Here is a 144,179-nt window from a genome sequence, read left to right as displayed (position 1 = left end):
GAAGGAGGGAACCGGCTGCTGCATGCTGCGCCCATAGGTGTTCTTTGGCCACGCAGTCCCTCAGGTGGATCTTCTGCCGAGGGACTGGTGGCCGGGCGCAGCTGGGTGGCCGTAGGGGGCCCAGGCTCTCCTGGGATGCCTCTGCCATGGTGTTTTTCGGCAGGGCATCCCAGGCGCCAGGGCCGTCATGCAGGATCCACCTCCATCGGCTCCTCATCAGACAGAGGTGGATCCACCTCCATCTCCTCGGGGCATTCTTCGGGAGCGTCAACTTCCATGGGTTCTTCTACCATCTTCCTTGGCCACCTGCTGTTACCACGTACCACTCTCAAGATGTTATCCAATAATTCTTTTCTTCTCAGTCGCCTCCTTTGAACACCCCTGAGGGCAGCCACCGGTTTCATTTTCCGGAAAACGGGCAGCAACCACCACGCGCTAAACCACCACCACCACCACCAGAGCCAAAGCCAGAGCCTCAGCGAGCTCGGGGCCAGCGCCAGCGCTCCCGCTTTTATAGGGGCAATGGCAGTGTTCTGGGGGTGCATCACAATGATACGTGACGTGACATCAACAGCGATGGTCTGGAGGTGGGTTCCTGTGATGTCACGTCACGTATCATTGTGATGCACCCCCAAAACACTGCCATTGCCCATTGTTCTTTTCCTTGAGAAATGGTCTTGAAAAAAGAAAGACATTTAAATTGTTGCTATCCAATTCAAACGTGTTAACGAAGACTGAGGAGAAAAAGAGGGTGCCTCAGTGCTGTTCAGCTTGGAGTACTGGGAAAACGTGTGAAAGTGGATGGTGAGGAAGAGGATGTGCAATTCTTGGTCTCTTGGGAAAGTGATTGAGATAGTGCTGATGTTAGAGCTAGAGGAGGTGAGATGTTCCGTCCAATTGCAGGCAGAAGTTGAGCACAGCAGAAATCTGTGGTTGAGGCTCCTCTGGGTCCAGCAGTGAGGCCACAGGGAATGCCTGTCTATGTCATACCCAGAGAAAATCCAGAAAATCCTTTAGAATGAGAACTGAAAAACATAATCCAGATTGGCAGGATTTACGGGGGCTTCTGAATACATTGCTCATGCCCAAGGGAAAATGAATGGTGTTGGATAAAGCTTGAGAGGAATATGGGAAACAGAATGCTAGGGACAGACCGGATCATTTTATGCTGGCCCAAGATGAAGCCGTACAGAGTAAGGCTGAGGATCCCTCTGCAGTTTCTGAGCAGTTATATGAGACTGCTCAAAAATGGACAGGCATGGATCCTAAAGATGAAACTAAGCAGGTGACTTTTACTACACAATTTGTAGGGCAATCGGCACCACATATAAGGAGAAAACTTCAGAGAGTGGATGGTATGTCTGCGACGTCCATGTCTTAGCTAGTAGAAATTGCATCTGAGGCATGCAATAGCAGAGAGGAAGCAGCAAGGAAAGAAACACAGAAGGACAAGTAGAAAGACCAGAAGCGCAACGCTGCCATTTTGGCAGCCGCATTTGTCCAGGCACAAACGTCCTCTCAGGAAAGGGGTTTTCCAAGGGGCTGAGAGTGTGGAAAAGGACACAGAGCAGGAGGGAATGTAGGAAGTAGAATCCCACTGGGAAGAAATCAGTGTGCAGTTTGTCGCGAAAGGGGCCCTGGAAAAAATGAGTGCCCAAAGAGGCAAGCAGAGAATGGGATACCCCTACCTGTATCTGTTCCGCAGGCAGATTCGTTTACGATTAGCACAGAGATTAATACAGAGATTAATACAATTGAGATTGATGGGGCCTGGAGGTTGAGAAAGTAGATTCCACAACTGACCCCCTGGTTTCTATTTAGCAGGAGAATTAAATAATTATTTATTTTTAGTAGATACTGGAGCAATATATTCAGTATTGCATAGTCGTAAGGGACCAATGAGTAAATCCTCTATGTCAGGAACTGATGCCACAGGAAAGCAAGCGGTCAGGCCCTTTTTACCCGTAGATATATATGTAAATATATATATACAGATTTATCTGTTGCAATATATATAATAATATTGCCTGGTTACAATATATAGATGGCATCTTACTGGGAGCCAAAGAATGTAGAGAGACCACTATTAGATTATTGAACTTCCTGGGACAGGCGGGATAGAGAGTATGACAAAGGAAGGCACAACTTGCACAGGAAAACAGGATCTACCTGGGATATGAAACATCCCAGGGAGAAGGAAAGTTGGGAACATAAAGAAAGGAGGCAATACATCAGATTGCCCCCCATCCCCAAATCAGTGAAAGAACTTTGAGCGTTTTTAGGGCTGGCCAGATGGTGTCGCCTGTGGATATCTAATTTTGGATTTTGGATTAATGGCCAAACCACTGCATGAGGCTGTCAAAGGATCTGGAGAGGTAGTGGAGTGGATGCCAGAATGCTGGCAGGCACTTGGGGAACTGAAGATTGCTCCTGCCTTCAGTCTCCTGGACCTGACTCAATCTTTTGAACTTTATGTGCATGAGAGGGAACATCAGGCGCTGGGACTTTGGGAGACTGGAAAAGACCAGCCCCTTACTTTTCAAAATTACTGGACAAGGTAAGCTCTGGATGGCCATGGGCCTTGAGGGCAGTGGCAGCTGTTGTACTTTTAATACAAGAGGCATGAAAATTGACTTTGGGGCAGAAAATTACTGTTATGTGCCGCATGCTGTCGCAGTGGTGCTAGAACAGAAAGGACACCATTGGCTCTCTCCAGATAGGACGGTAAAATGCCAAGCACTACTGCTCAACCAAGAGGATATAACCATGAAGGTGACCGGCACTGTGAATCCAGCGTCATTGTTCCCTTCATGTAAAGAAGAAGTGGCACATGATTGCCTACAGACTATAGAATGGTCTATACTCCAGTCATGCCACCTGAGGGATACTCAATCATGAGGTCCCAACTGAGAGTTATTTACTGATGGAAACAGTTTTGTGGAGAAAGGAGAACGGAAGGCCGCATATGTCGCCATCACCTTTGACAAAGAAATAGAGGCAGTACCATTGCCAATAAATACATCGTCTCCCAGCATTGAATTGACTGCATTAACAGGGGCTCTGGAGTTACCACAAGGGAAAGTGGGCTGATATCTCTACTGACTCTAAACATGCCTTTGAGGTAATACATGCATGTGGGACAATGTAGAAGGAAAGGGGATTGTTATACTCATCGGGAACCCTAAAAATACAGCAGAGAGATTATGCTGCTGTTTGAGGCAGTAAATAAACCTAAAGAAATGGCAGTGACGCACTGCAAGGCGCACCAACCTTGACAAACCAATGTGATTAGAGGAAAAAGGAAAGCGGATGAAGCTGCAAAAAGAGCCGCGTTGTCAACAAGCATAGCTGCCCTGGTTCCAGAAAGAATCTTAAAAATCGAAGCCCCCGCATACACAGAATCATAGAAACATAGAATCATTAAGGTTGGAAGGGACCTCTAGAGATCATCTAGTCCAACCCCCCTGCACACTCAGGGTCACCTAGAGCACGTGGCACAGCATTGCGTCTCAAGTGGGTTTTGAATATCTCGAGAGAAGGAGACTCCACAACCTCTCTGGGCAACCTGTTCCAGTGCTCCGTCACCCTCACTGTCAAGAAATTTTTCCTTAAGTTCTTGTGGAACTTTTGATGCTTCAGTTTGTGGCTGTTTCCTCTTGTCCTGTCAGTGGTGACCACACTGATAAATGAGAGAGTTGATGGAATGTACCCAGCTAGACATTGCACTGCTAACAACTGGCCTCTGAGCTTTGCCAGTTCAGCCAGTTCTGTCTGCCTCACTGTCCACTCACCTAACCTATGCTTCCTGAGCTTTCCTATGTGGATGTTATGGCAAGGAGTGTCAAAAGGTTTCCTGAAGTCAAGGTAGACAACATGCACCGCCCTACCCTCATCTCCCCAACCTGTCATTTCATCACAGAAGGCTTTTAGGTTCGTTAAGCAGGATTTCCCCTTGGCAAAGCAGGTGGACTTCTCCACATGAGGACCATCTAGTTCTCCACATGCTTAGAAATGTCATCCAGGATGAGCTAGCTGCTGCATTACCTCCCCAGGGATGGAAGGGAGGTCAACTGGCCTCTAGTTCCCCTGGCCCTCCTGCTTGCCCTCTTTGAAGACTGGAGTGATACTGGCCTTCTTCCAGTTCTCAGGGCATCTCTCCTGTTCTCCATGACCTTTCAGAGTTGATGGAGAGTGGCCCAGCAATAACATCCACCAGTTCCCTCAGCTCCTGTGGGTGCCAAGTTTGCCTAAACGATCTCCAACCCGATCCTCCTTAGCCACGGGAAAGTCTGCCTTTCTCCACACTTCCTCTCCAGGGTCCAGGATTCCTGAGGACTGGCCTTAGAAGGTAGAGACTGAGGCAAAGAAGGCAGTCAGTCACTCTGATTCCTCTGTATTCTTTGTCATCAGGGCCCACACAGCGCATTCAGCATCCAGCGGACCCTCATCATCCCTAGTTTTCCTTTTGCTATTCGTGTATTGGGAGAAGCCCTTCTTGTTGTCCTTCGCATCCATTGCAAGATTCAATTCCCAACAGGCCTTGGCCTTCCTCGTTGCATCCCTGTGCCCTCTGACAACATTCCTCTAGTCCTCCCAAGCAGCCTCTCGCTTTTTTTGTATACTTCTTTCTTCTGTTCGAGTTTGGCCAGGAGTTGTTTTCTCAGCCCCTTTGCCTGACTTCTTACTCACAGGTATGCACCAATTTTGAGCTTGGAGGAAGTAATGCTTGAATCTTAACCAATCTCTCTTAGACCCCCTCCTTCCTTCTAGGGAGCTAACCCATGGCGTTCTTCAAAGGAGCCCAAAATACACAGAGGTAAAAAGGAAGGCTCTGTGGATCATCTAAAAGGAAGCCGATTCTTGGGAATGCTGAACGAGCCCAGGTCCCTCCACGTCCCCTTCTGTGCCACAGAGCTGCTGCGGCACCTGAGCACCTCTGTGGCCCTGTGCTGGGCTCCGCCAGTCTGTCAGGCATCTTGATGGCGGGGGAGGCCCAAAGCCAACACTGCAATCCAGAGGAATTCTGCCAAGTGCCAAAGGGGGAGGCAAATATAAATCTCGGCCGTTTGAGGAAGCTAGCCCTAAGGAAGCCGTTAGCCAGGAAGGCACTCCCTGCCGGAGGCCAGCACATTTTCCTGCTGGAATGGAAGCCCTTTGCTTCTCCAGGGGAGCACAGCTCCTTCGATGGATACGGTGCTCTTATCTGTGCACCTCCACGGTGGGCCTTGCACCATTTCCAGCCCGGCGTTAGGTATCTGAAGAGCGAAGGAGCTGGAGATAGCTACTCCCATCCACCTTCTTGACCACCGACCGAAAACGCCCCCTCCGGGCGCTCAGAGACCTCGGCACCCCCCGCCACACTGCCCCGTCCCCGTGGCGCAGCAGCCCCAAGGGAGCCAGGGCCTCTCATCGCCTCTCCCTCGGGGCTCAGGGCTGAAGACAGGCCACGTCTTCAGGCCCCAGGAGTGTGGGGCAGGAAAGAAGGGCTCGCACAACACTCGATACTCAGGAGTTCTTTTATTTAATGTTATTTATTGGTCCATGGTGGTTGGCTGGTCTTGGTGCACAGTCTGCAGATGGCTCCTTCTGCAGCCCCTTCATCGTGATGTTATGAGAAGGGGGTAGCAGAGGGGGAAAGGGGAGTGGAGGGAAGGAGGGAACCGGCTGCTGCATGCTGCGCCCATAGGTGTTCTTTGGCCACGCAGTCCCTCAGGTGGATCTTCTGCCGAGGGACTGGTGGCCGGGCGCAGCTGGGTGGCCGTAGGGGGCCCAGGCTCTCCTGGGATGCCTCTGCCATGGTGTTTTTCGGCAGGGCATCCCAGGCGCCAGGGCCGTCATGCAGGATCCACCTCCATCGGCTCCTCATCAGACAGAGGTGGATCCACCTCCATCTCCTCGGGGCATTCTTCGGGAGCGTCAACTTCCATGGGTTCTTCTACCATCTTCCTTGGCCACCTGCTGTTACCACGTACCACTCTCAAGATGTTATCCAATAATTCTTTTCTTCTCAGTCGCCTCCTTTGAACACCCCTGAGGGCAGCCACCGGTTTCATTTTCCGGAAAACGGGCAGCAACCACCACGCGCTAAACCACCACCACCACCACCAGAGCCAAAGCCAGAGCCTCAGCGAGCTCGGGGCCAGCGCCAGCGCTCCCGCTTTTATAGGGGCAATGGCAGTGTTCTGGGGGTGCATCACAATGATACGTGACGTGACATCAACAGCGATGGTCTGGAGGTGGGTTCCTGTGATGTCACGTCACGTATCATTGTGATGCACCCCCAAAACACTGCCATTGCCCATTGTTCTTTTCCTTGAGAAATGGTCTTGAAAAAAGAAAGACATTTAAATTGTTGCTATCCAATTCAAACGTGTTAACGAAGACTGAGGAGAAAAAGAGGGTGCCTCAGTGCTGTTCAGCTTGGAGTACTGGGAAAACGTGTGAAAGTGGATGGTGAGGAAGAGGATGTGCAATTCTTGGTCTCTTGGGAAAGTGATTGAGATAGTGCTGATGTTAGAGCTAGAGGAGGTGAGATGTTCCGTCCAATTGCAGGCAGAAGTTGAGCACAGCAGAAATCTGTGGTTGAGGCTCCTCTGGGTCCAGCAGTGAGGCCACAGGGAATGCCTGTCTATGTCATACCCAGAGAAAATCCAGAAAATCCTTTAGAATGAGAACTGAAAAACATAATCCAGATTGGCAGGATTTACGGGGGCTTCTGAATACATTGCTCATGCCCAAGGGAAAATGAATGGTGTTGGATAAAGCTTGAGAGGAATATGGGAAACAGAATGCTAGGGACAGACCGGATCATTTTATGCTGGCCCAAGATGAAGCCGTACAGAGTAAGGCTGAGGATCCCTCTGCAGTTTCTGAGCAGTTATATGAGACTGCTCAAAAATGGACAGGCATGGATCCTAAAGATGAAACTAAGCAGGTGACTTTTACTACACAATTTGTAGGGCAATCGGCACCACATATAAGGAGAAAACTTCAGAGAGTGGATGGTATGTCTGCGACGTCCATGTCTTAGCTAGTAGAAATTGCATCTGAGGCATGCAATAGCAGAGAGGAAGCAGCAAGGAAAGAAACACAGAAGGACAAGTAGAAAGACCAGAAGCGCAACGCTGCCATTTTGGCAGCCGCATTTGTCCAGGCACAAACGTCCTCTCAGGAAAGGGGTTTTCCAAGGGGCTGAGAGTGTGGAAAAGGACACAGAGCAGGAGGGAATGTAGGAAGTAGAATCCCACTGGGAAGAAATCAGTGTGCAGTTTGTCGCGAAAGGGGCCCTGGAAAAAATGAGTGCCCAAAGAGGCAAGCAGAGAATGGGATACCCCTACCTGTATCTGTTCCGCAGGCAGATTCGTTTACGATTAGCACAGAGATTAATACAGAGATTAATACAATTGAGATTGATGGGGCCTGGAGGTTGAGAAAGTAGATTCCACAACTGACCCCCTGGTTTCTATTTAGCAGGGGAATTAAATAATTATTTATTTTTAGTAGATACTGGAGCAATATATTCAGTATTGCATAGTCGTAAGGGACCAATGAGTAAATCCTCTATGTCAGGAACTGATGCCACAGGAAAGCAAGCGGTCAGGCCCTTTTTACCCGTAGATATATATGTAAATATATATATACAGATTTATCTGTTGCAATATATATAATAATATTGCCTGGTTACAATATATAGATGGCATCTTACTGGGAGCCAAAGAATGTAGAGAGACCACTATTAGATTATTGAACTTCCTGGGACAGGCGGGATAGAGAGTATGACAAAGGAAGGCACAACTTGCACAGGAAAACAGGATCTACCTGGGATATGAAACATCCCAGGGAGAAGGAAAGTTGGGAACATAAAGAAAGGAGGCAATACATCAGATTGCCCCCCATCCCCAAATCAGTGAAAGAACTTTGAGCGTTTTTAGGGCTGGCCAGATGGTGTCGCCTGTGGATATCTAATTTTGGATTTTGGATTAATGGCCAAACCACTGCATGAGGCTGTCAAAGGATCTGGAGAGGTAGTGGAGTGGATGCCAGAATGCTGGCAGGCACTTGGGGAACTGAAGATTGCTCCTGCCTTCAGTCTCCTGGACCTGACTCAATCTTTTGAACTTTATGTGCATGAGAGGGAACATCAGGCGCTGGGACTTTGGGAGACTGGAAAAGACCAGCCCCTTACTTTTCAAAATTACTGGACAAGGTAAGCTCTGGATGGCCATGGGCCTTGAGGGCAGTGGCAGCTGTTGTACTTTTAATACAAGAGGCATGAAAATTGACTTTGGGGCAGAAAATTACTGTTATGTGCCGCATGCTGTCGCAGTGGTGCTAGAACAGAAAGGACACCATTGGCTCTCTCCAGATAGGACGGTAAAATGCCAAGCACTACTGCTCAACCAAGAGGATATAACCATGAAGGTGACCGGCACTGTGAATCCAGCGTCATTGTTCCCTTCATGTAAAGAAGAAGTGGCACATGATTGCCTACAGACTATAGAATGGTCTATACTCCAGTCATGCCACCTGAGGGATACTCAATCATGAGGTCCCAACTGAGAGTTATTTACTGATGGAAACAGTTTTGTGGAGAAAGGAGAACGGAAGGCCGCATATGTCGCCATCACCTTTGACAAAGAAATAGAGGCAGTACCATTGCCAATAAATACATCGTCTCCCAGCATTGAATTGACTGCATTAACAGGGGCTCTGGAGTTACCACAAGGGAAAGTGGGCTGATATCTCTACTGACTCTAAACATGCCTTTGAGGTAATACATGCATGTGGGACAATGTAGAAGGAAAGGGGATTGTTATACTCATCGGGAACCCTAAAAATACAGCAGAGAGATTATGCTGCTGTTTGAGGCAGTAAATAAACCTAAAGAAATGGCAGTGACGCACTGCAAGGCGCACCAACCTTGACAAACCAATGTGATTAGAGGAAAAAGGAAAGCGGATGAAGCTGCAAAAAGAGCCGCGTTGTCAACAAGCATAGCTGCCCTGGTTCCAGAAAGAATCTTAAAAATTGAAGCCCCCGCATACACAGAATCATAGAAACATAGAATCATTAAGGTTGGAAGGGACCTCTAGAGATCATCTAGTCCAACCCCCCTGCACACTCAGGGTCACCTAGAGCACGTGGCACAGCATTGCGTCTCAAGTGGGTTTTGAATATCTCGAGAGAAGGAGACTCCACAACCTCTCTGGGCAACCTGTTCCAGTGCTCCGTCACCCTCACTGTCAAGAAATTTTTCCTTAAGTTCTTGTGGAACTTTTGATGCTTCAGTTTGTGGCTGTTTCCTCTTGTCCTGTCAGTGGTGACCACATTGATAAATGAGAGAGTTGATGGAATGTACCCAGCTAGACATTGCACTGCTAACAACTGGCCTCTGAGCTTTGCCAGTTCAGCCAGTTCTGTCTGCCTCACTGTCCACTCACCTAACCTATGCTTCCTGAGCTTTCCTATGTGGATGTTATGGCAAGGAGTGTCAAAAGGTTTCCTGAAGTCAAGGTAGACAACATGCACCGCCCTACCCTCATCTCCCCAACCTGTCATTTCATCACAGAAGGCTTTTAGGTTCGTTAAGCAGGATTTCCCCTTGGCAAAGCAGGTGGACTTCTCCACATGAGGACCATCTAGTTCTCCACATGCTTGGAAATGTCATCCAGGATGAGCTAGCTGCTGCATTACCTCCCCAGGGATGGAAGGGAGGTCAACTGGCCTCTAGTTCCCCTGGCCCTCCTGCTTGCCCTCTTTGAAGACTGGAGTGATACTGGCCTTCTTCCAGTTCTCAGGGCATCTCTCCTGTTCTCCATGACCTTTCAGAGTTGATGGAGAGTGGCCCAGCAATAACATCCACCAGTTCCCTCAGCTCCTGTGGGTGCCAAGTTTGCCTAAACGATCTCCAACCCGATCCTCCTTAGCCACGGGAAAGTCTGCCTTTCTCCACACTTCCTCTCCAGGGTCCAGGATTCCTGAGGACTGGCCTTAGAAGGTAGAGACTGAGGCAAAGAAGGCAGTCAGTCACTCTGATTCCTCTGTATTCTTTGTCATCAGGGCCCACACAGCGCATTCAGCATCCAGCGGACCCGCATCATCCCTAGTTTTCCTTTTGCTATTCGTGTATTGGGAGAAGCCCTTCTTGTTGTCCTTCGCATCCATTGCAAGATTCAATTCCCAATAGGCCTTGGCCTTCCTCGTTGCATCCCTGTGCCCTCTGACAACATTCCTCTAGTCCTCCCAAGCAGCCTCTCGCTTTTTTTGTATACTTCTTTCTTCTGTTCGAGTTTGGCCAGGAGTTGTTTTCTCAGCCCCTTTGCCTGACTTCTTACTCACAGGTATGCACCAATTTTGAGCTTGGAGGAAGTAATGCTTGAATCTTAACCAATCTCTCTTAGACCCCCTCCTTCCTTCTAGGGAGCTAACCCATGGCGTTCTTCAAAGGAGCCCAAAATACACAGAGGTAAAAAGGAAGGCTCTGTGGATCATCTAAAAGGAAGCCGATTCTTGGGAATGCTGAACGAGCCCAGGTCCCTCCACGTCCCCTTCTGTGCCACAGAGCTGCTGCGGCACCTGAGCACCTCTGTGGCCCTGTGCTGGGCTCCGCCAGTCTGTCAGGCATCTTGATGGCGGGGGAGGCCCAAAGCCAACACTGCAATCCAGAGGAACTCTGCCAAGTGCCAAAGGGGGAGGCAAATATAAATCTCGGCCGTTTGAGGAAGCTAGCCCTAAGGAAGCCGTTAGCCAGGAAGGCACTCCCTGCCGGAGGCCAGCACATCTTCCTGCTGGAATGGAAGCCCTTTGCTTCTCCAGGGGAGCACAGCTCCTTCGATGGATACGGTGCTCTTATCTGTGCACCTCCACGGTGGGCCTTGCACCATTTCCAGCCCGGCGTTAGGTATCTGAAGAGCGAAGGAGCTGGAGATAGCTACTCCCATCCACCTTCTTGACCACCGACCGAAAACGCCCCCTCCGGGCGCTCAGAGACCTCGGCACCCCCCCGCCACACTGCCCCGTCCCCGTGGCGCAGCAGCCCCAAGGGAGCCAGGGCCTCTCATCGCCTCTCCCTCGGGGCTCAGGGCTGAAGACAGGCCACGTCTTCAGGCCCCAGGAGTGTGGGGCAGGAAAGAAGGGCTCGCACAACACTCGATACTCAGGAGTTCTTTTATTTAATGTTATTTATTGGTCCATGGTGGTTGGCTGGTCTTGGTGCACAGTCTGCAGATGGCTCCTTCTGCAGCCCCTTCATCGTGATGTTATGAGAAGGGGGTAGCAGAGGGGGAAAGGGGAGTGGAGGGAAGGAGGGAACCGGCTGCTGCATGCTGCGCCCATAGGTGTTCTTTGGCCACACAGTCCCTCAGGTGGATCTTCTGCCGAGGGACTGGTGGCCGGGCGCAGCTGGGTGGCCGTAGGGGGCCCAGGCTCTCCTGGGATGCCTCTGCCATGGTGTTTTTCGGCAGGGCATCCCAGGCGCCAGGGCCGTCATGCAGGATCCACCTCCATCGGCTCCTCATCAGACAGAGGTGGATCCACCTCCATCTCCTCGGGGCATTCTTCGGGAGCGTCAACTTCCATGGGTTCTTCTACCATCTTCCTTGGCCACCTGCTGTTACCACGTACCACTCTCAAGATGTTATCCAATAATTCTTTTCTTCTCAGTCGCCTCCTTTGAACACCCCTGAGGGCAGCCACCGGTTTCATTTTCCGGAAAACGGGCAGCAACCACCACGCGCTAAACCACCACCACCACCACCAGAGCCAAAGCCAGAGCTTCAGCGAGCTCGGGGACAGCGCCAGCGCTCCCGCTTTTATAGGGGCAATGGCAGTGTTCTGGGGGTGCATCACAATGATACGTGACGTGACATCAACAGCGATGGTCTGGAGGTGGGTTCCTGTGATGTCACGTCACGTATCATTGTGATGCACCCCCAAAACACTGCCATTGCCCATTGTTCTTTTCCTTGAGAAATGGTCTTGAAAAAAGAAAGACATTTAAATTGTTGCTATCCAATTCAAACGTGTTAACGAAGACTGAGGAGAAAAAGAGGGTGCCTCAGTGCTGTTCAGCTTGGAGTATTGGGAAAACGTGTGAAAGTGGATGGTGAGGAAGAGGATGTGCAATTCTTGGTCTCTTGGGAAAGTGATTGAGATAGTGCTGATGTTAGAGCTAGAGGAGGTGAGATGTTCCGTCCAATTGCAGGCAGAAGTTGAGCACAGCAGAAATCTGTGGTTGAGGCTCCTCTGGGTCCAGCAGTGAGGCCACAGGGAATGCCTGTCTATGTCATACCCAGAGAAAATCCAGAAAATCCTTTAGAATGAGAACTGAAAAACATAATCCAGATTGGCAGGATTTACGGGGGCTTCTGAATACATTGCTCATGCCCAAGGGAAAATGAATGGTGTTGGATAAAGCTTGAGAGGAATATGGGAAACAGAATGCTAGGGACAGACCGGATCATTTTATGCTGGCCCAAGATGAAGCCGTACAGAGTAAGGCTGAGGATCCCTCTGCAGTTTCTGAGCAGTTATATGAGACTGCTCAAAAATGGACAGGCATGGATCCTAAAGATGAAACTAAGCAGGTGACTTTTACTACACAATTTGTAGGGCAATCGGCACCACATATAAGGAGAAAACTTCAGAGAGTGGATGGTATGTCTGCGACGTCCATGTCTTAGCTAGTAGAAATTGCATCTGAGGCATGCAATAGCAGAGAGGAAGCAGCAAGGAAAGAAACACAGAAGGACAAGTAGAAAGACCAGAAGCGCAACGCTGCCATTTTGGCAGCCGCATTTGTCCAGGCACAAACGTCCTCTCAGGAAAGGGGTTTTCCAAGGGGCTGAGAGTGTGGAAAAGGACACAGAGCAGGAGGGAATGTAGGAAGTAGAATCCCACTGGGAAGAAATCAGTGTGCAGTTTGTCGCGAAAGGGGCCCTGGAAAAAATGAGTGCCCAAAGAGGCAAGCAGAGAATGGGATACCCCTACCTGTATCTGTTCCGCAGGCAGATTCGTTTACGATTAGCACAGAGATTAATACAGAGATTAATACAATTGAGATTGATGGGGCCTGGAGGTTGAGAAAGTAGATTCCACAACTGACCCCCTGGTTTCTATTTAGCAGGGGAATTAAATAATTATTTATTTTTAGTAGATACTGGAGCAATATATTCAGTATTGCATAGTCGTAAGGGACCAATGAGTAAATCCTCTATGTCAGGAACTGATGCCACAAGAAAGCAAGCGGTCAGGCCCTTTTTACCCGTAGATATATATGTAAATATATATATACAGATTTATCTGTTGCAATATATATAATAATATTGCCTGGTTACAATATATAGATGGCATCTTACTGGGAGCCAAAGAATGTAGAGAGACCACTATTAGATTATTGAACTTCCTGGGACAGGCGGGATAGAGAGTATGACAAAGGAAGGCACAACTTGCACAGGAAAACAGGATCTACCTGGGATATGAAACATCCCAGGGAGAAGGAAAGTTGGGAACATAAAGAAAGGAGGCAATACATCAGATTGCCCCCCATCCCCAAATCAGTGAAAGAACTTTGAGCGTTTTTAGGGCTGGCCAGATGGTGTCGCCTGTGGATATCTAATTTTGGATTTTGGATTAATGGCCAAACCACTGCATGAGGCTGTCAAAGGATCTGGAGAGGTAGTGGAGTGGATGCCAGAATGCTGGCAGGCACTTGGGGAACTGAAGATTGCTCCTGCCTTCAGTCTCCTGGACCTGACTCAATCTTTTGAACTTTATGTGCATGAGAGGGAACATCAGGCGCTGGGACTTTGGGAGACTGGAAAAGACCAGCCCCTTACTTTTCAAAATTACTGGACAAGGTAAGCTCTGGATGGCCATGGGCCTTGAGGGCAGTGGCAGCTGTTGTACTTTTAATACAAGAGGCATGAAAATTGACTTTGGGGCAGAAAATTACTGTTATGTGCCGCATGCTGTCGCAGTGGTGCTAGAACAGAAAGGACACCATTGGCTCTCTCCAGATAGGACGGTAAAATGCCAAGCACTACTGCTCAACCAAGAGGATATAACCATGAAGGTGACCGGCACTGTGAATCCAGCATCATTGTTCCCTTCATGTAAAGAAGAAGTGGCACATGATTGCCTACAGACTATAGAATGGTCTATACTCCAGTCATGCCACCTGAGGGATACTCAATCATGAGGTCCCAACTGAGAGTTATTTACTGATGGAAACAGTTTTGTGGAGAAAGGAGAACGGAAGGCCGCATATGTCGCCATCACCTTTGACAAAGAAATAGAGGCAGTACCATTGCCAATAAATACATCGTCTCCCAGCATTGAATTGACTGCATTAACAGGGGCTCTGGAGTTACCACAAGGGAAAGTGGGCTGATATCTCTACTGACTCTAAACATGCCTTTGAGGTAATACATGCACGTGGGACAATGTAGAAGGAAAGGGGATTGTTATACTCATCGGGAACCCTAAAAATACAGCAGAGAGATTATGCTGCTGTTTGAGGCAGTAAATAAACCTAAAGAAATGGCAGTGACGCACTGCAAGGCGCACCAACCTTGACAAACCAATGTGATTAGAGGAAAAAGGAAAGCGGATGAAGCTGCAAAAAGAGCCGCGTTGTCAACAAGCATAGCTGCCCTGGTTCCAGAAAGAATCTTAAAAAGCGAAGCCCCCGCATACACAGAATCATAGAAACATAGAATCATTAAGGTTGGAAGGGACCTCTAGAGATCATCTAGTCCAACCCCCCTGCACACTCAGGGTCACCTAGAGCACGTGGCACAGCATTGCGTCTCAAGTGGGTTTTGAATATCTCGAGAGAAGGAGACTCCACAACCTCTCTGGGCAACCTGTTCCAGTGCTCCGTCACCCTCACTGTCAAGAAATTTTTCCTTAAGTTCTTGTGGAACTTTTGATGCTTCAGTTTGTGGCTGTTTCCTCTTGTCCTGTCAGTGGTGACCACACTGATAAATGAGAGAGTTGATGGAATGTACCCAGCTAGACATTGCACTGCTAACAACTGGCCTCTGAGCTTTGCCAGTTCAGCCAGTTCTGTCTGCCTCACTGTCCACTCACCTAACCTATGCTTGCTGAGCTTTCCTATGTGGATGTTATGGCAAGGAGTGTCAAAAGGTTTCCTGAAGTCAAGGTAGACAACATGCACCGCCCTACCCTCATCTCCCCAACCTGTCATTTCATCACAGAAGGCTTTTAGGTTCATTAAGCAGGATTTCCCCTTGGCAAAGCAGGTGGACTTCTCCACATGAGGACCATCTAGTTCTCCACATGCTTAGAAATGTCATCCAGGATGAGCTAGCTGCTGCATTACCTCCCCAGGGATGGAAGGGAGGTCAACTGGCCTCTAGTTCCCCTGGCCCTCCTGCTTGCCCTCTTTGAAGACTGGAGTGATACTGGCCTTCTTCCAGTTCTCAGGGCATCTCTCCTGTTTTCCATGACCTTTCAGAATTGATGGAGAGTGGCCCAGCAATAACATCCACCAGTTCCCTCAGCTCCTGTGGGTGCCAAGTTTGCCTAAACGATCTCCAACCCGATCCTCCTTAGCCACAGGAAAGTCTGCCTTTCTCCACACTTCCTCTCCAGGGTCCAGGATTCCTGAGGACTGGCCTTAGAAGGTAGAGACTGAGGCAAAGAAGGCAGTCAGTCACTCTGATTCCTCTGTATTCTTTGTCATCAGGGCCCACACAGCGCATTCAGCATCCAGCGGACCCGCATCATCCCTAGTTTTCCTTTTGCTATTCGTGTATTGGGAGAAGCCCTTCTTGTTGTCCTTCGCATCCATTGCAAGATTCAATTCCCAATAGGCCTTGGCCTTCCTCGTTGCATCCCTGTGCCCTCTGACAACATTCCTCTAGTCCTCCCAAGCAGCCTCTCGCTTTTTTTGTATACTTCTTTCTTCTGTTCGAGTTTGGCCAGGAGTTGTTTTCTCAGCCCCTTTGCCTGACTTCTTACTCACAGGTATGCACCAATTTTGAGCTTGGAGGAAGTAATGCTTGAATCTTAACCAATCTCTCTTAGACCCCCTCCTTCCTTCTAGGGAGCTAACCCATGGCGTTCTTCAAAGGAGCCCAAAATACACAGAGGTAAAAAGGAAGGCTCTGTGGATCATCTAAAAGGAAGCCGATTCTTGGGAATGCTGAACGAGCCCAGGTCCCTCCACGTCCCCTTCTGTGCCACAGAGCTGCTGCGGCACCTGAGCACCTCTGTGGCCCTGTGCTGGGCTCCGCCAGTCTGTCAGGCATCTTGATGGCGGGGGAGGCCCAAAGCCAACACTGCAATCCAGAGGAACTCTGCCAAGTGCCAAAGGGGGAGGCAAATATAAATCTCGGCCGTTTGAGGAAGCTAGCCCTAAGGAAGCCGTTAGCCAGGAAGGCACTCCCTGCCGGAGGCCAGCACATCTTCCTGCTGGAATGGAAGCCCTTTGCTTCTCCAGGGGAGCACAGCTCCTTCGATGGATACGGTGCTCTTATCTGTGCACCTCCACGGTGGGCCTTGCACCATTTCCAGCCCGGCGTTAGGTATCTGAAGAGCGAAGGAGCTGGAGATAGCTACTCCCATCCACCTTCTTGACCACCGACCGAAAACGCCCCCTCCGGGCACTCAGAGACCTCGGCACCCCCCGCCACACTGCCCCGTCCCCGCGGCGCAGCAGCCCCAAGGGAGCCAGGGCCTCTCATCGCCTCTCCCTCAGGGCTCAGGGCTGAAGACAGGCCACGTCTTCAGGCCCCAGGAGTGTGGAGCAGGAAAGAAGTGCTCGCACAGCACTCGATACTCAGGAGTTCTTTTATTTAATGTTATTTATTGGTCCATGGTGGTTGGCTGGTCTTGGTGCACAGTCTGCAGATGGCTCCTTCTGCAGCCCCTTCATCGTGATGTTATGAGAAGGGGGTAGCAGAGGGGGAAAGGGGAGTGGAGGGAAGGAGGGAACCGGCTGCTGCATGCTGCGCCCATAGGTGTTCTTTGGCCACGCAGTCCCTCAGGTGGATCTTCTGCCGAGGGACTGGTGGCCGGGCGCAGCTGGGTGGCCGTAGGGGGCCCAGGCTCTCCTGGGATGCCTCTGCCATGGTGTTTTTCGGCAGGGCATCCCAGGTGCCAGGGCCGTCATGCAGGATCCACCTCCATCGGCTCCTCATCAGACAGAGGTGGATCCACCTCCATCTCCTCGGGGCATTCTTCGGGAGCGTCAACTTCCATGGGTTCTTCTACCATCTTCCTTGGCCACCTGCTGTTACCACGTACCACTCTCAAGATGTTATCCAATAATTCTTTTCTTCTCAGTCGCCTCCTTTGAACACCCCTGAGGGCAGCCACCGGTTTCATTTTCCGGAAAACGGGCAGCAACCACCACGCGCTAAACCACCACCACCACCACCAGAGCCAAAGCCAGAGCCTCAGCGAGCTCGGGGACAGCGCCAGCGCTCCCGCTTTTATAGGGGCAATGGCAGTGTTCTGGGGGTGCATCACAATGATACGTGACGTGACATCAACAGCGATGGTCTGGAGGTGGGTTCCTGTGATGTCACGTCACGTATCATTGTGACGCAGCATGCAGCAGCCGGTTCCCCCCTTCCCTCCCCTCCCCTTTCCTCCTCTCCTACTCCTTTCTCAGATCGTCACGATGAAGGGGCTGCAGGAGCCATCTGCAGACTGTGCACCAAGACCAGCCAACCACCATGGACCAATAAATAACATTAAATAAAAGAACTCCTGAGTATCGAGTGTTGTGCGAGCACTTCTTTCCTGCCCCACACTCCTGGGGCCTGAAGACGTGGCCTGTCTTCAGCCCTGAGCCCTGAGGGAGAGGCGATGAGAGGCCCTGGCTCCCTTGGGGCTGCTGCGCTGTGGCAGGGCAGTGTGGCGGGGGGTGCCGAGGTCTCTGAGCGCCCGGAGGGGGCGTTTTCGGTCAGTGGTCAAGAAGGTGGATGGGAGTAGCTATCTCCAGCTCCTTCGCTCTTCAGATACCTAACGCCGGGCTGGAAATGGTGCAAGGCCCACCGTGGAGGTGCACAGATAAGAGCACCGTATCCATCGAAGGAGCTGTGCTCCCCTGGAGAAGCAAAGGGCTTCCATTCCAGCAGGAAGATGTGCTGGCCTCCGGCAGGGAGTGCCTTCCTGGCTAACGGCTTCCTTAGGGCTAGCTTCCTCAAACGGCCGAGATTTATATTTGCCTCCCCCTTTGGCACTTGGCAGAGTTCCTCTGGATTGCAGTGTTGGCTTTGGGCTTCCCCCGCCATGAAGATGCCTGACAGACTGGCGGAGCCCAGCACAGGGCCACAGAGGTGCTCAGGTGCCGCAGCAGCTCTGTGGCACAGAAGGGGACGTGGAGGGACCTGGGCTCGTTCAGCATTCCCAAGAGGCAGCTTCCTTTTAGATGATCCACAGAGCCTTCCTTTTTACCTCTGCGTGTTGCGTTTGACAGTGCCACAGTTACAGAGAAGGATGGTGGAAATCCAGTGCCTTGATTGTGGAGTTTCTAGCGCTGCGAGCACTGCCTGTCTGGTCACTGCTGTGCTTGAAGATGGACTAGGGGGGTCAGGAGAAGCAGTAATTTTTTTAAAAAAAAAGTGGAATATCAACACGGGGAAATGGCAGTCTCAGGAAGATACTCATCTAAAGTTTAGAGCTACTAGGATGCGCATGCAAATTCATCAAGTCGTGACTTTTACCTTTGTCACAGCTACCTTAAAGCTATTGGCTGTCATTAGAGCTACCAACAATGTAAGGGATCCTTTTCTTTCTGACGCATGGAAAAATGCTTTTAAATGAAAATGAAAATGAAAATGCTTTAAAGTTTTTGCTTTCTCGTTAATAAGACCGCAGAAGACCAAGATAATTCTTTTCTTTACTGTCCCTTTTGATATGTCACTAACTGAGAGCCACACCAGCGCTGCGTTGCTTGCAGTTGCCAGATGTCCTTGCACACATAGAAGGTTGCATGTGTATGGAGAGACACGCGCATGAGCACACAGCTGGGTGTGCGCGCAGATCCATCAGGTCATGAACTTTATTTTTGCCTCGTCTCTGGCACTATTACCTGTATTACTGCGGCTGGCGGTGAGATCTGAGAAGTTATAAGGCTTCACTGAGGCTAGTGTGTGTTTACTTTCTTGCACACAATAGTCTAGTTTATAGCCTTGGAAAAGGAAAGCTTAAAATGTGCGTGATTGCTATTTAATTCTTTTCTGAATGATTGCCTCTTCTGGAAGGAGCTCTCTGCGTTCTTTGCTCTTTGCGTTGAATTTTTTTGTGTGGGAAATAGTGTCCTTTTCAGGCAGCCCACCCTTCTGTTTCAGTGTATATTTTTGTCAGACCAGACCACAGCTGTAAATCTCCAAGAACCTAATCTGCAACATCCTTAGTGTCTTATTTGCAGTGGTTGATATCAATCAGACGGACAGTGTGGCATAATTCTCCTAACTGAGCTCGATAGTTTCACAAAGCACACTTCCCTAGCCTCCTTCTGAGGCCTGGTTGCATGTGCCCACACATGGGCAGCGCGGATTGAAGCAGCTCTGTGTTTGGAGACGTCTATCCTGGCAGCAGCTCTCCCTGTGTCTTTAGCCTTGTGCTGTGGGCAAGGACAAGGGTGCCAAGGTTGTTTGTGCGTTGCCAACCTCTTCTGTAGCTACAGCAGTGCACGAGCACCTGCCAGGGTAAGTCCATTGAAGAGTGGTCAAGAGAGCCGTACATTGCGCAAATGCTGAACGATTGCCCTCAGCTTTGTGGAGGCATGCAGAGCAGAGGAATCGGGGCACTGAGAGCACCACTTAGTAAGAAGGCGCAGCAGTCCAAATGTCAATCCTGTCCCAGACAAGCTTCCCAGAAACCTGACACCTTGTAGGTCTTAAACTGGTTTGGAAAGTCAGCAAAATCTACTGCTTAGGCTGGTAACATAATTACAGAAGCATGAGCAGAACTCATTGCTATTTATCCAGTTTCTATACCTCTAATATTTAGCTTGTGCCAGGGGCTGCAAGCATGAGCAGTTGGTTGTCTATAATATACCCAGTCATTCCCGGAGCAGTTCTTTACTTTCATTGAGTGTGTTTAGTATTCAGCTTAGAACAAAGGCAATTTGGTATTCAGAAAGGGATGCTTGTTGTTGTAGTAAGCCACGACAGTGCAGTTGCACGGTATTGTATAATTCACCTCTGCTGCCCTTCTCTTCTTAGCAAGTCAGGTTGGCAGCCACTGTGTCTAGTGGCAAAGGGCTAGTGGTGACCAGTTTTGCAGAGTCTCTTAGACCTTCCTGCCTAAACAACGTGTTGGAAGGCCTCTTTGGAGTTCATCTCACCCAACTCCCAAGCTAAAGCAGGGTCTGCTACAGCAGGCAGTCCATGCCTGTGTCCAGTCCAGTTTGGAATAGCTGCCAGGAGGGAGAATCCACAAGCTGTCTGGGCAAGCTGGTCCAGGCCTCAGTCCCCCTCTTCGTGAAGAAGTTTTCCCACATTCAGGCGGAACTTCCTGTGTTTCGGCTTGTGCCCAGGGCCTTTCTGCCCCGTCACTGGGCACCACTGAGAAGGGTCTGGCTCTGTTGTCTTTGCTGCCTCCCATCAGCAGGTATTTAAACACACGGGTAAGATGATTGTCCCTGAGCCTTCTCTTGTGCAGGCTGAATGGGCCCTGCTCTCTCTCTCTCTCTCTTTGTATGAGAGATGCTCCAGTCCCTTACTCATCGTGGTGGCCTTTCTCTGGCCTTGCTCCGGGAGTGCCCTGTCTTGCACATACTGGGGAGCCCAAACCTGCACCTAGTTATTTTGGTGTCAAATCTTTTGGACCAAACAACCTAGAAACTGTATTATTTTGTTTAGTTTGTGTTCAAGAGCTATAGAAAGGAAAGTTATGTTAAAGCAGCTTATAAAAGTGGGTTTTGAAACAGCTTTTAATTTATTTCTATCTCTTCAGATTAGTAGAAGATTTAAAAAAAATAATAATGTTAATATTTTAAACACTTGCATTTGGATAAGATATTCTTTCAAACTGTCATAATGTTGAAGGATGACTTACTTTGTCTGAGCTAAACTGAACGGGGATCCTCCATATTTTGATATGACGGAAGGCTGTCATTCCTTAACCAAGGATACCCTGGAACTGCAAGGCCATAAGGAGACATTACTGGATAACGCAAACTTGTTGCAAACTTGGCAGGAAAACCAAAGCGCATGTATCCTTAAGTGAACTCTGTTTTAATACTAAAAATCACATCTCTAGGTCAAAAAGACCCTCACCCAGGTAAAGACCCTTCCCCTGAGCATGTGTAACAGTGGCTATGTTGAGTAAGCAGTGCGAGAACTGCATGTAAACTACTAACCAAGCAGTGCAAGTGGGATGTACTTGGAAAGATATCGAATATGAAAAGAGGAAATTGGAAGGTTGGGAGGGTGCGTTGGGACGGTGCACCCAGCGTTGTGCAGCTCCAAAATAAATGAGCAAATCACAGAATCGGAAGCACAGAATCACAGAAGCAAAGTTTCTCGGAAGCCATTTCTGAACACGTGAAGGATAAGATGGTGGTTTGGAGCAGTGAGCATGGATTTAGCAAGGGCAAGCCATGCTTGAGGTACTTCATTACTTTCTCTGATGAAGTGACAGGCCCTGTGGACCAGGAGAAGACAGTGGATGTAGTTAGTATATCTTGCCTTTAGCAAGGCCTTGCAGCTGATGCTCCTTATTGCCAGATTAGTGAGATTTCAGCTGCCTAAGTAGACTCTAAGAGAAGTGGAAACCTAGCTGGACTGCTGTGCTTGGAGCGGTGAGGAGTGCTGCAAAGTCCCCGTGGCAGCCAGTAAGTGGGAGCGTCTCTTGGGGATCAAGGCAGGGAGCAGTTCCCAGTTGAAGGTTGTCTTCCAAGGCCTGGAAGGTAGGGTGGAGGGCTGAGTGGGCAGGTTTGCAGATGTCAGCAAGCTGAGAGGGAACAGTCTGGAGGGCGGTGGCTGGTGTTCAGAGGGAGCTGTGCAGGCTGGAGAAACGGGCTGAGAGGGACCTCATGAAACTCAACCAAGGGAATGGCTGAGTCTTGTATTTGAGGTGGGATACGCTACAGGCTGCTAGGAGGCTTCTCTGTCCAAAAGGATCTGGGGATTGAGGAGGACAGGAAGCTGAGTGAGAGTTAGTAGTGTGGCCTTGCAGCAGGGAAGGCCAGTGCAGCACGGCTGTGGACACGATCCTTCCCTTGGCTTTGGCAACTGGCAGTGAAACTGCCTCCAGTACTGTGTCCAGTCTGGGGATCCACAGAGCAAGAAAGGTATTGACGTACTGGAGCAAGGTGCAGGGCCAGCAGGATGCTCAGGAGGCTGGAGCACAATGACGTGCATGGAGAAGAGGCTCTGTAGAGGCTGGAGAAGAGAAGGCTGAGGGGAGATGTTATTGGTCTTGCCAGCTACCTGTCTGGAAGATACAGGGAACGTGGAGCCAGACTGTTCTTGGAAGTGCCCAGCAATGGGATGCGAGACAACAGACAAGTTGGACAATGCGAATTCCCCAAGTCAGTCCATGGGTAATTCAGCTAAGATGTCAGGATTTCACAGAATCACGAAATGGTTGAGGTTGGAAGAAATCTTTAGAGATCATCTAGTCCAAGCCCCCTGCTCCAGCAGGGACTCCTGGAGCATGTACTATAGGGTCACATCCAGGTGGGTTTTGAGTATCTCCAAGGAAGGGGACTCCACAACCCCTCTGGGCAGCCTGTTCCAGGGCTCTGGCTCTGTCACTCTCACAGTAAAGAAGTTCTTCCTCACATGCAAATGAAACTTCCTGTGTTTCAATTGGTACCCATTACTCCTTGTCCTATTGCCAACCACCACCGAGAAGAGTTTGTCCCATCCTCTTTACATCCTTCCCTCGGGTATTTGTACATGTTGATAAGATCCCCTCTCAATGTGCTCTAAGCTAAACAGGTCCAGCTCTCATATAACATGTATGCCGCCTTTCTCTGTTCATTTTCTCAAGAGCTCCTTGCCCATCCATGCAGGTCTCCTGCCCTTCTTGCTTAACTTCTTTCTCATAGGGATGCACTGACCCTGAACTTGGAGGAAGTGGTTCTTTAATGTAAGCCAACTCTCCCGGAACCCCTTTCCTTCTAGGGCCCTTGCCCAGGGGATTCCTCCAAGTAGGTCCCTGAAGAGATCGAAGTTCCCTCTCCTGAAATCCAGGGTCACAATCCTACTTCTTCCCCAGCTTCCTGCTCGCAGGATCTTGGACTCCAACATCTCGTGGCCGCTGCAGCCGAGAGCGCCCTCGTCCTTCACATTTCCAACCAGACCATCTCTGCTTGTCAGTACAAGGTTGAGCAGCACCCCTCTCCTCGTTGGCTCCTCTACCACCTGCATGAAAAAGTTATCCACAATATTCTGCAGGAACTCTTTGCTCCTAGTTTGTGGACTCTCTGTTCCTAGCTGTGTTGTCATCCTAGCACATACTGGGGCACTTAAAGTCCCCCCATAAGAATCAGAGAATCATAGAATGCTTAAGGTTGGAAGAGACCTCTAGAGCTCACCTAGAGCACATGGCACAGGACTGCATCCAAGCGGGTTTTGAAGATCTCCAGAGAAGGAGACTCCACAACCTCTCCGGGCAGCCTGTTCCAGCGCTCTGTCACCCTCACTGTTAAAAAAATTTTCCTTAAGTTCATGTGGAACTTTTGGTGCTTCAGTTTGTGGCCATTACCTCTAGTTCTGGAGCCAAATGTCCAAATGGAACCAAATGTCTCTCCTGGGTGGGGCTCATTGCACTGGGCAGCGAATAGACTTTTTGGACAACCACGATGGGACCCAGATGAGGCTGTTGTAAAAGCCCTGCCCAGATACTCCTGCCAATTCACAGCGGGGAGAGGCTGCTTTCCAGACTCCAGCGCACACCGGCCTTTGCTTCAGGGCTGACTCTGTGAGCATCCTCCTCAACCAGAGCCGCTAAGCGACTCAAAGGTGCATCGCGACAAGTAATAGGAGACACTGCATGCACGAAAAGATCTAAGGGTAATCATCTAGGAGTAACACTCACAATCTAAGGGTATCGTCCAAGGGCAGTAATTACTTGCGTGGACAGTGGTGATTGGAGCGTACAAAAGCAGGATCAGGAAGAACGTTCTTTTAGGGGGAATAATATGGGAACAGGATCGGGGTCAGGACAATCGGTGGAGGTGCCCCCTCGATCTCCTTCAGGATGCATCTGGAGACTCTGGGAGACGTTAGGTGGGGTTCCCTTAGCGAGGAAGAAATTAAAGGAATATGTAGTCAATGGTGGCCAAAGTATAAAAATGGATGAGGTAAAACAGTCAGAAATGGGAAGTTTATAACACAGTCTTGCAAGATAAGTTGTTGTTTGGCAGAAGGCAGGATACATGGGAGGAAATCCCATAGGTAGATTTGTTCTTTTCCTTGAGAAATGATTTTGAAAAAAGAAAGACGTGTAAATTGTTGCTATCCAATTCAAAAGTGTTAATGAAGATTGAGGACAAAAAGAGGGTGCCTCAGTGTTGTTCAGCTTGGAGCATTGGGAAAACATAGAATCCCAGAATCCTAGAATCATTAAGGTTGGGAGGGACCTCTAGAGGTCATCTAGTCCAACCCCCCTGCACACGCAGGGTCATTTAGAGCATATGTGAAAGTGGATGGTGAGGAAGAGGATGTGCAGTTCTTGGTCTCTTGGGAAAGTGATTGAGATAGTGCTGATGTTAGAGCTAGAGGAGGTGAGATGTTCAGTCCAATTGCAGGCAGAAGTTGAGCACAGCAGAAATCTGTGGTTGAGGCTCCTCTGGGTCCAGCAGTGAGGCCACAGGGAATGCCTGTCTATGTCATACCCAGAGAAAATCCAGAAAATCCTTTAGAATGAGAACTGAAAAACATAATCCAGATTGGCAGGATTTACGGGGGCTTCTGAATACATTGCTCATGCCCAAGGGAAAATGAATGGTGTTGGATAAAGCTTGAGAGGAATATGGGAAACAGAATGCTAGGGACAGACCGGATCATTTTATGCTGGCCCAAGATGAAGCTGTACAGAGTAAGGCTGAGGATCCCTCTGCAGTTTCTGAGCAGTTATATGAGACTGCTCAAAAATGGACAGACATGGATCCTAAAGATGAAACTAAGCAGGTGACTTTTACTACACAATTTGTAGGGCAATCGGCACCACATATAAGGAGAAAACTTCAGAGAGTGGATGGTATGTCTGCGACGTCCATGTCTTAGCTAGTAGAAATTGTATCTGAGGCATGCAATAGCAGAGAGGAAGCAGCAAGGAAAGAAACACAGAAGGACAAGTAGAAAGACCAGAAGCGCAACGCTGCCATTTTGGCAGCCGCATTTGTCCAGGCACAAACGTCCTCTCAGGAAAGGGGTTTTCCAAGGGGCTGAGAGTGTGGAAAAGGACACAGAGCAGGAGGGAATGTAGGAAGTAGAATCCCACTGGGAAGAAATCAGTGTGCAGTTTGTCGCGAAAGGGGCCCTGGAAAAAATGAGTGCCCAAAGAGGCAAGCAGAGAATGGGATACCCCTACCTGTATCTGTTCCGCAGGCAGATTCGTTTACGATTAGCACAGAGATTAATACAGAGATTAATACAATTGAGATTGATGGGGCCTGGAGGTTGAGAAAGTAGATTCCACAACTGACCCCCTGGTTTCTATTTAGCAGGGGAATTAAATAATTATTTATTTTTAGTAGATACTGGAGCAATATATTCAGTATTGCATAGTCGTAAGGGACCAATGAGTAAATCCTCTATGTCAGGAACTGATGCCACAGGAAAGCAAGCGGTCAGGCCCTTTTTACCCGTAGATATATATGTAAATATATATATACAGATTTATCTGTTGCAATATATATAATAATATTGCCTGGTTACAATATATAGATGGCAACTTACTGGGAGCCAAAGAATGTAGAGAGACCACTATTAGATTATTGAACTTCCTGGGACAGGCGGGATAGAGAGTATGACAAAGGAAGGCACAACTTGCACAGGAAAACAAGATCTACCTGGGATATGAAACATCCCAGGGAGAAGGAAAGTTGGGAACATAAAGAAAGGAGGCAATACATCAGATTGCCCCCCATCCCCAAATCAGTGAAAGAACTTTGAGCGTTTTTAGGGCTGGCCAGATGGTGTCGCCTGTGGATATCTAATTTTGGATTTTGGATTAATGGCCAAACCACTGCATGAGGCTGTCAAAGGATCTGGAGAGGTAGTGGAGTGGATGCCAGAATGCTGGCAGGCACTTGGGGAACTGAAGATTGCTCCTGCCTTCAGTCTCCTGGACCTGACTCAATCTTTTGAACTTTATGTGCATGAGAGGGAACATCAGGCGCTGGGACTTTGGGAGACTGGAAAAGACCAGCCCCTTACTTTTCAAAATTACTGGACAAGGTAAGCTCTGGATGGCCATGGGCCTTGAGGGCAGTGGCAGCTGTTGTACTTTTAATACAAGAGGCATGAAAATTGACTTTGGGGCAGAAAATTACTGTTATGTGCCGCATGCTGTCGCAGTGGTGCTAGAACAGAAAGGACACCATTGGCTCTCTCCAGATAGGACGGTAAAATGCCAAGCACTACTGCTCAACCAAGAGGATATAACCATGAAGGTGACCGGCACTGTGAATCCAGCGTCATTGTTCCCTTCATGTAAAGAAGAAGTGGCACATGATTGCCTACAGACTATAGAATGGTCTATACTCCAGTCATGCCACCTGAGGGATACTCAATCATGAGGTCCCAACTGAGAGTTATTTACTGATGGAAACAGTTTTGTGGAGAAAGGAGAACGGAAGGCCGCATATGTCGCCATCACCTTTGACAAAGAAATAGAGGCAGTACCATTGCCAATAAATACATCGTCTCCCAGCATTGAATTGACTGCATTAACAGGGGCTCTGGAGTTACCACAAGGGAAAGTGGGCTGATATCTCTACTGACTCTAAACATGCCTTTGAGGTAATACATGCACGTGGGACAATGTAGAAGGAAAGGGGATTGTTATACTCATCGGGAACCCTAAAAATACAGCAGAGAGATTATGCTGCTGTTTGAGGCAGTAAATAAACCTAAAGAAATGGCAGTGACGCACTGCAAGGCGCACCAACCTTGACAAACCAATGTGATTAGAGGAAAAAGGAAAGCGGATGAAGCTGCAAAAAGAGCCGCGTTGTCAACAAGCATAGCTGCCCTGGTTCCAGAAAGAATCTTAAAAATCGAAGCCCCCGCATACACAGAATCATAGAAACATAGAATCATTAAGGTTGGAAGGGACCTCTAGAGATCATCTAGTCCAACCCCCCTGCACACTCAGGGTCACCTAGAGCACGTGGCACAGCATTGCGTCTCAAGTGGGTTTTGAATATCTCGAGAGAAGGAGACTCCACAACCTCTCTGGGCAACCTGTTCCAGTGCTCCGTCACCCTCACTGTCAAGAAATTTTTCCTTAAGTTCTTGTGGAACTTTTGATGCTTCAGTTTGTGGCTGTTTCCTCTTGTCCTGTCAGTGGTGACCACACTGATAAATGAGAGAGTTGATGGAATGTACCCAGCTAGACATTGCACTGCTAACAACTGGCCTCTGAGCTTTGCCAGTTCAGCCAGTTCTGTCTGCCTCACTGTCCACTCACCTAACCTATGCTTCCTGAGCTTTCCTATGTGGATGTTATGGCAAGGAGTGTCAAAAGGTTTCCTGAAGTCAAGGTAGACAACATGCACCGCCCTACCCTCATCTCCTCAACCTGTCATTTCATCACAGAAGGCTTTTAGGTTCGTTAAGCAGGATTTCCCCTTGGCAAAGCAGGTGGACTTCTCCACATGAGGACCATCTAGTTCTCCACATGCTTAGAAATGTCATCCAGGATGAGCTAGCTGCTGCATTACCTCCCCAGGGATGGAAGGGAGGTCAACTGGCCTCTAGTTCCCCTGGCCCTCCTGCTTGCCCTCTTTGAAGACTGGAGTGATACTGGCCTTCTTCCAGTTCTCAGGGCATCTCTCCTGTTCTCCATGACCTTTCAGAGTTGATGGAGAGTGGCCCAGCAATAACATCCACCAGTTCCCTCAGCTCCTGTGGGTGCCAAGTTTGCCTAAACGATCTCCAACCCGATCCTCCTTAGCCACGGGAAAGTCTGCCTTTCTCCACACTTCCTCTCCAGGGTCCAGGATTCCTGAGGACTGGCCTTAGAAGGTAGAGACTGAGGCAAAGAAGGCAGTCAGTCACTCTGATTCCTCTGTATTCTTTGTCATCAGGGCCCACACAGCGCATTCAGCATCCAGCGGACCCGCATCATCCCTAGTTTTCCTTTTGCTATTCGTGTATTGGGAGAAGCCCTTCTTGTTGTCCTTCGCATCCATTGCAAGATTCAATTCCCAATAGGCCTTGGCCTTCCTCGTTGCATCCCTGTGCCCTCTGACAACATTCCTCTAGTCCTCCCAAGCAGCCTCTCGCGTTTTTTGTATACTTCTTTCTTCTGTTCGAGTTTGGCCAGGAGTTGTTTTCTCAGCCCCTTTGCCTGACTTCTTACTCACAGGTATGCACCAATTTTGAGCTTGGAGGAAGTAATGCTTGAATCTTAACCAATCTCTCTTAGACCCCCTCCTTCCTTCTAGGGAGCTAACCCATGGCGTTCTTCAAAGGAGCCCAAAATACACAGAGGTAAAAAGGAAGGCTCTGTGGATCATCTAAAAGGAAGCCGATTCTTGGGAATGCTGAACGAGCCCAGGTCCCTCCACGTCCCCTTCTGTGCCACAGAGCTGCTGCGGCACCTGAGCACCTCTGTGGCCCTGTGCTGGGCTCCGCCAGTCTGTCAGGCATCTTGATGGCGGGGGAGGCCCAAAGCCAACACTGCAATCCAGAGGAACTCTGCCAAGTGCCAAAGGGGGAGGCAAATATAAATCTCGGCCGTTTGAGGAAGCTAGCCCTAAGGAAGCCGTTAGCCAGGAAGGCACTCCCTGCCGGAGGCCAGCACATCTTCCTGCTGGAATGGAAGCCCTTTGCTTCTCCAGGGGAGCACAGCTCCTTCGATGGATACGGTGCTCTTATCTGTGCACCTCCACGGTGGGCCTTGCACCATTTCCAGCCCGGCGTTAGGTATCTGAAGAGCGAAGGAGCTGGAGATAGCTACTCCCATCCACCTTCTTGACCACCGACCGAAAACGCCCCCTCCGGGCACTCAGAGACCTCGGCACCCCCCGCCACACTGCCCCGTCCCCGTGGCGCAGCAGCCCCAAGGGAGCCAGGGCCTCTCATCGCCTCTCCCTCGGGGCTCAGGGCTGAAGACAGGCCACGTCTTCAGGCCACAGGAGTGTGGGGCAGGAAAGAAGGGCTCGCACAACACTCGATACTCAGGAGTTCTTTTATTTAATGTTATTTATTGGTCCATGGTGGTTGGCTGGTCTTGGTGCACAGTCTGCAGATGGCTCCTTCTGCAGCCCCTTCATCGTGACGATCTGAGAAAGGGGTAGGAGAGGAGGAAAGGGGAGGGGAGGGAAGGGGGGAACCGGCTGCTGCATGCTGCGCCCATAGGTGTTCTTTGGCCACGCAGTCTCTCAGGTGGATCTTCTGCCGAGGGACTGGTGGCCGGGCGCAGCTGGGTGGCCGTAGGGGGCCCAGGCTCTCCTGGGATGCCTCTGCCATGGTGTTTTTCGGCAGGGCATCCCAGGCGCCAGGGCCGTCATGCAGGATCCACCTCCATCGGCTCCTCATCAGACAGAGGTGGATCCACCTCCATCTCCTCGGGGCATTCTTCGGGAGCGTCAACTTCCATGGGTTCTTCTACCATCTTCCTTGGCCACCTGCTGTTACCACCTACCACTCTCAAGATGTTATCCAATAATTCTTTTCTTCTCAGTCGCCTCCTTTGAACACCCCTGAGGGCAGCCACCGGTTTCATTTTCCGGAAAACGGGCAGCAACCACCACGCGCTAAACCACCACCACCAGAGCCAAAGCCAGAGCCTCAGCGAGCTCGGGGCCAGCGCCAGCGCTCCCGCTTTTATAGGGGCAATGGCAGTGTTCTGGAACTGCGTCACAATGATACGTGACGTGACATCACAGGAATCCACCTCCAGACCACCCCTGTTGATGTCACGTCACATATCATTGTGATGCACCCCCAGAACACTGCCATTGCCCCTATAAAAGCGGGAGCGCTGGCGCTGTCCCCGAGCTCGCTGAGGCTCTGGCTTTGGCTCTGGTGGTGGTGGTGGTGGTTTAGCGCGTGGTGGTTGCTGCCCGTTTTCCGGAAAATGAAACCGGTGGCTGCCCTCAGGGGTGTTCAAAGGAGGCGACTGAGAAGAAAAGAATTATTGGATAACATCTTGAGAGTGGTACGTGGTAACAGCAGGTGGCCAAGGAAGATGGTAGAAGAACCCATGGAAGTTGACGCTCCCGAAGAATGCCCCGAGGAGATGGAGGTGGATCCACCTCTGCCTGATGAGGAGCCCATGGAGGTGGATCCTGCATGACGGCCCTGGCGCCTGGGATGCCCTGCCGAAAAACACCATGGCAGAGGCATCCCAGGAGAGCCTGGGTCCCCTACGGCCACCCAGCTGCGCCCGGCCACCAGTCCCTCGGCAGAAGATCCACCTGAGGGACTGCGTGGCCAAAGAACACCTATGGACGCAGCATGCAGCAGCCGGTTCCCCCCTTCCCTCCCCTCCCCTTTCCTCCTCTCCTACCCCTTTCTCAGATCGTCACGATGAAGGGGCTGCAGAAGGAGCCATCTGCAGACTGTGCACCAAGACCAGCCAACCACCATGGACCAATAAATAACATTAAATAAAAGAACTCCTGAGTATCGAGTGTTGTGCGAGCCCTTCTTTCCTGCCCCACACTCCTGTGGCCTGAAGACGTGGCCTGTCTTCAGCCCTGAGCCCCGAGGGAGAGGCGATGAGAGGCCCTGGCTCCCTTGGGGCTGCTGCGCTACGGGGACGGGGCAGTGTGGCGGGGGGTGCCGAGGTCTCTGAGGGCCCGGAGGGGGCGTTTTCGGTCGGTGGTCAAGAAGGTGGATGGGAGTAGCTATCTCCAGCTCCTTCGCTCTTCAGATACCTAACGCCAGGCTAGAAATGGTGGAAGGCCCACCGTGGAGGTGCACAGATAAGAGCACCGTATCCATCGAAGGAGCTGTGCTCCCCTGGAGAAGCAAAGGGCTTCCATTCCAGCAGGAAGATGTGCTGGCCTCCGACAGGGAGTGCCTTCCTGGCTAACGGCTTCCTTAGGGCTAGCTTCCTCAAACGGCCGAGATTTATATTTGCCTCCCCCTTTGGCACTTGGCAGAGTTCCTCTGGATTGCAGTGTTGGCTTTGGGCTTCCCCCACCATGAAGATGCCTGACAGACTGGCGGAGCCCAGAGGTGCTCAGGTGCCGCAGCAGCTCTGTGGCACAGAAGGGGACGTGGAGGGTCCTGGGCTCGTTCAGCATTCCCAAGAGGCAGCTTCCTTTTAGATGATCCACAGAGCCTTCCTTTTTACCTCTGCCTGTTGCGTTTGACAGTGCCACAGTTACAGAGAAGGATGGTGGAAATCCAGTGCCTTGATTGTGGAGTTTCTAGCGCTGCGAGCACGGCCTGTCTGGTCACTGCTGTGCTTGAAGATGGACTAGCACAAAAAAAATCAGTAGTTCACTGAAAAAAGAAATGTGACCGAAAACTTCCTGTAGACTGGTTCTGATTAGGAGCTAGAAGAAGAGATTACTTCCATTTCTAGAGACTATAGATATGAAGGAGGTGCATGTGGCAGAAAGATACTATACTTCATAATGGAGAAATATTTAAGTGGCAGCAGCGATTACGTGCAACTATTAAGCATCAACTACTGACACTTGTTCTGGTACTGTCATAACATCATGTAATACTGAAAATATTTATATAAAAACACTAACTGATTCAAATATTCATACATTTTTCAGATATAGTTCACGATGAAACTAAGTTAAGTGGCACATGGAAAGGGCAGGTAAAGAAAATAAAATGGAAATGGTAGTAGCCTGGTACAGTAAGCATTTGTTGAAAATGTCTATTACGGTTACATCAGAGCATAGAGATGTTAAAGTATGATTCCATATTTAATAGGTTTAGAGACTCCAATAACTGATAAAACACACACAACTTCTGGAGTGTTTGAGCACAAACAGTCTAAAAGCTAAGAAAGAAATTCTAAGTTTGATTTATCAAAATCACAGTTGCCTTTATAAATCCTAAAATAATTCTATTTTTGACGAACATTTTGTAGCAAGAATAGCCATATTCGTTTTTGTTATATTTTCATACATTGCAGTAAATATAAATCTCTTAAATGGACTTTGTCTTTTAAGCTACCTGCTGACCCCAGAATGGATCCTTGAGCTGGAGCTTGGATAGCTTGGCTCTCTGAACAATGCTTGGGGAGACCTGGATGTCTTCAAAGGGTATCTGAGATGGTCAGCACAATGACTAACAACCAATGGGAAACTCTTTGCACAAGCCTCTATTTTGAATATTAGACCTTTTCCAAAGCTTACCTAAGTGCTTTAGCCACTCAAGAATCGAGGTTGGAATTGTACTCTGTGTGTGTACCTGTTGTTATAGAGAACGGAATAGATCTAGCTTCACAAAACAAGCAAAAAAGCCCTCTCAGTTTAGGAGAATAAAATAGTGAATGACTTGGAGAACAGTGACTAAGATCCTGGGCCCTATTTTCCAGAAGCAAGTACTTAAACCAGTGTATTTTTAAAAATCCTTTTTCCATCTTGGCTCTGCTCATTCTGCTGACCCAAAGGAAATATTTGTCAGCACATCAACTCAGTTTCACAGCACGAATGGAGGAGCAGCCCCCTGTCTTCACATCTCTATGATTGCGTATAGCAGGGTGGTTACAAAGAGTTCCCCTTATCCTTCTGAAGGAGCACTGTCTCAATGCCCCTGGGCTGAGCAGGTTGAACCAAAACATGCATTTTCCACGGCACTATTGCTAATTACTATAATACTGGGTTTTTTTTTTTGTTTTAATATCAGTTGCTCAGGTTAAATCTGTAAAATAGGAATCGTTGTAAACTACATACTTTGGTGTTGTCATACTTTGCACTCAGCCATTCTTGTGATAAGGCTGCTCTGAAAATGCCTATTGTCCTATTGTTTTGGTTTAACATTCTTGTCAGCATCTGGCCAGTGGCAGTACTCCAGACAGGCAGAGCAAAGGCTTTTACTGGGAAGAACCTAGGCATCCAGAGAGGTGAAAGGGTCATAGACTTCACAGATAATTTTAATATTGTTTCAGTGATGTAAGATGACAAGAATTTACCTCTTAATTTTTAAATATATGGTACAGAAATGGAAAATAATCCTTTATTCTTCAGTATCTGAATTCTGGTATGTTTTTATATATTATTTTTTAAATGAACTATTGTGCTGTCATGTATATTATTTACAGTAGCCTAACAGATGTTTCATTTGATCTTTGTGACTTCACCCCTTGGTAGTCAACAAAATTAGCAGTTTCCTCTCTCCATGTTGGCCAGACATGTAATTTTTCCTTTCCTAGAAATGAAATTTCTATAACAACTTACTTCAATTTTAAGCTTAGCAGTGATGTGTATTATTTTTACACTTAAAAGTTACAAAAGTTAGAACAAATAGGCACTCCATTACTCTAAGTAAGGTATTTTGAGCAGTATTAAGGATTTTAATGCATACTAGCATAGTTTCACTCTCATTCAGTTGTTTCATCCAATTGTAGGTACAAATGGGAATAGCCATTGATCTGTAGCTTGCATAGTTCTCATAGTGTCTTGATAGAAGTTGCTAGGTAATGTATAGAATAGCAAGAATGAGGTGATTTTAGCTAAAAGGGATCGATTTTAGCTAATTTCAAAATGATTTTAAAAAGCACGAAATAAACAGTTTGAAAAATGAAAATTTATGTCTTTCCCTTCCTTTTTATCCTACCTGTCTGCACTGAATTCTCCTGCAAGAAACTAGAAGCAACTGCCTAATTGTCAGTTACGAAAGTAAGTAATTTCGTAATACCTGCACCCATTTTTGTAAAACTTGCAGACCATGTATACCGTAGTCTTGCAGACCATGCAGAAATGTATGTACAGTAGCAACTGAATTACACACAATCCTTCAAAAATTATTTGGAAGAATACTACAATTGTTTAAATGTGAAGGAAAATGTAGAAAGCTTTTGGGTGCATTAAAATATCTCACTGTAGATGCACATTATGATGTGGTGTTAATACAGTTGCATAGTATAGCAAAACATAAAAAATAACCTTTGGAAAATATTCCAGTAGTAATGTGTTCATTAAACAACATATGGAGAAGTACATAATCCTACATATGACGATTCAGTGGGATAACGCACAGAAGACTTTCCATATGGCATTCTCAGTTCTCCAACACATCTTTTTTTTTTTTCTCTAACCCATGATTATATTATGTTGACAGACGCATTGCTGATACTGAAGATTCATTCCAAAAAATGAGAAAATCCATTTTATGTACAGCCAAAGACATAGATATATAATCACTTACTAAATACTATTATTTGTACTCTCGACCAGTAAGGCAAGGACAGAAAGGAGACAGCATTTCTACTTACATGAGCATTACCCATCCCTACTATTGTACAGGAGTGCCAGTGTTCACATGCAGATACTTGACTTTAGATTCAGGTTTAGGTGATGAAGATGGTTAAAGATTCAATTGGACTGAACAGGATTGTACTTAATATATATATATTTCTCACATTTTACAGGGGTCATTTTTCTAGCTAGTAGTTTCCCTCATTTCTGATTTATGAAAATAGGGGAAAAATTCTTCTAACAAGCCCCCAGTATTACTCCAGAAATCAATTCGAAATTAGAGAAGCTTTCTACGTGAAGTTACTCCATATTCTTGCAGGTAATTTTGACTAACATAAAGGTAGACCTGAAGGTAGCAAATTGATATAGTTATATTAATTCATAACTGTACTCTCTGTACTCTCCATACTTTGTACTTTCTAAAATATAGAGTACAAAGGGAGCATAGAGAGGAGGCAGTACAGAGAGTAGAAAGCATCTGACCAAACAGCATAACTGTAAATATATGTTTATAACATGTTAAGTATTGTGTTTAGTATCATCTTTGCTAACATGGACAGAATTAGTAATCAAAATTAACTGATCAAGTTATTATATGTTGCACAGAATGAGTGGTTTTGATGTTGCCATCAGTTCACAGTCTGCTTTTATCTATTTCATACACTGTTAGAAATGAATGTGTTTTTCTTCACTCATCAGTCTTATTTGTAAGGAAGCAGGCAGGTCTCTAATTCCATAACTGTTTGGGGGATTTGAAAACTTAGACTTTTGTGAGACTCTAGTCTGGGGTCATTTGCTCTATAGAGAAAACTTATTCAATGTGAAATAGAGCCAGATTTTCTGATGATGCCTTTCAAAATGCCTCAGTGAAATAAAATATATTTCAATATCATTTGCAAACATTCCAGCTTCTTACCTTATGTTCACTGATGAGGAAAGAATCATTCTTACTTATTCACTCCCTGCATGGTGAGTTGTAATTATTTATGTCCTACATCTGTTTAATCACTTTGACCATCCTTCCAGGGACATACTCCACATATGCAACACCAATTCTTTGCCTAAAGAGAAATTTTATGAGCTTCTAATACTTGCCATACATTTAACTTGTTTAAGATTAACTGGATGGTTTATTCAGTATTCATTTACATCTTTGTTGGCTTTAATTTTCCATCAAGGTTGCTTACATATAACATTATCAGTGTAGCTGTGTACTGCTTCTGACGAGTATGATAACCAGCACTAAACTTCATTTTAAGTGTGTTTTACATTTTAATAAAATTGCTGTAAAAGTAACACCTTTTTTGGTTTCCAGTAATTTGAAAATTATTTTGAAAGTCAATTATAAATGCTGCCCGACAATGTTTAAGAATAAAACTTCTCTGAAATAGTCTTCACTGTGGCAACCTGTAAGAAACGGACAACATCCTCACATAATAGCAAGGAACAGACATCCTTTGGCTACACTGGTCCCACAGTTGGATCTACCGTAACAGTTTGCATGTGGACATATGTGAGATAGTAGCACAGGCCTGCCTAGCCCCAGCAGAAGGAAAGAAATAGAGTAAGTCTTAGTACAGGCTAACTACTCAGCATGTGCACACTTACCAACACTTTGGTGCTTGTTTACCTTATACCTTATTCACTTGTTTTTATCCAAATTAGATAAGTTAACACTAATTAATATTTCAGTAATTTTTAAGATATAACAAACTATGACAAGCTAATTATTCAAGCTACTACTACTACTACAAAAAAAAAAAGATCAGGCTACAAACATTTTTTAATATTCTAAGCAACATGAAATACAGCATATACGACACAATATTCCTTTTTCCTTAACATTTGACAGGATCAGCAAAAACCATCTTGGTTCAAGGTACATTTGTAGAAATGTTTCTGTGTTATCAAGTTTTAAAAATATGCTGTCAGGGTATTTATAACAAACTGATTTACACTGAGACTTTTTGTTAATTCAGAAACAACAAAAATCTATTTCTCATTGTTAAATGTGGAGTAAGAATTAATTTCAAGCTGTTTTTTTCCTTTGTTTGCTTTTTTTTTCTTTTTGAAAGGTCTGTATTCGTAGTGTAACTGGAAAACAGTACCCCGCAGGTTTTACTCCTCTCCTTTTCCTCCAAATCTTTGAACTCTTTTTAGAACTACTGAATTAGGAACTTGTACCTACCTAAAGCAAAATCTTTAAAGCTTGTATTATTTCAAAATTCAGTTAGCTTCCTTCTTCTGGAGTTGAGGCTGTGACTTGAAGTGAAAATTGAGATATTTTAAACTGCCTAATATACTACCCTCTTTGCCTCTTTGCTTGTCTAATTAATAGTTTCTTATTATGTTGATTAATATTTCATACTTAACTGACATTCAGAAAAAACAGACTGTACAGAAACCACATTACCTGCTCCTGATATTCACCTACATTTGAAATGAAACAAAATTAAATTTTAGCATAAGATGTGGGAAGGAAATGTAACTAATTGGTTCTACTTGCCTTGTATTTTTGATGAAATTAAATCAACCTTAAAATTTGGCTAAATTTGCTTTTGGCTCTGCTTCCACCTAGTGGTCTAAAGATAAATTCTAATGAGATACTAAGCAGATGCAGAGTTAGAAAAATCAAGGTTTTTTTTTTCTTTTTTTTTTTGGGGGGGGGGTGAAAACTATTTTGCTTGTGTGTAAGCTCCATTATTTAAATACAAAAAGTGTTCCTGACCTCTAGCATGAACATTTTTTTTCACAGATTACTTTGTCTACTTTTCAGTTTCTTGAATTCACAATTAAAGCTCTGCAAGAATCATCTATTCAGCAGCAGTAAAACTATATTCTGAATGCTTTAACATCACTCTTAAATGGTTTGATTTCAAATTAAAATACGATTAATGGCACAGTTGCCTCTTGTTGCTTTGCTTCTCGAAGCAGCAGCGTGATTTAATTACTCTGTACTGAGGGAAATGTTTTCTGTGCTGCCTTGTGTTTAATTTCATTTTGTTTTCTGGACCTTTTGTGCTTATGGCATTAAAATTGTTGACTTACCACACTGAAATCCTGCAGATTGTGCAGCTTGTAGAAGACCTATGGAGTCACTAATAGCTTGAGGTTCGACAGGCTGTCTTTGGAGGAACGAGTTCATGAGGACCACAGGCTGGAAGAGGGATACAAGCGATATGTGGGACACTGACTTTTCTGCGTTTTTAAGGCGTTTACTGTTTTACTGTGGCCAGAGAGTCAGACAACGACATGTTGTTTACGCTGCCGGAAGCGGCCGTATTGGCGTTTCAGCGAGGGCACGCACTGAGGCAAAGCACCCCGCGGCTGGGGACACCCCGCGGCTGGGGACACCCCGCGGCGCAACGGCCGCGCGGCGCCGGGCACGGGCCGTTACGGCCGTTACGGACGGCAACGTCCGCGCGGGCGGGGCGGGGCCCGGCGCGGGGGCCGCAGCCAATGGCGGGCGTGGAGCGGCGCGAGGGCGGGGGCGCCGGCGGCGTCAGGGCCTCGCCGCCTCTCCCGGCGCGGTGGGGAGGGAGGGGGTCGCCGGGCGGGATCGCGCCGCGGGCTCTCGAGCGGGCCATGACGGCGAGGGCCGGTCCGTGGCGCTGGGCCTTGCCCTGCCTGGCGGCGGCCGCGCTGCTCTGCCCCGCGGCGGCCGGTGAGTAGCGAGCGGGCCGGGGCGGGGGGAGCGAGGCGGCTCCGCGGGTCCCTGCGCGGCAACATGGCGCAGGGGCGAGGCCGGGCGCCGAAGCCCGCGGCGAGGCGGCCGCGGCGGCATCGCCCGCGAGGCTCGCGCCGTGCCGCGCTGCTTCCCGCTCTCCTTCCCCGGGGAGGGTTTTGGAGTGCCGGGGAGCGAGGGGGACGCAGGGGGGACTCTGCCGCTCCCCGCTGCCTCCGCACCTGCCCCGCGGCCACTTGTCGCCCCGCGCCGCAGCAGGTGAGGCCGAGGGCTCCGGCGCTGCCCGCGCCGCTGTCAGATGAGAGAGGGGCCGCATCGCCTTCCCGGCCGCGCTGTCTTGCCGCTGAGGGAAAAACGTTATGTTAGAGAGCGGGAGCCCGGCGTGAGCGTTACCGTTACCAGATGTGCGGGGAGAAGGGGGCTTTTGCCCCGTGTGGGAGCAGAGTTGTAAGCGAAGGTTAACTATGTCAAAAACAGTTTTAACATAAAATTGTTGGAATCTTCAGTAAGGCTAATAGTATTGGGTTTAAAAAAAAAAAAAGTGAAGGCCGCATGTTTCAAGCAGAGAAGTATGATGGTAAAATAGCGTTTCCCACATTAAAGCTGTCATAGAAGCTCACTTCCTGCCTTAATTAATTAATTGATTGCATTGTCAGTGCTGTTATAGAAATGAAAGACATGAAATATGTAATACTTAATGTAATTAAGTATTTAGCGCATAATGTTAAATCCTGAATCCTTAATCATTTATGGACATGTTGGTATTGCTCTGTGGTTCTCAACTCTGTAAAGGCACGTATTTAGGAAGGGAAAGAAACAATAAATAGCTACTGGAATGGAATATGACATGGTCTAACCCTGCTTTCCCTTGGAAAACCTAATCTCATACTGCTGAGATAGCAGATTTTGTCAAGGAAGGAAGCGTAGTGTTTCTCATTAGTTAGGCATGAGTGAAGTTGTGAAATGAAACCTGGAAAACTGTTAGTAAAGCTAGAGAAAGTACAAATAACAAGGTAAGAGACTGACTGAACGGATCTTGTAAGGTTGTTCCAGAAGGGACTGACTGTGGGTAAGATTTGAGAATCATGCTTGGGATGGATATTGCCAATAACTTCCATTTATGACTTCAGTAATAAAGTTCAGTATAGCCAAATAAATTTCCTACTAATTCAAGATGCCATCGCTTGATTACGATTTTGTCTGAAAGGAATTGAATGACTGCGAGGTTTAGCATATTGCTATTTCTTTGTGACCCTCGCTAGTTTAATTGATGAAACTTGAAACTCAGCAGTAGAAATGATAGAGGAGAATTATCCAATTATCCTCCTTGTATGTTAGTTGATCATAGGAAGGTTGAGAGCCACTGAAAACCAATGGTCAAAAGGCTAGAGATTATTAAATAATCTCTGTGAAGAAGATTTTAAATGAAAGTTGTCTAGGATATTCATGAACTTGAATCATGTATGTCTTTAAACTTTTAGATAATTTAATCATTGTAAATTTCTAATGCTGTGGTTTTGTAAGGGGGATAAAAAAGCTTTTTAGTTAAGTGAAACAATTACTGAATTTTGAGTGTGGTAGAACCTGTTAATGGTGAGTCTGGTTCTTGGCATGAATCAGCTCACTAAATTTAGTGCAGGGAAATCTGCAGAGTCCTGTGGGTCTTCCTCAAAGCAGAAGACTTCTGAAGCCATCAGCAACATCTGTTTATCCTTTTCTGTGATGGTGGGAAAATGGCAAAACCATCAAAGACAATTTTACAATTTCATTCTTTCATTCTGTTGTGTTGTAAGCAGGATTTTACTGCTGTCTTCGTTTACTGCAAGCATTTGGCTTTGTTGTTTCTATTTATTAATGGAAATACTCACCAATTACAAACTCCACTCTGCTTTGTCCTGTTTCCGCTTCAGGAAGTAAAGATTTATACATAAAATTATAACTTGAATCTATAGTAGCCATAGTAGCATTGTGACTGAATTTGTTTCAGGCAACCTTTTCTCTGTCTTTCTCTCTCTTTCTCTCTCTCTCTCTCTCTCTTTCTTTTTTTATCCTTTTCCATTTCCTTGAAATTTTCAAGCTTAAATATTCTAGGTTTATTTTCATGTCAATTTAATATTGGAGGATTTTGGTTTTGGTGGTGGATTTATTTACTTTTTACGCTGGCTACCTTTCTGCAGTAGCTAAAAACTTGCAGATGAAAACAGAGGTAAACTTGAATTTATTGAGGAATTATTTCCAAAAATGCCTGTTCTTGGTTCAGAAAGAATCCCTTTAGATCTGGTGACTGTGTGTTATGAAATACTACTTTATATATGTGGTAAAATTGTACAGATTTTTCTTTTATTTTTATTGGCGTGGTATTTAGCTCAGATACAGTTGAGCATGAATTAATCGTTAGAAGTTTGGGATTTTGGGGAGGTAGGTTACATACAAGTTTCCACACAAATATATAACTTACAGTATGTGAAGATGTATTTAGACATAAAAGGAGCTTTGAAGGAAATCTTTCTTTAAGACTTTTGTTAGAAAAGTTCCCAGCACTAGGCAATAAGGATGAAAAAGTGTACCAAGCAGTTGTACTATTCACTTTGTTGGCCAAAGCGAACTCTGAAGTGAGGAAAAAGTTATTTGGGTGCTAGGGAAAGAAAAACACAACAGTGGTTTTTTTTTTTTTTAAAGCAACTTTAAACCCAAGTGCTTCATAACTTCTCAGTGCTTCAGTTCTCATTTGTTTTCTTGTTCAGAGGTTCAACTGTGTTTGTCCTTTATCTGTTATTTAGATCTGCAAAACTTCTCTTAATCATCTCTTGCTAGTGAAATTACAGATGTGTTCTAACTTTTTAAGAATACGAAGTTCAATCTGTGCACCACTGTATGTAATGGGGCTCCTGCTCCCATTTCCTTTTCCCAGTTTCCTTTTCCTAATTGCTGCTTTCACTTTTTTGATTTTTCTGTGAACCAGTTGAACTCACAAAGACACATAGCTTCTCTGTTATTGGATTTTTTTTAAGTCATCTTTTATTTTTTTCCTGGCTTAATAAATTGAATTGCCTCATGACGGGATTTGGCAGGTGCTAAATGAAGTGCGTGGTAAATAGAAGTTGTGTGGCTGCAAGTAGAGGGAAGATCATTGAGCTCTCCTTTGGCTGGCAATGAAGGTTTGGGTGCGATTCTGGGAGGTTGGACAAGCTGGTCTGAATCAACTTCAGAACAAAGATGTTCTTTTTTGCCTTCTGGGAAGCAAGATTTCTCACAGTGGCCTGTAGAGCAGCTAAGTTGACCTGATGGCCCCGTCAGTTGGGCACTTCTGTTGAGAAGTGGGAGTTAAAAGTGCTTTAAGACTTTTAAACCCATTTTTTCCTCCCTGCTTTTCCATAGGCTTGTCTTGTTGTTATCATGCGAAGGACAACTTAATGTGTCGTGATGTTTGTGAACAGGTAAGCTTATTTTAAATTTAGTTTGTCTTTCAGCTTTGAAATCATGCCTGTAAAAGATGATGTAGCAAGGTTAGTGCTATGGATAAATGACTATGAATGATAAATGACTATGTATGTACTGTTCAGAAATCTGTTTACTTTATTCATAAGGTGATACAAAGAACAGCTTGTGCTAAATTCAAACATGGAAAATGTTTTTCTACAACTTGTGTTTAGATTTGTACCTCTGGGTAATAAGTTGCCCACCTTTATGCAAATATGTATGTGTATATATATGCTTTGCTGACATACAATTTTTATATTAGAATTGTGTCCTTGAATCATACTTGTTCCCTTTTCTTGCCCTTGTTATATGCTGTGGAGCTAGTCAAGCACTTAACCTGGTTATGGTGGGTTTTTTTTGTTGTTGTTGTTTTTTTGTGATTACATTAGCAAAACCTTTTAGTTTAAATTCCTCTTTTCCCTCCCTGTTGTAGTTCTGAAGTGCAAAGAAATTCCCTTTCAGGTTCCCAATTAAGCCAAACAAGGAAAAGTCTTTTAGTCCCAATGCTTAAAATATTCTCTCAATTTCTAGGGTTATTCCTGCAGCCCTTCCACATAAATGTATCTCTTTGAATATAGGTAACCAAAATTATACACAATTTTTGTATAAACAAAAGTACCACTCAATCTTAAGAACAGTGTTAAAACTAATGTATGAGAGAGAGAGTACACTGGTATACAAGTCAAGCGGTGTTACTTACGTTTAGTTGGAATTTGGAATAATCTACCTGAATCTTTGATCTGTTCCAACGATTTGTATTTTCCAGTTTATCATATGAATTCCCGTTAGGCATTGTGAATGTCTAATGAAAGGCATTGAGCTTTACTGTCAGATTTCTTCCCATTTTTGTCATATTGTTTCTAGTTTCTCCTCTCTGCTTGGATACTGAACATAGAAAGTGGAGTACTCCTGGTTAACATCTTTGTCAATGCCCTGGAGAAGGCAACAGATTGCACTCATTGAGTTTGCAGATGGCACTAAACTGGCAGGAAGGGTTGATAACCTCAAAGGCAGAGGTGCCCCAGGCAGAGGAAGGGACAGAGGAGTGAAGCAGCAGGAAAACTCAGTGCAAAGTCCTGCACCTGGGAAGAAAGAAGCTCTTGCAACAATACAGGTTGGGTATTGATGGGCTGGTCAGCAGCTCTGCTGAAAAGGACTTAGAGGATGTGCCACCAGCAAGCTGAACACGAGCCACCCATGTGCCCTGGCAGCAAGGCACACGTCCTGGGTTACATTAACAGAGCAGAGCCAGTAGGTCTAAGGAAGTGGTTCTGTGCCTTCAGGAGCACTTGTTAGACGACGCGCTGCATCGGGCTTGAGGCCCCTGAGCGCGGGGAAGATGCTGATGAGCTGGAGCAAGTTGAGCTGCCAGACAAGAGGGCTACCAAAAATGTCAGGAGGCTGGAGCATATGCCTTGTGAGAAGCAGCAAAGGGAACTGTGCTTGGTCAGCTGGTGGAAAGCAGGGGAACTCAGAGCAGCTTCTGACACCTACAAGAAGATTGATGGGAAGACAGAGCCAGACTCTTCAGTGGTGCTTAGTATGAGGATAGGAGACATAGACAAAAACTGAAGCTAGAAAATTCCAACTTGGTATAAGGAGAATCTCTTTCACCACAAGAACAGCAGTGGAACAGAGAGGTTGTGCTGTCTCAGAACTCAGAGGTTTTGAAGGCATGAGTGGGTAAAAGCCTGAGCAACATGATCTGGCCTCATAGTGTGACTTGCTCTGAGCAGGAGATTGGACTAAGATGGCCTTCTGAGAGTCATTCCAGCCTGAATTATTTTATGATTTAGTGACCCTGGAAGACTCCAAATACTACTGCAATTGTTCTTGCTCTCTTTTCTTGAGTCAAGTCCTCTTGTCATTCTTGATGATTTTATCAAGTTGAATCCTTTTGTAATAAACTGTGTTTTATTTTTTCTTCTGAAAAATCTGAATTATACCCATGTTTCTGTTATTCCTGAAATTTCCTATTTCATATCCCACACCAATATGTATATTCCCATCCCTTTTGTTGCCTGTTTACTGTTTTAATTTAGAAGTGTTTCATTTATTTGGACTGTTGCAAATGCAAGAGCCATAAACATAATTTCAGGTGAGATAGAAGATGATTTAGAATGTGCTGAAAGCTCAATTTAACACTGCCATTGATCCTTTTAAAAAAAAAGAGGGGGGCAAAGATTGAGGTAAAAGTGTATTTTAAGAAACTAGAAACATTATTGTTGCTTTAAGAAAATGAGATGAGCGTTAAGAGTGCAAAATGCTCTGAAAGAGATGAGGGAAAAAAAAAAAGAAGTAATAAATTTACGTGATACAAAGTTGTTCATGGAAGTCAACAAGATCAGGTAAAATTTCTTCCCTAGCATAGGAGTTGGAAGAGGTCTCTGGGGGTTCCTCTAGCCTGACCTGCTCAGAGGGCGTGAGCTTCAACCTTAAATCAAGTTGCTCAGGACCTTGTTCAGTCAAGTGCTGAATATCCTCAAGGATAGAATTTCTACAAACTCACTTGGGAACTAGTTCCAGTGCTTAACTGCTCTAGTAGTGAAGTGTTTTTGTTTTGTATTGTTTTCCCAGATAGAATTTATTTTGCTGCCACTTGTTACTGTTTTCTCTGTGCAGCTCTAAGAATCTGGCTCTGTCTCGTCTGTCGCCCCTATTTAGACAGTATAAGGCTATGCTTTATATTCCTCCATGTTTTACCCTTCTTCAGTTTGCGTGTGTGGAGGGAACAACCACCAAAAAACCAGTCCCTCAAGCTTTTAGTACGTCAGATTCGAGTATCCTAAACACTTTTGTGGCTTTCTACTGGACGCCCTGCAGCTCATTAATTGCACTGAGGAGACACAAAACTGTACGTGCTATTACAGATTTGGTCTCCTGATTGTCAAATTAAGGGAATGGCCTTTGCTCAAACTGCTGGCAGTGCCATTGCTAACTGCTGACCCGTGTTTGACTTGTCATCTGCCAGGACCTTAAACCTTTCCTGAAAAGCTGCTTTCTAGCCAGTGAGCACCCAGCCTGTAGTGATGCGTGGTGTTAGTCTAGCCAGGTACAAGGCTTTGCATCTGCCTTTGAACTTTGTGAGCATCCTGTCAGCCCATTTCTCCAGCGTGGCATCAACAGTGCCAGTTTAACTCCTTAATTATAGCATGTGCAAGTGGCTGACGTTGCAACTGCTGACTGCTAACCTTCAAGTCCAGTCAGTTTGTCATCTGCCTTGTAAGCCACCTATCCCATCCTGGTTTTTGTTCTAAAAATACTATGAGAGGCTATATAAAAATCCTTATAAAAGTCAAGATAAACAATATCTGTTACTGTCCATTCCCCTTTCCCCCTTCCTCCAGTCCTTTCTATCCATTATAGAAAGTTGTCAGCCACAATTTGCCTTGATTTTCCCAGGCTGCCTGTTTATAATCACCTTTTTGTCACCTATTTATCTTTCATGTGCCCTGCCATGGCTCCAGGAGGATGTGCTCCATAATCTTCTTGGGGGACTGAGAACAGGCTTATTGTCCTGTGATTGCCCTCATTACCCTTCTTGTCTGTCTAGATGGGTATGATGGTTGTGTGTTTTCAGTTGTCAGGAATTGCCTCCAATCACCATGACCCTTCAAATCTGCTGGCAAGCTGCCTTACAGACATTGCTGGCTCACTCGGCACTTTTAATTGCATCCCATCCAGTTCTATGAACTCCAGTTTAGTTAGTTCACTCAGATGGTCCTAAATTTGATCTTGTTCCACTGCACACAGTATTCACCTCCTTCCCTGCCCTGTCAGTTTTGATAGCTTATTTATCTGATGGGGGTTTTATTCATCTTCATTCCACATGAGTTGTTGTTCTGACTTTCTGGAAGGGGTTTAGTTGCCTGAAATAATATGTAGCAGATTTTTTTTTTCCCCTTCTAGTTACATAATATTTTGGCAAGTGGATCAAGTGCTATTTTTTCTTTTCCTTTGCCAACTCCTTATAAACTCCTGGAAGGAAGTTTTTGAGGATGAAACTCCTCTTCTTTGCTTTCTTTTCCATAAAAGGTGTAGCATGTTTGAGCAGCTATTGGTGTAAAAAAGGATAAATTAATTTTGCAAGTGTTACGTGCTGTTACCCAGAGTTGTGAAAAAATAGATAGTAGTGACCTGAAATTTAAGCTAAAAAGGGGGAGTTAAATTGAAAAGAACATTAATTTGTTGTTACATGTCTTGTTACATGTTTGTGTGTTTTAAAATGTGTTCTGTTTCTGTTATAAAAGATTTTATCTTCCAAGAGTGATTCACGTTTGAAGCATTTACTGCAACGAGCACCCGAGTATTGTCCAGAATCAATGGTAAGGCTTGATAGCTTTAAATAATAATTATAAAATATATAGTCAGGCAGTAATAAAGTCTTTTTTGCAAAAAGAGTTTTAAGTGATTCATAGAGTTATTTTTCTTTGAGGAGGTAAAGAATCACAGAATGGTTGAGATGGGAAGGGACCTCTAGAGATCATCTAGTGCAACCCGCCTGCTCAAGTAAGGACACCTGGAGCACGTGGCGCAGGGTGGCATCCAGATGGGGTTTGAAGATCTCCAGACAGGGGGCCTCCACAACCTCTCTGGGCAGCCTGTTCCAGGGCTCTGTTACCCTCACAGTAAATAGGTTCTTCCTCTATATGGAGATAAAACTTCCTGTGTTTTAATTTATACTTGCTACTGCTTGTTCTTTTGCTGGCAGCCACTGAGGATATGCCCGTATATACGTCTTCCAATCTTTTTCATATTAGGAAGGTTATAAAGCTTCTTAAAATAGGTTTTTTAGGTTTTTGTTGTTGTTGTTGTTTGTTTGTTTGTTTGTTTGTTTTAAATGTCAGTTTTTATAAAATGAGGAAAATTTGCCTTATATTGGCAAGAATTTTGTGTTAGGTGACTGTCATTTTAGTCCCCTGGAGATTGTTGACAGGGACCTATTTTAGCCTGTGTATTCCACTTCGTGTGTGGGAAAGAACCGAGATATCCTGGTTAGGCTGAGGCAAGGAGAGCCTCATAGTTATTTTGAATGTATGACCATATTCAAAAAGCTGAAGTAATGCTTTTATTGGTAAGTATTTTTACGGTTTCTTAAAAGTTATTTCTTGTATTACTAGGGGGGAAAATTGTATATTAACTGCATCGTACTTTTGGGATCATCTAGTTCATCTTGCCTATCTATCTTGCCTATTGCATGAGGGCCTTAAAGCCCTCCTGTTTTGTTTTGTGTGTTGTGAGAGGTGGTTTGCTTGTTTACTTGTTTCTAGTTGGTAGAGAGAAATAGTAGGTCAACAAGTTCTCCCCAGATCTTGGTTCTAGATAAACCTTTTTTGACTATCCACTCTGACTAACCCATTGTTGTTTAATTCTCTAAATACTGGTGAGAAAGTTGACCAGCTAGTTTAGTTTGGATTATTATAGGTTGTTTTGTACCTATAACATTGCTCTTGATTAGACATTCTGTAGGTGGCAGCCTTGTGATAACTTAGATGACGTAGTGCTTCCTTTACAAATGCTTTAGGTGTAGACGAGTTCTACCAATAGGATACTTAAACCCCAGGACAAATATGCTGAAAATGGTATTTTATATCTGTTAGAAACACTTTTATATTGTAGACTTTTTCTTAATTGCACTTTACCTTTCAGGGAGAAGTTTGGGGCTGTATCAATTCTTCTTTGCCAGGTAAGATATACTGGTTCATTGTTGAATTGTATTTGTTTTAAAAAAAAAATCCATGATTTTATGTTCTGTCTCCCACCTGCACCTACAGATTTTAAAATAATATAGCTTAAAGTATGCCATTTGTTTGCCTGTTTCTTTTACTCCTAAATTGTTACCATATGCATTTTTTTCTTGCAAAACTTTTCCTGGTTAGAAATTGTTGGGTATGTTTGTGTAATTAATCTGTGTCACATTGGAGAAATACCTAAGGGTTTGGTCCATTTAAAAATTTTCTCTTATTTTTATTTTTAGTATACCTTAGTCTATATAAATATACCTTAATACTAGACAATTATGGATTATTGCTGTTTTGTTCAGCTGCAGTGTCACTTGGAAAAAAATAAGTAATTGAGAGAAATAGTAGAAACTAGACAAACATAATTTAGGCAGTGGAAAGACTCAGATAAAGAATCAAACTGCTTGTTATAGGTGGGTTTAGAAGACTAAAGCATGAATTTAAAACAGGACTGTTATGTTGAGAGATTAAAATAGATGAAATATGACTTGATACTGTGCATCTGTTTTGAACCACTGAGTGAAATTGGCATGCTACAGTTGAAAAAGTGATAGTGAGGAAAGAGTGCTGAAATAGTGTTATATTGCTTAATTTGAATTTATTTTCCCATTTCAGAGGCAAACTGTAGAATCTTATGCATACAAAGGGATTTGTTAGTTTTGATTTTACTAGTATCTATAATATATTTTGGAAGTTGCAACCCTTTTCTGTCATCTAAAACCTGACATTTTTAAAATCAGAAGTAAGACCTACTCTTTCCTGAAACTCTACTACTATTCACAAATGAGTGTTGATGGCTTTATTGCAAAAGAGGAATACATGTTTTCTGTAAAAATTTAAGTTTATGTTAGCAAGTAAAAAAGTATTTGAAATCTGTGCCAATGAACCACTGAACCAGATGTGAGACCTCTTTAGGGCCTTTATGGTGTGATGTCATTATCACACCATATGATGGTGTGTTTATGGAAAAAACACTACTTCAACGATGATGGAAATCATGATTTGTCTTGTGATAAAAGTGAAATATTCCTGTAGTACCCTGAGCCTTGTACCTGCGTGAAGCCTATAAAGCTTCTCATGCACCCCATGAAGTTCTCATTCTTGTGAAATTACATTGCGTAATTCTGTTTTTTTGTCTTTGATGTGAGCTGCTTTTAAAATTCTTCTAATTCCATGGTCTTCTGATTCCATGGCTTGCAAGATTTTTTTTTTTTTTAATTACTGGTTTAGTTTTTACAGGGCAGTATTACAGGAAAAGGTTTCATTCCCTTTCTGGGAAGTCAGTGCAGTTAGGTGTCTCTAAAGTACCTATACATGAATTCATGTGACATGGTGAACAAACAGGAGGAACTAGAGCTAGGTGTATGACTAGAGGTCTATAATCTCACTGGGGTCTGAGAGATGTGGTTGGAAGGTTCCCACATTTTGAGTTCTGCAGTGGATGGACACAAACTCTATAGGGAAGCTGATGAAATATGGCCTAGATAAGTGGACTGACACCTGCCTGAACTGCTGACATCAGAGTGTAGTGATGGGTAGCACGAAGTCCAGCTAGAGGCCTGTCACTAGTGGTGTATCTAGTATTGGATTCAATGCTGTCGCATCTTTATTAGTGACCTAGATGACCTTCAGCAAGTCTGCAAATGATGCAAAACTGGGAGAGTTGATGGATACACTAGATGGCTGTGTAGCCATTCAGAGTGACTTTGACATGCTGTAGAAATGAGCAGAGAAGAATCTACCTCATAAAGCTCAGTAAAGGGAAACACCAAGTCATGTGCCTAGGGAGCGCCTCATGCACCAGGACATGCTGGGTCCCACCACTTGGAAAGCAGCTTTGCAGAAAGACTTGAGAATCTTGGCAGACAAGTTGACCGTGAGCGAGCCATGTGCCTCAGGGCAAAGGCGGCCAACAGCATCATGGGCTTTACTAGGAAGACCCCGGCAGCAGGTCAAAGGAAGTGATCCAGTGATCCTTCTGCAGACTTGGCACTGGTAAGACCACATCTAGAGTGTTGCACCCAGCTGGGGGCTCTTCAGTACAATAAAATCTTAGCCATACCAGTGCATGTCTAGCAGAGCTTTTAAGTTGTCCCCTTAGACTGATGAAGGCATTGGAGCCTGTAATGTGAAGACAGGCTGAGAGTGCTGCTCTCTCTTCTCAAGAGAAAGCTTGGGGGGCAGGAGGGAGGGTGATTTTGTTAATTTGCATAAATATCTGATGGGAGAGTCTGAAGAAAACAGACCAGAGTCATCTCAGTAGTAACTAGTGAAAGAGAAAGAGGCAACAGGCACAAATTAAAATACAGGAAATACTAGCTAAATTTAAGAAAAATATTTTTTTTATCCTGTAGCAGTGGTTGAACACAGGAGCAGGTTGTCCAGGGAGGTTACAGAACCTCTGAACATGGTCTTGGACAGTCCACTTTAGCTGACCCAGTTTTCAGCAGGGGGGTTAGAATAGACAGTCTCCAGAGACTGCCTGAAAAGACTTTTACAGTTACTATCATTCTGAACAGTATGAAATACACATTAGAACCTATTTTGTGTATGAGGTTAAATGGACTAAGTTGCATAATTACATGTGCTAAATCACTTGTAATTATGATTTACTGCCTGATGCATGCATGTGTCCTTAGGGTATTCTCATTGTGGTTTGTAGCTTCTTCCCTTCCTTCCTTACAGTAACTTGTTGTGACTATTAGATATTCATGTTTTGAAGCTGATTTACCAGTCACTTCATTACTGCAGTTATTACACCATAAAATTGTGATGTTCTTGTAGCCAGTATTGAGCTTTCTACTACCCAACTTCCCATTTTTTCATTTCCTTAAACCCTTCACAAGTGTTTTCTAATAACTTCTCTTTATGGGGTTATCCTCACAAAGTAATGTTCTAATTAATGTTTTATTGTCCTTGCCAATACGATGTTGTACATTTGAAAGGCTTAAGACTGGATATTTAGGAATGTAACAATTCTCTGAAAGAAAAAAGTTCTCTATTTTCTGAAAGCAACTACTAAGGAGCGTTTTAATGGAGAAGTTCTTTTTAAAAAGCTAGTAGTTGTCAATATTTATTAAATCTAGGAAGCTTACACAATCTTATTTTGGGGGGCATGGCAAATTAGAAAAGCTTTATCTGACCACGCATGTGTGATATGTGATATGATTTATGTTCTGTTTATATTTTGATAAATCAAATCTATGGACTGCAGACTATTGCCCATAGAAGGTGTGTTTTTGTTTCTAAATGCATATGTCTTTATTACTTCAATCAGAAAATTAATTTATAGGCTGCTCTAATAAAATAGCTTTTTTAATGTAGATGTGATATCAGACTTTTCTTCATGAGCTTATCTGCTGCTCTGAAATATTTTGAGGAGAGCTCCTTCAGCATGGCTGGAGCTTATCAACATTCTTCATGTGTCATGTATTTGTAGCTTGGGGTTTTACACTGTATTTGGTACAAGGTTACTACTTGCCTCTTGTATTAGAGTTGAGTCCTAGTAAAAGTACATTTGGGAAAACGGGCTCCATCTTGCATAGAGTAGTGCTTTGCAGTGTTGTGTTTCCCCCGCCCCAAACCTCACAACTAGATTTGTTGTGTGTGTTTTCTCATGGATATAGCTTGTTATTGCAACAGAAGTTAGTGGGAATTGTTCTCATATTGGTTCATAATCTTGCTTTTAATTAGCTTGCCTGTATTTTAAAATAACCTTAAAATATCAATATCCTGCTGAGCTGTTTTGACTGCAAGTAGTATGTGTATAGCTCCACGTCTGACAGTTGTGCAGAAACAACTGTTACATATTTTTAAGGCCAAAAAGGCACTGTATTGAGCTGTTGGTTTTGTAACTAACTGCAGATGTGTATTTTCACATATTTGTGTCACTTTCATCTAGACAGCTGCTTATTTCTGAACTTAGTTTTAAAAATTGCATCAAACTTGGAATTTTTGAACATCGATAAACTGATGATTTATGCATGGCAACTATCTCTTGAATGCTTTCAGAGAGTTGCTCAATCGCTGAAAAACACTTTCCTTACCCAGATAGGGAAATAGAGTATAAACTGAATTTGCAATTTTTTTGTGGCCTTCATATATTTCTTCACTAGCTTGTGCAACTTGGGAAGGTGAGCCAAGACTCAATAAAAAGAGAATTCAGACTCTCTTCAAAGAGATGACTGAACCATTGACCTACAGGGTTTTCAGAAAGTCCAGGCCCTTCAGATAAGACAGAGCCACTTACAACTGGCCAACTGCAGGCTGAATCCAAAAGCTGTTGCGCACCTTGGCCTCTCTGCCTCACCCCTGCTCTCTCCCACAATCCTGCCACATTGCTTGTGCCCAGCAATAATGCCTTAATTTTCTTTCTGAAATTCTAATTACTGCTCTAATTTGCTGAAAACTACGCTAATTTAGCAAAAGCATTTTCTTTATCTCTTTATAAACTTACTATGTTTTCTTAAGTTGCCTGTTAGAATGTCACGAGAGACTGATACTAGAAAGGCTGTAGGCAAAGGCAATTCTGTCATCTATGTTGGCAATGCCAACACAGTGTTTTTTAAAAATCAGTTTTGTTCTTGATAAATCCATACTAGCTATTGTTTTCCATTCCTTGCAAGTAACTTCTGATTATTTTTTTTTCCAGCATGTTCTTAGCTCACTGGTCTATAACACCCACCTCTTCAACTTCCTATTTCTAAATCTAGACATCCCATTTGACTTTCCAGAATAGGTATTTCTACTGTGCTCTGGAATACTTTTGAAATTAAGAAATTGGTTATTTTATGCCTTCTACTACCAGCTTATTTTTTCCTAGGTAGAGGATATAATTTGCATATCCCAAAAAAAGGACTTTGTAACAAAAACTGAAAGTGATTCATTTGAGCTAGGTATATTTTTCCTAAGGAAAAAATAGTGGGACAAGGTATAAAATGAGCCTAAAGGCTGCTCCATAGATCAAACCTTCCCTCTACCTATTTTACGTGTAATGTTCAAGACAGAAATAGTTAAAGGAATGCATTCTTTTTCATTTGATTTCTGAAGTCTTGAAAATATCTGTGAATATAGACTTGCTTCGGAGGAATCTCTAGAAGAGATGAAACAAGCTATTGCAAGAATTCTTTCCTGTGTGACTTTGCAGTAAGATGGGGAGAATGAGAACAATGAAATAGGTAGGAAAAGAAAGAGAGAAAGGAAGACAGGAGACTTATTCAACTCAAATATCAAAATGTGCTAATCAGTGAAATAAACTACAGAAGAAGCTTGGAGGAAAAAAAAGAAACAAAAAGTCATATTCTGTGTTGAGGAACTTGATTTAAAATGATGGTATTGAAACCTATATTAAAATGTGTCTGAATAAAATAAAGTTTTAATTATGTTTTTTTTGGTTGGCTTATACTGACTTATACCTTAGATTAACCAGATTACGTGATGGAAATTGCAATTCAGGGTATAGAAGTCACTACAAACCAGTGTAACCTATAAGTAGGTTTTGTGAAAGAGAACAAGGTTTATCATGTTTGAAAAGTAACTGACTTGTGGGCTGGTGAAAAGAAAATAATGTCACAGTTTCTCTTATTATTACAATATATGCTGCCTTTTTATTTTTAAAGGAGTTCTGAAGAAGTCTGATGGTTGGGTTGGCTTAGGTTGCTGTGAGCTAGCCATTGCTGTGGAGTGCCGACAAGCATGTAAACAGGTATGGCCTTCTGATTTTTTTCACGTGCCTTATATTAAGGGATAGAGCACTGCATTCCTGTTGCATATGACATGTCATATGGACATATTACTGTTTGTGAGCTTGAGGTTTAAGACTTTTTTACAGCAAATTTATATTATTATATAATCACTCCTTAAAATTGCAAAACTTGACAAGGAATTTGCCAGAAAGCAGGTAATTCTTTATATTAGACTCTTATACGGATGTTTATTTTTAACAGTATTGTAGGACTAGGCTGTTCACTGGGACTTGATAACCTGGAAGAGGAAATTTTACAATCTCAAGATTAGCATTTTCAAGGAGAAAACCTGATGTTTCTATAAACAGTGTGCTGTGTGTGCATGTGTGAGATGGTACACGTGCAATCCTGAATAAAGGATTTCTAATCTACCAGGTCTGTCAGTTAGGTAGCAGGGTCAGTCACTTGTCTTCTAACCTACTCAAAATGTCTTATTGTATTGGAGCTGAGCTGTTTTGAAAGCTGTATGTCGTGATCAGTAGGGGCAGAAAATCATTTGCTTTTCACTGAGTATCATCAGGTGAAATACAAACTCTTTAAAACACAAAACATTTTTTTTTCTTAATACTGTAGTTCGATAATTTAAAATTCAATGCTCTGACACTTCTTAAATGTACTCTACACACCTTTAGAAGGATTTGGGTAGTTTACTTGCTTTTCTCCTTTGAGTCAATAGCAAACTAATATTTAGTGCCTACCAAAATCCTGGACAGACTGGACAACTGGGCGGTGAAAAACCTCATGCAATTCAACAAGGCCAAGTGCAAGGTCCTGCACCTGGGGAGGAATAACCCCAGACACCAGTACAGGCTGGGGACCGAGCTTGTGGAGAGCAGCTCTGCGGAGAAAGACCTGGGTGTCATGGTGGACGACAAGTTGACCATGAGGCAGCAGTGTGCCCTCGTGGCCAAGAAGGCCAATGGGATCCTGGGCTGCATTAAGAAGAGCGTCTCCAGCAGGTCGAGGGAGGTGATCCTGCCCCTCTACTCAGCCCTGGTGAGGCCACATCTGGAGTACTGTGTCCAGTTCTGGGCTCCACAGAACAAGAGGGATGTGGAGCTGCTGGAGAGAGTCCAGCGCAGGGCTACAAGGATGATCAGGGGCCTGGAACATCCTCCCTATGAGGAGAGGCTGAGGGAGCTGGGCCTGTTCAGCCTGGAGAAGAGAAGGCTGAGAGGGGATCTAATCAGTGTATATAAATACCTCAAGGGAGGGAGTGCAGAGGACGGGGATGGTCTCTTTTCAGTGGTGGCCACTGATAGGACTAGAGGAAATGGCCGGAAACTGAAACATCAAAAATTCCATAGGAACTTAAGGAAAAATTTCTTAACAGTGAGGGTGACAGAGCCCTGGAACAGGCTGCCCAGAGAGGTTGTGGAGTCTCCTTCTCTGGAGATCTTCAAAACCCGCTTGGATGCCGTCCTGCGCCACGTGCTCTAGGTGTCCCTGCGTATGCAGGGGGGTTGGACTAGATGATCTCTAGAGGTCCCTTCCAATCCTAAGCATTCTATGATTCTATGAAAATATTTTGGATTGGACATGATCACTGAAATCTAACAAGAAGGAAAAAAATTATGAAGTTTGCTGTTAAGATTACATTTTAATCTAGGAAGTTGAATTGCAAGTTAAGTCAACTTAGCTTTACTTTGCTGCTCAAGCAGAAAGAACTTAGTCTTGCTTTTCTGCTCTGGCACACTGTGCTACTACCATATGAGACCTACCTATCTTGGGGTCTTTTTTCCCCCCAGTGTATCGTATTGCTTTTAGTGGTGGATGAAGGGAGGGAAGTAGATTAGCCACTGGTGGTAACTGAAGAGATAGTTCCTTGATAAATGGTGTTGCTACGAAGTTATTTGAAGAAAGGAAGCATCAGCTCCTTAGGGCTTTTAGCTCAGTTGTCTGAATAAGAATAAAACTCAAAGTGGTGGTTTTGCTACTTTTTCAAAGAAAACGAAGAAATAAAGAATATTCTTTTTTCTTCTCTAAGATTCTGGGAGTTTGGAAGCAGATAAAAGCCTAAGGAAGCAGTAAATGTTGTAAATGTTGATAAATGAGGCTTCCCCCCCGCTTTTGTGTGTGGTTTTTTTTTTTTTTTTCTCTCTCTCCTCTTTTCCTCAGAACTACTCATGGTTGGGGAAAAACACCCCCTCCCCCAACCCCCCATCCTGTTATTTTGGTCTAGACAACTTTGGGACAAGGCTGTTTCTGCCCTGTCAGCCATGATGAGCTTAGGGAACATGTGTGCACAGTCTTTGCCTCTCACTACATAGTGGGGGAGAAGACAAAAGTGTTGCCATGTCTAAAGGGATTGGGTTAAGGGCACTCCTGAGAAAACAGGACAATCCAACAGCAGGCGTTTGAACAGAATGAGTGAGAAAGATCTCATGAGCCAGAGAAGACAGGGCTAGGAAATACTAGCTCTGCAACGGAAGATTTGAGACATGCTGAATACAGTGAAAAGAATTGGAATACAGTTGAATACGATGAAAAGATTGGAAGTCCTCAAAGCAACAAAATTGGGGAAAATCATTAGTGTAATCAATGTGACTCCTTTAGTTCCATAAGAGAGCTAAAAAGCAAATAGAGGTCTGTTTAGTTTTCTTCCCTTTTGCTGTGTGAGATTTACCTAAACTTCACCTGAAAGTGAAGATTGTGTGTAAGAACCACCAATGTCTGGGGACTTGGCATGCTCTTGACTAGTCTAATGTAAAATACATTAACATTAGAACCTTCTAAATGCAAAGAGGTTGTAATACCATGCAAATAGGTGCCTCTAGTCTGTGTCTGACAGAGGCACTCTGCCTTCTTTCTGTATTCCAATACCAATTTAATTGCTCAGTAATGTGGATGTGCTTGAGCCTTACCGTGTTTACAGCTTGGAAGTGCAGCAACCATCTCTGACACTACAGAAGTTCCTGTGTGTGAGAGCTGGCTACAGGCATGTCCTGACACTGCTGCCCTTAGAAAATAGAGATAATCCATTTAGTTTTGCTTTGCACATGCAACAGACATGTGATATAGCAACATGAGCAACAATCTTTTATACTTCATAGTGATTTATTACCTAAACATATAAAGATTCTGTAACTTTCTTTTGGTTATATGTCTTGAAACTTTCTTCACAGTTTCTGCATAGAAGTTGTTACAAAGTTAAGTTAGAAGCACATGACTTCAGAGACCTAGGCTGTGTGATTGGCTTTTGTGTGCAGTGATGTAACTTGTGTCTAGTGATGATGTAACATTCCAGTCACAGCCCCAAACAGGCTTTTGTGCTGTGTCAAGAGAGATTTTTCTTTCACCAGATGGAAAAAGTATGGTTTCTCAACCTTATCATATCAAAACTTTGGTCTAAGGAATGCACCAGTGACAACTGTAAGCATAATACATACCTTTTATAACATTTACATATATTTTTTTAGTCTCTTTCTAAAATCCGAGAACCATTTCCTAGTGTATAATCACTTGTCATCCTTATAATTCATTTCTGAAGCAGTGGCATGTCTAAATTCCAGTCTTGCATAGATGAAGGAGGAGATCCTGGCAAACAGGCACTCAAACAGTAGAAGGAATTGTGCAGATGGTGAAAGCGGCCATAGGTAGCTGGGAAGAATACAGGGATTTTGTCAGGGTATGCGGTGATGGGACTAGGAAGACTAAGGCCTGCCTGGAATTTAATTTGGAAAAAATTCCGATTATTACCTGCAGGTTATTACCACAGTTAAAATAAAGTTAGAATCGTTTTTACTTTGCAACGTGACTTTTATTTTCATTTTCTGTTATAAGTGAAAAAAATTTAACTGTCTTTCAGGCATCTTCAAAGAATGATGTTTTAAAGGTTTGCAGAAAAGAATATGAGGTATGTGTGTATGTCTATCTTACTAAAATCAGCTGTTTTATAGTTCTTGTAAATGTATTCCATTGAAGGAGTCATCTTAAAGTAGTATTTCTGGATATACTCACTTCTGTTCAAAAGTAAATTGCCTTTCTCTACAGTTTTGTAAACATGCAATTATTAGACTTGTCTTTGTTTAACATCTTAATTGAAATGAAAAAGATGCTGCTTTTAAAATGGAGATCTAGATTCTAAAATAGTTTGTTTCCTAGGAATTTGTCTGCTTGAAGTAGGCATTCATTCTGGGCACTCATTCTGTCAGCAGCATTTCAACTCATATAATGGAAGTTTTATCTTTAAGTTGACCTAAAGAAATTATCATAGAAGCCATATAAATTCTTTAGAATTAATTTTTATTAGCGTCAATGAAACTATATATTCTAGCAATTATGTTTTTTGTTCTGCCCTTAAAATTAATCATTAGAATATTTTCAGAAAACTTCCTTCTATATTCTTTTTTTTAACATAAACACGTTGAAGATGTCCTATTCTGCTAGAACTTTCTTTCCTTTTAAAAAAATTCCTAATTATAATCCAGATTGCTCCTCCTCCTTTCCTTTCCTCTCCTCTTCCTTTCTGCTCTAAATTAGTTAATCCTGCATAAATCTAGTTCATAATCAACAGTGCAAAAATATGGGACAAATCTCTGTTCTTTGTTATAGGCAGAAATGCAACATGTTTCCTATTTCCAGGAAAAACTAAACCTTTTTTTTTTTTTTTTTTTTTTTGCCTTTTGGTTATTTTATCAAAAGACTGTAAGGAATATTTTCCTAAACTCTATTGAAGTTCTATAGTTCATTCTCTTGAAAGTGAACTTTCATTTTAAGTGATCTTTTTCTTCTCGTGCTATGATATGCTACTGTCCATGTCTGTAATCTTTCCCTCTATTATGCTGGCATGTTTCCTTCTCTTTTTCTGGATTTCTGCATTGCTGTAGGAGGTTGACCAATATGTATTGAAGGAGAACGAGAAAGGAAAGGTAAGAAATCAAAGAACGTCTACAAATTGGCCATCTTTTGTTCTTTTCCCAGCTCTTCTTTTTCCGGTTTTGTCTGGAATTTTGGAAAGTTACTCAAGAGCGATCTTCCTGTTATTAGGCAGAAAACCTTAATTCTGTATGTGTGCAATGCTTTTAAAGAGGAGAGGCAACACTTTTAAAGAGGAGAGGGAGAAATTTTTAAATGATAGAATAAGAAATCAGTCTTTGAAATGGGAAAAAAGGCAAAAGTTTTGGGAGACTGCAGTTCTGTTTGGTTTTTTGTTTTGGAGCATTAGAAGTTGTAGATAGGGATGTTGTATCAGGGACCAAAATAAGTCTGTAACATGGTGTATGTTGTTGGTTGTTATGGATTTTGGGGGAAAAGGGGATTGCCTTAATATCTAGGCCTAGTGCTCATGGAAAAAAGGTAATTCTTAAGCTCACAAGATACTCCATTTGTAAAGTTCAAGGAATTTTTGCCCAGTGTGCTTGCCTTTGTTTAAGGCTTCATACTTTATTTGTTAAAAGGTGCAGTTTGGGAATTAGTTTACAATATCGATTGTGCTTGTTCATTGGATTTCAAGTCTGTTACCGAGGTGCTATACGTATACATGATGTATAAGTATAGGCAAGATGAATTAAAAACTTTACTGTAATTCCTTTTTCTAAAATATTTTCACATCTTACTAATTTTCGTAGCTTATAATGATTGATTGAACTGTACTGAATACTTGGCAGCAGAATTTTGAGATTAGAGAAGCCACTTTGAAATACCCCTCAAGCTTCCTGCTAGGCTAGTGAGCACAAAGTATGCCCTAAGTCTTTAAGCATACAGCAAGTGTTCAGAGGAGTGCAAAGAAAAACTAAAAATAGAAAATAAAATTGCTAAGCAGAGTTGCAAGCTCTGTGGTAGCAGAGGCACTTTAGCTCTGAAAGAGTTTTTCACAAGATAAATTGAAAATTCTTTTTCTCTTGATCGTAAGTTTGTGGATTAGTTTTACTTTTTTAATGTAGCCTGTAATTGTTGTCATTAGTCCTAATGATCTTATAAGTAGATCATAGAGTAATGAGCTTACTTTTTTGATCAGTGCATTGAAGATTTTTAAGTGATACCCTGTTTTTCCAAGTAGTATGATATGTACCCATTCTAAAAATTTAACACAACTTTTTCAATATTTAAAAATGTTACTGAAATGCATCTTCATCAGCTCCTTTTGAAAGATTTTATTTGGGGGAGGGGATGGTCTTCTCTGCTTCTCAGTTGTTTTGTGTCTTCTCTTCATTTTCTATCTGGTTGTGTGTATCTCATCTCTCTTATCTTTCACTACTTCTTCCAGCTTTCTACTATCCTGTTCATCTTCCTCTAAAAAGAAGGTAGGTAATAGTCAAAAGGAGAAAAAAAAGATACGGACACTGTATGTAGGACGTTCTGGTTTTTACTGTTTTTGAAAGTTCTGTGTGAAGTCGAGGTTCATTCTGAGGGGAAAAAAATGCATGGAATACATGCTTAGGGGAGTAACTGAAGCTAGTTTATAATACTTGAAATAATCTTTGAAGGCTTTATGATCATTTTTATGATCTTTTACTGTTCTTACTCTTGTGTGTAGCAAGGACAGCGCTAGAATTCCCATTCTGGATTGCAACTCTGTGTCTATACACTGCATACTGCCAGTTCCTCTCTGCACATTTGAAACTCTAGTTCTTACAGCTTTTCTTCTCAGATGTTCTAAATCAGTTGTTCTGGCTTCTCCGGCTAATTGGCCTTAGGAGAGGTTTTCTGCAGCTGAGCAGTATAACGTCTGCTGCCATGTGGGTGAAATATAAAGTGGAAATGCTCTGTGTTCTTCATTTAAACTAAAAACTAAAACTACTTTTGGTCCTAAAACTTTTTTTAACACACACTATTTAACACTGCTGGTGTCCCTGCTATTAAAAGACATTTTTTTGTTCTCGCAGATTCGAACAGTGTTTAACTTAAAATGCCCACAGTTTCAAGAGCTCCAACAAGTATTCAAAAAGTATTGTGTGCTACAGTATTGGCTTGTTTCATCTTTTAGGGTCACACAATCCTGCTTTAGGCTGAGGTTTTAGTGAATGCTGGCTACTAATTACTCCTTCTGAAAAATGCAGTCAGCAGTTTTGGGCTCTTTTCTAATTGTGCTGATTACTCAGAGACAATAAATTATATCTGAAAGAGCTCATTAGAACGCAGTAGAGAAAAAGGTTCCAAAAATATTTTAATGAACTCCTAAAGCACAGGCCTGTGTGCAGCCTTGGGATGTACTATATAAGAATTTGGGGCAGACTCTGACCCTGTGCTATCCATTTTTTTTAATATTATTGTTGCCTCCTGGTGTTTTTTCTTTTTTTGTGGTGGTAATTTGTTTTTTTTTTATCATTCAGAGAAAGTTGGTAGAAAACACATTCATCTTGTCCATTTCAGCAAGTGTGGCCACTTCACTGTTTTGCGTAAGTGAGGAATATCTTGGCCTTAACGGTTGATTTTGAGTGTTTTCTGAGGTCTAAATGAATATGCACCATCATCAAAACTTATTTTACTCCATGAAACCTTAATATGCTTTGTGGCTTTAGGTCCTGTTGATAAATTCTGAAATTGATTGAGGTAAAGGAGAGATTAACAGGACTTTCACTGCTGCGTTCATAGAATGAAGCATTTGGCTCTCTAGAGTGTTTGCAATCATACTTTTAAGATAGCCTTAATTGGGCGGGATCTGTGTTCAGATAATTTTGACATGGTTAATTTCCCCATGACAATGCTACTGAATTTATTTTTCCACTAGAGTTAACATAGATACCTTGATTTTTTTTTTCAGGGAAGCAAATGAATCTTTGATTTATTTATTTATTTATTTATTTATTTTATTTATTTTCTGATTTAGAAAAAGCTAACTTTATTGCTGTTTTTTTTTTCATTCAAGGTACAAAAGGCAGTAATTTAGAAAAAAAGTGTGCTTATAATTGAAAAACATGTCTTATGAAGGAAAAGGCTTCCTTAGCAAAATGCTTTCATATATGTTTGTGTGCATGTGTGTTTTTTTATTTTATTTTTATTTTTGAGCCGTTACCTGCAGCTGATGAGCTCCAAAAAGAGCGAAACCAGTTAGGTCCTGCAGTACTGGCTAAACTCTTGCTTCAGGAGCTTTCAGTGGGGAAAACTGAAACAAGTCCTATGCTGGCTAAACTTTAGTTGCCTTTTTCAGTTTCTGTAACACCAAAAGATCTAATTGAGGCTGTTTTCTTAAACCATAAACTACCACGGTGCTCGTCTCTGCCTGTCTCACTTAGTTCCCAATTTTATTATTGGGTATCCTTACCTTAGTAACCTTAGTAATAACCTTAGTAATTTTAATGATCAGTGTTAACCATTTGATAAAAAGAGAGAAGTCTGAAAGAGGATGAGATAAATGCACAAATAGAACAGATCTTCTGTTTATGTTCTTTAAATTTCAATATTGCCGTCTTTGTTCACGCAATATTTTATTCACTAATTCAGATAAATGCAGTATCTGTGTGTGGATTTATACTACTGCTTTAATTCATTTTTCCAGCTCTTGCTGATTTTCATCTCTCTTTAAGCAGCACTTCCTTTCCTATTCCTTTTTCCTTAACCTGTATGTCTGTTTTGATTTTTGATTTGTTTCCTGTCTTATGTTCTCAGTGCACTGTTCCAATCTTGGTTGGCAATATTAGATAGCAGATTCAGAAGGAAGCTTGAATGGGCAGAAAAGCTGCTAATATCTTAAATAAGAGAGTTGGTTAAAGAAGTGGATTAACCCTGTATTTTGTAGTGGTCATGCTTAGTCACGTATGTTAGACTGTGACTGTCTAAAACTTAGCAGCCGAATTTGACAACTCGATGAGTGCATATTATTTTTACTAAGATTCTCTCGTGTCTATATAGCCATGCTATCCCTCTGTGTGCCGTACTTTCTGGGAAGCTGAGTAGCTGTCCAGACCTGCATGAGGAGAAAAGTCAGCACCTTAACCAGCGCTGGTAACTTCACCAGCACTGTGATGACTACAGGCTGCAGTTTCACGAGATGTTGCTTTAGCAACTCTGTACTGCTTCAAAATGTGTCCTGTGCCCTCTTGCAAAAACCCTTCTTCTACATACGCCCTCTCTCACCATTACTCGTACAAATACGCTTCTGCTTACCTTATTCTGGCTCTGGCATCTGCCAGGTCCTTTTTTGAGGTGTTTCAAATCTCTGGCATGAGAGAAAAAAAGGGACTGTTTTCTTCAAGGTCACTGATAAAAATCAGCTCATGGAAAGTTGATTGTTGCCAGAGCTGGTGTAAGAACCCACTCAATAATATAGAAGAGCTATAGAAGAATACAGGGGAACAGGAGAGAAGAGTGGAAAACAAATGGAGGAGAAAAAAAACTACTACCTCCTCTTGGTAGCATATGAGCTGTTAAAGTGATTCAACAGTCCAGAACACTGCAGTTTCAAAGTACAGAAAGATTGTTCACCTGGTTAGAGGATCCTCTTTCTCTCACTTAAAAAAAAAAAAAAAAAAAAAAAAAAAAAAAAAAGCAGTGGGGCTAAGTTATCTGCTTGTAAAAATTTACACAACTTTTAAGTGAGTTTTTTTTTTTTTTTCTTCTCAAGCGGTTGAACACTGGTAGACACCATAATTTAACCCATTATTTTAAGCCCATTATTTTTGGGGCTATTTTTGTGTGTTCTTGTGACAATTTTTAGCTGAGCTTAGAGTAAATTCACATCATTATTCGAAGTGTTGTTTGTGTTAACTGGCAGTGTGTTTAATTCTTGTTACGACCATGACAGACAGGCTTCTGCCTTTTGACAGCATTTCCTGTGCTTTTATTAACATACACTTTGATCGTAGCAGTGTTGATTTAGACCTGTGCGACTTGTACACAACCCAAACCTATTGGATGTGGGGAGAGTCCCATTTCAGTGGCTTCTGAGGACAGTCATTTTTGATCATGGAGCTCCAGGTTATGGCAGTTCCTATCTGACAGTTCTACCCTTTTGATACACCAAGGTTCCAGAAGGAACTCATGACCACACTGAAATTGCGCTGTAAACACATGTTTTACATGTTTCTGTTTTCCTGCTGAGAAGCTATGTAAAAAAGTTTTCCCAACCACCACATTTAATGATGGTGGTTGGGCAAATGGAATATATCAGGAACTTTTTGAAGAACATCTTATGAAGAAAATCATTTCTCATATGTTGCTTTTCTCTGTCTCTGGCCGCGCAGTCTCCAGTCTCAGCTCTCGGCAACGTAACGTGTTCACCCGGAGGAGACCTGTGTTTTAATGTGGGCAAGATGCAGGGCAAGAATTCAAAATGCAGGCTCTCTTTTTCAGCAAACTGTCTTTAGATTAATTTATATTGCTCTAAAGCAAAGCAATTGGATGTATGTCCTCTTCCTTTTGTAGGTTAACATGTCTTTATTCCCCTATTCTACATTTTAGCTGCTGAGTTGATGGCATGCTTCAAGCAATGTTTGATTTGGATATACTGTAATTTAATTGACTTCATAAAACTCTGTTTTTATATAATTAAAAAAATACATTCTGGATTGATTTAATGTCCTTCATTGATATTCCCTTTGGTTTCCCACTTGGACACCTCTCTAGGTGCAAGTGTGTTTGTGTATGCTTATAAATGTACTCTTATTTGCACTTATGTGCACCAACTTTTTCTTGACTTCTCTGCTTACCTAAAATTTCTCAGTCTGCTTCACTTAAGTAGCCTCATATTAGTTCTTCTTCCCATCAGCTTTTTATTATTATTATTATGAATGGAGGACTGTCTGCATTTTAACCTAGAAAGTCCATGTTTTCTATGGTAAAGACTATTCTATGGTAAAGAGATTTTCTTATCCTTTCTTGTTGAAAGAAAACAAGCTTGGTGCTAGTTTGGTCATTTTATGACAAAAAATGGTGTATAGAAACATTCTTGGTATTCTTCTGTGGCAACAATTTAGGCAACTACTCTTACAGGTTACTATTTATTGATCTAATGCTAAGCAGATGATATCTCAAATCAGAAGTTATTTCCTTACGTTGGTAGTAGAAGAATAAGCTTAGGTCACCGTAGGGAAAAAGAAAGGAACCAGCTGTCTTGCTCTTTACTGGCACATGAGGATTTGCAGTTTTTCTTGTAAAAAAAATAATCCGCTGGCTGGAAGACTTGCATTGAGCTGAATATGTGGGCACAAATGCGAGAGGAAAGGAAGCCCGACTTTCTCTTGGTGGGGGAAGAATTCATCCTGTGATGATTATTTTGAGTAATTGTCGATGAGGTGACTGTGACAGGTCTATGCTCTGCAGTGGAATCAGTAGGAGCAAGGCTGTGTTTCTAGTGTGATGCGTGTTGGGACCAACCTACGTAGTCTGAAAAGTCCAGTGCTGAAGTGAAGAATGGCAGCTTGCTGCAGCTTAGCTTTGAGGAAAGCGTACGCACAGAATCGCTACATGCCTCGATTCTTGGCTTTAACTTGTAATCCCTACTGTAGCTGCATTTCTGGAGATATTCTGTTTGTCTGTGTGAATGTCCATAGTTGTCCCTGTCTATTCTTTGAAATAGTAGTAATCAGTACAACGTTTGGGTGCATCATATTCCCAGATATCATTTCTGATGTAGTCTAGAAAAATCTTCTTCTTGGTTGAATATTTATGCATTTCATTAAGAGTGCAATTTTATCTCCCACTTTCACTGTTTTTATACAGTGTTTTTATTTGTTCCAGTTTAGACTGGGTTAGAGCAATAACGAAATTGAATTGGCTCGTAATGAAAATGGCTGACACTTAAATATGCATTTAAAGCTTTCTTGCTTTTAACTGTATTTTTGTTTTGTTTTCAGAATGCTCTCTTTAGTTGTATTAACAGAAATGAAAGTAAGTACATTATGAGTAGTTTTTCTTTTCCTTTCAGATTCTCCTTTATAACTTTTTTCTCTAACATTTAAGAAATTCTGTAGGTCTGTATTTACAAAGCATGAGTTTACTGTGCAACAATGCAACAATTAACCACACACATAAACATGCTTGCTCAAGCAATAGGAGGATTGAACTGCCTGTGTAATTTATTTGAGTTTTAATTTATTTATCACTTTTTTTTAATTTTCTTTCCTGTCATACTTTAGTCATTGCTTAGATGCTCATTTGTTCCGTGTAAAGGCTCTATTGATTGAAAAGAAATGAATATCTCGGGCTAATTATTGTTTAAAACATTTCTCAAGATCTGCATATTTAATAACGTGACAAAAATGGATTAATCAGAATGATACCCTCTCTGTCGTTAGACAAGTTTTTGGATACTGCTCCCATATATATTTGTCTCCTGTTAATTTTTGTCTAATAGTTCAATTAGAAGACGAGTCTGGTTACTTCAAATAAAAACAAAATACCTGAATATTAAAATCACCTGGCTTGCACTGGCTTAAACTTTGATTTCAAGACAAGTTTGGATCTTTTCTCCAACCAAACAGGAAAGCATGCTTTGGCGAGTTACAGATAGGCACAATGTTTCTGTAGCCGGAGATTGTTTTGATGTTACTTAGAGTTTGATGATGTTCCAGTAATATCTCAAGCATAATTCTGTGGTTGCTTGTTTTTAAATATAGAAACCCATAGGTTTTTCTGTTTTTGTTTTGTGGGTTCTTTTGTTCCCCAGTGGGATCAGTTTGTTGCAGTTATGCAGGTCATCACACAAACTGTCGGGAATATTGTCAAGCAATTTTTCGGACGGATTCTTCTCCTGGTCCTTCCCAAATTAAAGCAGTTGAAAACTACTGTGCATCTATTAGCCCTCAGCTGATACATTGCGTGAACAACTATACACAGTCATATCCAATGAGGAACCCTACAGATAGTGAGTATTAAAATTATTTTATTTATGAAAATTATTTTTAAAAAACTGAGGATTTTATAGTGTAAATTTTATTATACAAATAATATTATTGTATAAATCTGCTGTATAGATTATAGAACTACCTTTCTATAGTCATATCAATTTATACAAAGATAAATTTAGGTGTATAAGGAAAAATTTCTTAACAGTGAGGGTGACAGAGCACTGGAAGAGGCTGCCCAGAGAGGTTGTGGAGTCTCCCTCTCTGGATATCTTCAAAACCCGCTTGGACGCAGTCCTGTGCCACGTGCTCTAGGTGACCCTGCGTGTGCAGGGGGGTTGGACTAGATGAGCTCTAAAGGTCCCTTCCAACCTTCAGCATTCTATGATTCTATGATTGTTGATAACCAGCTTATAAATTCTACTTATCTGTTCTTGCTTTTCTTCAGAGTTCATTATGCTTGCATTTAAAGGAAGTGAAAGAACTATAGTTATTGGAGTTAATTTTCAAAAATGCTTCTGCAATACTTTTCCTAAAGTCTGACATGTATTGTGTCTTGGTCGTTGTTATATGCTGGATAATTAACTTTTTTTTTTTTTTTTTTTTTTTTTAACAGGTTTATATTGTTGCGATAGAGCAGAGGACTATGCATGTCAGACTGCTTGTAAAAGAATTCTAATGTCAATGAAAACAGAGCTTGAAATTGTTGACGGACTCATAGAAGGCTGTAAAACGATGCCTCTTCCTCAAGATCCTCTTTGGCAATGTTTTCTTGAGAGTTCAAGATCTGTTCACCCAGGAGTGACTGTGCACCCTCCGCCTTCAACGGGCCTTGATGGGGCTAAGCTCCACTGCTGTGCTAAAGCAAATTCTTCCACCTGTAGGTCAGTGTCCCTTTACTCATTTCCAGTTTTGAAAGTGCTTCACAAGGTGTCTGGTGCCAGCTCCTTGCCAAAGATCCTGCTGCGTGCTGTAAATCACGCATTGACTTCCACGAGTTGTCTGCGATAAATGGATTTGGGTGTGATGGGTGACACGTTCTGCCCATCCCAACAAATACTGTTTTAGGAAGGGAATTGCACTTTTCTCATTTCCAGCACTAGCTTATTTTAGCAGAAACACTAGGCTAGTGCAGTCTGTTTTTATGGTGGTAGTAGCTAATACAGCAATACACGGAGGAGGCCATAAGCAGCTGCTAATGAGAACTAAGGGGAAAGTGATCAGTACAATGATTAAAATAAACTCTTTTTTTACATTGTGATTTAACTAAACAAAACAACTTGAATATGTCAGGATTTTACAGGGAAAGTTTTGTAAGAAGGTCTTAGAAGTATGATTTTTGCACCAGTGCAATCAGTGTATCTTTACTTTCTGGCTTTGATATTGTGTTCTGGAAATTGAACCTTCCTTATAATTTTCAGTACAGTAGACTTAAGATATGGAACCTCACTGTACTATTAATTTGTGAACAGTTTCACAGCCACTGCGAACAAAGTGGCCTGGCTATTTCTAACACCAGGAAAGAACTGAAATTCAGGCAACGACCTCAAACATCAGGGCAGAGGAATAAATGTAGTTTTGTTTTCCTAGCTTTCCTGTAGCAGGAGAAGATGTGATGTGAATGGAAGAGTGAGTTTAGAATTTGTTCATTGTCCTGTCAGGCTGGTTTAGTACATATAAAATTGGTGGGATACTTCTCCCCTCATTAGTTCGGGTTTCTTGCAAACTCCACCTTTTTCTTTGTGTTACATTTTGCAGTTTAATGCTATGAAGTTTTTCAGTCTTACTAGTTTAAAATTTGATAGAATTCTTAAAGAAAACTGGAAAATTTAGAAAGTTTGCCTGCTGAGTTGGGTTATATAAGCACAGAGTTTGGATCATCTTCCTTATTTTGTGGTCACTAACACAGATTTCTACATTTGCTTAGGCTACTGTGATGAGCTGTGAAACTGTACGTTCTGTTACAATATCAGAAAGACTGCTATTTTTTTCATTTCATTTTTTCTTTATATTTTTTCAGAGAGCTCTGCACTAAGCTTTATAGCACGAGCTGGGGCAATTCACAGAGTTGGCAAGAATTTGATCGCTTTTGTGAGTATAATGCAGTAGAAGTTTCCATGTTGACCTGTTTAGCAGATGTACGAGAACCTTGTCAGCTGGGCTGTAGAAATCTTACTTACTGCACTAATTTTAATAACAGGTAGGAGAGAGATCTGTTTTTAGATTTTGTCACTGTCTTTCTATAAATCCTTTTAGGTAACAATTTAAAAATAAGTTTTCTTTAGAAGATTTTTGGAATTGTATTTAAGTGTCATTGCAAAGTTTACTAGAACAGCTAACCTGTGAACTTCTAAGATGTCATCCCGTATTATCAACATATTCCTCTGTCTTATTGTATAAATAATTGTCATGATTACTAGGTTCCTGTGTATTATAAAATATGGTAGAATTGCTTTAAAAATGTTATTTTACTGTTAACATTTTCCTGAGTATTAGATTTTATCCTGATGGTTTACTGGTTTTCAAAATTCTGTTTCTTTTAGAGATATTTCTGTGTTTTTGCGCCCTACAGGGCAAATTGATCATTTTTAAAATGCTGTCTGAATTAAGGTTCCAAGTGAAATATTTTTAATACTTTAGAAATGTGTTTGAAACTTCCTTGTTAGTTAAGAACTCTGGCTTCTTGAACTAGTATAAGTGGCAGGACTATTATTACATGAATAATAGCATATATGTGTGATACTCCTTTTTTTCAACCTGAAGGTTGACTTAAAAGAAAATAAATAAATAAATATTAGGAACTTCTGTATGAATGTTTCCTGATGAATCAGGAATGCAAATTACATAGTCTATTTTTGTCCAAACTTAATCTATTTGATCCAGAATTTCAACCTTGAGATGTAGAGAGCTTATTTTCATTCAAATATTTTTTCAGTCTTACTTAATTCTGGAAGGAATTCATGTCTTATGCTACAGACGGCTAGCAGTATCAAGATGGTAGAATTCATACAGTGAAAAGTAAAGCTTATGTTGTTCTTTTCCTTTTCTGGGATACTTACAATATCTCATTATTTTAGACCAACAGAGCTTTTCAGGAGCTGCAATACTCAGTCAGACCAAGGAGCTATGAATGACATGAAGCTGTGGGAAAAAGGGAGTATTAAGATGCCATTCATAAATATTCCTGTTCTTGATATTAAAAAATGTCAACCAGAAATGTGGAAGGCAATTGCCTGTTCATTGCAGATTAAACCTTGCCACAGCAAATCTAGAGGAAGTATTATCTGCAAGTAAGTACCTTTAAAAAGAAGTCAGCTGATAGGTTCTGCAAAGGTTTTCTTTAGAACTGAAAAGCTACTGTAGGATTGTGGTTCATATTAGAGGAGACAAATGTGGAAGGGATGTGAGCTCATGTTACCTGAAACTCCTACTTGCTCTTACTTGAATCTTCATCACTATAGACTGAAGGTGCTTGCTTGTTAATAAGAGGTATATGTGCTTCCATTGGAAAAGGGATTTTTTGTTCATTTGTGCCGCCTGTAAACCTTCTTTCTTCTCTTCAATTTTAACATATGGGTAATTTTCACCTAGCAGAGACAAAGGTCTGTGAAATATATGAAACTCTGAGAATAGATGATTGGGTAGAAAAAAAGAGTGGGGATTAGTACAGGTAGTGAGGTATGAGCTGAAGTTTCATTAGACATTACTAAAGGAAGGAAATGCTTGGTCTTGAAGAAGTTCATATGAGGCCATAGAAAATATAGACTGACCAGACCAAAGTAAAGGAACAGCAGTGGAAACAATTGTTCCTGCCTTTGTAGCACATTTTTTTTTCCTGTATTCATATATGCAAAGTTTTACAAATATATTATCACTTTGTTGTGAGAGGGTGTAGAAGGGAGAGGTATAATTTCAGGAAGGGGAAGAAAGTGGGAAGCAATATTTTCATGCAAGACCTTTTTTCTTTAAGTAGTGTTCATGAAGTTTTCCTTATTTATCTAAAGATCAGACTGTGTAGAAATACTAAAGAAATGTGGAGATCATAATAGATTTCCTGAAGGCCATACAGCTGAAAGTATTTGTGAGCTCTTATCTCCAACAGATGACTTGGAAAACTGCATTCCTTTGGATACATACCTGAGTAAGTATCAACATACCTATGCAACAAAACTAGAACGCAAAATACTTTGGATGCTTATGATTGCTTTTAATCATTTCCATTATTCTTTTAGCGAAAATTTTAATTTAATTTCAGAAATATAAGTATTTATTTAGCATTTTAGAAAATTGCTTGTTCAGTTAGCCATTATCTCACTGCATTCATTCCTTCTGTTTTAGAAAATTCTTGCAATCACTTCTACACTAATGGGTATCAGATAATAATCTTGGCCTATTAAAATTTATCTATTTAAGCCTGGTATGTTAATTTTTTCCTCAATCCTAGAAAATTTGAAAATAATAAGATTTGGTTAGAAAGAGCTACAATTGAAAGCATACTTCAACATCTAAACTAATGTTGATTCAGCTGCAATTGGAATCGCAGAATGGTTGAGGTTGGAAGGGGCCTCTAGAGACCATCTAGTCCAACCCCCCTGCTCCAGCAGGGACACCCAGAGCACGTGGCACAGGGTGGCATCCAGGTGGGTTTGGAAGATCTCCAGAGAAGGAGACTCCACAGCCTCTCTGGGCAGCCTGTTCCAGGGCTCTTGTCACCCTCACAAGAAAGAAGCTCTTCCTCATATGGAGATGAATTCCTTTCAATTCCAAAGAGACAGTGTGGTGGTTCTTTCCATTTAGCCGTTGCTTTTATGTGATGTTTTCCCTTTTCTTCTCTTGTACAAAGAGAACATGGTTAGTGAGCTAAAGGAAAACAAAAGCTAGTTATATCATAGAAGCTTATCAGTAATACCACACTTTGTACTTAATCATGGATTGTGGATCTTCTCTTGTGGATCATCTTCTTGTGGATTAAACTGCTTTTTAAGAGATCTCACTGGTCATCTCTTTGTATATTTGTCATATAGACAGAATTATTTAATAATTATTATTAATTATTAGCAAATTTTGTTTGTGAAGTATAATTCAGGCCACCATTTCTGGAGATTGAGGATTTAGCTTTTGAAATGAGCTAGCAAATTAATTTAACATTTCAACCATCTATGAGTATGATTTAAAAAAAATAGTAAAGAGTTCTCACAGAAAGGTCAAAAGCACTTCACTTAATCAAGTGCAAGAAATATCATGCTTTATTGCAGAAATACAGACCTCATGTGAATCAGTATAAATTGCCTGTATTCTGTTTTCAGGCCCAAGTTCTTTAGGTAACATTGTAGAAGAAGTTACACATCCATGTAATCCAAATCCATGTGCTGCTAACCAGTTATGTGAAGTGAATAGAAAAGGATGTCAGTCTGGGGAACTGTGTCTTCCGTATTTGTGTGTTCCAGGTAAGGATTTTGGACTTCTGTTAATGTGATTTTTTTGCTGTAAGTATCTGATACTGAAACTTTGTTGAAAGTTTTAAAATGAATTGCTGGTAACTCAAAAGAGAAGGAACTGTTGTTAAAATTTATCTTTACAAAAGCTGTACTCAGTGTTCCAGCCCTCTTCAGTTTCCTGTATGATGTCTTTTTATTTTCCAGTGAAACAAACATCATCTCAGATACATTACCTGTTTTGGTTCAGAATAAAAAAAAGCCCATGTGTGATCAGCCTTCAGCCTGCTGTTTAAGATTACAGAAATACAGCAGTGCAAATATAATGTAGCTCACTGCTTCTGCATTCACCAGGGCATGTATAGTAGCGTTCTCATTTTTAGCCATATTTTGGTAATTTTCTTCATTGGTAAAATAAATGGACTTTCTATCTTGCCCTGAAATTAATTAAAATTGTACTATTGGTCTTGAGATGGCATTTTGTGGGGTCTGAGAATCTGATCAATTGCAGGGTGATGTAGATCAAAGTGTAATACTAGGTGCAATTGTCACAAATTGTCCTTCATAGATCAGGCCAACTTTCAAAACTTCTCCAGAGGTTTTCTGATAACTATTTAGGTCTAAGTTTATTAGTACTCAGGCTTTTGCTTAAAGGGCTGTGCTGTTGCTTGAACCTCTTCATTCACTTCACGGTGCCCAAGTTTAAGGCTCTGGAAAGAAGTGAGAAGCAGCATAATAGGTTTGCCTCTCTTCTTCCTTCTAGTACTTGGTTTTTGTGGCAGTACTGCAGCCCTCTTTGAACTTCATCTCTAATACTGTTTGTTCATTGTTTGAGTAGAGCAAAAGACAGAACTGCAAGACAGAAGTTACATCCCTCCCCAAATCAGTTTACTTCCTCTGTTTTTGTCTGTTTTCAGTCTTAATGATTGACAGTTTCCAGAGATTTCGCAGAATCGCAGAGTGGTTGAGGTTGGAAGGGGCCTCTAGAGATCGTCTAGTCCAACCCAGCAGGGACACCCAGAGCATGGGGCACAGAGCAGCATCCAGGCAGATTTTGAAGATCTCCAGAGAAGGAGACTCCACAGCCTCTCTGGGCAGCCTGTTGCAGAGCTCTGTCACCCTCACAGGAAAGAAGTTCTTCCTCACATGGAGGTGGAGCATCCTGTGTTTTAACTTGCACCCCTTACCCCTTGTCCTGTCACCGGCCATCACGGAGAAGAGTCTGGCCCCATCCTCCCTACAGTCACCTCTCAGATGCTTGAACATGTTGATCAAATCCCCTTTCAGCCTTCTTTTCTCCAGACTAAACAGGCCCAGCTCGCTTAGTCTTTCCTCATATGACAAATGCTCCAGTCCCTTAATCATCTTTGTGGCTCTCTGCTGGACCCTTTCTGGAAGCTCAATGTCCTTCTTGTACTGGGGAGCCCAGAACTGCACCCAATACTGCAAGTGCAGCCTCATCAGAGCTGAGTAGAGGGGCAGGATCCCCTCCTTCGACCTGCTGGCAGCAGTCCTCCTGATGCAGGCCAGGATCCCATTGGCCTTCTTGGCCATGAGGGCCTCATGGTTAACCTGTTGTCAGCCATCTCCACAAAGCTGCTTTCCAGCAGATCAACGTCTAATCTGTACTGGTGCCTGGGGCTATTACTCCCTGGGTGCAGGACGCTACCCTTGTCCTTGTTGAACCTCATGAGGTTCCTCTCTGCCCAACTCTCCATCCTCTCTAGGTCTCTCTGAATGGCAGGGCAGCTCTCGGGAGTGTCGACCACTCCCCTCAGTTTGGTGTCATCTGCAAACTTGCTGAGGGTGCAGTCTGTGCCCTCGTCCAAGTCACTGATGAACAAGTTGAAGAGCACTGGGCCCAGTACTGGCCCCTGCAGGACACCACTGGCCACAGGCCTCCAACCAGACTCGGCCCCATTTATCACCACCCTCTGAGCTCTGCCATCCAGCCAGTCCTCAATCCACTTCACAGTCCACTCATCCAGTCCACACTTCCTATGAGGATGTTATGGGAGACTGTGTCGAAAGCTTTGCTGAAGTCGAGGTAGACCACATCCACAGCTCCCCCATCATCCGCCCAGCTGGTCAACATTCTACGATGAGGTATCAGGTTCGTCAGACACAACTTTCCCTTGGTGAATCCATGCTGACTATTCCTGATCACCTTCTTTTCCTTGACATGCCTGGAGATGGTCTCTAGGATGAGCTGCTCCATCACCTTTCCAGGGATGGAGGTGAGGCTGGCTGGCCTGTAGTTTCCCATCTCCTCCCTCTTGCCCTTTTTGAAGACTGGAGTGGTGTTGGCTTTCTTCCAGTCCTCTGGTATCTCCCCTACCCTCCATGACCTCTCAAAGATGATAGAGAGCAGCTGAGCAGTGACCCCTGCCAGTTCCCTCAGCACTCTTGGGTGCCCATCCAGGCCCATAGATTTAAGGGTGTCCAGTTTGCATAAGTAATCCCTAACCCTCCTCGACCATCGGAAAGTCGTCTTCTCTTTTGATTCTCTCTCTTGTCTCCAGCCTCAGTTCATGGGGCCTGGCCTTAGCAGTAAAGTTTGAGGCAAAGAAGGCATTTAGTAACTCTGCCTTCTCTGCATCCTCCCTCAGCAAGGCACCCACCCCATTCAGCAGCAGACTAACACTTTCCTTAGTCTTCCTCTTCCTGCTGATGTATTTGTAGAAGCCCTTCCTGTTGCCCCTGACATCTCTCGCTAACTCTAATTCCAAATGGGCCTTGGCCTTCCTCGTTGCATCCCTGCATTCTCTGACACTGTTCCTGTATTCTTCCTGTGTGGCCTGGCCCTTCTTTCACATATGTGCTCTTTTTCTCATTGAGTTTATCCAACAGCTCCTTGCCCATCCACGCAGGTCTCCTGCCTGCCTTGCTCGACTCCTTTTCTTATAGGAATGCAACGATCCTGAGCTTGGAGGAAGTGGTGTTTGAAATTTGCTGCAAAATATTTGTTTGAGATTTGCTGCAGTTCAGCAGTTACTTCTAGTATAATTTTAATTTTAACTTTTTTTTTTTTGCTATTTATTCTTTGCAGTTTTAAAACTTTTTTTCTTCTTTTCCATATTTTTTTACTAGTTTTCCTGCTGTTTCAGAATAAACATTCTGAATAATAAAGGAAATGTTTATGTATGCCAATATAAGGAGTTCTTCAGTGTTCTTGTAATAGGTGCAAGTAGGGCAGGAAGATAAAATATGTAAAAGGAGAAAAACAAAGCTTCGAGTCTTTAATTCAGATTCTCTCATGGGGGAGAAATGACATGCAAATAACATATGACTCCTACAGAACTGTGGAAAATGAGTTTCCTTCAGAACTGTTGAAGTTACCAATCTTTTTTTCTGTGAATCTCCGTTTCTGTAAATACTGCAGAGCATTGTCTCAAGCAAGCATCTTCCCTGCATACTGCTTTTTGACTTTACAAAATTTGTCTGAAATGCAAGAGCAAGACTATTTTAAATAACTAGCACTGTTGTTTGCACAAAGATCTACTTTCTGTTGACAATGAACAAATCTTTTGCTTGTAGAGCATAATTTCTGTTTCTTCACGTATCTAGATACACCTGTAACTTTTTTACAAATCAATCGGTATTAGTTATTTTTGGCATTGATACTTGCCTAAAATTTAATTTGAACACAATTTTCTCTTTATAGGTTGCAAACTGGGGGAAGCTTCAGACTTTATTGTCCGTCAGGGTACACTTATTCAGGTTCCATCATCAGGTGGTGATGTTGGTTGTTACAAGATTTGTACCTGTGGGCACAGTGGGTTGCTAGAAAACTGCATGGAAATGCATTGTGTTGATCTCCAGAAATCATGTATTGTTGGAGGCCAAAGAAAAAGTAAGTATTAGAACAGTAAGGATGTCTTCCAACAGCGTGTTTTTTTAAATAATGAATTGTCCACATCCCTATATATGATACTTACTTAATTTTTATCTTTTTTTAAAAAAAAAATTTACTCTGTGAGCAGGATTTCCCTCAAAAGGTGTTGGCTTTTTTTTTTTTTGCCTTGCTCCTTTCTGAAAGCTAATTTGTGGGCCCAGATCTCCATATGTGTGTGTATTCCTGCACTGAGCCTGCATCCAAGTTTCTGTTAAGTTTCCAAAAAGCTTTCTTGTTCCCCACTCCAGACAGCTGCACAGAACTACTTGCAACTTGTTTGCTTGTTATGACTTAAATTATGTCTGCCACAGCTGTCGCAGAATGATAAAGCCTTGAATGAAGATGATTACTTTTTACCTATTAATGAATTACAGACAGGGGGAGAGAAATGAGCACATCAGATGAGTTGTTGCATCCTGCCTTAAACTGCCTCGAGTATGGCAGTTTTATGTAAAATTAATTCGGGAAGAAATGTATATTAAAGCGTAACCCTTAATCTAGATTGTTAGCCAGAGCTTGAGAGCTCTATGTGCCACTCTTGAATCTTTAGCTTTTTGAGTATATTTCTTATTGCAGCTTTAGATTGGCTGTAAGAAAGTCTAAATTTGAGCATGCCTCTAAAGGATGAAGTGTTGGCTTCCATGTTTGGCTAATTTATCAAAAACACATGTGAAAGACTTTTTCTTGAAATGATTAAAGCAAAATCTAATGGAAGACAGAAACGGCACTTGTAAAAAAAATCGAGTAAGGGAAACTAAAGGAACAATTGATAATGAAAGTATTATATCTGTGTAATGAATATGAGTATGTAGTCCCTCTGGTATTTGTACATTAATTATAATAACTTACATAATTTCCTTTGTTTTAAGGCCATGGAACGTCCTTTAGGATAGACTGCAATGTCTGTTCTTGTTTTGCTGGAAACTTGATATGTTCTACACGGCAGTGTCTGAACGAGCATAGTTCAGAAGATGAACGTCGGAAGTTTACAGGTAACTCTTCAACCCACAGAAATTTCAAACTTGTTATTTTTAGCAAGAAGATTAGCTCTCTGGCTTGCGGTGTTAATGGGAAATACCTGGTAAATTGATACAAAGATCATCTTCAAGTATTTATTTCGCTATGTCCAACCTACACTTTAAAAAAAATGCATGCTTTTTTTTTTAAAAAAAAGAAAAAAGAATAATTTAAAAAAGGTAGTACTGGAAAATAGATCTTGGAAAATAGGAAACCTGTAAAAATAGGCAGAGACAGGATAGTGCGACGTAAGAGAAGAAGAAAAGAAGAATAATTTGGGGATTAAAGGGAAGAAATGGGGTATAATCAGCAATGAGACAGTAGACTGAATTCCCTCCCTACTACCTATAAATATAAATGCTATAGGTAAATGCTAAATTACAAGGGAGAAGAAGCAGCAGCAGATCTGGTACATCTTCAGGTTTGCAAGAGAACGGAGGTGTCTTAGTGAACCCTCACATGTTTTCTGGAAAACACGGAGGAAAATAAGCGTGTGCCAGCTTCCCTTTTTGTGCTGCTTTTCCAGGTCTGCCATGTAACTGCGTGGAGCAGTTTGTGCCGGTGTGTGGTCAGAACGGGCGCACCTACCCGAGCGCCTGCATCGCGCGCTGCGTGGGCCTCCAGGACAGTCAGTTTGAGTTTGGATCGTGTATCTCCAAGGACCCCTGTAACCCCAACCCCTGTAATAAAAACCAGAGGTAAAAGCAAAATGTGTTTTAAGTTCTTTGACAGTTGCTATTCAGAAATCAGATATATTTTTTCTTTGGTGTGTTGTTTATTGTAATAACTTTCTACAGTGAAGACAAAATAGATTTTGGAAGAAATCATTTTCTATTTATGGCGTTAATAATGGACTTAGATGACCTCCAGCTCTGGGTTCTTTTTATGTAGTTTTAAATTCGTTGTGCAGGTCTTTTAGCAATAAAACAAAATTGAAGTATTACTTCAAAAATAGGAGAGCCAATTTTTTTTGAAATGGCATTAATTGATGGGACATGTTAATACTTTGTCTCTGCTTGAGACTCTCTTCTCTTTTTTTATTTAAAAAAAAAAAAAAAAGCATATGAAATTGAAGGCTGGACTTAATCTGGCTTGCTTGGTCAGTAATGGCTATACTTTTTTTTTTTTTTTTTTTTTTAATTGCCAAGATAGGAAGTATCTATCACTCTGGAATGCTTAATCTTCTCTTGCACAATGAGGTTGATATCGTTGAAAAACTAATGTCTTCACAATTAATGGGTTTTCCAGGTAAGAGGAAAAAAAAAAAAAAAGCTCTATAGACAAAAATATTGCTGTGTAGTAGTGACAGGAGGAAATTAGACACTTATTACAGAAGTAAAAGTGTGTGACTTTGAATGTTAGTCTCTGTCTTCAATTTTCTCTGTATTGTGCAATACTGCAGTCTGTCTTGAATTTTTCATGTTCTGTTTTGAAATAAAGCCTCTACAGGAACTTGTGTGATACCGTGCTGTCATGAAGGCTGCTGCTATTTTTCTATGCCTTGATGGAGAAAACTGCAAAAAACACTCTCATTTTGTACTTGTAGTAATAGTTAAAGTGTTGGAAAGTATGACTTTTAAAGCTGCCTTTGGGATGTATATTCTTTTTTTGCTTTAACTTTGAAACTTAATAATTTTCATTTTTTTTTAGGGGGGAAAAAAAGCCCATTTTAAATCTCTTGTGTGATTAGAAATCATTTAAGGCCTTACATTGCCCTTACATTTAAAGCAATTTCTAAGTCTTCCCTAGTATAAAATGGAAATGTGTAAAGCATAGGACAAAAAGAATAAGGCCACATTGCATGTGATCCAGGTAGCATTGTATTCGTTTATAGAAAAGAGATTGTTAGAAAGTCCATTTTGACCCTTCATCAGTCTGTTCATCAAGTTCTGCTGGCTGGCAGCACTCTAACTAGCAGAGGGATCTCTTGCAGGAAATATAGCAAATGTTCTGCACATTAGGCCTTGTAAGGTATGTATTTAATACAAAGAGGAAAGCATTTCTGCTGTTTATTGCTCTTTACTTCTTATCTGTGAAGGCTTAAGAGGCGTGACACACCCAAAAGGAAATTAGATCAGTACTAGGTTTTCCTTTCTTAAGGGAGAGTTAGTCTTGACCTCTACAGTATTATTCTTTTCCCTTGCAGTTTACTGTTTTGATTCTTCTCTGCCTTTGCTTAAATATACATTTGCAAAGTAGAGCTTAGGAATAGACAAGAAGTTGTTTCGTTTTGGGGAGAAAAAAATCTAAAATCTATAGAAAAATGCTAGGTAAAAGGTGGATAAAGGTTCATTTTTATTTAGAATATTTAGATTTTTTTTTGCATCTGTTGGCTAAGTGGGGTGTGAGCAAGTTCCCGGTTTGTGTTGAAACCTGAAATTGGTTATGCACTGTGTTTTGTCCCTTGCTTTTCCTGCAGTTCTCCTTGACCATACTTAGCTCTAAAACACTGCAGAAGCTGTCACTACTTAATATATTTTCCTGAGTGTTTTGAGACTTAGGAAAAAAAAAATCCTGTGTTTTGATAATAGTATTGCTTTATGCAGGTGTATACCAAAGAAGCAAGTTTGCTTGACAAGTTTTGGAAAGTTCGAATGCAGCCAGCACGAATGTGTGCCAAGGCAATTAAACTGTGACCAGACACGGGATCCTGTTTGTGACACAGACAACGTGGAATACAGTAACTTGTGTACTTTATACCAAAAAGGAAAAAATTTATCATACCGAGGACCGTGCCAGGTATGAAGTGGTTGTAGCAATGAGTATCACATGTTCTTTGATGTTCAGCTTTTCATATTGTGGTGGTTTAGGCTTGCAAAATGTTTTTGTTGAAATTGATGCTTCAAAAGTATAATTTTAACTTCGGTCCTAGAAAAGTATTTAACGCAAAACGATACCCAGGACTTTGACAAATGTGTCTTGCTTTGATTAACAGTTTCCTCAAAACAAATCAAAAGCTTTGCTTCTGCATTTTTGAGGGGCAAATAGTCTGTTTATATGAAGTCTTCCCATATTTTTTCCATTAGTAAGGCTTACATTGAGGTATGTTTATAATAATTGCTGTGGTTCCTTGGATAGTTAAATGTTAGTTTTCATCAAGATCAAATATCATTTTAAAAAATGAAAATTAATGACCAGTTATTATTGGGCACATATAGCTTTACACTAAATCTGATTTTTCAGACTTATTTTGAGACAGTTAATGAATATGGCAGCACAGTGTTACCTGTGTGATAACTCACATGATAGCATAAATAGCAAAGTTAGAGGTTTGGACTGGCTGCTGTCTTGGCAGCAGCAACTGCATAAAAAACCCTTTTGTTTGTGCCCTACCTTTTTGCAAGCTTGTTGTTCATGATCTGTTTACGCCTTGTTTCTTTGAATACTATAACATTTTCCTTAGCTGCCCTGAATCAGATCAATCTTCAAACCAATACCTCAAAACAGATTAGTTATTCTGTGCCACTGTCCCGTACACTGTTTGTCACTTCTGTTGCCTTACCCTTGACCCAGGAGATGCTCTTCAAAGTTGCTGACCTACTGCTTATGCATTACTCATCTTTTTTTTTCTTTTTTTTTTTCCTCCAAATGATCAACATGAATTTGAGACCTTTTTATCTCAGCTGATGGACGTTCCTAGAAGTAGAGAACACTTCTTTAGCTCTTTCTGTATTATAAGTGCTCCTTTAACCTTCTTTTTCTTTCTGCCTTCTCTTTCCTGCAGAAAGATTTTTTTTTTTCAGCAATCTTCTTCAGTAAAGATAATAATTCTTGCCCATTAGATACTTCATGAGATACTGAGGGGGAATGTACCAGCCTTGAATATTAAGAATGAAATATTGTATGGCTTTTCCTCCCCTCCCAGCAATTATAGGTCTAGTTGTATCCTTGTTCAGGAAGTCTTCTGACACGTTCAGTCTCCTGATTTTCTGTTTATAGGGAAGAGGGCATACAACATACGTGAGATACAAAGCTCTTGTGATGCTCACGTTTACTTGTCCTCTGTCCATTTTGTTGTTAGGTATGTAGCATAAAAACTGCAACAGTCTTGCTACAGGGATTAAATAATGTGGTGACCTACTTAGTTTAAACCAATTAATAGCTCATTTAAACCTGAGGAAGAAATTACATACTGAGCTGTTTCATTTCACAGGAATTTGGACAACGGTACTAGTCGTACCTTGTCTGTGAAGGGTCAGTAATTACACTGATTCTGTCTGGGGTCCAGAAAGCAAAGTTTTGTTGGCATTTGCTCGTTTTGAGCTAATGTTTGGCAATGGGCAGAATAGGAAGAAACTTCATTGCATATCATTTTTGCATGTATTTGAATCAAATGATACTTTGGATATGCTTTTATTAGAGAAAAGGACACGAATTTTATAGGTGTAAAGACAACTGTACGACAATAATAAATATTTTTGTCAGAGCTCTGTAGTAATGGTTTTATTCTCTTGAACTAAACTTAAATGTTCAACTTATAAAACTAAGGTGTTAGAAATACACATCCATACATTGTATTTTAAAAAGAGAGAAATGCATTCAGAACTCATTTCACTTAACATTTTATGTTTTTTCTTAATACTAGTTTTCCAATTAGTTAGTTTGTCCTACTGCCTGTTTCTGAGATTCTGCCTTGCATTCCTCTACTGCCTTCTTTAAGTACTTCTTTTTTGTATTTAATACCTATTGATAAATATTCAGCTCATTCTAGTTTTCCTACCTTTTGAACGTTTAACCATATTAGCAGCAAATTCTCATTGAACTTCTTTTGCCAGAGGTTACGTCCACTCTAAGCCCTGGTCTTTAGCATGAACTGGTTGAGCTATACAAGGTTTCTCGTGCGTTTCAGCCGTTCTGCAAGTCAGCGGAACCCGTGTGTGGCCACAACGGCGAAACCTACAGCAGCGTGTGCGCGGCCTACTCGGACCGCGTGGCCGTCGACTACTACGGCCCCTGCCAGGCCGTCGGCGTCCTCTCGAACTACGGCTTTCACGCCGAGTGTGCTTTTGTGAAGTGTCCCCTGCTTCCCGCCACCGGCTGCAGGCCCGTTGTTGCTCCAGGTACGTCAATTCATTCTAGAATTTTCCCGCAGGTAGTAGAGCGTCTCCAGGCTCTCTGTGTAAATCAGGTTTGTGTTTGGAATGAAACCTAGAAGCTTCAGAATATTTATTCCATTATGTGTTTGGGATAAATATGAGGAAAAATGCAGTGAATGGAGGCTAGATTGCCGAGGGCTACAGCAAGGCCAGTATCAGGACTCAGCAGCGTAATTCTGAAGTGGAAAGGCCTTTTCCTTTAGGAATGATGCACCGTCAGGCTTCAGAAACTTCTGCCTGTCCTAGGACTTGGTTGAGAGAAATGAATGAATTCTCTAGTGTCTAGGGTAGAATATTGGTGGGATTTGGATGAGTAACTCTCTGAATTGGCAGCGCAGATAATGCACTGGAATGCCAAACTGCATTCAAAGTACAATGTGCAGAGTAACGAAGGTCATATTTAATAGAAGACATACCAGAAATAGGAGTCAGATACCACTAGTATTTACCACTAGTACTATGAGAAAGGATAAAAGTAAAGTGAAGGTTTTACAGTTGTGGCATTTTGAACTATTTCTTTTTTTAGTTTTATTTCCACAAATATTGTCTCTGAGAGACAGGAACTAATCAGGTAACCTCGTTTTGAAAAATAACTTTGTTTTATGCATGGGTTGCGGTGGTTTTGTGTTGTTTCCTTTTGCCCGCTGATTTGAAATAGCTGTGTGCTCTAATAGTATATCTAATATTGTAAATATCTTCAAAGGAATGTAAATTATTTATAAAAAGCCAAGTGAAATATCAGCCCACTGGTTCTGAGACTCCGAGAGGAAGCGAGGAAGCAGTAGGGGAAATACAATATGCTTCTGTGCAAATAAGAATCTGTCAGATAAATTGCTTTTCCTTCCTTACCATATAAAGATACTGATTTCTAAAATGGTATAATTGCATAATTAATGTTTGCAGTGTCATATTAGTATTCTAGCTATTTCTGTTTTTGAAATTCACTATGTTTGTAGTTGTCACATGCAAACATACACCTAGTACCTTTCCTTGCAATATACCATGTGCCTGCGTTTTTAGCTTACAGTAGTGTATCGTATTTAAGCAATTGAAAATTTACCTTTTTGCTTTGCCTATAGTAGCTAGTGCATGCTGAAAGGCAACTGATTTTGCATTGTCAATTTTCTAAACATAAAGGGGCTTGGATACTGTATGATTCTGCTGTTAATTTGAAAGATTTACTGTGTTCTGGTAGTTTTGCTGTTTTCATTTAAAATTAACATTCAACTTTTGACCTCTGCTTATTTTAGCTAAAGTAAAAAGAATTTGCTTTTATTTCTGAGGTGTTTTTTGTTTTTATTGCACAGGAGCCTGCTGCCCACTGTGTGCTGGAATGCTGAGAATCTTATATGACAAAGATAAGCTGGATACTTTTGCAAAGGTAAACAGTTTAATGTTCCTTCTGTTTAAATGGTTCATGGAAAGGTCAAGTTATTACACATTCCCTTAAAAATTTAACATATTATGAAACTTTTTTTCTGTAGATTGGTTTGTTTTTCTTTATAGAGTTTGCATGCTCCTTTATTTCTTAATATTCAGGCATGAAATTTGAATTACACTGCAAAACAAAAGAGAATTAAAGTAGACCAAAACAAGCACATTCAAGTTTGAAGGAGTTTAAATGATTTATAACAGTAAAGACAAATGTGTAGGGAACAGGTAGGTAATAGCAGTCATTACATGGTAGTAATAATTACATTAATTACGTGGTAGCTCAGAACTGAGTTAGCATTTGTTATTTATGGCCTTTTTGGCAAGATTATTCTGCTCAATTACTCTTTCCCAATGTGGGTAACTTAATTCTCGCATTTAAGCCCTATGCTTAAATCAGATTTTTTACACTCTTCAGTTTAATCTTGATAGTTACTATTTTTTTTCTTTTTCTTCAGCTAAATGGTTGCTTTTGAATTTAACTTCTTTGTAAGTTAGCTTCATTCCATATTGTGGCTCTTTGAAGGCCTCCAGTTTATGATGCTTTTCTCATTTGATTGCCTGTCATTGAACAGGCAGTGTTCTTGGCCCAGCTTTCCCACATAGTGGAAGCGAGCAAAGTCCTTGCCTTTTGGCTCCTCTGCGCAGCAAATCAGATCAATGTGGCAATCGTACTTAGTGAAATAATTATGTGCAGACACATACAAATTCTCTTTTCTTTTTTAAAAAATAAAAATTTCCCCAAAAGAGTACAAAAATCTCTTTATATATTTAGAAGATAATTAAGCATTAAGAAGATAATTAAGGTCCAGGAGAGACCTTGGAGGTTAATCAAGTCCAACCCTCCTCAAAGCGTTATTAACTTCACGTGGATCAGTTTGGCGAGTCAAGCTTTGAAAATCTCCAAGAATGAAAGATTCCACAACCTGAACTCTGCTGGAATGTCCAATTTGTCAGCAAATCTCTCATACTGGACACGGTACTTCAGATGTGGCCTCAGGGGCCCTAAGTAAAAGGGCAGTAATCAAATCCTGCTGAATAGGTTCTTGCTATTGCAGCCCAGCACATGGCTGGCCTTTGTTATCTTCAAGGTGCACTGCTGGTTCGCATCCTACTAGTGATTCCTCTTGAAGACTTTGTGTGTGTGATTTATTTGCCCTTTTTTTCCACCAGTCTGTCATTGTCAGGGTTCCATCCTAGAATGTCTGCAGTTGTCATCTTTAAAGGTAGGTCTCCAAGAGTAAACTCTACAGCTTTTCAGTTCCTGGCTTATGTCATGTGGCTGTGAAAGAGTTACTGTCTTTCTAGATATTTTGGGGGGGCTTACTCTTCTTCAAGTAGTTGGTGGTAACCAAGTTGCTCTCTTGTCACTTAAAGAATACCTGGATTTAAGGGTATCATTAGTTGCTTTATTGAGAGTCCTGGTGACTCTCTGTTGTTTTTGTGTCTCAAAACAATACAAAGCCTTCATCCAAATTTAGCAACTGTTACCTACTTTGGCCATCAACTAAATGCCAGAAATGACAGAGCTCATGTTCTCCGAGTGCACAAATTGTTTCAAACCAAAAATAGAAGATAACTCCAAGATAACATTTTTACTGGTGAGTGAGGTGTGGGAGTAGATGTGAATAGTCACTATGAGCTGTTGATCTCATAGCCTGGAAGCCTCAGATCTGCTTGCTCTGAGAATTCGAGAAGAATTCACAGAGGCTGCCATTTCAATATTTTCCTTGCTTTTCTGCTTCTCCTATTTCAGGAAGCTTTTTCCTAGTACTTAGGTGTCTTTCATAATTTTTTTTATTGTTCACGGAACTTTACTGTGGCTGCAGAGTGCAGAAAAGGCCTTCATCAGACTCCGGCATCTTGTTTCTTGTTACTTTCTAGTAAAAACAGTTTTCTAAACCAGTAACTAGGTCAGAAAGTCTGAGGAGATATAAACTTCCCCAACAGAATTTTTGTTATGTAGGAATATGCACTGGGAATGTAGCCACTTGCATCCCATGTCATGTGATAGTTGCGCATTTCTCCTGTTGTCATTCAAATATATACACTAAGTCATTGTTGCGAGCTTGTCACTGGTAGTCCCTATTCATTCCCCATGTTTTTACTCATTATTCGTAATAATTATGTGATTTATATATTTGAATGGTGTGTTTCTTTCAGAGTTTCCTCAAGGCCATTTTTAGCGTATGGCACCAGAAGGCAGTGCCAGGCAATATCAGATGGGAGAGGGGTATTACAGGGGTGCGTTGCTGCCTGTTGAACTTCTGAATACCTTGCTTGGAGATTCACCCAGGCTGAATAGGAACTTGTTCAACTAGGCTCCAAGTGGAGTTTTCAGCTCCCATATGAGGAACTGACGCTTCACACACCGGCTGGACTTGCAGACTCTAATAAGGGCAATACCTGCTTTTCTCTGCAGGGGGCTATGGGAAAGGCCTTAAACAGACTGAGTTATCTTCATCAATTTGCGTGTCAGAGACTAGAATTTTAAGAGAAAATTCTTTACCTTCTGGTTAAGTGGTGCTCTTAAAATGTCACATGTTCATGTATGTAGACATACGTGTGTCCACAGGACGCTCGATTTGCTACTCTTCATTTCCGGTAACTTCTGGCACGCATGGACTCGGAAGCAGGAGAAGCAGTGCCAGGTGGCAGGTTGCTCTGTCTCCCCTGGTGGTTTCGCAGCATGGAAGTTCAGCAGCTGTGGCACAACTTGTTAGATTATTCAGAGGCACAGGCTAAATATACACACCAGTCATGAGGGTGAGGGCTGCACGCACCAAAGACATAATTGTTTTAAGAAGATATTGATTTCTTTTTTTTCCCCTTTTTTTTTTTCCTCCTCTCTCCATTCCACATTTGCTCACTGTAGTTTAGGGTTGAGTAGCTTAATCGTTAAAGCTAATTTCTAGCACATTATCAAGTTGTTAAAACTAAAGAGAAATGTAATTTTGCCTAATATCACACAATCCATGAAGTTCGTTCTTTTCTTCCAGGTGACAAATAAAAAGCCAATAACTGTACTTGACATACTTGAAAAAATCCGCCTGCATGTTTCAGTGCCACAGTGTGATGTGTTTGGATACTTAAGTATAGAATCTGAAATCGTGATTCTCATCATTCCTGTGGATCAGAACCCTAAACCATTGCAGGTAGACTATTATCATTTTATTTGTGTGTGCTTCACTTCAAAACTACTGTATTGAAAACAGTAAAATTGGATGTTTTGCTATGTGCTGAGTGACCTGTATCCAAATACTAGTGTTAGGGAAGGTAGAATGTGTTTTGAGCATCCTGCTCCTTTGGTAAGAGGCTTCTAATGTGGGTAGTTAGAAGGATGAGCTGAAGGAGCCTCTAGGCAGAGCAAAGAGAAACAATTATAAGCTGGATAGCTAATGCCAGCGATGAAATAATATCTTTTTAATTTTAAAAGGAATAGAGGTAGAGCCTTTAAATTTGCGTGTCTAAAATAGCAGCAAATGTAAGCTGATGAATATATACTTATGTCATTCAGCAGTATACTTATGTCATTCAGCAGTATACTTATGTCATTCAGCAGTATACTTATGTCATTCAGCAGTATACTTATTATTGCTATATATGCACTTATAATTGACTGACACTGACCTTAAAAAGGAAGTATGATAGCTATTTCATGCTAGCAAGCAAGCACATAAAGCTGATAGTACTACCTCTAAACATAATCCAATAAATGCAGGTCAACGTTTTTAATATTGGTATTCTAGGAGCAATAAGAACAAAGTTTGGGCTACGTACTACATTTTTTGTTATCCTGGAACTCTTGCTACATATTTAGTTTCTGCTTATAAAGACTGTGAAAGATAAGGGAAGAAAACGTCATTTTTAAGAAGGAAACAACTCTTTGACATTTTAGATTTTTTTCTGAAAGTCATGTTTTCCCTATTGACAGCATTTTATAATGAAGCCCCTTTGGGGGTTAGGTGCTGTGTCTGGTTCATTCTATTAACTTTTATATTGGTGTACTTTAAAGGATTTGGCTTTGGGAAGAAAAGGAAGAGAAAACATGCCCACAGTTTCTCTCTTATCCTTTTACAATACAAACAGAATTCAGACAGTTTCATTTCCTTGCTGTTTGGTTTCTATTAAAAGCTGCTTCCCATTTCCTTTTCATTTATATAGTCTAATTCTGTGTAGTCTGTTAGTTCTGGGATAGGCTAGGTATAGCATGTGTGTGTATAATTTTTTATATTTTATATATATATACACACACACACACGCGTAGTATAATATGATTTGATAGAATCACTGCCAAAAACCTCGTGAGTTGCAGTATCACACTAAGGCAGTCAAGGAAATAGAGTTTATTTGCTTATCTATTCCCCCCCTCCCCACCTGCTACTGGAACAACCCTGTTATATCTAACTTGAACTCAAATTCTTTCTCCTTCTTTAACAGCAAAACTTACTGTGTTTGCTCAGGTCTTGCTATTTTTTCCATTCTTCTATTTCTTTCCCATGAAAAGATTTTTTTTTTCTTTTTTTTTTACCTGATTTGGAAGAAAAATCCCAATAATTAGAAAATCTTGATTTTCCACAACTGAAGATGTCAAGGCAATATTTAGGTCAGAGACCAAATCCTCAGTCTGAAAGATATTTGCTTCTACTTATAACTTACTGTGAGCTTTTTAGCATCAACATTTGAAGCACGTCATCCATGGTAATTTGAAAGGAGCTCCATTCTTTTCCCTTTTGCTACTGCTCTGGGTTTCAGCGATAGCTCTCATAGTACAAAAGTCTATGCTTAGTTTCAGTGACTTCTAAAGACTGCTCCAAAACACTGATAAATTTTACGTTCTGACTGGAATAAAATAATTCATATATTCCTTCCTAAATTTTGCTATTTGCTAACATTTTTTGTTAAAATTTGACATGGTGAGAAGTAACTTTTTCTTTCTTTCTTAGATTGAAGCCTGCAATAAAGAAGCAGAAAAAATAGAGTCACTGATAAATTCAGACAGTCCGACATTAGCATCTCACGTGCCGCTCTCCGCACTGATTGCATCGCAAGTACAAGTTTCACTTAGCATTTCTTCTCCTTCTGTTACAGTGATGCCTGTCCTGCGCTCCCTACTCATAAGCCTTTTATTGCCCTTGTTAACATTAATATATTATACATAACTGGTTAGAAAATGTGCATAAATATTGATTTTTTTTTTAATTGTGAAGGACATTCTGAAGTATTGACATCTGCATTGAATCAAGAAAAATGTCAGATTCCCAAAAATCTCATGTATCTTTCAGTGAAGAACTAAGAGTATTTGCAATAATGCGAAAGATGATTCTTCTATTCATCGGTAGTCGGGTGCTTTTTTAAGCACAATTAAATTGTTTTCCACTGGTCTTGTAACCATAAAAATAACCTGGAAGAGTCTGACGTTATGAGTTTATGATCTTTGCAAGGAGGGACACGACAGGTTTTTTCAGCAATGAACAAATAGTGTATTGAGTTTACTGAAAAGTTAAGTTTTGTGTTATTCAGATGAAACATCATGCACCTATTTGAAACACCATTTGTGGAAGGAACAAATTGCTGCTATTTAATTACCTTACCAAAAATTTAAGAGTTTATTCTCATGTAAATATACTTTCATATTTTATTATGAAGAAAAGTTGATAGCTCTGGGCCTATTTTGGTAAAGCCCCCTTGGGTAAATATCTTCACTTGGACTAGTGAAGATTTGCAGGACATTGGGCTCAATGCTTGTAAAATGACAATCAAGCTTTATACTAGTACCTTACTTCAGTGAAGAAATTCATTCATTTTTATTGTTTTGTACATTTCAGAATCTCTTATTGGATGCAAAATTATAAAGAATCTCAGTATCTATATTTAAGTGTCATTTTAAATATTGCAGTATTTGCATGTTATCTAATGAAATTTATTCTTTAAATATGTTTAAATGTCTATACAAACAGTATGTTTTATTACTTATTGTATTTTATGCACCTGACCCTAGTCAACATGAAGTATTTTATATCAGTATTATAACCAACGTTTGAAGTATATACAAAATCTTATTTTTGCCAAAATGCTGAACTATGAAAGAAAGCACTGAAAACTCTTTGAACATATATATTACTGTAGCATGTCTGTAGCAATTATTTTCTGCTAATTCTTCTCAATGCAAAAGTATTAAAGCTTTTATTTTAATAAAAAAAAGAAATCTTTTTTTTGACCCTTCTTGTATGGTTATAGGCATCCACAACTTTGATTTGGCAAAAACATCTCTCACCATTCTCGCTGCCTCTTTTGGATCCCTTCTCTCACTCTTTTCTAGGCCGTAAGTTCTCGGAAGAGTCAAATTTTAAAAACAAACCCCCTCCTTGAGTGTTTCCAAGACCTAAAAGGTTTCTGTGCTGCACAACACTGTAGGAAGAAGGGTACTTTTTCCTTAGCACTGAAATACTAAATGAAGCCTCATATGTGGTGATTTATGTTATGGAGCTGAAATCTCTTCCTATTATATTTGAAGATGATCAATTCTACAAAGATCTGATGCAATCAACATTTGCATTATTTAAGACTGACTTTGTATAATTGGTATGATGTATGTAAAGCAGATGAGATTACATTGACCATTGATGAAACATTGATGAACATCAATAAACCAAAAACTTTCTTGTTTGTAAAGTGTTCAACACAAATGCTGCTAAATGGAAAGGTCTAGAGGGTATGTGCATTGAAAATCTCATTTTAGATACAATACTTTGAAAGTTTTGACTACTGAATCATTTTCAGATTTTCTTACGAACACTGTTAGCCTTCATTTATATATCATTTTTTTCAAAATGATAAAATAATGAATGCTTCCCCTTTTAGACCATCTTTTTTACAATAAATATATTCAAGTCTTTAAAATATACTTTAATGCTCTCTGCTTGGATATAATTCTAATTTACATCACGAGAAAGAAATATTCTTCTGTGGGCATAACATAGCATCAGTATGTTCTTTGTCTTCTATTTAAACTCTACAGTGATAGTAGGGGAAAAAAATCTTAAAGTAGTCTATTATTCTCAAAGTACTTGTATTTAGAAACAGTGGCATATATTTTAAGCACGTCTGGATTTAGCTCGTTACTGCTACAAAACTGAACCGCATTGAACTTATCCTTCTGCCTTCTTCAACAGCAACAGTCATTTTCAGAAACAGATTAATGCTACACATTTTGAAGGAGTCTTTACCTAAAGGACAATAGTAAAATATTTAAAGAGGAAAAACTGTAGCTTTTCCAATAGATGGTCAGAACTATACTGTTATATATTCTTTGAACCCCTAAAAAAAAATCCAATTCATTGTATTAACAAATGTCCAGTAATCAGACCTGCTTTTTAAAACAGAATAATTTTATTCTTCTCCCATAGTAGTCTGTGAAGCACCTTCCTCAAAGCTGCTTTCTGCTTCGTTTGGCCAACCGTAGTTAAGGGAGCGATCTGAGCTGAGGGGTGTTGATGCTTCTGTAACTGTGACATTACTTAATAATCTTCGAGATTCTTCATGGAAATAGTCACCCTTGTGTTTTGGCAAATGCCGCTTTCTGTCACTTCTAGCAGGGCTCCTCAGTTTCCGTCTTTGCGCTTGGATCTCGGCATCGGTTGCGATATTTGCAAAGGTTTTCACCTTAGTTTTCCGTTCCGGCTCTGCTTCGACGTACCGGGCTGCCAGGCGCCTCCTGCAGCCCGGCTGCGTGAGCCTGGGGGCGAGAGCTCTCGTTAGGGCCTGGGCTCGTGGCACAGGGCCCTGCTGCCCTGTCTCTGGCTGCACGGGCACTGGATACCCCTTCTCACCAGCGCTGATGGATGGTGCACGTTTCCTACTGCTCTTCCACCCACAGATTCTGCACTGGGGTGGTTAGTAGTGCTCAGTGCAAATCCATTTTTTAATTAACTTCTGCATTGTAGCAACAGCAGTAAATATACATTAAAATGCATTCACAGAGCTAGATATGTGTATCTGTCTATCCGTCCCCAGTATCACACTGTCTCTCTCTCCTTCTTTTACCCAAGCATACTTGGGCATTGCAGTTTTTCTTTGTTTTGTTGCTGCTGCTGCTTTCCTCCAGGAGAACCTACCTACACAATCGCTGTCCTGAGTTATGAGCCATTTTGGAGCATAAAAACTATGTCGAGCAACTTTGGGGAATGAAGGGTACCACTACCCTAGCTACACCATCTAAGAACAAGAACAAAGAAACAAAAGTCCCATTCTGTGATGTAAGTAGTTCCTGTGCTAATGAAGTACCAAATTCTCCAAAGTCTCCCTGGTGGCCTGGAGGCTGATTTGGTGGGAAAAGTAGCTTTGCAGAAAAGAAGCCCTGGGAATGAGGGAGGTGGGGAGGTCCTGATGGACTGACAGCAGAGCAGGAGCCAGCGGTGGGCAAAAGTTGTGGCAAAGGTGGGCTGCATCAGGCAGAGCATTGCCAGCAGCTTCAGGGAGGTGATTGTGTCCTGTAGCCCCTAATTAACACTTTTCATTAGATTTAAAGACAGCTTGGAGAACAACACACTGCTGTAATGGGGAAAGATTTTTTCTTTACACTTCTAAATAATCCCCGGGGAAAAGTATTTTCTGTCTTTTGATCAAGTTTCTAATGCCGCTTTGTGGCATAAATTGAACAGTTCTAAGCCTTTTATATACACTTCAGCATGTTACATTCAGCACTGCTTCCTTATGCATTCCCATCACAGCAGAAGCACTGCATACTTGTAGCTTTACTAGAAAAAAAATGCTAAAAAATAATTGAAGAACAGATGAATAAGAAGAGATGCTGGGATTACCAGAATGAAGACAATATTTGTAACTTTCTATCTGAAAGCAGTTTTTAACTTTCATTCAGTCTTCTGTCAGGTGTATTCTTTAGTGTGTTGCACCTTACTTCTGCTTATTTATCTATTCTTCAATGATTTTTAATATGAAATCCCTATGCTCTTAATTTTTGCTTGAACTGAGGACCTTACTTACAGGGTTTCCAGTAAAACCTCTAGTCTATACAGTGCCCTTAGGAGAAAAGCAGGGGGAAAAGCATCTTAGCTACTATCACCTGTCTCATTCTGAAGATTTCAGGAGTTTCATGAAGGACTAGGTAGTCACAGACAGCTCATCTGCCTATAAGCCTTTCAATGAAAAGAAGTCCAACTGTGTTTTTAGAGGTATCTTGTATCTGGCAAACTTTTAGAGAGTAAGCAGAATTTTCAGCTAAATCCTCTTGAAAATAATAATGAAGATTGATCCAATTGTTGCAGAAAATAGTTTGATTTTCTTTTTTCTTTTTTTTAAAAAAAATTAAAATACATGTCTTCAAATTTATTCTGACACAAAAGATATTTGACTTCTGGGTTCAAGACACAGACTGCTATTCTTAGTGTGCTTGGGCATATCCTTTACTGCACTGAGGGGCTGTACCCTGAGCCAAAGACCTGAATTACCGTAGCATTCTCCTGTTCCAGCCCCCACACACTGTTTTTTAGTCTGTAAATTACAGAGCACCAACATGCACTGGATGCAGGGAAAAAATCTTACAGGAACTGTTGTTTTGTGTGCTCTTGCCTGATTCTATAGTCCAATGTCAGATTCATTTGGAAAGGTTTCTTTCATACATTGTCAGTGAAGGATGCACAGGCATCCTATCTGCTAGCATAGAAATATAGAAATATAGAGGTATATAGAAATAATATTATAATGTAAAATTATAGGTGTGCATGATAGTTGTATTACATGCAATTTAAAAAAATGCCACAAATGTTCTTACAGCCACGATGTCAGTATGATAAGGATGACTCCAGTAGGGATAATCAAGAAAACTACCCAGATTTGCAGAATTCCTGAAAAAGACAGAGATTCTGGTGAGTGACAGAATGTGGAGCTGGGCCGGCAGCTGCCTCCGCTCTCTCTGGGCCCCCATGCTCAGCACAGATGAGCACAGAAAAGGGCTCAGACGTTCACAGAAACTTTTGAAAATTTAACTGGGAAGTATTTTTGTCTATACCACCCCCATGGTTTCACTTTTGGGCTTCATTTATTTCCAAGTTGCTTAGAAATCAGGGGTTTGTGTTTTGGGTTTATTTTTGTTTTTTTTTTTCCTCCTCTGTTGTGGAAGAGAACCCTTCTGGCATGGCCCTTCCTGTTAATCACTATGTGCAAATCACTATTCTGATTTTTCTGCTTTTCATATTTTTTCAGACTGTTTTTTTGTTCTTGAGTATATGCCTTACATGCAAAGGATCAAAAGGAAATAGGTCTAAGCATAGAAATGGATTGATTACCCACAATAAATCTGTTCCATGATACTGTGGGAAGACACCAACTACACCTCCCAATCCCATATTCTTTTACAATAAAAATTGAAAAAAAAAAAAAACTTCAGTAGAATTTAAGCTACTTCTATAATTGTTAATTCATTCTCTTATCATTCTTATTGTCTAACTTACTGTAACAGTCACTTGCCCTTTTGGCTCCTTTTCTATTAGTAGTATGTTGCTTTGGACAGCTTTTGCATGCAGTTTGCCCGTATTTTTCATTGTAAGATCCAGGTGGACAGAGAGCGCACACAGTTTTATACTCAGTACTAAATCTACCAGGTGGGCATGTTACTGTGGGAAAAAAAAGGAAACTACTATAAGAATAGAACCATAATAAAATGTAGACTTTAAAAATGAAATTATACTGATTATAGATTTGGATATGTGTTTCCTAAATTGGGATTGCGCTAGTGTAATTCTGGTGACCTGAGTCACACTAGCTATAGGAAAAGACTGTTGAATCAAACACTCTGGTACAAATTATTTATGATGTTATGCAAAATGCTGAAATTTGTTGTCACTTTTTACTTGGTTCTTACTTTAGAAAATTCAGCAAATCTACTTCAAGAAAGACCTCCAGGGTCTGACTTTGAATTGTAGGATAATACTGAATAATAACTTGCGGTTCAGAGCAAATTTGATTTCCACTGTCTTGAAGACTGATTCTAAAACTCAATTACACTTAGTTGAGAAGGAAGGGTGTTGTGAAGATGAACCCGTAGATTAATGAAATGATAATACTCTTAAATAAAATATATGTTTATTATATTTTATATTTTGTTGTATTAAGTGGAAGATGATGACAATAGAAGATAGAAGTCTTACGCTTATTTTGAAGAAATGGCAGTTTACAATCTCTAGCATGTCAAACCTGAGTTATGTTATATTTTCTAAAATGACATCTCGAAGATTTTTAAACGGGCTTTAAAGGAAACAATTTCCCCCTCAGTTAGGTAGCAGAGTCATAGTGGTAACTATTGCTAGCGTGGTCTTCAGAAAACATATACATAGGAGCATGTGATATGTATATACCTATATCCTACATGTATATGTACATATGCACATCACACGCTCATTTATAATCAGCAAAAAGATCAAGGTGCTAATTTCAAAAGCACAGATTCCTTCAGTGAAGAAACTTTGGTCTGGGTACAAAATAAAATCAGAAGAAAAAAAGTGTTTCTTATAGCTTGTAGAAATTTAGAATCTTTTTTTTTTTTTTTCTGTTCACATCACTCTTCTATCTGACTTTTGATAAACTTCTATTTATATAATTTTCCTGGATAATGTATTTCAGTGCTGTAGGAAAAACTGATATAAGCATCATTTTTTTTCACAGTATAAACATTACAAATTTGTTTGTATTTGATAAGGTTTGTTTTCATTTTCCGTTCCATTCTTAGCAGAGCTAGACAATGGAAAACTATTTGTTCAAGGAATAACACGTTGCGTAGCAAGATAGGCCTGCATAGTTTTTCCCTACGCTTGTGTGTAACTAGATCGTAGAATCATTGCCAGTGCTACAGACTGGTTGAGAACAGTCTGTGGTTGAAACGTGATCACCTAAACTGCTTTGGGAAAAAAAAAAAAAAAAAAGTGCCAGAAAGCACAAAAGAGTTGGACTTATGTTCCAAAAAAAAAATGCGCTAAATTTTCCAAGATATGTTACTAAACATACTTCAGTGAGTTCCCTGCATTGCAGCTGACCTTTCTGAGGAAAGAGTGCTAGCTTTTTTTTCTCTGCTGATTTCCAAAACCCTGAAAAGGCTGCGTTTCTGCTGAACCGTGTGCACGTGTGTTTGCCTGCCCACACAGCTTTTGTGCGGATCCTGCAGTAGCAGCTTTCTGTTTTCCCCACAGGCCTTCTTGGCTGTCACACTCAATGAAACTATGATATGGCCAGATTTTTACTACTGGCTCTTATCAATCAATCAGCTTCATTTCCTACCAACTGCTATAAAATTCTTAAAATTACAGCTCTTTCACCAGGACTCAGTAGGTAAAGTTAATGTTCTTCTATCACTAGAGTCATAGCAGTTGTTTTCCATCAAGGCTTGTTCACATTCAACACAGTTTGGAGGACCGGGGAAGGGAGGTAATAAAACACTGCTTAGCAAAATCTATAATGATCTGTGCTTTTAGCAATTTTGTTATGCATTTCCTGTAAATATATTTTAACTGCCTGTAATTTATATTTTTTAGACATACCACTGAATACTTTAAATGTTTCCTTACTGATTTACATTCATCTTAAACTTATATAAGCATTAGATATTATTATAGCTTTAATATTATCAATACTTGGTTGATACCAACAGTTTATTTTAGCAAAGAATCCAGACTTTTTTAGCTCAACAATCCTGCAATATATTTTTCCATTCAGGCAGTCAGGGCAATAGTGTGACTTCTATATTTTAACTTGTGATCACAGGTCAATTCCCTCATGACAAGCACATTCTTCAGGACTATCTTACCCACTTGCTTTTCTAGCACAGCTTCAACTGTAAATAGAATCACAACTTCTAAAGTTTGGGTTTTTTTTTTTTTCCATTTTTACAGTCTTTTGAAAACTGTAGCATGACTGGGTGCTTCTACTCAGAGATGCTGAGTCCTGCTTTGCACACCAGTGACTTCTGTAGCACGCAGGTCCAGTTGACAGGGTCCATTTGACCAAGCATTTGCTGGGTCGTTATCCACACTGATGTGACACCACTCAAATGTTGCTGTTGCCAAGATAAAAATAATTTCAACAAGATATATTCCTTGGATGCACGTGGAATGTACTCTTTGGCCTGCTTAGAATCCAGTTCGAATGTATTCTTTTTTTTCAGTGAGTGAGTTAGTTTGGGGCTTCAGCAGGATAAAAGAATTCTTTAACATACCAAGGCCACATTTGAAACCTCCCAGTAGACATAAAACAAATCATGTCAAAATAACTGCTGGTGGTATGATGGACAGCAATCTGTGCAGAGATTGTGTAAATGAATTATATACATGATGCAGCTTATGCCATCTGTGCCAGGGTCTTCATATGTGTTAGATAAACTCTGTTTGTTACCTAATTTTTAAATGCCCTGGGGGAATTTTAAGTATCTTGGGATGGAAAGTTTGCCATCATCTGCTTCATTACAGCCTCCTGTTAGCATTAAAACATCATGCTAGCTTGATGTTTCCATTTGCTAACCAGGAGGAAGGTAGTTTCTCCTGACAACAGTAATTAGATAGCTGTTTGGAAACAAATTCCTCACACTTACCGCAACATCCTATGCACACATCCCTGCTTACGTTTTTACCAAATCCTGGCTTGCAGTGGTCTGTCATCCAACTTGTAAGGCTTCCAGGAATATAATGCATCTGCTGATCGTTGGATCTCTGCACTCTCAAATACTGCTGAATCTTGGTATATGCCTAACAGCGGAGAAACCAATGACAGTGATTAAAACAATGACACAGCAGCAGGACAGAAAGAGCCATGAGAAGCCAGCATTGTGATTATTGAAAGAGAAATTCTACAGGAGGTGAGTGAAAAGAGGTGAGTAAAAAGAGGAATAGAACTGTTAGGGGGCAGATGTAGTTCTGATCCCATGGATGTCACCTTTTATCACCTTGCTGACAAATATGTGTTGCTGCTTTCTTGGAAGAGCACGGGAAGCAGCAGGGAAGCTCTTCCCAGACTTGCAGCACAGTGAGAGCTAAACTAAATAAAACTGTAACATGGAATACAGCCTTTTAAGAATATAGGATCTTTAGAGGTTGTGGATGAAAAAATCAGCCTCTACTGCAAGGGTTTTAAGAGATCTATTCTTGCCCCCCTAGTTTTCCCTGTTCTACTGTTACAGTTTTACTTATCCTGTCTATACTGGTATATGATTCTCTTCTCCCACGTGCACTGGGCTACAACTGCATTTACTAGTATGCTCAGCTAGACCAATATAAACTCATAACTACCCTTGGACTGGCTTTCAGATTTACGAATGTGCATAAGTAATTGGCCTGGTTAGCTAGGGGCAAAGCTTACACAGGAAATGGAGGTCTTCAACTGGGGATTGCAAAATGGCATCAGCAGGTATATTTTCAAAACTTCATGTGAAATCAGCTGAGGTGCGTTAGGTGAGCTGAGAATATGCTCTGCTTTTCTTTTTCAGATGAAAGCAACTGGGTACCAACTGGTATGAGATTAATATAAACGATGGAGGAATAATGTCATAGGAGCTGTGGTGTGTCCTCGCCCTGGCTGAGTTCTGCACGGCATGCGTGGAACTGATGGAGCTGCACAGGCTGAGTGCCACAGGTAGAAAGCTGCTTGGCAATGAAATATCGGGGGGCAACAGGGTGTCCAGGTGGACAAACTGACCCTAGGTCAGTGGCAGGCCCTTCTGGCAAAGGAGCCCAACTGCATGTGGGCTGTGTTAGTGAGTGTGTAGCTACGTGGCTGAACAAAGTGCATCTTTCTTATATATATCATTTCTAAGACTGGAGAATTGTCCAGTATGAGGGTTTGCAGGGCAAGAGAGACAAGTGACAAACCAAAGAGAGTCCAGTGGAGGCCAGCAACATGATTTAGGGGTGGAGGAGACGAGAGGCTCCAGTAACACAGGAGGAGAGGCTGACAGAAATAGGCTTGTTTAGCTTTAAGAGAAGTTGAACAGGGGATATTATTGATGTCTTCAGCTATCCAATGGGAAAGTATGGAGAGGTTGGAAACAGACTCCTCGTGGAGTTGCAGAGTGACAGGACAGAGGTCATGGGCAGAAATGGGAGTGTGACAGATTCCAATTAGATACAAGTTTAAAAAAAGAAAATCACCATTACAGCAGTCAGCACTGTTAAGGGGGAGACCCAGGGAGGTTTTGGAATCTCCATCCTTGAAGATTCAGAACTCAACTGTTCAATACCCAGGGCAACCTGACCCACATGGACCTGCTCTGAGTAGGGGTGACCTTCAGAGCTCCCTTCCCACCTCGGTTATTTTATGAGAAGGGCAGCAGCTGTACCAAACAATCTATGTAACAACTGCAGCACTAGCCAGGCATTCAGTGGAAAGCAGAAAATGTGCCCAGATGTCATCCTACATTTGAGTGCATTTGTTGGTCCAGTTGCAGTCTATTTCTTTTCAAAAAACCACCATGTTGCTGTCTTGCCCAGCAGAGTGGAGAGTATGGAAAACATAAATAATACGTAACAGGCTGCACAGAGTTTGAGAAGTTAATACATAAAACCAGTAATATTCCAGTGAGAACAAACTGCGTAGTTAAAATGTATGACAGAATTGGAAATGACACTGTAACCATAACTGTTTTTAGGTTTGATAGGTAAGGAAGAGACCAGAAAGATAACAGAGTTACTTTTTAGTTTACAGAGAGATTCAGCAACAGATCTTCAAAATAATCTGAGAATTCAGTGCTACAAAAGCCACCTCCATCTCCATACTTATTCAGTTATTAGTGCTTCTGATGAATATCTCTTAAATCCAGCTGTAATGGTGTTCATCACATCATTACTGATCTCTAAAGTATTGTTATTTCTTGTTGTAATAAACATACAATTCTCTATGACATTTATTCTTGCATGCACGATTCCTTAACTATACAGGCTTTTAATACAATGACATAAGGATAAAAATGTATAGAGAGATCAAATTTCTAAACAAGTATTTTCATATTATTTATAATTGCACCTTTTTGACACAGTTGGAGGAATTTTCGCAGTCTGAACTTTCACAAGGCTCTGTAAATGCCAATGCAAAAGGAAAAACTGAAAATTAACCAAAAGAGATCTTCAGTTAATACACATATTAAAAAGGATAAAGGGCTGTTACATTAAGAAACAATTTATGTTCAGAATAATTACAGATGAAAAATAGATCACCAATCAGTTTGCAGGTTCTGTTCAGTCCCATAGGTATTCTTATTTGTTCCCCACCTTTGTGAGATCAGGAAACATATCACATGGCTATATGCAATAGACACATACAGTACATGCTGTCTTGCTTTGTGATCATGACTGATGCTGCTGCTGAAAAGAAAAACTTAAATGCTCATACTGAGTTGTCTTTTTTTTATAAGTGGAAAACTGAAATTCCATTTAAAAGGGAACAAGCAGGGAAATTTGTATTCTAATATTAAAAAAGTATTTTGCTAGAGTATAAGTTTGATTTTTTAAGGCTACTACTATAACTTTGGTTTTCAAATACAAAAGGCAACCAAGGATGTGGAATGGACATTGTTTGGTTTGCTAAGTAACTTATATACAGTGCTGTCCATCTGTAAGTCCTGACACCTTCTGGAATCTGCAAAAAGCTTAAAAAGAGATCTTTAAACTGCACCTCCGAGGGCTGCATTCTAAAGCGCATCCCTCAGTGGCAGCTGCTTTTCCTCTGAGCTCGCAGCAATACTGTTCCTGCAGCGCAGGGTAATAACAGCAGCTCCTGAGTGCTCACAGCAGTCAGGTAACTCCCAACAACACTCTGTGAAGTAGAAAGAAAAAAAGCAACCAGCAGAAGTTCCTCGGCACAGGAAAGCAAGTTGAAATATTTGCAGCCCATAATTCCTTGTAGGAACGGAGCTGCTGCCAGTGAGGCTGTGGTTCCTTTATCACTAACTGCAGATCTGTGTGCTACCGAGCGCAGCTGAGTGTTCACATAATCCAGATCAGAAACAGGCACGTGACTAGGTTCTCCAGATCTGGCCAGAAGACAATGTACAGTATTTAGGCTGCCTAGCTTTTATGCTGGCTGCAAGAAAACTAATGCTATCATCTGCTTTATCATAAATACATGTTCTGAGCATGTGTTGTTAATCTGTCAGCTGGTGGGTGTCTTCTTTTTTAACAAATTTGAACTGGCAGTGTAAACTCAAGGTCAACATTTAGTATTTTATGGCTGTAATATTTTGCTGGACCTATAGTATCAATGAACTATAGCTTTAAGAGCTCACACAAGACCGTAAGATTGTAAGAAATGCAAGTATACAGCTCAAAACTACAGAGGTATTTCAGCTCAGTTTAACTGTCAGATTAGAAGTCATGAAGATAATGTAACTTAGGTTTTAACTATGCCAAGCAATGCGGAAGATTGTGTGTCTTTGATCACTGAATGCTTTTAGTATAGTTTAAGACATCCTGGATCCTTAATTCTTCTGCTGCCCTACATCTCTTGCGCAAAACTTAAGAATTACAAGAAAACTTCAGCCACGTGATTTTTATGGCACTTCGAGAAATCTAATCTTTAGAAACATAAATGTTTTTGATCTCGCTTTCAGAAGACATGGTACTCTGCTGAAAGTACAACTGTGTTCTCTATTTAACTTACATGAGGCTGATTTTACATTATAAAAATTGGATATTCCCCATGTACCCAAAACATGAGCTCTGTGTTTTCACCTGGGTGCCCAGGGGTGTGTATATAAATGTTTTATTACAACAGCAGCTCTTTTTCTGTGTCCTTTGGAAGTAATTTGAGAAAAATAAAAGAAAAATATCAATCTTACCTACAAACTGGAAAGTAAGCTTGTGTGTTAGAGCTGCTATTGAATCCGTGGCTGCATGGCATTGCACATTCCACTGCTGAATTCCACACTGCAAGTCATGAATTAATTTCTTCAAGTCTTCTAGCAGTCGTTTTTCAAAGGAAACAACTGTGCTGGTTTCACAACTTCCTGTTTTGAATTCTGATGCCAGATGTAGGCTTCTCCCTGGCTTATGATACACTGCAAAAAAAAAAATCCCGTAGCTATCTGAACTCTTTTGCATCCAGTATTTGCCTCAACCTAGCTAGCTATTCATAGTGTACTTAAAGCACTCCAATACAAGTATTTTGAATGCCTGCTTTCTTGTTCTGTATTGTACATAGTCTGTTTTCATTGTTTCACAACTAATTGCTATCATGGTAGGAACGGAGTAAATAGAGAGGTATGTGACTCTACGCACTCAATCCCAGTCTCACCCGTGTTTAGTTCTTAAATGAAACTCATTGAAATTACTGTTTCTATAGCGTAATTATATCACCAAACTGTATACCACCAGTGTATGAAATATTTTCTATCTAGGTTCAGAAGGTTACGATGGGAGAAACTGAGCAGGCAGAAAAAGTCAGAGAAATATAACATAATGTTTATTAACAAGGCCAATGAAAGAAATGGCAATAATCTCATTTCCTTTATCAATGTGTGATGCTTAGGATATACCATCACCAACAAGCTCAAGCAGGCAGGTCTCAGAATTATGCTAGGAAGTCAGAAGCAGCTTTGCTAACAACTGCAAAAATTTGCAGCAGTGCTAATTATCAGGGCAGGCCCAACATGGAACATGCCAGGAGCTAAGTTACAAGTCTGCCAGGTTAGCTGTGATGCTGAAAGAGCTAACACAATTCTACTATTTCATTATTTTGTCTGTTACTTTTCTTTCATAACAGTGGCCATTTGAAAATCTGAAATTAACTTTTTTTTTCTTTTATCGTTGAGTCTTTTCTAGTAATACAACTGAACCTGATGTTGGGTTAACCTATGTTCTTTTTAAGTGTTCAAACCATAGATGTCTATGGCTGAATAAGCTACCTCTGCTTCCTGCATAGCCCATCGAGAGAAATAAGCATTTTTAGTATGACTCATCTGGTGTAATTTAATTATCCAGTGTGGAATAAGAAATAATATGTTCTAGGAATGCCTGTCTAGTCAGATGAGAGCTGATCTACTGAGCAACGCATGGTGTATTTCCTCAACAGGAAACATAATCAGGATGCATTTAGTTGTTCCAAGAAAGATTTTTGCTTGAGTACTCAAAAATGCAAGGGTGCGGTTGAAATCTAGTCCTACACATGCCATGGTCATGGAGAGAAATTTCTCTTGGCAAGCGTTTAAAAAACTTCGCAGGCAAACAACAAGAATGTGGGAAAGGGTCAGGGACTCAGAAATTCTCTTTGAACCTGTCACAACACTATTACTCAATCAAGACGCTTTTGGTACAGAAGCCCTGTGTGAAGCCTCAGTGTTATTATTACTGTGATCTTTCTTGCTTTGATGATGTAAGGTTATACCTTGGATGTGATAAGGGTCCTTTAAAAATGCTTAATACTTTCGAATTCTAAAAAGCAGATTCTTGCAGCCAGTAATGTTGTGCAGCAGAGCAGGTGTTTCCTACCAGACCACAGTGGAAACATTTGTTCTTAGCGCATGCATCCTTAATAAAGTTTTAGTGCATTCTGCAATAAACTTTAAAATATTATTTTAATATATCTTAATAATATTAGTTAATTTTAATATTTTACAGCTTTGAGCAGCTAGAGAAATAAATGCTATATATGCTAACCTATTTGCTAGTCTCCTCTCTTACTTTGCACTTTTAAAATGCGGCTATTCACAGAATTTTACCATAATATCTTGTATGTGATAACAGTCCTATAAAAATGCTTAATACTTTCAAGTCCTATGGGCTGTAACTAAGAGTAGTCCACAAATCATAGCATCTTTTTGGCCCAGAGCTGTATTTGCTAGAGCCAGTAAACTAAAATTCCTAAAAGGAATATAACTTTCTTGCAATTAATTCAAAAGTACAGTCTTGGAAAGATGTATTTGATAAGCTGAGGAGCAGATCATGATCCTGTGGTTTTAAAACAGAACTTCAACCCTACCTCATATTAAAAACAAAGGATAGATTAAAAAGAGCAGCCAAGGCTGTATACCCCTCAGATATCCTGTAGGTGGCACCACAGCATCATTTTCATTACTACTTGAACCGCTCTTAGTTTGCAAGGGACTTTTTTTTTCTAATTCTTTTAAAAGCTAGCTATTTTTATGCATCTTCCAGTTCAAACTCTTGTTTCATTTTGTTCTCAAGATCAAGTCTGCATAGGCTTGATTAGGCGCTCTTGTTTGAAATAAGTTTACCTTTTCCTGTAAATGCCCTTCATGAAGTATCCAGAATTGTCTGAAGAGTGTGATTCTGTAGTAGATGGCCGGGCATGTCACTTTTGAATGCTTTTTAGGAAGCACACATGACATGAAGGACCTCAGGGGGGAAAAAGGTGCATGTGCTCTGAATATATAAACACCTTTAACTTGTGAACTTAGCAGCTGAAAACAGCCTGTACCTCTAACATCGAATATATGACAACTTCCTATGTATTATTTTCAAAACTGTATCTAGAAAGGGAATTTTAACTGGAATTTTGAAGAACTTAGTGCTATACATAAGCATTTAAAGGACAATTGGGCAACTATAGTCCTTTGTGACTTTAGCCTTCATAATCATTTGATTTTTTACTGGACAGAATGAGCTATACTCATAAAAATGTTTTGTTCTAAGTAACATAACCAAGTAACTGTACAAACAGCAAACATAATATCTATATATAATTTCATTATATTTTTCCTAGGAAGTTTTTTAAAGTATACATGTATACAGTAGTTATGTATAAGGATTTCTTTCCAATACGCTATTATCAAACAATCCTGAGGTAAGTACTGAAAATAATAATACTAGAATAAGTCAAAAAGCAGCACAATTAAACTTCACTTGCCATAGATCATAAAATGCACTTGTGTCATCTCATGTTTACCATTGTGTACATAGGTAACTTTACAGGTATAGCTTCCAGTATCACTTGCTTGAACGTTATAGAACTCCAGGTAGTCTGCTGTTAAAACAAGTCTTCCTGAGTCTAGAAATAGATATTTGAGATGTTATAAAATAAATAACACAACAAAGTAACATTTTTTGTTAATAAACTCTTACAAACTAAATGTTTAAGAACATAATGTTTGTTCTATGAGTTTCCAAAGCACTGAATTGATTTGTTTCTCTCTTCGTGTGAGTGTGCACGTAATGAAGGTGGCCAGCATTAATTTAATTCCCTAAAATTTAATTAAATAAATTTAATTCCTTAAAACGGCACAGAAGTAGGGTTTAGCTGCCCAAGGGAAAAAAATGTGATCCAGTCTCATTTTCTGATCTACTGTCAGTTTCCAAACTGTTGGAAGGGGCTGAAAGAGAAAAACAAACAAAACCTGATAACTGCTCATTTTGGGGCATAGGAGGAGGATGGACCCATATATTTTGAGGACATGCCTCCTGCTTCGTTAGATACCTAGCATCATGACAAATCATAAATCTTTCCTCACTAAATTTGAAATGTTATACTTAGCAGTCTTTGCTGAGACAGAAAATGCAAAGCTTTGCAGGGCACATATTATTTCTATAGTTTATGGTTTTTTTCCCCCTTCTTTCTTTTCTCTGGTTTTCTTCCTTTGGTTCCTTTGCGTCATTTCCGCTCTGATCTCTCTCATAACATAAAGTACATAAAGTTAACATAACTTTGAAAACATCTTCTATTATCTACTTTTTTTCTTCCGAATCAAATTGACACTGATCTTCTCTCAGAAGTCTTACAACCATAAGCATTACATTAATGCAGGGAACCGACTTCAAATCCTTAACTTCCTTCTAGCTAAACACAGTCCAATTCAGGGAGAAGTAATCACAAAAGTTCTACCCTTTTTTAACAAGTTTATATGTAAAATCTGAAGTCCTTGTTGCTGGCATGGCATCATGTCAAGCCATTCAAATGAGCATGCGTTTCCTTTTGATATATAAAAACACAATTCTCCAAAAAATGATTTTAAGTCATAATTTCAGGATTAGAATTTTAAAGCTATATAATTTTAATGGTATATACAGCCTTCTGTTTCTCTTCTGAATTTATTATTTTTCATTACAATCCACTTCTGCTGTCTTGCAAATACAAGACATTTTATAAACTGCTTCTATTTTTGCAAATGGTAGCACAAAAGTGTGTATAAACCAAAGAGTAAATCAGAATGCATTAAATTAGCGTTAGATATTTAAAATATAATTACCTTTAGTTATCAAGCCAATGGGACCAACCCATTGATACTCTGGATCGTTTATTCCTTGCTTTAACAGCTTTTCAGTCAAGCATTTAAGAATTAAGCCTTTACTAAGAGAAACATACACTGGAACTAAAAAGGAAAAGCAAAACCATTAGATTCTTGAATTATAGCAGGAGATCAAAATGAATACAGAGGCAGTTGACACTACTATGAGACAGTCAATACTTCAGGGTGGACCTCTGTGTGAAATACAGGCCTTGCTGACTTCTATGTATGCATAAAAAGAGCTTTCATTTCTCATGTCATGTATCTAGCAGCCCTAATTCCATGGAATACAGAAATACAATCACTGCATAGGAAATAACGCGAGGGGAAAAGATAAAAACAAAACTCTCTAGATAATTAATAACTATAAATGTCAGGACATAGATTAATATAAATGAATAATCAGGTTTCTCAAGAAATATTTGGCTTACCAGTTGAGTTTTCTTTTCCAAGTATTTGATGAGGTGTTTGTGGAACATCTGGGATAGATGATATTTTCATGGGTTCAGAGAGAGCCACTGAGTCGTGCATTCTAATCAGACCTTCTTGTTTCAAGTGTGCATCTCCTTTCTTTGTGAGTTGAGTCTTATCCAAGAACTGAGAGCTTCCTGCTAATCAATACAAGTCAATCACGTTTAAAAACAAGTAGTGCAACACTAAAAAACTTAACAATCAAAAATAAATTTAAATCAGTTCTAGTCTCAAATATTCAGTATTTAGTATCTGTGATACTAAAAATATGTAATTTGGACTTTCTGTTTTGTGATGTGTTAGATGCTTCCTGTTCTGAAAAAAAGAGGGGATTACATCCTCTTTAAAACTCGGAAGGAGACTAGCGGCAATTCAAAACAGGTCTGCTACCCCTTCGTGGAATTAAACTGAGCTCCAGACTCCAGAAGTAGACAGTATTAAGTTGTATGCAAACACTTGAAAAGTTGACTACTTGCTGCCAGATTAGGTATGTGGATAAAACCCGGAGTTTGCGGTGACGGCTTTAGCTATAGGAGACGTGAAAGGGTTCTCTTTGAATTAAGTTTCAAAAAGGGAAATTTTAATAGCATTTACTGTCAAAGTATTGTCCAAGCAAAAAAAGCCTCCTTGAAAAGAGTAAGTAAAAATGCAATCATCCTAGAAATAGTCTGAAAGATAAAATTACCCATTCACACATGTGAAATATAAGGAAATCCTTCCCATGCATATTAAGTACAAATCTCAAAACAACTCCAAGTCACAGCTGATTTCCACTGAGGCAGTTATTTATACGCTTCTTGGGTTGTATTTTTTGCAAGTGCAAATAAAATTGAAATTAAGCCAATTTTTTTTGTATTTTTCATGGTTACCTGCCATTCACCAATCAGGGTTTAATATTAGGATTGATGGGTACCAGTACTGTAAATCCACAGAAAGGTAGATAATGGATGATCAAAAATGACTGAGACCTAATGCTGGACAATATGAGCAATACAGAAACTATAACATGGATATATGGACACCAGAAGGACCTGAAGGATATTCAAGTTTCCTTCTGCCAAAGACATTAGATTTCTACCTGTGCTGTTTGATTAAAAAATGTAACTCTTACAGTTACAGTTTATTTGGCTAATACTTGAGAAAAAAAAAAAAAAAAAGTTTGAGGTCTTCACTGAATATAATCCAGAATCTATTGGTGTATCAAGAAATATGTATCCATTACTTTCATATGTTATTGTAATATGAAAATGAATGTGGAGATGAGTTTTCACACAGAGCTTTGAAGAGCTGACCCCTCTGTATTTGCTACTTGTCTTATAAATACAGTGTAAATTCAATTTTAAAATATTCTGTAGCATACCTCAAAATGCTCAAGTATTTTATACTGGGTACAAACACAGACAACCTTTGGTTAGCCTTACTTATCTAGTATTCTGAAATCAGAAACATAAGCCCATGTTTTGGCAAGGAAGAGGAAAAGGCCCTTTTTTGAGAAGCCGCTCCTATATCTTTTTGTCTAGATAGATTATAATTGTGTTCCTCCTTCATCCATATTAACTTTTTTCTGCATGAGAAACTTATTCACAATTCCAATTTCTTTTAGTTTTCTGGGGGACATCTGATATGCTAGGTACTTTAAAACTGCAGAGTAATTCTACCCTAAATGAAGCCCTAAATGAAACTTAAGTGATATTTCTTCCTAACTCTTTATCCTGCAGCTTTCAGTTGCCTTTCTTACTCTTCTACTACCTTATTGATCAGTAGTAAGAAAATATGATACTGACTTTATCTTTATGGGCTTGTATACTGGACTCTTTCTCCAGCAAGACTAGGAGATATTCTGAAAGCATACACACGACTACAAAGGCATAAAAAAATTAGAAATTTAAATTCTTCATAAGCAGCCACCAACATAACTTTTTATTATGTAATTTCTGACAGACATTGTATTTTTAGTCCTGTCTCCTGTAGCTAGTCTTGCAGAACAATTCCGTTTGCTATATGTCTATACAAAAAAACTGCTGGAAATACTGATCTATTTTGGTAAAATTTGTCAGGGAGACAAGGGAAATAGAGGTCTTAAAACACACACAGGCAGCCAAGTAAAAGAAAGACCAAAATGCGAATGCTAATGAATTTGATCCTAAGAGGGTTTTTTTTTTATTATTATTATTTTACTTCTTCATATGATTCTGTGGATATGTCAGCTTGCATAACATGATTAATATATTTTTAAGAGGAGAAAGAAGAGTTTCAAAATTCTGCTGAGTAACATAACCTCAGTGGAAGTCAAGCAAGAAAACTAGACTTCTAAAACAAGATTTCATGGGCGGTGCTGTTTACAAACCTTCTTGCTCACTTTGTGCAATCAGATGTTCCCCAGTTTTCTTTTGTTCTCATGGCATTACCTGTTTCACTTCATGACTACTAAAAGAAGCCTGAAACACCCTTATTGAGTTAAGGATTTTTTTCTCTGTGAATTCTCCTTCAGCAGCAAGGCCTGCGCTTAAAACCAACTGGTTTCTTGAGTCATCGGTGACACACAAGAACACTTAGCAGGAACTTCGAGTAATTTTTGCACTTAGGTATTGCATTATAAATATTAAACCTTATTTAACATACATTTACTATATATTTATTTATTATATTAAACCTATATTATATTGAACCATTTAACCTCCTTAGGTCCTACTGCAACAATAAAACACGCTACCACGCCCAGAGTTTCTTAATTTCTGTTAAGACAAAATGTATCAAGTTCTTGGCATGAAAATAAGCCAAATCCATAATGATACTTTTTGTCACTAATAACTTATTAAGTTGTTTACGTGGACGGTTAATGGTGAACACACACTCACATACACACACACACACACACACACACACACATACATATACCCCTCTCCAGTTTTTAACCCTTGTGAGCAGAGGTTTGGTCTTGTCTTTCAGAAATGACACAATTCCAAACATCTAATGAAACAACAATCCAGTAACATCATCTAGGAGAAAATAAGGCAAAGATTGTGAAGTTCTCCTAAAGCATGTCTAATGTAAAACTGTTATTTGAAAATCTTTAAGATACAGAGTCAGGAAAACAACCCAGAAAGGAACAGACATTTATCTCCACAAAGAGGAACCCTTGTCCTCTCCTTGCTTTTGATAGCTAATTATTTTACTATTTAGATGTTTCAGTCTGCAGCAGTTTCACGCCAATTAAATATGGCACCTTTCCATTCAAACACAAATAAGCCTTGAAGGGTTATCAGGTTTCTCAGTGATACCTCATAAAAGGAACTACCTACAACTTAGTCCCAGAACATGAGGAGATGGTCAAACACTCTAAATTAATACTGACAGTACAAAAAAGTAAAAGTAGTTTTTGAACAGCATTTTTTATAATAGATCAAACTCCTCAAATAGCAATTTTTAACTCCATTCAACTGAGGGCATCATGAAATAGATGATTTAATTGAAAACATTAAAATAATAAAGAACTAAGAAAGCTTATGCAACCTGAGAATTTGTCACACAATACTGTTCATATTAATGAAGATAAATGTAAAGTAAAAAAATCACATATTCTGAAACAGGCACTTAGATTAAGCAGTTGTATGAAAAATATATAGCAGCTTATATCTTCAAAGGGCACCACAAACAAAAAATCATGTTACACCTGTAATTATTATGTTTCTATGATGTAAATATTCCAAATATTTACAAAATATTCCTAACGCTGAAAACAATAGACAGGGAATCGAAGGTTAATTAAGTATAGATTTAAAAATTAAAGTAGCATACTATAAAATATAAAAGATAAAAAGATAAAAATACAATAAGAATATATTATATATGCTTGTATATACATCTGTAACAATATATTTTTATTTTTATAAATTGTATTTTTAATATTATGCAGAATAATCAACAAGGTCACAGTTAATCTATGAAGCTTATTCTAGAAATAAGATCTTCCCATATGAACAAGAGCCACACATTCACTCTGCTATTCAATGTTGACTGCTCAGTACAAGCTTGGTTGTTGCTTTGTTTATGGCTAGTCTCACCAAGAAGGAAAAGCATCTTATTTAAAAAAAAAAAAAAAGATAAAAATAGAGTTCACGTTCACTGATGGAAGACTCAGTTTTCCTTCCTTTACTTTCCCTGCCCCCTGTAGTAGTGTAAATCTTATAATAACTTTAATAATTAGGCTCAGTATTTGGTATTTTTGCCAACTGAAAATAAAATCCAGATGTCCAAATTCACTGATATTAATACACATGTATCCACAAAGCATGCCCTCTTCCACCTTTTCTCCCCTTGCTTAGGTTTCAAAGTAGGCACAAAACCAGTAGCGCTAAATTAACTCTCTCCAACATGAAGAGCTCTTCAAATAGAACTGATGTAAGGCAAGGCTTTACAGCTGCCTTTCTAAAAGTTGGTTATCAAGTGCACAAAATGAATTAATGTTAAGTATCAACAGAAAAAGGCTACATACAAATATTTTTTTCTGTCGTTTAAAGCATTGACTAAAGCTAGCCCAGGAGAGAGAATACTCCAGTGTTTTATATTCTTATAGTTAGGTCCTTTTTAGGTAAGAGTCTAATTGAGAGTAATAACATAACTTACAGAAGGATACCTGTTATACTGTATCTAAACATACTTCTTTCCTGTGTAAGAGCTCCATTCACAAGATATTCAGGATGAAGGGAATGGTAGAACTCAATGTTTTCAATCAAATGTTCTGTCTATACAGGGTTATGAATATTGTCTTTAAAAAAAAGGAGGGGGGGTATGCTGAGCAGGTTAAGTATAAATCACCCCACAAATCAAAGAAAATGTTAGCATATAGAAACGTAGAATGTTAGCATGGATTCTGCTGGAAAACTCTGAATGGGAAAAATATTTAAAAAGCACATAGAAATAGGCAGAATTCATACATATGCTGAATGTCAGTGAAGAAAGAAACACAAGTTTCCACTTTGATTTCTCATCTCCCAGTGTTCCAAAACTGCAGGCCAGATTCTCAGCAGCCTGTTGACTACTGCATTACTTAGAAGTGTTATCAGATATTTTTCTTGTCATCTGGTTTTCAGAGGCAACACAGGATTTCCTTTGCAACTAACAGAAGTAACTATAAGCAAACCTTAAAAAGGGGGCGGAGAAGGGAGAAAAGAAAAGAAAAAAAGAGAAAGAAGGAGAAGCGATAGCTGGAACCCCCACAACACTAAGCCTGGAGCTGCCTGCGGACTGCAGCGCTGGCAGTACCAACAGGAGCAGCAGGGCCACTTCTCTGAGGCTGGGCAAATAGGAGCCCTGGCAGAAAGGCTCTTCAGACTGATTCTTTTGAAATATTTAAATAAACAGAAGTGTGTGGAGAGCCTCGAGCAGAAGGGGAAGAGGAGTCAAAGAGCAGGAGATAAGCCAGGGGAGACGCTAAGATATAAAGCGGGTTCACCAGAGCTTTGAGAAGACACCGGGGATGAGAAGGGGAAACACGGCGGTCCTGGCGCACACGCGTGGCCTGGTGACCGCGCGGTTCGCGAGCGCCTTCCCCGACCCGCGCAGCCTCCCGCTCCCGCCACGTCCACCCGCTCGCAGGCCCGGCCCGAGGGGGCAGCAAAGCGCGGCCGCCCCTGCGGCGGCTCCGCTCACCGGCCGCCCCCAGCAACAGCAGCAGCAGCAGCAGCAGGAGCGGGGCGGCCGCGCCAGGCCGCGGGGGCGCCGTTAACGCCATGTCGGGGGCGGGGGGCGGCCCCGGGCCAGCCGTTCTGTGGCGTTAGGGTTTGATGCCGCGTTCAGTGGCGGGAAGGGTGGCCCGGAGCTGCGGGGGGCAAGGGGCGGGCAGGGCGAGCGGCAACCGCGAGCTGAGCGAGAGCGCCACAGGGCTCGGGCTCGCCGCTGAGGAGTGGAACGGAGCGCTGGTAGGAAATGAAATCCTTGCGGGGGCTCAGGGGAGCAGAAGGGCCCGGTGCAGAGAGCGGGTGAGGAGCTGCTGGGGAGGAGAGGGCGGAGGAGCGTCCTGGCGGGACAGTTAAACAGGGAAAGACACCGAGGGAGACTGCCCTTGAGCCTGCGAGTCTCCGGGGTGGGTCCGGGCGGTGCCTCCCTTGCTCTCCGGCGCAAAGCCGGAGGAGCAACTCAGATTCATAAACAGATCCAAGGAAAAGTAGAAACAGGGCGAGCATGGGCGATACTTTCAGGTAATACCCCCCATCCCAGCTTTCAGCTGTTTTCAGCTCAGCCATTTCCTGAACTAAATGTGATTCCTGTGTGCTTAGTAATTTTCAGGAGCTGTATCTCAGCTACGAGTTTCATAATTCTCTGGAACCTGTGCCAATTTCTGGCACCTGTAGGGGAGCTCCTTTGCCAGAGCACCTCCTCCAGCGCCCCCTTGGTCTTTGGTGTGTTTTCAACCTGGTTCCCATAAGCTTCAGGTCTTACCCGCTCACTCTTGTAGCAGGGGACGCAGTCAACACCAGTTCCTATCTTTGTTCATCATTTTGTAGATGTCTATAATTTCTCTTTTCTGTGACCTGCTTCCTTGGCTGAAGAGGCCCAGTTTCATCATCTAGACTATGAAATAGCTTCATAATGCAAATCATTCCTGTTGCTTTTTTGTGTACCTTTTCTAATTACATTATATTCTTTTTTGATATACAGAAATGTCCGTGTAATTCAGTGCACAAGCAAACTGGGCACATTTTACAAATTTTGCATGAAAAAACACTCTTTGCTTTCTTTATTTCTTCTCTGGTCAATACTGGTGCCAAAGTGCTTTTCACTGCTACTGCAAATCTAAGATAATGTTTTCATCATTATGTTGGCCTGTCATAATTGTATGTAACTGAGTCATGAGTAACTGCTCATATTCCCTTTCTGCCCCATTATTTGGTCCAAATTTTAAATTAATGGCTAAATGTATGGATGTAAAGTAAGTGCATTCAGTTAGCAGAGTGATGTTCTGATAAAGCAAAGGTTGCTGCTTGTATGAATCTGATATGAAAAACAGTAAGTTGCAGAGCAATGAAACAGAAGGTAAAACTGCAAATGCTGTGGAATGAATGGCCTGCTTGTGAGTGCTGAATGTGCATTTGTCATTGCTGCATTTACAGATGGCACTTGGAGCCCCATTTGAGGCCAGCATCTGGCCTAGTCATCTGACTCCTATGTGTGTTTGTAGTTCACCCAGAGCATCATTAGAATTTTCCTATAAAACTATAAAGCAGAGGTCCTAAAGAAATCTTGTTCTGTTTTTATAGCAGATAAAACCATTCTCCAGGTTCTGCCCTATCTGCCTGCTCCATGGAGGAGAGAGGTAGCACTTGTAACATTGATAGAAACCCTCTTGTTTTGAGCGTCCTCAGATCCCTTTTTTGTGCCAGAAGACCTTCCAAGATACCCTTTTGGAACCTGCTTTATAGTCTGGATTACTCTGGTCAGGTGAGTTTCGTGTGCTACAAGCAAAGCTTGGCAAAATTGGGACAAGCGTGTTTTCAGATATTCAGATATTCTACCATCAATTTTTGCTCCATTTACCTTTTGCAACAATGTGCAGTTTTCTAGTTTAGTTGATAGTCTGCTGGATCACTTTATGGTCCACTCACGATACTCGTGACTGTATTTGGTGCAGCTATTCCTATTAAAACTGTTGGTCGTTCGGGTCAGTTGTTAAGAGTTTCCAGGGAGAAGAGATTTGTTATATTTAAAATTGTGCACAAAATATTTCATATGCTTAGTGTGACTTACTAAGAAACTGCTTAGTAGCTTGTTGGAAAGAAGGCTGGGGGCTACACACAGCTCCTTAGTAGGATATGACAGTGATTAAATTTAACTCTAACCCTGAGAGCACCTGAAACAGGTCCAATTGTAGCTGGCTTATACCAGTTTATGGAATGAATTAATGATTCCTAACATTAACAGCTGGCATTTGCATTGGCTGAATGCATCACATCTTGAAAATAAAGAGCAGGCTTCTTCAACGCCTGCTAACAGCTGGAGAGCTCCATAGGCAGCAGCTGGGCAGCTGCTACTTAGTCGTTTACATTGCTGGGAACAGAAATGTTCTGTTGGGATGAACTCCAACGTGTTGCTGGGGTTGAGTCCTCATGGCAAACACGGAGGCAGTGCAGAGTCCTGCCCATGCAGATGTGGGGTATTGAGGAGCAGGGATCTCTGGAGATGGTGAACAAAGACCTTTATTTAGGGTTAAACACCACTTGCATCGCTTCTGAGCCCGGAGCTGCCCCCGCCCTGCCTGGCAGCACACGGAGCCCCGCAACCCAACCAACCAATCAGCCAGGTGATCCCGCGCCAACCACGCGTGAGGCCGTCTAATGAGCTGCCTGGTCACGCGCTCTGCTGCTCAGCCCCAAATCAATGTCTCCACGCAGTCCATCAGCATGACGTTAACATTTTTCTTTAAAGCTGCGTCCAGTGCCGTGTTTATCATGGATCAAACCAAATGCAATACACATGGTAGGCATACTACTATTGGCTGTGGCTGTGTGGAAGGAGCTGGTACTTCTGCAGTTACTCCTACATAACAAGTCCGTAGAGGATGAGTCTGCTGATGGCTGTTGGAATTCCTCCTTGCAATCCTCTTCTTTGTCCACAGCCGGTGATGGTTTTATCCATCGTGCTGGCACCCAATGGGCTTGTCCTGCAACGTGAATACAAGCATACCCTCATCCCCAGGTTATTAGAGGTACCGGGTCTTCCCACTTTTGCGTATGCAAATCCTTGTACATTACTTTTGCCTGTCCCTCACTTTGTGATCCCTTCAGATAATCAGGAGCCAGGGGTGAGTGGCAAACCTGGCTTCTCGGGACCCCCAATGAAAATGGAGTGGGAGCTTACTCGTGGAGCTACTGCGCCTCCCACCCCCGTGACTTCCAGGGACATGGCTTGCATTGGCCACGCAGGCAGCCAGTCCTTTTGCGCAGTAATTGTTACATCCGCCCCACTGTCCATCAAACTCGCAATTGTGCACCTGGCCGCTCCAGCTATCAGCTGGGCAGGCCACATTGGTCTCCATTTCGCTTGTATTTGGGTTAGCCAGTACACGTGGGCTACCAGATCTCTGGCATGTACCTCTTATGGAGCACATGGTGCCAAGACTTGAGCTTATATTCCGTGCTTTTCCTGCAAAGGGATTAACAGAGGGGTTACCCAAACATCCAACCCTTCTGATCCCAGTACTAGAAATGGTCCCTCTTTTTGCTGTATGACCCACAAAGGAACCTTTTGGGGGCCAGCAGTGATTGACTTTACTGTCCGCTCTCCTTTGGCGGCCATTCCTACTTGAGGTTTACAGGATTTTCTCCGGTGGCGTGTATCACTTATGTCCTCGCGCAAGCACCCTCAGCGCTGCCCTTGCTGTTTCCCGGTTTTTGTGGTGGGAGCAGAGCCCGGCTGTCCCAATGGGTTGTGGAGTGGCGCTGGGCAGCATAGTGTCTTCCCTTTCCACAGTGAGGGCACATTCCCAGTGCCATGGGCGGTTTTCGACGCTGTGGGCATTTGCACTTAGAGTGGCCCATCTGGCCGCATGTAAAACAGGCCCCTGAGCCAATTGCCGGCTGCGACGTAGCAAGGGTCGCGTAGGCACTGGCAAGCATTTGCAATGGGTCGCCCGAGTTATCCTCCATCTCCTGACAGGCTTTAACCATATCAGTGATGGTTGGAGCGCCCCTGATTCTTTGCCGCACACCTCGGATCACCTCCTGACAGGCCTTGTTTGTATTCTTTTCAGCCAATTGTTCAAAAATCAATTGCTGGAGGCCTTCCCCAGTCACCTGTTTGTCCACCGACGCTTTGAGCCGGTTCAAGAATTTAACGTGCGATTTCCCCTTCTCCTGAGTCACCTTAGAGAAGGGCTCGAGGACTTTCACGTCCCTTTCATCTGGGACGTTCACCAAAGCCTCGAGGAACACTTCGCATGATTGGACCAGCACAACAGGTGGGCAGTATTTGAGCTATATTATAGTGGCCCTTTCCCAGTAACATCTCCGCGCTCACTCCCTGTATTGTTTGATTATGTATGTTATCGAGCGCCTTCATATTTGCTGCCTTACGCGCCTTTTGAAGCGCGACTGCCTGCTGTTCTGGGGTAAGGATCAGCCGTATCAGCATTTTAAAGTCATGAGAGACTAGCCAATTATCCTCTGATGTCCCCCAAATTAGCGCTTGAATATACGGTGCCTTCAGCCCATACTCGGACACCTTCCTTCCGTATTTCCTTAATTATATCATACTCTAGTGGTCTGTGCTGCAGGCCTGTATTTGTGTCAAGTAATACAGGATAAGCAGAGACCACGGACCCAGCAACCTTGCCCCCAGGTAGATCGCCCGCACGAAGTGCCTCCCACCACACTCTGACCCAGTGGTTCTCCATCCCTTCTCCTGAGGAACAGGATGCCGCTGAGCCTTGATCTACAGGGTCAGCTGCTATGACCCCCTTCAGATAATCAGGAGCGGGGTGGGGAGTGGAAACATGGCTCCCTCTGGCTCTCTACCTGGGGAGAGAAATCCTCGGGCTTCAGCATCACAGGTTTCCTGTCCCCGGGCAGTGGCGCCGTCACCTTGATCCTGGTGGCTGAGGTCCCTACATACTTCCTTAGAACCTCATAGACAATTTGCCAAGGTGTCAATGAGGAAGACACAGTCAGGTTCCTGCAAGTCATCCACAGCACTACTGTGCCAAACTATACCAGGCCCTGAGGTCGGACACCGTTGCCTCACTTAAAACATTACAATTGCCCAAACCCCATTCTAGAAGCTGGATCAGGTTCCCTGGCTGAACGTCCCTCGGTTTTCCAGACTTACCTAAAATACGCTGCCGAACCTGCAGTGCCCTTTCCTGCTCCTCAGTCATGGATCCTCCCATGGTCCTCGACAACTAGGCTCCACTTCCCAGTGGCTAGAGCTTGTGAGGCTCCCACTACCACATGGCTCTGAGCTTCGTCACCATTTAACGTTTGCGGCCGTGTAGATGTTCTCCCCTGTCCATCCTGTCAAGCTTACCCCTCCATGTGATCTTCCCCGATTGCCTGTCTCTGTCTGTGTTCAGGTGCCATTTGTGGGATATTGAGCAGCAGAGGTCTCTGGAGATGGTGAACAAAGGCCGTTATTTAGGGTTAAACAGCACTTACACCGCTCCCAACCCCGGAGCCGCCCCCGCACTGCCCAGCAGCACGCGGAGCCCCGCCACCCAACCAGCCGATCAGGCAGGGGATCCCACGCCAACCACACGCAGGGCCACCCACAGAGCTGCCTGGTCACGCGCTGGCCACTTGGCTGCAGCTCCCGCCTCAGCTCAGCCCCCCATTGCTGAGGAGACGCTCCTGTCGCCGGCCCCAGGCTGAGCCCGACATGCAGGTTCTCTTCACAGATGGAGATGGGGGCTTGGTTGTGTTCCCCAGACGAGGACACTGTAGCGCTACTTGTCGTTAAAGCAGGCAGTAAAATAATCCAGAGGGACAATAACCACTGGGATTTAGTTAGCTGATTTATTCACCTGTGCAAGCTGAATCACATTAACTGATGTGATTGTTATAGGAATTGGCTGATCAACTAGTAAGCAGAAATGAGCAGTCAGCACAACTAAATGAAGTCCACTGCTTGTCCCAGAAAAAGAAACAGAAATAAAAGCCAAAATAAAATGAAATCAAATTTTAAAATTGCTATAGCATTACTTCACCCTAAATACACAGGGGCCCCTCAGCCTTGCAAGGAATGAAAAATCTATCCTAGCATTTCTACAGCCTGGAAATAAATTATAAGGTGCTGCAAAGGAGCACTCTGACACCCTGAGTGTGCAGGGGACTCTCAGCCTCACAAGGTGTCACCTTAGCCCAGGGTGCCAGGTGGAGGGGAGGGGTGCTCACATGGTGCAGCCAGAGGAGTTTATCAGGTGTCATTTCTGATCCCTGCTCAACTCATCAGTACTAGACTCTCTTTTATACCCTTAGAGAAGGAGTATGTGACTGTGTTATGGTTACTCTTATGAAGCACTTTTTCCAAAATCTTCAGGCATGATCTATGAGAGCATCTGCTTTTTTTTGCACTGTCAGCATGATGGGTCTCGGTCTCTTATCAGCGTTCGGCAACGTGTCCATTTTGGTGCTGTTGCAGCCTTCAGCAAAGGGAGACCCACTGCCCCCCACATCCACAGGATTTCCCACTTCCCTATCTTCCTGCTGGGGACAGTGCCCATCGTTTCCCTTATCGTGTCTCTGCCCTGTCTCAGAGTGCAATTCAGCAGTGTCATCATTAACTCTCTACTCACCCATCAGACACACACCTCTAGGAAGATATTGGATGACCTGGGGTTTTCCTGTTCAGCAAGGTAAAGTGAAGGGTGAAATGGGTTTGCTTTACTGGGAGAAATGGGAAGATAGGGTTGGAGGGGGCTTCTGTTTTCTAATCTGAATGGCACATATTCAGTTTGATACCAAAATTGATAGCATTATTGGTTAATACCCATTTTGTCATAGTATTTCTTTGTATAAAGGAATTATGGAATAATTAAATAAGCATGCACTTAGAGCTGCTGTAATATATTATCAAGCAAATGGGAAATCCTCCCTTCTTCCACTCGGGTTTCAGTCTGTTCAATATTACCTAAAAGTGGTAGAAGATTGTTAATGATTTATAACACCCAAATTTCCCTGGCTGTGGCTTTTATTTAATCAGATTCACTACTTTCAAAGAGATGATTACATTCTTAACTATCAGTGTGTAGACTTCCTCTAAACTGCTGTCTGACTAAATCAGCAGTATTTTCTAGTTTGGAAATTTCAATGACTAATGTTAAATTATTAAAACGAAAGCACAGCTTTCCCCTTCCTCTTTGTACCCAGACTTGAATTGCTTCCCACTTTCTGATAAGTCACTGCATTTACATTATACTGATCCTTTCCACTGATACTTTTATGTTTGAGTAGTAATTTTGATTTCCTTGTTTTACAATCAGCAAAAAATGCCAGTTCTTTCCTGTCCTACACTGGATTTGTTGGTTTTGAGAAACTCTCCAAGTTGTAATTGTACCTTGTCTTCTAAAAATCTTGCGGAAGTGGCTGTAGCTGGATGGTGGCACAGAGTATTCCCAAGTGGTGCTGTACCTCCCAGGGATGGCACAAGCCAGTATTTCAGGATCAACAGAGCATTTTTAGAGCACATAGACTGACACAGGGTTTGATCACTTGCACAACCAGAAGAAAGAGCTTCCTACTCCTCTAGAAGGGGCTCCGGGAGGTGCTGCCTCCAGCTCTCCATGTCACCGCTCGGCAGCCGCTGCCGTTCTCATGGCAGGCAGGGTGGGCAGAGACTTCCTCCTTCACCTTCTCTGAACTTTTCTTCCTGTTCTGCTGCCTGGGTTATACCAGCCAAGAGGAGTGTCAGGCTGTTGCGAAAGTGAATTTGAGCTTGTGCCCTGTGGTTTCCCTTTGCAGGTGATGATCAGTTACCTCCACGCCTCTTATGAGTAACCAGATCTGGTGCTAGATAATGGCACGCGCTTGGCCTGGGCTGCCAGCAAAGTAACCTCAGAAGCAATTTGTTGGCGAAGAGATGCTGTCTTCTCCACCTGCTCCTACTGCTATTTGTTTTTAAAAAATAATAATAAAAAAAACTTTCATTGCTCTTTTCATCATGGATCTCAGCCTCTAGAGGTAAAACATGGGTACTTAAAAGTTGCTTCCCTCGCCCTGTGTCGCTTGTGAGAACAGACAGCAGCTGCCTGGAGTGTGAATGTTTCAGGGTGACTTAAGTGAGAAGGAGGGACCTTCAGTCCCTAAGTCCTTCCCTTGGATATAGTGATACATAGCATGGGTATATGCAAGGTAAGGGATGAGCCAGATGACTTGGTACAAAACCAAGTAGCACCTGGAATTTTTGAACGGTATTTAAAAAAAAAAAATGGATTTTTTTTTTTGTGGTACTTATGGAAAAGAAGGAAGTAGGAGGCAAATAACCAAGTTGTTATTTGGAGAAATGCAGCACTTCTTAGGTTGAAAAAAAAATCAAGGCTGAGTATGAGTAACTTAATATTTCAGCTCGCTTTGAGGTATTAGGTATAATGTGAAACAACTGGTGACAAAGCCTACAGTGTATTTGCACAGATAGAGTAAGGTGGGCACAGATCAAACTTTTCTTACGGAAAATAAATCATCAGGGCAGTTCCTGTCTAATCTGAAAAATTGTATGCTGCATTCCCATGCTTTCCATTCATATATTCTTCAGATTTTATTTTACCAAAATGATTTCTGTGAAGGCACGAAACGTACTTCCACTTTAAAAGTACCACTTGTCTGTTTTACCTTTGCATACAGTAACTCAGTGAAACTTTAAAAAGCATGTAACTATATTAATGAGCCTTGTGGGTTGTGCCTGCTGTGGCAGCATGAATATTTGTCAACGGGATTTTTTTTTTTTTCCTCTCACAGCGCACTCTATCAGGAAATATTCACGATTACCAAACTATATCGGTATGTGAAACATATGGTGTTTTGGAGCTGCTTGGTTACTGTGGAGGATAAATAGCTGCTGACCCCAAACGGGATCTTTTCAAGAAAAAAAGAGAAGTGTCCCTCTGCCTTATAAGGCATGGGCAGGCTCGCTGGGCTCCTCCAAGGGGCGGTCACAGCTTCCTCCCGCCGAGCGCGGAGCGGCGGCCGCGGCAGAGGGCTCAAGCTGCGCTGGGATTCCCGCCGCTCATCCCCAGCGCTCGTCGGAGGCGGCATCAGGTGGCAATCCAAGACTTGGCCATGGGGAAATCAGGTGAGCAGGCACCTCGGTGCAGCCGGCTGCGTGTTCTTCCATGCCATTGCCTGGGTTTTGTGCTCCAAAAGCATTGCTGCAACGATAGCGGCTTTGCTGGAAGAAAGCTGCTTTCATTAGTGCGTGGTCTGAGCTGGGAGGAGCCTTCTGTATGACACAATGAAAGGCAATTGTTAGATAAAAAAGGGGGGAAAATCCCCCCAAAACCACAGAACATGGAAGAAAAGTAGCTGTATTTTATATACAGTTCATGCTTTGGATCTAATAAAAGCACTACTTTGCTGTATAAAGTCTGGCACTCAGAAAAATTGTAAACACTGCAGCTTTAAAAACATCACTAGCTGTCTATCAAAGCTTCCTAAGTTGCAGATGGCAATAAAATGCTCCTTCAAAACATAGAGATTAGCATTTTTATTGATTTTCTGTTTGGAAGGACTTAGATTTAACTGGTTACAGTTTAACTGAGTAGAGTCTTTGACTTTGCCGAGCTCAGGGGTTTCTGCAGAGCTGTGAGGGTTATTGTAAAGGCAAAGGATTCGCTCATCTCTGCTGAGCGTGGATTGCAGCCTGGCTCGCAGCCTGGCTCATTGCCCAGCTGTCACTCTTTGTCCCTGTACTGAGATCTCACATGCTACAAGTGCGCTAAGTGGAGGAAAACTCATCTAAAGTCCCTTAGAAGTCAGAGGCCTGAAGAAGGGAGCTCGTCACTGCAGCTCTTTTTGCCTCGGCCCTGTTTGACTTGTGATCTGTCTCTGAGTCGGATGGGCTGTCAGACAAAAGCAGGGATGTAGTCTGAAAACCTGTGCTCATCTACCACCGCTGTGGTGGGACTGGCTGGCAGCTTTTTATTCCTGTGGTTGGTATTTACAAGGCAATTTGGAGCCTGCTGGCATACTTATACATAAGCAGTATGTCTAGGACATGTTCTGTAGAATCTACTACTTGTTTCCACTTTAAAAAATGCAAGTATCTTACAGTGAAAACTGATGAAAATTTTGTTAGGGAACTCTTTAAGAGGTCTCAAATTGGGCTGGTTGTTGGTTTGTTTGCTTTTTTTTTTTTTTTTTTTTTTTTTAAATGGAGGTAACAGCATCCTATACATGTTCTGAGCCTTTCTGGCAATGTCATTACTAAAGGGCTTCTCTTAAGAAAGCTTGTGCTGAAACAGTATATAGCACTAGTGTAACACCCAAACCAGGCTGAGCACCACATAGCACCAGTCCAGGTCCTCTGCCTTGGAAACTGCAGATGTTTTCAAATGTTTTAGGCTTCAGTACATAACCTTACAGTAATTAAAATATCTGTAGTCACTCAAAAGTGTCAAGTTCATTATTTCCTTGATGGTAAAGGAATCCTTATTGGTATCTTTATTTATTGGATAAATCTAGCAGCTGTGTGTTGCATTAGCAGAGTTAGTTGGCCAGGAGAAGTGGAAATGTTTATATTGTGTCCCTCCTGATTCCAAAATGAATAAAATCTCGTCTTGCATTAATGTGTGTGCAGTCACAGTTCACAAGTTTCTCATACAGTCATAAGGTAGTGACTGTTTCACTGAACTGTTATATCCCACCCCCCACATTCATTGCTGAACATCAGCTGTTTGTTCCAAAATTAAAAGGAACAACACTTGAAATTCCTTTTGCTAGGGCTTAGCTATTTTTTGCTTATCCTTAGATAAGCAAAAATGTTACTGTACAAATAGAGATTGAGATCTAAGTGTATGCTTATTTTTTGTTGTTGTTGTTGCATGTATCTTGCTTTTTATATCAGTAGTTAACTGGGTTAAGGTGACTGTCTCTTAGCATTATGTGCTGGCTGACTATCTCTGGGGTGAATCATAAAACTGAAACCCTTTCTGGACAATGTTTTTTTGACTCAATTCCATCTGCCATTTCCATTGCATTGAAACTTTAAACTGTTCTCCTAGGTCATTCCATGTTGTTTTCTTTCCAAGGGGCTGCTCTCGCCCATTCAGTGAGCACAACTTCCTTTACGTGCTGGGTAAAATTGCTCATCCTGCTAAAGGACGCAGAATGGGTGCAGCTGCAGGGAAATGTAGCCATGTGGGACCTGATGTCTCCACGACCTCCAAACAGCAGGCTCGCCCTCTCCTCTCTGCCATCAATAAAAAGGTGGATTACCTGAAGGTGTGAAATTAAGGGCACCTTATAAATATCTTCAGAAAAGTTTCTTTAGCTTAGTATCTTCAGTCAACCTGTCTTGAGATATAAGTATCCCCAGACAAGCAAATCGGTTGTTTTAAATCTTCAGAGGCCTTTGAATGTGTTTGGATAAAAGCTCTCTAATAGCGTGTTGTTAACAGATGTTGGATTATATTTGAAGCAATGTTCTCCTCTCTGCTAGATGTAGAAACTCAGCACTGCTTTTCCTTCAACTAACAAAACTGAATGTTTGACGAAATGGATACCTCTGACTCAGCTCTCCTGTGGAAGCTGCAGGCTGCTAGAACCAAATTAATAGCGAAACCACCTCCCCAGGGTTCAAAAAACGCCTCCTGGGAGGATAACTCTGGGAGATGGGCTTCCCATCCCGGCGCAGGTTCCCACCAGGATTGTCTTTTTGGGGTGGCGTTTGGATTAGCAGGTAGCGCAGACCCCGAAGCGGAGGAGCCGCCGAGCATCTTCTGGCAGGAAATGAGCGGCGTGGGCCGGGCCGGGCCCTGCGTCAGGGCCGCGGCACCTCCGCGCCGAGGGGCCGCCGCGAAGGCAGCTGTGCCGGGTGTGCGGGGCAGCAGCTGCGGCCTGCTCCGCTCCAGCACTCCCGCGGAGGGCTGGGATTGCAGCTGTGCCGAGGGCGCTGGAAAAGGCGGCCGAAAAAGGCTGCGGAAAGTCGCTCTGCGCTGGGGGAAGAGACCCCTCCTTCCCTCCCTCACTGAGAGGGAACCAAGCGGGGGCGATGGCAAGGGAGCTGCTCTGTGACTTCTGACTATCGGTATGCCAGATATGTATGCTAAACACATATGTATGCTATAGAGCGTGGTAAAGCACTCTGTCCAAGAAAGGCAAGAAAGGGATCAGTAAATACTGGATACCCTCTTTGTGGGGTTTCTTTTCTTTTCTTTTTTTTTTTTTTTTGGCTGTGTGTGGGTGGGTCTCCAGAGGAAGAGCTGGGAGTTACCCTCTGTGTTGCCAGTTGAGTCAATACTAAAATAAAGAAGGGCCAAGAAAAGCTCTCATGAAAAAGAGGAGACAGGAGCCAAAGTCAGAGCAGTTTTCCTTGCTGCTTGCTAATGTGCCTTGGAAGAATTTTTAACTTTAATGATGCATCTTGGAGCACCGTAAAAAGGACTGGAGTGTTTTTTGCACTGAACTCCATCTTCCATGAATGCACCATGTGAACTTGCGCTTTCGAATCTCACTGTGAGGCATCTGTAGCAGCTCCTAACAAAAGTTCAGAGCTACCAGAAATGAGGCCTGTTCATTTTCTGAAGATGCGTTACACTCCAGCTGCTAAAATGGCAGCACATTTTGTGTTGGCTGTTTTTACTGGTCCCGCAGTGAAGGAGGAAATGAATAACTAGTAGCAACAAAACATACGTGTGTGGTAACATTAGGGCATTTGCTGAACATATCATTAATGCCACTTACTGGCTGTGTCTCATAAAAATGAATTTGAGGTGTAACATGAAAAGTGGCTTTCAAAAATCAACTGAATCAATTCAATTAAAAAAAAAAAAAAAAAACCCTTCCCAGTTCTTCTGTGTGGAAGTTGCTAAATATGTACCTCAAGGACTGTAAATACAGAAAATCTGCCAGGAGGGCATCAGAGTTTGGCAAGCAATATTCTGGGCCTCGTTTTCACTTGTGTGCTGTACAACCACAGGTTTGGCAGGGGAGCAAGAGTGGATGGAAACGCAGACCTGTTACACAGCCACCGTCCTTTGCAAGTGCAGTGACTCCCCCATCATGTTGGACTAGTAGTATTAACTCCTAATGCTCAAGGCTTGTAAACCAAACATCACGGGTCTCACAAAAAAGGGCTGTAATAGTACAGTTCCCAAGATATCTCTCTCTTCTGAATCCTCTAAGAAATCCTCTTTCTTAATCTAGTTAAGAATGGGAAAAAATAATACAGAAAATCATTGAAAACATTCAAGCCAAGGCCTTAGCTTTTTATCAATACAGCTGGTAGTTTCTGTCCCGTTTGGATTTTAATTTACTGTATTTTTTCTCTATGTGCAGGAAAAAGGAAATATGGGAAAGTGAATTTTCTAACTGTAGCTGCCGAGTTATTTGCGTATCTTTACAGACCAGAAGGACAGTTTAGATAGCTGCTTTGGTAAAGGGCACTCTGTTCTGCAAGAGATTAGGTGGAGCATATCGACATTGTGTTTTTACAGGCAGATGTAAGCAAATTCTGGCCAGTCTTTGAAGGTCTGAATAGGAACTATATCTGAATTGGGCTGTGTGGCCCTGCTGAGGTGGATGAGGTAAGGCCAAGCATGTGGCTAGTACTTCTGGTTCAGACTTGGCCCTTGTGCAAGTATGTGTGACCCTTTAAGAGACTATAAAAATACTCTGGGTGTTTTGAAGGAAGACAGTATGAACCTATCTAAGGTTACCATAAATAAGATTTAATGTTGACTGAACTGAAGTTACTAGACTGAATCTCAGCTTTGCATAGAAATCATGCTCTTCCTTGGCTGATATATTATGAAGCAGTGAGATAACTGTGTCCTGCCAAAGCCTTGCCATAGCATCATTGCAGTGGCAGGGTTTGGAAGCCAGCTTCTAATTTAGGCTGAGGGCTATCTCTGCATTTGTTTCCCTGTCACTAAACTGAAATGGGTTATGTCTGTTCATTAAGTCCCTATATCCTTTCATAAGTACAAATACAGGGATTAAGGGATTCATATTGTAATAGTACCCAGAGGTGGTACTTTTGAGAAAACTCTCATGAAAATTTGTGATAGGTGGATGTTAAGAAATTATTGAATATGTTTTTTGTTTATATCCTCTGTGCTTGCCAACTTTAAAGTTAACTCTTTGGTGGGTTTCTTTCTGTGACTCCCTGCCTTGTCTGGGCTCATGGAAAGGTGACTTTACATGCCTTTTATTAGGGATCAGAAGAGATGTGCACTGCAAATGCTGTATTTCCATGCTCCAGAGAGGTGAATAAATAAGCACTTTGAGCATGCTCCACTGGCTTGGATACCCTCCCACCTTGCTTTTGTGTCAAGGGTATTGGAGCTAATGAGATTAAAGCTAGTTCAGATTTGTCTACCCCTAGCACTAGCAGAACATAAATGGTAGAGGTACAAGATGGCAGGATGTGCACTAGAAGTGCCAGGCTCTTCAGTTTGCTGAGATTTCAGCTGGCACAAGTCAGCCATGGTGCTATATAAAATAAAATTCTTACTGGGTACCAACAAAGTTCGCTATTGCTGGCCTTAGAAACATTGCATTCACATCTCTAAGAGTGGTAGAATACATATCATCCAAAACTAAGTCACCAGCAAAAATCACTCAACTTAGCAGATCCAAATGTATCTGGTGCCTTGCAAAAGACTAGAGAGTTGTTCCTTGTGGAGAAGCATAGCCTCCTGCTGTAGACGTGCCCTCATATTGGCCTAAGGTAGAATCACAACCTAAGGGCAGAAGCACCAATTTGGTAGTAAGGAGGTCTGGGTTGGATGTTGCTCACTTGTGAATATAATTGCATCTTGTTTGTTCGTAAATTTAGTGTAATTAAAAACTTTCCACAGACCTGACATTGGGGAAGGAGGAGGAGAAGAAAAGGAAAAGATTGCTTCATATTCTCCTACAGAATGTGGTCATTTCTGACCCATTCATGCCACATGGGACTTCCTGTTTGGAAGCATGTGCTCTAGGAACTGTATGCTTGGCAGTTCAATTTAAGAGTTGAAGACCTTAGTAATGAGAGGGACTATTTAGCCTTTTAAACAAGTCATCAACTAACTCTTTAACTGTCTAGGGTTTTCCAGTCCTTAGTGGACTTAGTTAAAGCTTAGTTAAAGCATTCAGCAATGCATTACGGCATTATTCCTTACACGAGACTGTCCCTGCATGTGTGGCTTGATTATAATCATTTAGCTGTCCCCTAAGGTAGAATAGCAGTAAAAAATAATACTTTTTCTCATCTCTCATATGCAAAGCGAGCCGTGGCTTCTCTAGATATAAGGCTGCGAGTGACTACTAGCCATGCACAATGACCACTCCTGCGCCTACCTGTGGGCAGGCTCATTGATCAGATTGTTTGGAGAGGAGAGGGGTTAGAAGCATTGGACTTCTCTCTTTCTTTTTTCTTTTTTTTTTTTTCCTTTTTTCTCTCCTTCCAAAGGAAAGTGAACTTGCTTTTGTCAGTGCTCAAGACTGTGCTAATGAGACTTGATTTTTCTTTCTTCCATTTTTTTTTCTATTCTTGTATCACAAAAGGCTCCACTTCCTCTCAGAGCAGTGCAGTTTCCAGTTCACCAGGTGTTCCTTTTTAATCAGGGAGCCAATTGCCTACAGTCAATAAAAGGCTTTAAGTGAGGAAGTAATAAACACTTTCTCTTATAACAAGAATAGAATTTGCAATCAAATAGTGACATGCCTAATGGCACTGAAATGTTATTACACCAACTGTCTTGTATTCTCATAAATATGCCTCAAATTGGGTATGAGGCAGAACTATGTATTATGCTATGTGGTGATATGATGATATGAAGTTACTAAGCTGCCTGTTTGGTGGAGAGGAAACCTCGACAATTGAATGAATATGGATTTTGTCCAACAGGTTCAATTAACTCAAACCTCTTACTATTGCAATGAAGCAAGTAGATAAACAAGTATGTATGAGAAGGTAAGACAAAAATGAATGAGGCAGGACATCAGAGAGCATTTTTCAAAGCTGGATTGAATTTGTGTAGAATTCTGCATGAGGTTCCTTTTTGTTGGCTGCGTTATATGTTAATTATCTGTTGAAGACTAAATAGGAAAATTTAGTGTGTATGGAGAGTGCAAAGTTGCTTGTGAAGATTAATCCATAAGCTGTAGGACAGAGACCACTGAGAAGACAAAAATGATGCTTCTAGAAATTGCTGTTGTGTTCCTTTGAATAATTGGAGTAGATACTTAGCTACAAAAAAGTGCGATATTTCTAATAATCCAGAGTATGCCTGGCCTGGTTTTGTGGCTCCCAAGTGAACTCAGGGCTACCTGAATTTCTACTGTGTAGGTCTTGAGTGAAGAGGTTTCCTTTTTTTGCGGAATATGTCACTGTTACCTTTCCCCACGTGTCATCATTCAGCTCTGAAAGACCAATGCTATAGGACCAGCTGATAGCTGCAAATATGATGCAAAGCACCTAGTACTATGGAAGGTGCGTTCAGATAATTCACTCAGTCAAGTTGAGCAAAGAAAAGAACAGAGAAGATGGGGCTTGGAGAAGAAGGGAATAGGAGCGTTTCATATGAAAAACATTGAATAGATTGGTTCAGCTTAGAGATAAGTGACAGAATGGAGAAACAGAATACTTTGTATAGTAAATCTCATGAGGGAAAGTCTGCCTGGTTGCCTCTGATCACTTTTCCATGGTCACTCAAGATTGATCAACAGAACCAGCGAAAGGCAGAAAACATAACTGCAAGGTGTGCTCTATACTACATCATAGCCTGGAAATTCAATGACATGTACTGTCCATCTTAGTCGACATTCCACAAGAGCGAAAATGTGGATAATGAGAAACAAGCAACTGTATTAAATAGCTTTTTCTAAAATAAAATTTTTAAAAAGATATATAATGATTCATGCTCTGAAATAGCTTCTGACATTAGGAAATACTGTATTTTAGCAGCTTATGCAGTTTATGTGAAGTAAAAAAAAAAAAAAAAAAAAAAAAAAAGTACATCTCCAAAGATGTTTGAGAAGTTGTTCACATCAGGGTGGGAGCTTGAAAAGTCCTGTTAGCTCTCACTTTTATTGCCTGGCTACTCAGTATATGGAACATGGATAAAATGGAAAAACTTAACATATCTTCCTAAACAAAGCTGAAGCGTATTTGGCAGTTTGGAGTCCCTCCCCACACATCAGCACAAGCAGAGAGTGAGAGAGGAGAGTAGCACATAAGCTTGAGTCATGGTAGATAAGAGTTTCTGTAGCAACCACCTTTGAGGAATGGAAGAAGGAGAATGGAGGGTCTCAAGGCACAGCAAAGCTGTCGGCCATGGCTTGAAGAAACTCTCAAGTCATGTCCATGACTCTTTAGTCTTGGTAAGTCACAATCTAAATACAGAACTGGATTGGGATGGACTGACAACTGACAAAATCTGCATTTCAGTGCACTTTTAGCTTTTTTTCCAGAGTTGGATTTTTATTACTGTAATTGGAAACAAATAAGTTGAATAAACTTTCACCTTTGCAGGTCAGATTATTTATCTACTATTTCATGCTGAGCACATCAAATATCAGACCTAGGTTATGTCAGCCTAAGCTCTAAATTGGTCTTGTGCAGAAAAATGAAGCTTGTAGAAACTGCATCACGTGCTAATGTCTTGTATATCAGCTTCTTTGATTTGTAGGATGTCTTAAATTATCCCTGCTGTAGATGTAAAACCTCAGCACAATGAAGTCGAGCTACCAGTCTTGCTTTTCTCAGTAGCCTGTGACAAAAGGCTTGAAAGTAGGCGATGTTGCCCCATGATACAGGAGATGAGAGGTTTAAGACTTCTGGCCTAAGAGAATCCGTGGGCTAGGAGCAATCATAGTAAGAACGATGTGACAGACTTTTTAGCAAAGGGTATATAGATTTTTGAGAAGCAAAGTGGAGGTCTGATGTGCAATTTATGTGCCTGTTATGGCTCATTAAAATTGAAGGGAAAGGTGGGATGTGGAAAGGAAAACATAGGAGGAGAGAGCTGGTGGACACATCTCTTATCACTCAAAATAACTCCTTCTGCTTAATTCCTAGGCACCTTATGCCAACAATTTGTACCTAAGGATCTAGCATGAAAGCATGTTGATTGAGAATGTCAGATCTATGTCTGCACTAATGCTTTTGTTCAGAAAAGATCAACCCAGATTCAAACTGCATCCAAAAGTTATGAAGCATAGAGATAAACAATAATAACTTCCTGTGTGTATTTGGATGTTGAACTTGCCCTAGGCTGACGTATTATCTGAAAGCTATTGGGAAATTAGAGGGAACTCTGAGAACAGCTTAAAGCATGACTGTGGGTTGGGTAATTACTTTTGGAAAAAGTTACAATAATGGTTTTTGCAAATGGGCAGCTGCACTGGGGGAAAACACATCATTAAAAATAACAGAATAGTATACACCTTATAAATTATTGATTATAGTTGTTAGAATCAATAGTATCGAAAAGAATTTGGAAAAGAAAGGTTAATAACAGGAAAAACTGTCTAGACATGAGGTCTATCAGGGCCGTGAAAGTATTTTAGAAGCAAAGTGATGGGAATCCTGGTAATTAGGATATTTGAAAATAGAGCTGGTAATTCATTATTAAATGTAGAAATCTGACCACTGTAAATGCAGAGTTGACATCTGAATATATCTTAGCCTGTTCAGAAGTTACAGCAGTACAGAAAAACTGAAAGGTGTCTTTCTGTTTTAAAGCTGTATCCATGCGTGTCTCTCCCCAAACACCCTCTTCAGATTACAAATATCTCTTAAAGCAGAAAACTCCATGGGGCATCTTCAGGGAAGATTTTTTTTTTTTTTTCTTCTGTGGAGCTTGGGAAAGTTCTGCAAAGGTGTGATGAGTGGTAACACGAAGTTGCTGTCAATGAATTACTTGTGGTTTGTCCCTGTGACTTGTCACTACTCCTCTGCCTTAGGCTACTTAAATTGCCAGGTTTGCTGAGGCACAAGTGTGAGCCCTTTTAAAGATTTGCAGTAAATTCCGAGTTCATTTGTCTACCAAATACACAACTAGCACAGAAAAAAAAATCCTCCTCAGCAACTATTTCCTTTGCTGCCACTTGCTGCTTGTGACAGGTATATCTTGAAAGGAGGTGTATTTTGAGCTAAGAATTTGTGCTACATAGGTAATAAGAATGATGCATGTTTCAAAGTGTTTGGATACTTCTACACATTTTAGAATCTCAGTTTGCCTTAGACAGTGTCTTGATGAGTATAGACAATTCTTGTACAAAATGAAGATGACTTGCCTTTCTTCTAGTGCACCTTCCCAAAGAACCTAGTTTTAATTTATTCTGAAACTTCTTGGCAATGATCATGCAGTGCAAATTAATCTTAAAATGAAAATCAGTTATACTAACCTTTTATCTTAATCGGTTATACTAACCTTTGCTTCCTTGAGGAAGAGAATTACTCTTTTTTTCAACCTTTAATGGATCTATACTGCCCCATTTGAAGTGTCACTTAAAATTCTTGCATGGAAGGTATTTAATGGCACATTTCCTTCTACTCAGGAAAGTAATGGAAGTGGTGTGCTTCTGTTTTTCCACTAAACAGTCCAACCTGCACCAGCTTCACACGGTATGCTTTTTCTCTTTTCAATGATGTCTTTATTTGACTTTATTTTTTTAATGTGATTTCAGCTTCCAAACAATTTGCTGAGGAGGTCTTGAAAGCGCACAATGACTACCGGAAGAAACATGGAGTCCCCCCATTAAAACTCTGCAAGAAGTTGAACAGAGGAGCACAACAGTGAGTTCAGTCCTTTCTTTTCTGTAATGAGATTTCTGTCATTTTTATGGCCCGACTGTGCATACTGGAGATATACTTGTGTTTTTGACATGCTAATACTCGATGAAGACTTTCTGTGTGGAGAGGCTTTATTCTCTTTCCACCCTCATCCATCTCTTTTTCTATCACATAACACCAGTTGTTCATGTGTAAACTTGTCATCTCAATGGTGCAGATCTTCTTGCAACTTCTTCCAGATGTGGGCTACATCTGTCTACATTGATGTGCTTTCTCCTTTGCTGAGGAGATTTTCATAAAATACGCTTCACCACTACCTGGGTCATGTGGTGTATTGTCACCTGCAAGAGAACAGCCTTTGTAGCTGAAATAGTAGGAAAAGCAGCTTTTTCTCAGTGTGGGAAATGATGACTGGTCTAAGCTCAATAGAAGCAGGGGAAGTAACTTGAGGAAATCAAATTGTCTGTCTTCCTGCCCTCAGTGCAGAATCAATACCCTTCTGTCCCTCTTGACATACTAGAACAGTCTTGCCTGTTTTCCAGTGCTAAAGTCTCCACAACTTCTGATCCGTTTAATGTATTGTGGAGCTATTCTTAGCTAGTTCTTATTACTGTCTTATTTAAGTTTTTCTTACTGAAATTTGAGCCCATTATTTCCTGCCCTCTTTGCTGTGGCCAACAAAGAGATGAATTAGTTTCCCTTTACAGCAATGTTTTCAAAGATGTATTTGAAAAATCTATCATGATATTCTCTTCTTCAGGCTGAAGAAGAACTCATAAAACAAAGGAAATGTGATGGAGAAAATGCTCATTAAATTATTCAGAAATCAAATGTCTTCCCAGCTCATTATAGCTAGCTAGTGGCCAGCCTCATTCCTGCAGATACAATACTGGTTGCAGAGCTTGATTTACTGTCTCAGCGTGGTGCTCTCTGCTGCATGGATGCATCTCCCTCATTCCTAGATCGGAAATCTCTAGCAAATACTGTCCTGTCCAACACACTGTACATGGTGTGTTGACTTGTCCTTTGGTAGCGGGCAGATTCTTCCTCTGTCCTTTCCCGTCGCCCCCACACATGCACATTCTTTTGAGACACAGGATAACTGGATACAGTGTTCTGGGAGAAGGAATGACAATGACTCATCCGCATGCCTTTGTAATCTGGGTTTTTCTTTCTTATTCTTCAAGGGTTTGTTTTGTATCTATTTTTCTTTCACTTGCTGCCTCACAGCAAGAAAGAGATTTCATTGCCTAGTCAATGGCACTTGTGTCTTCAAAGTGGTTACAGTTGGTTTAAACAAAACAGTTTGTGTGAATAGTTCAGATTAGCCTATCAAATGTACATTGCTCCACACTTATCTCTGAATTTGCTATTGCCCTTGCTGGGTATTTTTAGGTCCTTCTGGAATTCCTCACAGTCTTCTCTGGTCCCAGCTGAGCCTCCTCACTGTGAACCATAACAGCAGGAAACCTGTGTTTAGTTGCTAAGTTAGTGACTTAACTGCTAAGAGACTTGTTCAGAGACTGGTGGAACTGGCAGATAACAGGAGCCAGAAATGACTGAATAGAAGACATCAAATATAAGAAATGATATATTTCAAGACAGATTTTTCACAATCTAAATTTATGAAAGAGCTCCACCTTTTATTTAGGTGTATCTGGTATCCTTAATGCAAATGTTCTGTGCTCTGTGACTTAAAGTAAGGGTAGCAGTCATCTGTAACTTCTCGTATTTGCTGTACTTCTCTGTCCATGTTGAAAATGGTCTGTTTCCTACTATTTTTTGTCTCAAGAACTGAGACAGATTAGATGATTTGACTATTGGCTCCCTACTTTAGGATGAGGTGAGTCACCTTCCATAGATACTTGTTTATCTCCAAAGGCCTCAGATTCAGACATCAAACTTTCGGATGCCTGACCTAGAGCAAATTAATCATATCCTTTGCCTCAAATGCTTGGCAACTTTGTCCACATGCTATATTTACTTTGTTCCAGGCTTGCCTTTCGCTTTGAATGTGTGAATCTCTGCAGAGAAACATCTCAGAATTGCAGCATTATAGGGCATGAGGGGATTATCTAGTTCAGGATCTAGCAGACTAACAACTGAGAGGCTTTCATTATTTCTAAACAAAACAATTTTGCTGCAGGCTCACCAAAATGCTCTCCTCTTCTTAGTGAGGGGACAGGAACAGGGCAAAAGGAAATTAGAACCTAATAGCTAGAATGCTGACTCAGGCCATAGTGTCCCCCTAGACCAATATCCTGTCTCTGGCAGGTGCCAGGAGGGAAGATAAGAAGTAACAGAACAGAGCAAATGTACTGGTCCTTCCCCCATTATTTCCTCCTGGAAATTGCTGCTTATGGATTTCCTAAGCATCAGGCTACATCTTCATTGTATTTAATACACCCTTATGACTTTTACCCCCTATAAATTTGTCCATTTTTTTTCAAAGCCACATATGCTTTGGTGGCCACATCATCCTGTGTGATGAGTTCCAGTAAGTGGTTAATGTGTGAAAAAGGACACTGCCATAGTTGATTTTAAATCTACTATGTAATGGTTATATGTGTTGACTCCTTTTTTTCTTTTGCTGTGAGAAACAGCAAATGGTCATTCCACTTTCACTGTCTTTGTGCTGAAGCCTTTCCAGTTTTGAATAAGAGAATTATTACGTTTTACACAGGATGTTTTTGTTAATCCTGTTGTGCAAAGTATTTTTTGTTTTACTACACTCTTGTACATGTTACCTTCTATAAAACAGTGCTGTGTATCCTTTTGTAAGTATACACAATTATTACCTGAGATTTTCCATCTGGTCCCCTTCTCTTCAATACTACTGTCCTTCTCTCAGTACTGCTGCTTGGCATATTCTTCTCAGTTTTATATTTGGGAGTTTTTTTGAGTTGTTTTTTTTCATTTTCATTTTCAAATGTAAGCTTCTTCTTTTTTTTCTTTTTTTTTTTTAAAAAAAAAACACTTGCTTTGATTGAATCCCTGCATCAGTCTATTTATCAGGAACATTTAAGTTTATGCCTCGCAGTGCTTGCAGCAAGTCTGTGCTTATCAGCCAGAACTGTCTTAAGTGCACCTTTTATTCTGCTGGATATGTCACTGCAGAGGTCAGGATAGGCTGCTGCAAATGTATCCTGGAATTGCCCTTCTGGTTTGACAGCAAATCATTGACCTAACCTGGTTGGGAGGGTTTGGTTTCTGCTCTTTCCCGAGTTTATGAAGCCTTCACCTATATTCTCGTTTAAGTCGTATCATCTCTTTGCAAGTGATTCCCATGCAGTGCCCTAGAAACATGAGGAGCTGGCACTTGTAGCAACTCCTGCAGGTGCTTCGATTTATCTACCTGCTGCAGCTGAGGGTACCCTGGGGGTTTCTCAAATGTGGGCAGAAAATGGTGAAGGGTTCTGGACATGGCTTCTTCCAGACCCTGCTCCATAGTGAGACAAGCCCTTACGCAGGATGGAGAAAATGCCTGGACCTCTAGACCTTCTCTTTTCCTGACTCCTAGATCAAAGCATCTTGGCCTCAGGGATTTGGAACTGAGTTACTTAGCTTAAATACTCCTCTTAATATCATTCCTGGTTTGCGTTCCTTCCTCTTCCACCTCTCATCCTGCTTCTGGCTGTGGTCAGTGACATAATGTGTGGATTCCTTTGCTAGGTATGCAGAAGAACTGGCTACCACAAGGGTCCTCAAACACAGCTCTGAGTCTGCTAATGGAAAATGTGGAGAAAACCTAGCTTGGGCATCCTATGATCAACCAGGTAAACTTTATTCATTTGCTGTCTTGCAGACATTAGATAAATGATGTATTTTAAGTACTTTGGTCTCAGAGCATGAACACTGATTGGATGTCTTGGCTGTGAAAGCACCAGCATTTTCCCTGCTCTGAAAATCCAACCAGGTTTGTAGAATGGGATGGTGGTATGTGGAGCACAGGAGTGTCTGTGCTGACTGCGGAGATGTCTGGAGTGCTAGAGAAGCTGTGCTACTTTTATGTCCAAAGTAGCAGAGAAGGAAGCCAGCAGTACCCTGTTCTTCATCTTTATCCTTAGTTTGAATGAGCCTAAGAGAGGGTGGTCCACTCGCCCGCTGTGGTGAAGAAGGTGGAGAAATGGCCATTGCTGACCAAACAGAAGTTCCAGTTGGTGAGGGGAAAAAGAGAAAGAAAAAAAACAAGATGACACAGGATAATGTGTAAGGAAGCTACAATTAGTCTGCACTGCTTTTCCTCAAGTACTATCAAGTACTGCCTTCATTTTTCAAGGAAAATACTCCATATACATTCTGAGTGGTATATATAATATACAACCTTCAGTTTGGATGCCCGAGAAGCTTAATTTCAGTCACACTGAAAGCCTGTGGTGGGTCAGAACTGTGCTCAATGGGCAATTCTTTTCTTTCTTTTCCACTGTGCAGGGTTAATGCTTAGCTTGCTCAGAGACCAGGTGGCAGGTATTAAGTGACCATTTGCTTTCTTTATTTTTGTCTTCCTCTGGAATTTTCAATACAGTTTAGGGGAGGGGGAAGCTCTGTCTGTGGACTGCAAACTCTGTTTAAAGGATCTGGGAATTTAGTAAATGAATTTTATACCCAGGGATACTGCTAGGGTATTTTGCCCTTTTCAAGAGTCTGAAGCAAGAGTTTGGTATGATACAGGGGAACACAGATGTATGACAAAGTTTGTGCAGTGCCTGTGACTCACTGGCTGAGCTTAATTCTTCCTTCTTTGTTAATACTAATGGTTCGTTCTTCCGTTCCCAATGTTAAGAGTCACAGAGTTCTAATTTAGAAAGCTCAGAAACAAAATAAACAGATCCCTCCATAAATTATATAATAACTCTCTTCTTTTGGATCTTATTTGTTTTTGTCTATGCTCTGTTTCCATGCATAACTTGCCAGTTTTGACCAGTTTTATTGCTCTTTTTTATCTACAGGACTGAGTGTCTTGCTGAGAAACTTTAGCTACATCCTCCTCTGTTCTGTAAAATTGTCACTCTATTTCCTTGCTTGCTACATTTTCTATATAGGAAGCTCTTCTTTTGTCTCCTTGGTCTTTGCATTTGTGTCACTGGTTCGTTCCTCCTCTCTCTCTCTCATATAGTTGGTTCCAGATAGTTAATTTGTACCCTACTCAGGGAGGCTATAGGGGGTCTATTCAGAGGCTTAGCAAAGGGAGCCAACCTCTTCCAGCTTCCTTCCCGGATAAAGCAAAACTCGGTAAACCTCCTGTATACCACGTATTCTCTCCAAAAGGTAATTTTTAATGCTGCTGTTTGTTTTGACTCTTGTTCAGGTCTGTAGCAATGCCACTAGATACATTCTTTGTTTTGGTGTGGGGTGGAAAAAAAAAAAAGCTTTAAACTACAGCAACCTTCTAGCATGACCCTCTCCAGGCCCAAGAATCCTTTAAATTGTATTTGGGTCTTTGGAGTTACACAGCCTAAAGCTGTGGCTGGAAATGTGTTTATCCCTGTAACTCAAGAAATAGGAGACAGCTGTTTCCTCCCTCCAGTCCTTTAGAAATTGCTATGTGTCAGATTTTTCCTTGTCCATGCTCAAATAAGTGAACTCTCAGTTGCCACTAATGCTAGAGACTGCAGCCTGCCTTGGCAGCTGTAGTATATCAGCTTTCTTAGGATGCCTCATGTCATTTCTCATGTATCAGGAGACTAATGGCAAGTACTGGGTGACTAAATTCTGTCCGAGGCTAATGGTGTTGCAGTGAATATGCCACACTGCCCGTGAAAACACTGCAGCTACTGAATCTGAGATTAAAAAAGGGAAATTCAATGTGTATTGTCCCCAAAATTTTACAGTGATGGGAAGAACGTGGGTCTGGACATGGACCTGTAGGCAAGGAGGCACAGATGCCTTCTGCCCTAGCCCCGAAGGAACTTGCTCTCCCAGAAATGTTTCCTAGCTCGTCTTGCCACATTCGTAGCTCGTTGGTGCTGATGGGGGAAAAAGGACCTGGATGAGAAATTTAGAAACAGAAGATTGACTAATAGAACTTCTTGTATGACTCCTATTTAGGTAGATATGTTGTCTCTGAGGGAAGTTAAATCTCCTGTTTTCTGTCTTGTATTAATAGTTATTTGTCAGTTCTCACTGAGGCTAATGGAAGAGAGGTCGTGATAAGAGAGACTGCAAAAGTGCTCAAGGAAAAAATTGAGCTTCGTGGTTCCTATTTTTTTTTTTTTAAGTAAACCTCCATGCTGCTGCCCATCCTCACACAGAAATGTCTGTGTGCAGTGATTTTATTTTCAGTAGAGTGTTTTTAGCAACTTTACTCAGTGGTAGAACTTCAGGATTTAAGTATTTTGTAGTATAAGGAAAAACAGCAGAGAAATGATGGCATAAGGAACAAATGATCCAAACACCATTCCCATCTTTGCTTTGAGATACCTGGCACTGTTCTGAGAAGGTGGTGTCAACAGAATAACTCCTCCTAAAACTGAAGTAGGTCAGGTAGCACTAGGAGAAGGGTGAAGCCAAACTGTGTTTCTGTATAAAAGTGTTGAAACTATAAATGTGGTTTACAGCAATGAAGGCAGAAGGGATATTTTAAAACAACCAGGTTTATAGTAATGGCTTTTGCCAGTGAGACTGCAGAAGAGAAGCACCTGTATGGAGTGTAGGAGAGACCTGCATGTTCTTTTCCACCATTTCTGCTATAGTCTGTGATGAGAGATGGGAATGAGATTTTGTTTGTATATGTTCTTTCCTTCTAATTGAAATGTATTTTAAAAGAACCAGCCCAAACTTTTAGAGGGCTTCCAGCCCCAAAGGAGAAAAAAAATACAGCAGAAAAATATTTCAGGGGAAGGAAAACATGTTTAATGACTAGGTACTGCCCCATCTTCTCATATTTCACATAGGAATCCCTTCATCACCCCAGGCTTGTGACATCTGGCAGATAAAGTTCATTCTCTTGCCTTTCTATAGCGCAGTTTCAGGATAGTCTTTCTAAAGCTGCCTAGTCCTTTTGTGACTTTCTCTTTTGCTGGGAACAAGTGAATCTTTAGTTTCTTACGGTCTGTGATGTAATGGTCCTCTCCGTCAAGGAGGATGACGGCAGTGCCATGTAACGCTACACGGATTCATTGCGAAAGTCAGGCAGGCATCAGCTTCTAGGAGGCTTTCACATCCTGGCTACTGTAATGCTCTACACTTTCTCCAACTGAGGCTGGGAATTAGCGCATTGTAGGCTGTGTTACTATGCTCTTTCTTTCATGCACGGGATTGGAGTATCCTTGCTTCGTGCCATTGTCATCTTCCTTCAGTTAACCAGTTATAAACTTTTCACATGACAATGTTTTTTTTGTTGTTGTTTTGTTTTGTTTTTTTAAAAAAAAGCAGAGCTACTGTGTCTGTTACAACTTTCTCGTGTTTTGTGACCTTTCCATTTTGCATTTAAACTCTTGTGACAAGAGGCCTACACACAGTTCTTACAGCCACAGTAAACAGAATGGGGTTAATGTTTGCTTGAACTTCTCTTTTCACACTGTCGCGATGATATATTAAAGGAGAGTGATGTGCTGGTAGTGCCATGAATCAGATCCTGCATCTGTAAAGCTCTATTTACATATTGTAGTCATTTAATCAGGTGTGCATACAAAATACCTGTGTCCTATAAGATCTGTCGTGTCTGCTGTCGTATTTTTGTGTCATCTTGTCCACCATAGTTTTGAAGTCTAAGGTGGTATAGAATGATCTGCTTGGGTTTTTTAATGCCTGCTTTTTCCCCCATAAAGATGAATCTTTATTTCCATTTTAAAATTTAGCCATAAAATAGGTTGATGGGGTTTGTTGTTTCGGCCAGGAGTGTATGAAAAGGAGGAACATACTGTTCTTCCTTTTCATTCCTATTTACTTCGGGAATTAATAGTTGTTTTGCTATCTCTTTGTGTGAAAAATACATAAATGAGCTCTGCTAGAGAGCACCAGCAAAGCAGGCAGTGTGGTGTAGATAAGTTCACAGTTATCAGTGTATAAACCTATATAGTGATGGCAGTTCACTCAATGTTTTGTATTCAGTGACAACTCTGACCTCCAGGTTGTCAGGCTAACAACGACATCATCCCAACAGACTGAAATCATAAACATCTGAAATGTAAAGATGTAACAGCTCAGTGTCTAACTATTAGAACAGTATAAGTTTTAGCCTTTTTTTCTTCTTCTTCTGTAAAATAGCAAAGCATGAGTCATTGCTGTTCTGCTGCCAATAGTCCACCAGAGACCAGCATTCTGCATGACTGTGGGCTTAGCAGCTTTTGCAGCTTGCTCTGAAGTTGACTGACCTTATGCTTTACTTCCTGGAGTGCTCAGTAGAAATTTCATTATCCATATAGCTCAGGGGAAAACCTGGAGCTGCCCCAGTGTCTGATGCAAGTATTTCCTAAAAAATGGTAATGGAAAGAAATAACGTTTGACTCTTGAGTGCACAACATCTGCAGGTTCTGCTCTGAGCTTCTGCCCTCTGTGTTGTCTGTTCTACCTGATTTATTGCAGATCTACAGCATCTTGCTGTCTTCCCCCAGCTTCCCGAACTCTTCAACACAAAACAAGAATGGATTATTTCTTTGGCAAACATTGTCACGCACAGGGACCTACAGCCATGTATTGGCTGTGTCAGTGGTGATTTTCATAGCACTGCTTTTGCAGCCAGGGATCAGCAAAGGCCTTTGAGGAAATGAGCTGGCGATGTGGGACACAAGGATTTCCTTTTGGTAACTCCTAGGCACATGTACATTTGATGTCTGTCTCTAGTACCTTAAATCAGAGAGCCTCAAAGTGGAAAGCCATAGGGGCTTAAGTCCTAAGCAGGAATATTTAGCAGTTGCTTTCTGAGTCCCTTTATTCTTTGTGGCACTTACTCCAGAACACTAGAGCATGTTGAATATCTAATTTTCTTTATTCTGCTTAGAGCTGTAAGGAGATGTTTTCATACACTTGGATTCTCATATGGGAGGCATCTCTGTGAGAACAGTCCGTATGCTCTTTTGCTCAGAGAACCTAGCAAAGCTCATTTAAGCTCATTTTCAGGCCCGTCTCAAGAAGGAGAAGCTGGTGGGAGCTAACTGTAGAACTCTAGTGCTAGCTGTCGAACCCCTGTGGCCAGAGCACTCATTCAAGACTAGGCAGGTATGTCCTCACCGCCTTCCAGTCTGGGGTTCAAACCTGTCAGCATCAGCTTCTCTAAGGACTTCACAAAAATGCCATTACCTCTTAGGCAGAGCTGAAGTGTTAACCCAAGTAGTGGAAGGGAGAGTAAATGGAATTAGGCACATCTTGGTCACTTTTTATTTGGTCAAAGACGTAATTCCTTCCTGACTCCCTTTAGAGTCCCTATTTCTTCACTACTTTGAAAACCTCTGGAAATAATTGGAGTTGTGCAGACCTGGCTCAGAGGGGAACAATATGCAGTGATTAAATGAGGTTGTAGGAATGGAGAGAATAGACAATGAGCCTTCCACCCTCAACATGAGGAAGAGTTTGCCTGCTGCATAAACTCAATTTGCTCACCAAGAAAGCAGTTATATTAAATTAAAGTCTTGTCCTGTAAACTGTGGACGGCTCATACATCAGTGTACAGTAGGATACCACTTAAGGAGGCCGTGGTACAGTAACAAATGAGCAAGCATTAAGTTGAGAGCTTGTCTGCTTTGCTTCTCTTCGTCCTTGGCTTTGGTTAGTGTAGCTTTGTGCCTTAATTTCACTAACAGGCAAAAGGGCATTGAAAGTTTCAGAAGACTTTTGGGTAGGAAAAAAAGTGCTAAATTCCTAGAGGGTTAAACATTTCTTTGAAGACAAAAGGGATTTCTCCCCCATCTTGATCCAGGCACTGTGTCCCACCAATCTTTCTTCTCTGAAAGCCCTTCTAATTTCAACTCTGCAAAGTTTTAACCACAGCCAAAAATTGGTGTGTAGTCCTATTCCCTGATGTGGTGGTGTAAGTACTGCCCTCTTCATCAGCTGTATCCTACCAAAGGGCACCTTGCTGCAGAGATCTGCCCTGCGTGGAATGACCTCTGTGTGAGCATATGGCTCCTAAATAAGTCCTCTGCGTCGGATTTGAGACAGATTATGCTGGCCACATAGATACTTCAGTGAAGAATTTGATGGACTATTTTGATTTTGCTTTTTTACTTCATGATGTTGAGAAGAGCTCATGTAATTGATTGTATGAGATCATTAACGAAAGCCATTGGGCATTGTTGCTGAATAGCAACAGCTATTATGAAACCATAAATTTTTGGCTGGTAATATGTACTGCCATGTTGTCTATGTTGCAGCAATTCTCCCTGGTAAAAAGACTGTTTCTTCATGTTTATAGAAATTGTCTTAAGTTGGACATTTCTTGCTGACTGTTAACAGAAGACCTTATTGGCCAGGCTTTAAGTGAGCTACTTTTTTTGTGTGTTTATGCCTGTCATGATTCCACAGCAGATTTCTTTTCCCTTTCAGGAAAGGACGTAGCTGACAGATGGTACAGTGAAATAAAAAATTACAGTTTCCAAAATCCAGGTTTTTCTTCTGGGACAGGTAAGTTCCAACAAAGCATTGTTGCTTCAAAAGTGCAGCTTGTATTTTAAGAAATTGATTAGCTTGCTAGTTTCAGGATTTTGCAATATTTTTTTTTAATAAAAAAAAATCTGGGTGGGGGAAGGAGAAGAATTTCTGCAAGGGAATTTTAGAAAATGACAGAAGGTTTAACAGGGAACTATAGTAAATTAGCAAATAAGCAAGATTATATATATATATATATATATATATATATATATATATATGTATATGAATGCAGTATTTTTTTTCCCTTCAATGCCTGTGATTTTAAAAGGCATCTTATTTTTAAGACAAATTAATTCGGAGAAGTTACGAAAAATATAATTGAGATCATACAGGCGTCTATCAAATTTATACGACGGTGTTCTCTGCCAAGTGCATCACTGAAATCATAGAGATTACTTCAGATTTGGAGCTCAGCCACAGCCCATTGGCTGTATACTGGTAATCTGATGTTGAATGAACCTAAGAACATTGTTCCTTGAGCAATGTCCGAGAGATGTTCCAAAGCTTGTTTAAGATGGGGGGGGGAAAGAAATCACTTATTTCTCCCTGTGTTTGCCTATTCACAGGGGGAACAATTGATAGAGCTGCACAACTAATGGCTGTTAAAACTTGACAGAAGGAAAAAAAAAACACAAAAAACAGTGGTATTTTGAATAGCTGTCCATTCAGACATGATTGGAGAGGGTCAGATATTCAAAGCAAGAGAGTACGCGTGTTTGGCAGTACTGCTCTTTGTCAATCATATTGCAGGGAGTAAAGACTGGTGTTTGCTGGGGAGTTTTTGGTACCATATATTCATCAAATTATTTCTTTCATTAATTTCTTAGGAGATATTCTTACTTGGAAATAGCACATGGAACTTGGAATATTGTACTTTTCAAGTCAAAATGCTAGATCTTTAGGGTTTTTTTCATGTTCTTCGGTTGTTTTCCTGTTGGAGACCAATTCAATTTTCTATGCTGCTTTGTTTTTCTTCTTCAGGTGTTAAAAAGAATTTTATAGATTTTGTACTTAAAATGAATGCATCCATTTTTTCCCTGATTCTTCAGGTCACTTCACAGCAATGGTTTGGAAGAATACAAAAAAGATGGGAGTCGGAAAAGCATCTGCTAGTGATGGTTCCACATTTGTGGTGGCTAGATATGATCCAGCTGGAAATGTAGTAAACCCAGGCTACTATGAAGAAAATGTTCTTCCTCCAAGAAAATAAGATTTCTTTTTTAAAGGTAGTCTGATTGCTCAATGACAAATGAATCTGGTTTTGGACTTGACAGTGTCTGAAGTGAAGTACAATTAAATGAAATTTCTTGTTCAATACTGCTGTTCCCTTCTTATCCCAGGGAGAGCAGTTACTTGAGTCAGTCTGTTGTCTGTAAGTTCCATTTGTTTCCGAGGGAGCACTAGTTTATTTGAAAATGAAATATATACAGATTTTGCAAAGGGTAAGAGCTTGCAAGTTTTTTTTTTTTAATAGTTTGCATGAACTCTGGGTGAGCATGTGAGTCAGCACATGTTGGATGTCTTTTTAAAAAAGCAGGTTTATAGCTTTGTGTAAACTGAAGATACTGGTTTGTAATTATATATTCCAGATCTTTGAATATCTTTTAATAACTGTAACTTAGCTGTGTCTATACCTCTTGTCACTATGGGATCTGTTCTCTACAGATGGAACATATGCAAATTCCTCCTAGTGAAAGGTACATGTATGTAATGCAATGGAATTCAGACCTGTATGTTTTTATTAACGGAATCTCATTGAACACTATTTAAAATATTGCTAGCAAAAATGTATCCATCAAGCAAACTCTAATGTATAACCTGAAAGCTACCAAAAATATTTTATTCTTAGCATTAGATTTTAAATATTAGCACCTAATGTATACTTGAAGTGAAGTATATTTCAAGTCCTGACCCCATCTTCCAGTTTACAGTACCTACATTGTCTTATAATCAAATTGTTTACTTCCATTAAGGAAAATGAGATATTCCCTTTCCCTTAGATATTTGCACTTGCTTTTTCTAATTTATTGAATGTTCTCAGTACCTTGCATATAAGCCATCTAATAAAATCAAAGAAATACCAGTCTTGGGACTTCTTGCAGCTAGAGAATTGGGAGCTAGAGCTGTGCATTTGTCAGACAATAGGGGAACAATTCAGTGGCCCACATATAGGTATAGGTAGAAATATAATACCGGACATCTAGAAGGTGCCAGCACATCTGTGTAGAGTCACTGATATTGCACAGGAGCTGAAAGAAATGCATGTCTTTCTGGTGCAGCAGTTCTGCTCAAGGCATCAGGCTCAGAAATCTCTCCTATGTCCCCCGATTTTATGAAGAAACCTACTTGGAAGTATGTTTTCAGTAGGAAATAAAGTAATCTTTCCTAATTGATTAGTATTGCCTTACAGAGAGTAAAAAAAATGTTTCTTTGCAGTATCTTGCCTTTTGTTTCCCAGAGAATACCTCCAGCAAGTGTCATACTATACAGACAGTAATATTACCAAATGATCCTTTGTCCTCTTTGGTAATGTCTCTGTAGGAGATATTCACGTGGTTATAATTGAGAGAAATTGACTTTGTGTTGATTTCTTAAAATAATAGTAAAAGTATTTCCCAATGTGGACAGATACCTTGAAACACCAAAGGTGTAGTT

At 41.5% G+C, this 144,179-nt stretch overlaps 2 protein-coding genes and 2 long non-coding RNA genes across 4 annotated transcripts; 2 read left to right on the top strand and 2 right to left on the bottom strand.

Moving 5' to 3' along the window:
- The first annotated feature begins 38,798 nt into the window (after positions 1-38,798).
- On the top strand, positions 38,799-87,997 carry LOC148596234 (reversion-inducing cysteine-rich protein with Kazal motifs-like). The gene is made up of 23 exons (XM_088526380.1): positions 38,799-38,823; positions 41,625-41,683; positions 45,977-46,051; positions 47,376-47,412; positions 53,086-53,171; positions 57,020-57,067; positions 58,041-58,082; positions 59,367-59,456; positions 64,947-64,980; positions 65,759-65,956; positions 66,553-66,820; positions 67,957-68,136; positions 69,014-69,226; positions 69,941-70,077; positions 71,243-71,383; positions 75,036-75,224; positions 76,136-76,258; positions 76,810-76,981; positions 78,830-79,022; positions 81,133-81,343; positions 82,687-82,760; positions 85,810-85,965; positions 87,757-87,997. The coding sequence occupies exons 1-23, from the start codon at positions 38,799-38,801 to the stop codon at positions 87,970-87,972; spliced, it is 2,967 nt and encodes a 988-aa protein (XP_088382506.1). The 3' UTR covers positions 87,973-87,997.
- Positions 87,998-96,424: 8,427 nt separating this feature from the next.
- Positions 96,425-100,868, bottom strand: LOC148596233 (uncharacterized). The gene is made up of 3 exons (XR_015913482.1): positions 100,641-100,868; positions 98,831-98,907; positions 96,425-96,561 (listed from the first exon to the last, which is right to left on the bottom strand). It is a non-coding gene; the product is annotated as an uncharacterized LOC148596233 (long non-coding RNA).
- Positions 100,869-103,672: 2,804 nt separating this feature from the next.
- On the bottom strand, positions 103,673-105,732 carry LOC148596232 (uncharacterized). Its single transcript, XR_015913481.1, has 3 exons — positions 105,473-105,732; positions 105,003-105,125; positions 103,673-103,807 (listed from the first exon to the last, which is right to left on the bottom strand). It is a non-coding gene; the product is annotated as an uncharacterized LOC148596232 (long non-coding RNA).
- A 14,515-nt stretch (positions 105,733-120,247) lies between these two features.
- GLIPR2 (GLI pathogenesis related 2) lies at positions 120,248-143,311 on the top strand. Its single transcript, XM_010211647.2, has 5 exons — positions 120,248-120,287; positions 130,832-130,940; positions 134,610-134,713; positions 141,420-141,497; positions 142,574-143,311. Exons 1-5 carry the CDS (start codon positions 120,275-120,277, stop codon positions 142,732-142,734), a joined length of 465 nt encoding a protein of 154 aa, XP_010209949.1. The 5' UTR covers positions 120,248-120,274; the 3' UTR covers positions 142,735-143,311.
- The last annotated feature ends 868 nt before the right edge of the window (positions 143,312-144,179 follow it).

Source organism: Tinamus guttatus, unplaced genomic scaffold (genome assembly GCF_059628265.1).
Source record: "Tinamus guttatus ecotype Peru unplaced genomic scaffold, ASM5962826v1 Tinamus_guttatus_pri_ptg000025l, whole genome shotgun sequence".
Lineage (NCBI taxonomy): Eukaryota > Metazoa > Chordata > Aves > Tinamiformes > Tinamidae > Tinamus > Tinamus guttatus.
Note: the sequence above shows the minus strand (reverse complement) of the source record. Positions and strands in the feature narration are given on the sequence as shown.

Bases quoted from the DNA above. Each gene is read 5' to 3' on its own strand.
- LOC148596234 (XM_088526380.1), top strand. From the start codon at position 38,799: ATGTTTCAAGCAGAGAAGTATGATG. The intron at 57,068-58,040 runs GTATGTGTGTAT...GCATTGCTGTAG, and splicing joins TTTGCAGAAAAGAATATGAG to GAGGTTGACCAATATGTATT. The intron at 59,457-64,946 runs GTAGGTAATAGT...TTTTGTTTTCAG, and splicing joins CATCTTCCTCTAAAAAGAAG to AATGCTCTCTTTAGTTGTAT.
- GLIPR2 (XM_010211647.2), top strand. The intron at 134,714-141,419 runs GTAAACTTTATT...TTTCCCTTTCAG, and splicing joins GGCATCCTATGATCAACCAG to GAAAGGACGTAGCTGACAGA. The intron at 141,498-142,573 runs GTAAGTTCCAAC...CTGATTCTTCAG, and splicing joins AGGTTTTTCTTCTGGGACAG to GTCACTTCACAGCAATGGTT.